The 144,179-nt window shown below is 44.2% G+C and overlaps 1 protein-coding gene across 3 annotated transcripts; it reads left to right on the top strand.

Moving 5' to 3' along the window:
- The first annotated feature begins 50,908 nt into the window (after positions 1–50,908).
- NHSL2 (NHS like 2) lies at positions 50,909–142,107 on the top strand. 3 transcript variants are annotated; one of them, XM_087972358.1, is made up of 8 exons: positions 50,909–51,259; positions 132,394–132,540; positions 133,791–133,924; positions 134,043–134,238; positions 135,858–135,989; positions 136,756–139,002; positions 140,021–140,153; positions 141,058–142,107. In XM_087972358.1, the coding sequence occupies exons 1-8, from the start codon at positions 50,980–50,982 to the stop codon at positions 141,359–141,361; spliced, it is 3,573 nt and encodes a 1,190-aa protein (XP_087828484.1). In that variant the 5' UTR covers positions 50,909–50,979; the 3' UTR covers positions 141,362–142,107. The 3 variants fall into 3 exon arrangements, with proteins under 3 accessions (XP_087828484.1, XP_026530405.2, XP_087828485.1); XM_026674620.2 differs by having other exon boundaries at positions 133,788–133,924; XM_087972359.1 differs by lacking the exon at positions 50,909–51,259 and adding an exon at positions 85,592–85,783 and having other exon boundaries at positions 133,788–133,924.
- The last annotated feature ends 2,072 nt before the right edge of the window (positions 142,108–144,179 follow it).

Below are 144,179 nucleotides of genomic sequence, written 5' to 3'. Positions count from 1 at the left end.
ATCTGAGTGAGAGAGAAAGAAAACACGTGGCGCTTGGGGAAAAGGAGAAGCATTCTGCTTTAGTTGAAGAGCACCAGGGTTGACTTCTGGAAGCATAAGGTCCTCATTGTTGTACGCTGGCTTCTGCTCTGCCAACAGGGCAAGAGGACATCTATGAAGAGTTGGATCAGGGTCAAAGATCCCAAGTTGCAGAATTAACCACACCCACTGCTGAGAAAAATATTGGTGTGCAAACCACCCAGCAGTCTCTTAACTGACCTCACTCATAAACAATGTAAATCATTTCAGGTAATGCTTAATGGATTTGGGTGTCACTTGAAGACCCACTTCATGTTAGAGCACTAACTAGACATTCAAACTATTCTAAAATCCAACATCTGGTATTTGCAATTTAAAAAAAAAATCTGGTAGGATGTGTGTGAGGGTAAACATCCATGCAGGGGTGGGATTTAGCCGGTTCGAGCCAGTTCAGGTGAAACAGATGTTAAATTTACATTTGGTTTGCTGAACTAGTAGTTGAACTGACCAGTTGGCCCCACTCACCCCTCCCCTCCCCTCCCAGGAGTTTCCACACAGCCTGTTTTGAGTGCAGGTAAGTGCAGGATGCGCGGAGGCTCTGGGAGAGTAAAACATGGCCCTCCCGGAAGTTCCGGTAGGCCACACCCACCATGGCCACGCCTACCCAGCAACCGAGCAGAGAACCGGCTATTGGGATTTTTGAATCCCACCCCTGAATCCATGCCTAAAGTGCCAAAAGGCTGCTGTAGTAGAAGTAGCAGAAGGGAAGAGAGAAGAGAGAGGAGCAAGATCCCTCACCATCTGGACCCCATATGCACATCTGGAACGTGAGGTTTGACTTTCACCAAATAGTTGGCATTTAAAGAAATGGGGCAGAAACGTTTTTCAAAATACAGTCTGCCTGAAGCTGGTGCTTGAAAGGTATTTGGGAGTTTAATAGATGGCAATAATGTTTGGGCAACCCTAAACCACCAGCCTAAACAAAACCAAGCTAGCTTTCCTTGTAATCCAAAATTACCACTCAGAAAATTGAGAATTCAATCCTAGGTAGTGGCAGGTGTTTCTCTCCTAGGGTGCAAAAAATTTTTTTTGCTGCGAACTCCATATGGAGTCAGGAAGGGCATCCAGCCAGTAAATTCTCAGCTCCATCCAGTTGCCCTGACTCTACTCCAAATTAAGGGATTACAGGGTCGTAAAAAGGGTGGTTGTTTAAATTGGGTGGTTCGTTTATCTTTTGCCCTGAAAGAATGTTTGAACTGACTCCAGTGAATGAAGTCTTCCATTATTGTCAGTGCTCTTGGTGGATACATTTGACCTGTGGAAAAGTTACATAAACTTGGAATCTGTTGAACATATATAGATCCCTCCAATATACAACAATGGTAGGTATAACCAGGGTGCATCTACCCTGCCAAGATCCCAGTGCATCCTTTCAGTGAAATATTGGGGGATGTATTCAACCCTTCCTATTGTGAACCCTCAAATTCTGTGGTAAACTTCCACCCGCTCACTTTAAGAGCCCCGTTAGATCAAACCAAAGATTTCCTAAGTCCAGCATCCTGTTTCCACCCTGTAGCTAGCCAGTTTTCCCCTGGGAATTCTAGGCAGGCTGTGAAAACATCTCCACATCCTTTGTTACACATTAGCAACTCATCTTGTTCAGAAGGGTGAATATCACAATGTGTGATTACAACAGCCTCTTTTGAGTTGGCGCTTTTGAAAAGGAAATGCTTCCCTCAGGCAATGTGTTGTTGAATGTGTCTCTGTAGTTGAATGTCGATTGTGTTACAGTCATCTTAAAAGGTCTCTGAAAGCACAACACAAAGTTGTGAGTTCAGAAATCCCTCGGAATCTTATTGGAATCTTATTCAAGCTGCAAGCAAGGAGCACTCTTTGGGTTTTTTTTTGCCAAGAAAAGTATGGGAGAGAAAGTGAGGGTAGGAACTATCCTAGAAATGAAGGTGGGATTTATTTATTTATTTTTTTTGCTGTGCATTGTTTTCATTTTCCATGTCTTTGCTCCAGCAATAGCCTCACAATCTTGCAATTCAACAAGAGCTTCTATCTAGTTTATACTTCAAGGGAGCTATTTTCAATGCTGCTTAAGTGGTTCCCTCTGTTTCTGCTAATGTTTGTCTGGGGAGTAGGGGAACATGGCATGCAATCTTACAGATGTAAGCATTGCTTGGTTACCCCTGGTTTGCTGTTGAAATATATGTCGGCTATTTGTATATGCTGGGTTGGTTTTCTACTGGGATGAAACTGATAGGAAACCAAAGCTGACAGCACTAAAAGCATTAAGGCTTTAGGATTCTTAAAAGAGTCGAAATATGCCTGCCACCAACACTGTAATAATAGCTGCACTTAAACAGATGCATAAGTGTGTTCTCTTTCTCATTCAAGAAGCAACTGTGTGTCTCCACAGAGCTAAAGCCTCTGCTTTAGTTCCTGAAACTTCCAGATTTATGATTAGCACAGAACATCTAATCCCTCTGGTTTTAGACAGAAGCACCCAGAAGGAAGTCAAATTGGAATGAAAGCAAGCGTGGCTAAACATATGTCTGGGGCAAGAATGGCTATATTTTGAATGTATAACTGGCTTCTTGATGAGCCTTGGTGTTGCAGTGGTTAGATTGCAGGCTGCTACTGCTGCCTGCCGTCTGCCTGCCATTTGGCAGTTTGAATCTCACCAGGCTCAAGGTTGACTCAGCCTTTCATCCATCCAAGGTGGGTAAAATGAGGACCCAGATTGTTGGGGGCAATAGACTGACTCTATAAACCGCTTAGTGAGGGCTGTAAAGCACTGTGAAGCGGTATCTAAGTCTTATTGTCCTTCCTTCCTTCCTTCCTTCCTTCCTTCCTTCCTTCCTTCCTTCCTTCCTTCCTTCCTTCCTTCCTTCCTTCCTTCCTTCCTTCCTTCCTTCCCAGAGGTTAGAATGCAGTACTGCAGGATAATTCTACCCATTGCCAGCAGTTTTATCTCGACTGGCTCAAGGTTGACTCAGTCTTCCATCCTTTCAAGGCGGGTAAAACAAGGACCCAAATTGTCAGGGGCAATATGTTGACTCTATAAACCACCTTGAGAGAGGGCTGGCAAGCACTGTAAAGTGGTATATAAGTCTAAGTGCTATTGCTATTCTTGAGAGGAGAGAAAGATGAACGACGAAAGAGTATTGTTTTCTCCTGGATCTGAGATTTCCAAATGGAGATTGGACAATGGTCCACTTAGAACACTAAGCTCTAGGTTTCGTGAATCCAGTTGGATGAGAGGTGAGAAGATTCCAAGTCAATCTTTAGTCAGATTCAGCTTGCCAACTCTCTTGCTCGTGTCATTCTGTCCCCCCCCCCCGCTTCCCACCCTGACTTGGCAGACCCAGGTATGAACTGTTAAGCTGGATATTGAGAAAGTAGTTTAACTGGCTCTTGTAGGAGACTGTTCCCAAGGCAATGTTGGAGACATGGTGATATTTATGTATCACGAATGAAGGCAAATATACATGTTCCAGGATAATGTTACAGGATCTAATCTGAGTCAGTCACCAGGACCAGAGATTTATAGATGAGCAGAGTTAGAAGTGACCTTAAAGGTCATCTAGTCCAACCCCCTGCATGAGCAGGAGATCCTACACCATTTCTGACAGATGGCAGTCCAATCTCTTCTTGAAAGCTTCCAGTGATTAAGCTCCCACAATTTCTAAAGGCAACTTCTGTTCCATGGGTTGATTGTTCTCATTGTCAGAACCTTTCTCCTTATTTTCAGGTTGAATCTCTCCTTGTTCGGTTTCCATCCATGATTCCTTGGTTTATTCTTTGAAGCTTTTGGATTCATGCTGGAGCCTAGCCTCAGGGAACTTCATTCTGGAGTTCCAGAGAGAGAGAGAAATTCCCTGAGGGTGGATTCCAGAATGAGTCTTGAAAGCATGGAAGACTAAACCTCTAATCCTGGTGACCCACTTAGATTGGATCCTGCATGTTTATGTATCTTACCTGTCCTTCCAGAACACAAGGTGGATTACATAGTACTCCCTTGTCCTATTTATACGCACAACAACTGCAGTAGGTAGATTGGGTTGAAAGAGTGGCCCAAAGTCATATTAGCTTCTAGAACTAGAACCCAGATCTCCCAGTTCAACACCTTCACCAATACATCACATTGAATGTCAATGATACCAATGAAAAGAACAAGCTGTAATTCTCTTTTATCTCTATAGAAAAGGAAGCAAGAGCAGAGTTGATGTCTGGGCTGTCATGAGGAAAGTAGATTCTTGATGAAACATGAGCCTCGTTGGGTACACATTTGTAAAATATTCATGGCAGAGAAAATACGATGCAAGCCAATATTATAAAATCAAACGATTTATTTTAATGTTGTTTTACTTAGGGGTTTTTCCCATCAGCTGTTCATCTTGACAATAGGACGAACTTTTAGCATTTTTAAAGCTTGCACATAATGCTGAAATCAGGCCAAGAACAGACTATGTTTGCTTAATCTTGAGAGATATGACCCACCAACATTGAGTGAAGCTAATAAAAGATGGACGTTCAGCTTCGTACTTTGCAAGGAGAAATAAATGCTTCTCCATTGTAGTTTCATGGTTTTGTAGAGCTGGAAGGGATCACTGAGGCCATCAAAACTGACCCTTGCTTTGTGCAGGAATCTGAACTAAAATATCTATGAGAGATCCATGTCTAGCCTCTACTAGACACACATAGCCAACAGACAATATTCTTCACTTCTTTAGGAAGTTGTTTTCACTATTAAGCTGACCTCACTGTTAGGAACATTTCTCCAATGTTGACCCAGAATCTGCTTTAGTCCATTATCCTGTATCTTCTGTTCTATTGTGACAGAAAACAGGTCTTCTTTTGGATGACATCTAAAAGTGTATCATCTCTCCATCTTCTCAAAGTTGATCAGACATAATTATCTCAATCTCATCACACAATCTAATTTCCAGTCTCTTGAACATCCTTTGGCAATTTATCCAAGATATCGTAGTCTTAACATGCGTTGCCCAGAATCTGGTCCAGTTTTGTCTTTGGAGAAGAGAAAGAAAGACTTCTGCTGCTTCTGCTGCTTTCCTTGCATGAAGCCAAAAGTCTTTCTCTGTCTCTCTCTTCCCCTGAGAATGGAACTGGAGACAGTATCCTGCGATCCCAAATAAAGAATGATTGATCGGTAGGAAAACGGGCTGGGGAATTTTTCTGCAGACTTTTGGGGATTTTCCCAGAGTTTCTGGTCTGCAAGATTTTAAATTATGAGTTTGGTGGTCCCTGAGGTCCAAAAGGTTGACAACCCCTGATCTAGTTCAACCAGCACATATTATCAATGTTAGACCAGGGAAAAAAAATATCTAAACCTATTCTTGAATTTAGGTGGATCTTGGAAGCATCACATGATCTTGCCCAGACAAAGATCCATAAATCCATTGGAGGTGGTAATTTGTACTTGGAAATGTATGTATTAAAGAATTACATGTGCATTGTATTTTTAAAAAAATCATTAATGGAGCTCCTGAGTACTTGGATAACTTTCCAAGAATCTGTCTTCCAAATCCTGATTCAAACAAATTACTGCCTGGCTTGTACAAGGAGGCTGGATTATGCAGTATTAAGACCACAGCTATGGCCTCAGTTGGGTAAGTTATGCTAGGCAAGCAATGGCCTATAGCAGTGATGGCTAACCTTTTTGACATCGTGTGCCGAAAGCATGGGCCTATAGAATGTGTGCCGGCACCCACAATGCAATGCGCCCTGCCCCCCTGTGCATGCACACACAACACATACACCCTGCCACCTCCTTACCTGCACTGCACATGCATGTGCCTCCCAGCTAATTTTTGGCCCATTTGAGGCCCTTTTTGGCCTTGGAGAGGCTCAAGGGAAGCCTCTGCAGCCTTTGGAGGCCGAAAAATGGGCCCGTTTTTCGGCATCCAAATACCAGAAGTGATAAAATGGGCCTGTTTTTCGGCCTCCAAAGAGCTTCCCTCGAGCCTCTGGGAAGCCAAAAATCAGCTGGGAGGCGCGCATGCACAGTGCAGGTAAGTTTGGCTGGGGCTCGCGTTCCCGCACAAAGGGCTCTGCATGCCATAGGTTCGCCATCATGGGCCTATAGAATGCATGTATACATACAAATGGAATCTCCATGTTTGGAAGCAGGAAGTATCCAAATGCCAATAAAGGAGAACATTTGTAGCTCAGGGTTGAAATGAGGGGTCCTTGGCACTCTCTGAGCTTGGTTATTTTCTTGCAGACATTTCATTATCAAACTAGGCAATGTCATCAGCGCTCAGGAGTCTGCAAGAAACAATCCAGCTCAGAGAGCACACCAAGGACCTCTCAGTATCTGAAAGGGTGGCTTCAAAGATATCAGCTGCAGCTTTCATCCACTGCATGTGAATTTTCCAAAATATCTTATTATTCTAGTCTTTCAGAGGTCCTGTCATCCAAAGGACACAGAGATAGCACATAAGAAAACTAACAGAAGAAATCGCAAGGCACAGAGATTCTCGATTCTGGATGCAGACACATTCAGGACCCTGGACAGCTGCCATTAATCTGCATCTAAATCAGGGGTGTCCAATCTTGGCAACTTTAAGACTTGTGGACTTCAACTCCCAGAATTCTGGGAGTTGAAGTCCACAAGTCTTAAAGTTGCCAAGGTTGGACACCCCTGATCTAAATACGGGTAGTCCACCACAACTGAGTCTAAACTTTCTGCTGTTACGTGAGACATTTGTTAAGTTGAGTTTTTCCCCCTTTTATGACCTTTCTTGCCACCGTTGTTAAGTGAATCACTAGATGTAAAGTTAATAACCCAGCTGTTAAGTGAATCTGGTGTCCCCACTGACTTTGCTTGTCAGAAGGTGGCAAAAGGTGATTGTATAACCCCAGTGGCACTGCAACCGTCATAAATATGAGTCAGTTGCCAAGAGTCTGAATCTTGATCATGTGACCATGGGGATACTATGAAGGTTGTAACTGTGAAAAAAAAAAAGGGTCCCAGTCCCTTTTTTCAGTGCCATTGTAACTTTGAACGGGCACTAAAAGTTGTAAGAATGAACTCAATGAACTAAATGTTGCAAGTTGAGGACTACCTGTACAGGAATTTCGCATCCAAGGTAGAACAAGTTGGACAGACTGGAAAAGTTGAATACTGGCCATGAGAGCCGTTCGAGTAAGTCGGAACTTCTCAAGTCGTGTAACTTTTGGGTTTGTTCATTCCACTCCCTCAGGATGCCCTAGGTCACCGGATGAATCTTGAAATCTGTACCTCATCTTAGGGATTCTCTGATGAGTACAACCTCATTTCCCAAATATCAGGGAAGAATTTCACCTCCTCCTCAAATCTGTTCCATTTTTTTTGTGAGTTCTTGAGCCCACGTAGATTTTTGCCAGGTGGCTGGGATTTACTTTGATAAAGAACTGGGTACCACAAAGCCTAAAGTGATTTTTTTTTCAGCAAAATAAATTGGCAACATGATTTTTTTCCCTCTACAGAGTGCTTTGCATCGTTTTGCATGCCTTGGCTGTCACTTGCATTTCCAGAACTGCCAAATGAGGCAGCTGAAGCAATTTAATGGAGCCACTTAATTTCTCTCTTAAGAGGGAAGGGGCTGCATTGCATAGTTAATAACTTTAAGGGATGCTCTACTCTAGCCAGGGTTGAAGTGATTGTGCCCAATTCTATTGGCCAATGTGTGAAACAGGATTTTTCAGGAAGAGAATAAGAGGTGTTAAAGCTAAGAAGTAAAATATTTTTTTAAAAAATTAAATGCTGTCTAGCCCTAGATTCAATCTCTAGCATGCAAAACCTCTTGTTTGAAATATTGGGAACATATATTGCCAGTCATGTTCCCCAAGCTAGAATTCTCCATATGTGTTGGGACTTGACTGAAATTCCTTTCAACTATGAAAGACACTTGGGGCCACAGGAGATCAGAATGACTTCATGCTGAAGAAGAAGACTGGTGAAGATAATATGAAGCCAGCTGGATCAAAAATCTGCCTCATTAGAAGACAATTTTGTATGAACATGCAATTATTGAGATGCTCCAGAGCCAGCCCATTGCAAAATGGGTGATATGTCATATTTAAAATAAAACTAAAAATGAAAAGCTGTCTGAGAGTGAAATCCAGTGATTTGAGAAGCAGTGAATATGCTTCTTAATGTCCGCCCCACTCTCTCTCTGTATATATATTTGTTTTCTTAAGTTTTCACGGGTACTTACATGTATGGTATTCAGCTTTGTTCAGGTATTTTCCCACATCATTATAGTTGCTACAACATTGCTACAACTTTAAAAACACAACTATAATGACATGGGAAAATACCCGAACCCGAAAGCTGAATACCATATACATACATACATACATACATACATACATACATACATACATATATACATACACACACACACACACACACACACACATATATATATATATATATATATATATATATATATATATATATATATATATATATATATATATATATATATATATATATATATATATATATTTCTTAAGTTTTCGCAGGTACTTACATGTATGGCCTTCAGCTTTGTTAGGGTATTTTCCCACGTCATAGTAGTGGTGCTTTTAAAGTTGTATGCAACGTTTCAGCAGAATCTCATCTGCCATCATCAGGCATATATGTTTTCTGAGGTTTTCGCGGGTATTTGTATGTGGATCTTTGGTATTCGGGTTTTCTCCGTGTAAATTGGAAGTATCTGAGCAACGTTTCGATGAAGTCTCATTCATCATCTTCATCTGTTTCAGCTTGTGCCTTTGGCTTTGTGCTTCTCGGAGTAATGTGAGCTTGCAGCCCCACTAGCAGTTAAAGGAAGAAGCAGCTGCAAGCTCACATTACTCCGAGAAGCACAAAGCCAAAGGCACAAAGCCTGAAGATGATGAATGAGACTTCATCAAAACGTCGCCTAGATACTTCAATTTTACGTGGGAGAAAAACCTGAATAACCAAAGATAGATAGATAGATAGATAGATAGATAGATAGATAGATAGATAGATAGATAGATAGATTATATATATATATATTCCTCTATTATATATATATATTCCTCTATCATCTATCATCCTCTGGAACTGGAGACTAAAACATATGAAGAACAGTTTCAGGAACTGGGCCTGGCTAGTCTAGGGAAGAGAAGGACCAGGGGAGACAGGAGAGCAGTGCTCCAATATTTGAAGGGCTGCCCCAGAGAGGAAGGGGTCAAGCTATTCTCCAAAGCACCTAAATGAATGGAAACTGAACAAGGAGAGATTTAACCTGGAAATAAGGAGAAACTTTCTGACAGTGAGAACAATCAACCCAGGAAACAGCTTGCCCTTGGAAGTTGTGGGAGCACCATCACTTGAGACCTTCAAGAAGAGACTGGACTCCCAATTGTCAGAAATGGTGTAGGGACTCTTGCTTGGGCAGGGGATTGGATTAGATGATCTACAAGGTTCCTTCCAACTCTGATTATCAGTTATCTCCTATATTTTCTCAGCTCTCTTTCTGGTTCATGCAGTATATACAATCCTCAGTGGAGGCAGGCTGGTTGCAATTGTGTTTTTTTCTGCAGTCAATATGCTGTAAGGAAGGGCTCTTCATAGATCTAATCACAGCTTCCCCTCTAAGCAACTGATTGGGTGTCTTCTCTTAGCTAGAAGAGGCTCAACCAGTTCATTTGAAGATCAGGTTTGTAAGACGGCGCTTGGTCCAGGGCTCACCTGGTTACAAAGCAGGGCATTTGGAAACAGAAAAGGTAGTGCCGGAATTGTAATTAAATTGCCATTAGATTGGTAGCAGATTGTCTGGCAGCTGACAGTGAGTGAAAGCGTTCCTTTCTGTCATGTTTTATCAGCGTGAAAACCATTTGCAAGTTGCTCTAATTACAACCTTAATTGCCAATGTGATTAGGGGCCCCGCAGCTGTTCATTAAATGCATGTCATCCTTAGCCAGCAGGCTGCAAAGGGAGCATTTACTTAATAGAATTGTGCACAAGGTGAGGGCAAGGAAGTCATACACTGGGTTGTTTAAGCTTCAGGAATTCTGAATCAGGCTTTGTTACAGAAGGGTTTCTCCATGTTGCAGCTGTTGGAATACAAGAAGCCCTCAACTTCGTCTTTCATTTAGCAACCAGGTGATGCAGTGGTGGGATTCAAATGTTTTTACTACCAGTTCTGTGGGCTTGGCCTGGTGAGTTGGCCTGGCTTAGTGAGCATGGCTTGGTGGGCATGGCAGGGGAAGGATACTGCAAAATCCCCGTTTTTATCCCACCCCACTAACCTGCTTTCCAGCTCTGTTCTCCTGTGCAGGGCAACCAAAGAAGACCCAGCCAATCAGCTGGGACTTGGGAGGCAGAGAATAGATGGGGGTGGGGCCAGTCCGAGGTGGCCGGTTCTCTGAACTACTCAAAATTTCGGCTACCAGTTCTCCAGAACTGGTCAGAACCTGCTGAATACCACCTCTGCTAGTGGGGTTGACACTAGAGAGTTCAATTTTTCAGTGCAGACTCAGGTAGCAGATTGCAGAAAGGTAGGTCTCTGAGTGACTCTGTGATTCTGTGAGCAACTCAATCTGCCTGCCTGCCTTGCCTGATTTTGGGTAAAAGTTGCTCTTTTTTAAAAAAATAAAAAATCCAATATTTACATAAATATTTACAATATTTACATACAAGCCAAACCCAGACAGTCACGTGACCAGAAAGCCATGCCCAGTCAGCAAGCCACGCCCACCCAGTCACATGGCCACCAAGCCAAACTAGGCTACGTCCACAGAACTGGTTGTTAAGAAATTTGAATTCCACCCCTACTACTAGGCCCCCTCCCCTCAATGCAGCCAGTGTTATCCCCTGAGCATCTGCTTCCAAAATCTATGCACAAGGGTATTTTGTGGGGGTTCCCTAGCTTAACATTGGATGGATTCAAAATAGCACAGAACACAGAATCAAGAGGGAGAGCAGAGGGTGCAAAACTCATGAAGGTAATTAAACTCACGCTTAGCATAGCAAATACAACAGGCCATGGAAGCAAGAGACAGCTGGAAGTATCCAATGTCTCATTAAGTCCTTGGGCCCTGCTTAGACCCATCTGTTCACAAAGCAATTACTTTTCAAATAGTCTATACATGGCTTCCCAGAAATGCCTTCATATCTCTCAACATGGTTCCTTCTTCCTGAATTCTTTTGCTGTTGTTGTTGTTGCAGAAGACATAATGGGTGTTGAGGAGACTGGAGCATAGCGGTAGCGTTGCAAATAATGCTTAACTCTGGGGCTCGAAAAGGAAAGCGTTGACAGTTCAATGACCCTCAGCCCTTCGACCTTTCCATCAATGATGGAAGAATTTCATAAGAGGCAAGGTTAGCTTCATACTCAAGACTTTCACAATCAAAGAACAGACTCTAGGGTTTGGAATTAGCTCCCCAGGTACTCCTCTTCCCCAATTTGTAAAATTTGTAAAACCCTTTATGGGTCTAAGATGGTCAGCATCCTAACAGGTGCTGCCTGTTTCCTGAGTCAGCTTCCTTTCCAATCCTAATGAGAGAAAACTTAACTCAGTAGGGCTCAATTAGAGCTGTCCAAGGTCCTGCTGAGATAGTTGCTAGGTGACCTACTACTTTTTTTTAAAAAGTTTGTTCTGTCGGCTGCTCTTTTCATTGACTTTAGATATGGGTTTCACTTCTCCTGCAATTGCAGACAGACCTAAAAGGAGACATGAGTGGAGGAAAATAGGACAATCATACTAATTACCAGAAAAAGGACATGCTCTTCTAACGCGGCAGCAAAAATACATCACCTGTATTAAAATTGCTCCTGCTCGATATGTCTCAAGAGGGCTAAGAACTTTCAAAAGAAGCTCCAACTAGATATGTTGTTATTTAGGAAGAAAACTCTTCGGAGATATATACAGGAAGTCCTCCGGTGACAACCGTAATTGAGCCCAAATTTTCTGTTGCTAAATGAGAAATTCGTTAAGTGAGTTTTGCCCCATTTCACAACTTTTCTTGCTGCCTTTGTTCAGTGAATCACTGCAAGTTATTAAATTAGTCGTGCGGTTGTTAAGCGAATCTGGTTTCCTCATCGACTTTGCTTCTCAAAAGTTTGACCCCAGGGACACTGCAACCGTCATAAATGTGAATCAATTATCAATCATCTGAATGTAAATCACATGACCATGGGCATGCTGCAAACTGTCATTTTTTTCCTTTTAATGAGCCTGTAATTCCTTGCGGGGTGGAGTCGGGGCAACTGAATGGAGCTGAGCATTTACTGGCCAGATGCCCTTCCTGTTGCCAATGAGGAGTTTTGTTCAGCAGACATATTCTCAGTGTGCCCAGAGAGAGAAATATGTGCTTCTACCTAGGATCGAACTCACAGCCTCCGGATTGTGAGGTGAGAGCTCCACCTCTAAGCCACCGCACCACTGATGCTGCAATGGTCATAAGTGTGAAAAATGGTCATAAGTTGGTTTTTTTCAGTGCCGTTGTAATTTTGCAAGGTTGCTAAGCAAAATGTCGTAAGTCAAAGACTACCTTTAATTTGTGGTTGATTTACCGATAGTGTAAAGGCATCTAGGTTAGTGCATCTTGGCACGAATGGGACCTTTTCCACTACCTTAGCTTCAAAGGAGCTTTGTAAACATACCTCAAGGTACCTTTTAACCTCTGGTTCACATTTTGAAGTCCTACACAGTCCCTGCCCCTGTTTTTCTCTCTCAGCCAATACCAGTGCTAAACAGGAATTCTGCAAACTGGTGTCTGAACACCTGTAGTAGTCACCTGGTAGAGAAAACCTATTCTACAATTGTCCGTGCCTTACAGGTAGTCCTTAATTTACAACGAATTGTCTAGCCACCATTTGAATTCACAATGGCCCTAAATAAAACTGATTCATGACCAATCTTCACACAACCATTACAACATCCCCACAATCCCACGGTCAACATTTGGGTGCTAAGGCAACTACATGTATTTACAACCATTGCAGTGTACAGCGTTCATGGGATTGCCAAGACCTTCCCAGTCTTCTTTTGACAACAAAATCAATGGGGAAAGCTGGATTTATTTGATGACGACAACAAGTCAACTTAACAACTGCAGTGACTGGCAAAATAGGTAAAAAAAAATCAAGTGTGACTCACTTAATGTGCCTAGCAATGGAAATAGTGGTCATAAATTGAGGAGTTCCTGTATATAAGGCATAAGGCATGGTCCTGGATTCACCCCATTCATTACATCCCTGGATAAATCTCATACTTGAAATCAGAAAAGTTTCCTGCAAAGATAGAAAAAAAGCATGTGTTGTCTTTCCTAAATGATACTGGCGTTATGGGGACAATAAATAAAAACACCCCAACTGATCATCAGAGAGGCATCTGCCACATGGCTTTAGTTATTTACCCGTACTTTCTCTAGTAAAGGAGGCAGCCAGCCCACCCTGGCTGTGTTATGAACAATAGATTTATTATAGAATTAGAGCCAATTTCATGAGCTGTCCTCAGCGCTTTGATTGATCAAATGTTTTTGCCTGTCAAGAATATAAATTCTGCAGTGGGATGGGATAATTTATGTTTAATTTATGTAATTTTGATTGCAAAACCCTTAGCTCGGTGTAAATATTTTTCTTCTTGAGGCAAGAATAATTGGAGATATTTCTTTTCTGGATCTTGTAATTATCTTTTAAAATGAGATCTTAAAATATTGTTTCTGGATAAAACAAAAAGAGATTTCTGGTCAATCCACAGATCCAATAGTTACATGCCCAGTGCAGCTATGTGTAAAAATAAAACTTTCAGATAGGTTTTGCTTTTGTAGAAATGAAAAGTTTGCCATAAGTATTTGTTAGGAATTAAATTTAATTTTCTGGGCTGTCTTTTGCATTGGGCCCCTGATTTAGAACGTCAAAACTTTACAGATGAGTTATGAGGTGATTAAAGACTCTTGTAAAGGCATTCAGAAACTGAGCTATTGTGTCAAGCCTACTGTATGTTTAAAGACATTTAAAGCTTTCATTTTTTTTTAAATTTTGCAAGCTGCCCTGGCTCAAATTATGCACATCTCAATATTTCATATTTCATAGGTATGACTTCCTGAGTATATCATGATAGTCTTTTAAAGCATGAGAAAAGAAGCTTAACGCTTCAACAATATAACGGGGGAACAGAGACACCTGCAAGGGATACACTGCAGTTCATTAGTGGGCCATGTTGTGGTGAAGAAGGGGAAAGAAGTAATTAAATGTCACTTGACGCTTTAGGACTGTCAACCTCAACATGTTCAACATAGAAGCGAATGTGAGAATTTAATTAAGCTGGGTTGGAGAAAGGTGCTAATTACCCCCCCACCCAAATAACAAGCTGAAAACACACAACTCACTTAATTGGAAAAGGAATTATTTGTAACATGAAAGACACAACTCAATTATCAAGTCATAGGATTTTATGCCATGTATGCTAATGAGGCAGTAACTAGGATGGAAAGAAGGTATGTTTGCTTCTGGGTTTTTTTTCCCCCCCAAAATGGGAGGTTTGTTTTGGCCTGGTGCCCAACGTAGTTAGGATTTAGAGCAGTGTTCCTCAACCTCAGCCATTTTATGAGGTATGGACTTCAATTTCCAGAATTCCCCAGCCAGCATGGGGAATTGCTAGCCTGGCTGGGGAATTCTGGGAGTTGAAGTCCATACCTCATAAAATGGCTGAGGTTGAGAAATGCTGTTTTAGAAGATCTAATACGGCTGCTTTAGTTTGAAGACAAACAATAGTTTGAAGGCTTAGTTGTTTGCCTGGTCAAATACCTCTCAACCCAAAAGACTGGACTGACAGTGGGTCAGGATTAAACCGAGGTCCTTTGCAGCAAATGTAAGCAGCCATAATATCCTTCTACCAATTTGCTTCTTATGGCTGCTGTGAAAATAAAAGTGTCATAATTGAGAGAGGAGGCTGAATGCGCCTCCTTGCACATCTTGGATGACATTTGGAGAAAACCAGATCCAAGGGCATTTAAAACCAAAACAAAGCCCCAAAGATTTTGGCTTTATTTTATTTAACGCCACTGAACGGCATTCCTATGTTTTTTTAAAGCTGTTGCTTCCTTTAAAATGAATTATGCGCTTATTGTTTCAGCAATGAGATAGGAACCGTGGTGTGAATTTTAAGTCATGGACAGGCTATCATACAAGAGAGGTGGTCTATCTTGTCTCCTTTGGGGGTTTTGTGCTGCCCATGTATAAAATCAGCCCAGTGACAAAACACACTGAGCTTTAATGAGGCTTAGCATACTGATGAACGCAGTCCCTGTAGGCTGTAGACTATGATTTATTGCTTTGCACATGGAGATATAGAGTTCAGTACTTTCTCAGATCATTGTAAAATGAACCAATGATTAGCTTTGTGTGTGAAGCTACAGCTATGGAGACCACCAAGTTTCATCTCCTACTCGGAGAAGAATCCAAATGAAAACATCCTGAACAGTTGACTGATGCTTGGATCTTACAGGAGTGAGCCCATCACCTCCCTACCTGGTCCTTCAAGGTAATCCAGACCAAGAAACCAAAGTTGTTGTGTTTTAACCCAAGGGGCTTCAAACTTGGCAATTTTAAGACTTGTGGACTTCAACTCCCAAAATTCCTGAGCTAACATGATTAAAGGAGGAATTCTGGGAATTAAAGTCCACAAATCTTAAAGTTGTCAAGTTTGAAGACCTCTGTTTTAACCATTCAGTTGCGTCTGACTCTTGGCAATTTTATAGGCAAGCGCTCTCCTTTCAGTTGTTGGTTAGCAATAGCAATAGCACTTAGACTTATGTACTGCTTTACAATGCTTTACAGCCCTCTCTAAATGGTTTTCAGAGCCAGCCTCTTGCCCCCAACAATCTGGGTCCTCATTTTACTGACCTCAGAAGGATGGAAGGCTGAGTCAACCTTGAGTCAGTCAACATCAAACTGCTGACAGTGAGAAGAATTATCCTGCTGCTCTAACCACTGGGAAGGAAGGAAGGAAGGAAGGAAGGAAGGAAGGAAGGAAGGAAGGAAGGAAGGAAGGAAGGAAGGAAGGAAGGAAGGAAGGAATAGCTATAGCACTAGACTTATATACTGCTTCACAGTGCTTTACAGCCTTCTCTAATTGGTTTACAGAGTCACCCTGTTGCCCACAACTATCTGGGTAATTTAGCGACCTTGAAAGGATGGAAGGCCGAGTCAACCTTGAGCCTGGTGAGATTTGAACTGCCAAATTGCAGGCAGCCAGCAGGCAGCAAAAGAAGCCTGCAGTACTGTACTCTAACCACTGCACCACCATGGCTCATGGATGTTCATTTTTGTATCAGATTTGATGGTATCAAACCAGCCAGTTCTTTGCTTGTCCCTTCTTGTTGTTCCATAAACATCATTGTTCCTGGCATCGTTGCCTTCACCAATGAGTTTGCACGCATGACACTGCCAAAGTAAATCAGAGGGAGACTTATGATTTTTACCTTCTGGTGATGTGTCTGGTTTTATACAATTTAATACCTTTCTGTTAGTTACTCTGGCTGCCCATGGTTACCAATGTATTACTTTTATTGCAAGTTTACAGTAACAGAATCTTGCAAATCCAGATGTGTCCTTTCTCCTCTCTGCCATTACCTCCAAGAGAACCAGGGAGGGCCAAGTTTGAGATGATTCCTACATCCCATCCCTGCTTTGGACTCAGATGTCTTCTACCTGACCACTGTCTTGGTTGAGGCACCTCTTTCTCTCCCTCAAGGCTATTCTCGCAGTCCACTGTAATAAGGAAGATGGACTTGATGGAAATATCTAGGACCCTACCTAGGTCAAAACATTATTTAAGTTCATAACAACAAGATAGTTTCAGAAGTGTCTCAGGTAGACAACTCCCCAAGGGGTCTAAGAAGGAGGAGGAGCATGGATGACATCATCAGACCTGTAAGATTGTGTTCTTACAGCCCATCTCAGTAAAAGTAGTCCTAGCCTTACCTGTGGAGTTGATGTCTTGGTTTAGTCTACCTAGTGGGCAGTGGTGGGATTCAAAAAAATTTACTACTGGTTCTGTGGGCGTGGCAGGGGAAGGATCCTGTAAAATCCCCATTCCCTTCCCACCCCATCCCACTAACCTGCTTTTCAGCTCCGTTCTGCTTTGCAGGGAAACCATGGGAGGCAGAGAATAGATGGGGGCAGGGCCAGTCAGAGGTGGGATTTGCTGGTTCTCCAAACAACTCAAAATTTCCACTACCAGTTCTCCAGAACTGGTCAGAACCTGCTGAATACCACCTCAACTAGTGGGGTTGACACTAGAGAACTGGTTTCATTGCATTCCTCTTATAAATAAGAATTTTCTCCTAATATTTGACCTGAGCCTGCCTCCTAGTACTACATCTTGGCTGTGCTCTGTACTATAGAGATGCTGTTATTGGGTTAAGCTTCCAGTGCAACCTGGAATGTTGCAAGAGTCTTTTCTCACAGTTCAATCTCTAGAAATACTACTGAACTATCACTGGCTGTCAGGCAACTATCCTGGTCAGTCCTTTCTTTTTCCTTAGTACAAATTAGCTGGGAGCTTTAATCATGGTAGAAGAATGTGCCTTCAACATCCCTTTGGGTTTTTGTTTTTTTTAGTTGAGTTGAGGTTAATTAGATGATTACTCACATGTAGCCAGAAAGCCAGTCATTAAAGCCACCATGCTTGCTAATTAAGAAAGCTAAGTTTGGCCATAATTCCTCCCTCCTCCCCCATGGGACAGTGCCATTAGACCCTGCATCCATGGCTCTTTTGTTAGGCAGATGAGGAGTCTGCTTTCCCATAGACTTAACGTGCACATGTCAAAATGTGAATGAATGTTCAGTGGTTGGAACTGGTGGTTCTCATTTGTGTCCTGGATTCCCCCCCCCTTCCTGTGCCCTTCAGCTAATTTCTTAATTCAGTTAAGATGATCTCCATTGAAAGCCAGTTAGGTTCCTTGGCTCAGAAGATTTGTGTCTATTTTGCATGCCTTTTGCACTCATCTAAAAGGGCAGACAAAACTGTCTATCCACTATAAGGGGGAACTACTTCTGCCAACTTAATTAAAGATCCATCAGCCAGGTTAATAATTAGCAAATGCCTGCTTGCTGGGTCTTTCACCTGGGCTGTGAAGTCATGTTGGAAATGGAAAGAAATGCTTGGAAATCAGGAAACCCAGGCAGTTTGAATGAATATAAGGATTTCTTGCAAGCTTAAGCTCTCTACAAGAATCAACTATTAACAGTCAAAGCAAATTAGATAAGAATCAATGGAATTCAAGGTGGACTGGACTTAGGTCTCTGGTGGGTGCAAAGGGACTTGAGACTGGTGACGTATTTGACTCCTCCCTCAGGCTCAGCCTGGTCATTTGCTACAAAGATCTGATACAAGGGTACGCTTAGACCATCTAAGAGTTTAGCAGCAGGATTTTCTTCGCCATCATCACTCTCCTTTTCATTCAGTCTCTGAATGCCTCATCTCCAACAGGATTTATAGTCCATTCCATCAGTTTGATGCAGAATTTCTTCATATGCTTCATCCTCTACACAAATTCTAAATCTGGACACTTGGATCTTCTCATTATGCCCTGTGCTGATTGTTAAATATGTTTTCCCTCCCCATCCCTTCAAAGAAAAGGCTCAGTGTGAATAGGATATTGGCCAGGCAGACAAGAACAGGTGGCTTGACAAGATAAGCTCAATTGTTCCAGCTGTTGAGTGGCCAGCTGAATTAGAAGATCTCTGGAAAGCGTCTTCTTGATATTTTGGGATTTTGCCAGCAGAAGTGCTACTTGAGAATCCACTTCTTGGGTTAATATCCACCCTCTTCTGAGGAGAGTCTTTTAAAAGTTCTTCTCTCTTTCAAATGGTTACGTCATGACTGAAGACTATTTTCTCTAACTAAGTGCCTCCAGATAGATAGATAGATAGATAGATAGATAGATAGATAGATAGATAGATAGATAGATAGAATTGAATTCTTTATTGGCCAAGTGTAATTGGACACACCAGGAATTTGTCTTGGTGCAAATGTTCTCAGTGTACATAAAAGAAAAGATACATCCGTCAAGAGTCAAGAATCATAAGGTACGACAGTTAATGATAGTCATAGGTTACAATAAGCAATCAAATCATACCAGGAAACAGTCAATATAAATCATAAGGATACAAGTGACAGATACAGATGTGATGTAACTGCAACTATCTGGGGATTCTGAAATACTGCAAGCCCAGTATTGCTGGAACCAGTTTGATGATGGTTGGCCATAGGAAGCAAGAAGTGACCAACCTTTTAGAGTAATATTTTTCAAATTAGGCTGTTGTAAGTTGCTGTCAGGCACAAATAACCAGGAGCATTTATTGAGTTCAAGGAGTAGTGCAGTAGCTTAGAGGTGGAGCTCTCACCTCACAATCAGGAGGCTGTGAGTTCAATCCTAGGTAGAGGCAGATATTTCTCTCTCTAGGCACGTTGAGAATATATCTGCTGAATATAACTCCGCATTGGTGACAGGAAGGACATCTGGCCAGTAAACAGCTCCATTCAGATGCCCAGACTCCACCTTGCAAGGGTTTATGGGGTCATTAAAAGGAGATAATAACAATTTGTTGAGTTCAAAGCACAGAAGAGTTTATTATTATTACTTTTAGTACAAGAATATAGTCAACTAACAGTCAAAAATAAATTGGTGCAAGATCAGAATCAATGGAATTCAAGGAGTAGTGAACATAGGTCTCTTGTCGCAATGTAATGATTCCAAACTGATGACATGTTTAACCCCACCTTCCAGCTTTGCATGCTCTTCTCCTACAGTTGCCCTTGTGTTGACTCCTGGTGATTGCGTGGATCACTCTCTGCAGTTTGATAACATTTCAGAAGTGGTTTGCTGTTGTCCTCTTCTACCTAGGGGAGAAGGGCTGACCTACAGTCACCCAACTGGTTTTGTGGCCGAATTGGGACTAGAATCCATGGCCTTCTAATTTCTAGCCCAGTGCATTAACCACTACACCAAGCTGGCTGCCTATCTTAAAGCTGCCAAGTTTTAGAAACACTGATTTAGAGTAAATTGAATCAGGGAACTTCTGCTTCATGTAGCTAAAAACAATTAGGGCTTGCTTTGACTGCAAGGTTGGAGATCCCAGTTTAATTCCGTTTTGAATAGGCACTCTAAAATGAATGGTTAAAGCTGTAGCTTTCATTTTTTTCCCCCTTTGTAACATTGAGCTCTGAGTTTCAAAGAAAAACCTGCCCTGTCATCTACCTTTTTACTTCTTGTCATATTTCATTGTATTTTATGACAATGTTTTAATTGCATATTCTGTATGCTAGCTTGATTATTATTATTTTTTTGACAAAATTCAATGACTGTGATATACATCTGTGAATAAATAAGTTACTTGAAATGAGAATATTGCCAAGGTAATTCTTCCAGCATTAAAATTAGTATAGAATTTGGAATTATGCTGCAAATGTCACTGGCTGGTTTCATGACTTGGAGAAAGAGCTGGAGGCGGGGGAGGAAAGCATTGTTATTCCAGTTCTCCATATACTTCCATGGCAAGCCAGCCTTTTGGATTTTTTTACACTTTACAACATGCATTTTGAATCAAGCTGGTCTTCTTCTTCTTTCTCCTTCTCCTTCTCCTTCTCCTTCTCCTTCTCCTTCTCCTCCTTCTCCTTCTCCTTCTCCTCCTCCTCTCTCCTCCTCTCCTCCTCTCCTCCTCCTCTCCTCTCCTCCTCCTCCTCCTCCTTCTTCTTCTTCTTCTTCTTCCTCCTCCTCCTCCTCCTCCTCCTCCTCCTCCTCCTCCTCCTCCTCCTCCTCTTTTTCTATTTCTCTTTCTTGTTGTTCTTCTCTTTTCTTCCTCTTCTTGTTCTTCTTCTCCTTCTTCTTCTCCTTCTTCTCTCCTCTTCCTCCTCCTCCTGCTCCCCCACCCCTTCCCCCTTCTCCTCCTGTGAGTTGTCCCAGTTGTCTCAGGATGCCCAATCAATGGATCCTTCTCCAAGGTTGGGGCATGGTGGCAGTCCAGCATTAACTTAACCATGACATTGCTGGGCTGACTCATTCACAGGAGAGCCTGTGTGTGTGTGTCTAAAATTACATTGTGTTTTGGTTTCTTGCTGTTGGAGGTGAAATGGAGATGTGAAGGAATATGGTTCAACTTTGTAATTTCATAAAGCAGCAAGTGCCTATTTGGTATGGTCTCTGTTTCTCCAAGCCAAGTGGGAATACTTCTAAGATCATCATAGGGATTTGCACTTTTGTTGTATCTTTGAACACTGAGGACTACAATTTCTGGGATTATAATATTATGAAGTTCCTCTTGTCTCCTCCCCTCTCCTTTCCCCTCTTTTCCCTTAATTTCCTTCCTTTCTTCCCTTGCTCAACCAAAGACGTGCATCAAGCCAGTACTCTTTATTCACAGTGCAATGCTGAATTTCAGCAGTGCAATCTTGGAAGTGTTTGATGAGGCTCAAAGACAAACAAGAAAGCATCCCATGGCTTGCCGATCCTTGCCCTGCTCAATAGGAAATCGTCAAGGAAGGTAGCTCTTCTACCACCGAGATTCAGTAACTGCTTTATAGAACCTCCCCTTATTCTGTGACATTCTCTCTATCGTAGACTTGCAAGCTCTTTTCCTGCTGAGATCCCTTTGAGGATAATTTGTAAGAAGTGTAACGTAGCTCCGGGTGCAGAGAAGAACATAGTGAAGTGTAAGCCAGAAGGGGGTGAAATGATGACTGTAATTTGAATTGCACAGTGGTGTGCAGATTCAGAACTCCATTTCTTCCTTAGTATGCTTCTTGACAATAGAATGGAATGGAATGGAAAGGAAAGGAACGTAGAATAGAATAGAATAGAATAGAATAGAATAGAATAGAATAGAATAGAATAGAATAGAATAGAATAGAATAGAATAGAATAGAATAGAATAGAATGGAACAGAACAGAATAGAATAGAATAGAATAGAATAGAATAGAATAGAATAGAATAGAATAGAATAGAATGGAATTGGAAAGGAGTGGAGTGGAGTGGAGTGGAGTGGAGTGTAGAATAGAACAAAATAGAATGGAATGGAATGGAATGGAAATGAGTGGAGTGTAGAGTAGAACAGAACAGAATGGAACGGAATGGAATGGAATAGAAAGGAGTGGAGTGGAATGGAGTGTAGAGTAGACCAGAGCAGAGCAGAGCAGAGCAGAGCAGAGCAGAGCAGAGCAGAGCAGAGCAGAGTAAAGTAGAGTAGAAGAGAAGAGAAAAGAAGGGAAGGGAAGGGAGTGGAGTGGAGTAGAGTTTAGAATAGAATGAAATGGAATGAAATGAAATGAAACGGAACGGAGACGGAGTAGAGTAGAGTAGAGTAGAGTAGAGTAGAGTGTAGAATAGAATAGAATAGAATTCTTTATTGACCAAGTGTGATTGGACAAACAAGGAATTTATTTTCGGTGCATAAGATCTCAGTGTACATAAAGTTATAAGTGATAAATCACGATCAGTCATCATAAAAATACATTCTTTGAACCAGAAGAATCTTTGAATCAGACTGACTTGACAAGCTTTTCAAGCAGAAGGTATTTTCAGATGGAAATAGAGCTTCTCCAGATTTCCACCACAGGATCCAACTTTAAAAATATATATATATATATATAAAATAAAATAAGAACAAATGCATACAAAGCCATAATCCAGAAGATGGCAATCGACAGCAAATGCTGCCTCTGCAAAGAAACTGAAGAAGCAGTGGACTCTCAGGTTAGCTGCTGAAAGATCATACAGACTGACTACCAACAATGGCATGACAAAGTAGCAACAATGTTGATTGGAATATCTGCAAGAAATGCCTGCTCGTAAGAACTGATGGGGCCACCAAATAAATAAAGTAATAGAAAAAGATGAAGCAAAACTGCGGTGGGACTTTAGAATGAAAATTATACTAAGGCCAGGACTGTGGCAAACCATATTCTGAAGTAGAATACATTATTGAATTTTCACCCTGAATTGGTTCTCTGAAAACATTACTGAATAATAAATCTGAAGTTTAAAAAATGCAGAATTAATGCCATCATTTTTAGGCTCCAAGTTTCCACCTTTGTCACTTTGAAACTACTGTATGAAGAACTGATTTGTTGCTGCTCGTTTTTTTTAATCTTTCAGATTTTTTTTTTAAATTGCCATCAGGACAGGTGCACTAAATCTGCTATAAAAACTACTTGGTATGGGAGAGGAAATAGAAGATGAACTTGGTCACCCAAGTGTCCTTGGTCTATGACTGTAAGGTTGAGAATTGACTTTAATACCCTCCATTAACCTGAATCTTGGACAATTTGCAGCACCTTCATGCAATAGTTCCTTCCAGGGACTAATATGATATTTCTGGGATCTATGTGGCTAAGCTCCTGATTCTACAGGATGAGGAAAGGTTTGGGAAAATAGAGTAATAATTATTATTTTTATTACTTGATGATTAGCATAGTGGATCCCTCGAGATTAAAATGTTTGGTTCCATGAATGCTATATCCTCTTCTATCCAGGTGAAAATTGTCCCACCTTGCTTTGAAAAGCTACATTATCTTCTTAAACTTCCAAAAGTAGGACAATCTCCACAAAGTACTGTAGGTTTCATTCATTTAAGCTGTTATGGCTACATTCAGAGGAATCCAGAATTATTAGGTCATAGAAAATGTTATTTCCGGCAATGGGACTCCAACTCTTCACCCACTTAACCATATGGTTCTTTTCAGGATCTGAGCTGATCAGAACCTCTCCTAAGATGTTTGATTCCATTCCATTCCATTCTACTCCATTCCATTTTGCTCCATCCTGCAATAACTGGTCAGCAGATTGTGTCCACTTTAGGCCAGTTCTGAACCTCTGCAAGCCTTAAACTTTTCATGCTGATGCTGATATTTGTCTTCCATGCATGGAGTTGTTATTTAATCTTCATAAAAATTAAGTCTTGGAAGTTAGGGATGAGTAGGCCACAATTCAGGGAAGCACCTTGGCATGACATGACCTTGGCCTACTTGACATATCTACACATCCTAACTTTCTATAGATGAGAACTTCTCAACCTCTGATCTGCAGATTCTTGGAGGGGAGGCACAATGTTGTCATAAGGGATCCATGAAGGCTTGAAGAAATGTTATGATTTAAATCTTGAGTTAAATCTTGGTGGTCTGTGGCCATGGTTCGTGGCCACAAAAGGTATTTAAAGGGGTGAAGAAAAGGTTGAGAACCACTACTCTAGACCAAAAGATACTAGGCCATTAATTAATCGTGTTTATGGTCTGATTCACCCATGAGACTGAGGCCAGGTTCAACCATGACAGGAAGACAAAGTGTGGTTGACATGCTACCAGTGTTCCAATATCTAAGCATCTAAAGGCAGGATAAGAAGCAATGGATGGAAACTAATCAAGGAGAGAAGCAACCTAGAACTAAGGAGAAATTTTCTAACAGTGAGAACAATTAATAAGTGGAATGATTTGTCTCCAGAAGTTGTGAATTCTCCAACACTGGATGTTTTTAAGAAGAGATTGGACAATCATTTGTCTGAAATAATATAATTTCCTGCTTGAGCAAGAGGTTGGACTAGAATACCTCCAAGATCCCATTCAACTTTGTTATTCTGACTAGTTAATGGTTCCATGTATCATGCAAGAGGGGTAGAATTCCTATTTCATTCCCAAGGCGACATCCCATGGAATCCAATGAGCATAGATTTGCCACCTAAGAATGCCTAAGAACTTGGGGATTAGAACCCAGCCATTTCATGTTCTATCAGAAAATGTCAAGCACTTCTCTATTTTCTTTAGCCATCGTTATCTCTAACATAGTGGTGTCATGAACTATTTCCCCTTTTTGCATGCTTTTCCCCCCAGTTCATTTCACAAATAAAGGGCAGAGAGATGCAACCGGCAGATTTTTGCCAAACAAAGCAAGCAGCTGTCCTTCTCCACTTGCAAATATCTCAGCTATTTGGTTTTGAGAAAGGCTAAAGGAAGAATAATGTAGTCTAATGTAGCTTGGCTTCCATCCAAGACGTGGCAGAGTCCAATTGTCTCTTTATTGCTGTTGCAAACCCTGATGTGGCCTGAGGGGAATCAGTGGGATTGGAAAGCAATTTACAACACCGAAACCTAAGTGGGAAGATTTCCAAGCCAAGATTCTCTCCATGGAATATCAATTATTTTGAGCCTGCTTGTCACTGATCCATTGTGATACAAGGCCACCTCTAACTCTTTAAATAACTTTTTCAAGTTAAACAGATGCTAGAGTAATAATGAGCACTCCCTAGATTGAAGGGCTGAAGGAATCCTTTTGTTCCAGGGTGCAAAAATAATGTGGTGGCAAGAATTTCTTAAAGGTGAAAAGGAACACAACTGTTTGGTCCCAATTTGGGGGTCTTTGGAATTTAGGGAGGCCTAAGGCACCAGTGGTGTTTCCTCAAACCTCCCAACCACAACGAAAAAATTGAGCTGACAGAAAAAGTAGCATTTTGACAATGTAGATCCCTTATGATCTATTGTTCAGGTGAGCTAATGTACAATCAAAACCAACGTGTAGAATCTAAATCCATTTGATGAATGTCTTCACCTTGTTTATCCATTCCCCCCCCCTCTCTCTGCCACAGTGGTGCAGTGGTTAGAGTGCAGTACTGCAGGCTACTTCTACTGACTGCCAGCTGCCTGCAGTTTTCCAGTTCGAATTTCACCAGGCTCCAGGTTGACTCAGCCTCCCATCCTTCCGAGGTGGGTAAAATGAGGACCCAGATCGTTGGGGGCAATAGGATGATTCTGTAAACTGCTTAGAGAGGTCTATAAAAGCACTGGGAAGCAGTACATAAGTCTAAATACTATTGCTATCATCCATCTATCTGTCTGTCTGTCTGTCTATCTACCTATCTATCATCTATCCTCTTCATACTTGAAAAAGAAAAAAAAAAGCATTTCTTTTCTCCAACTCGTGCCCTTCAAAGGTGTTGAAGTTCTGAAACCTCCAGGGTTCCTGCTGATGAGTAATGGATTTCAAAGTACTTGGAAAGCACCATTTGCAAGTTTCCCTTGCCTTCTTGGATCGGAATGCGATCAGCAGACCAAATGCTTTGCAAAGCATAGCTTGTCCAGGGACCCAAGAATGGGCCTAAAGCCAAAAGCCAGACATTTCAAACACCATCCATAATTTAGACGATATTCTGGCTAGCATGATTGCGACCGAGGCTGTGGCTGCAAGAAGCCTTTCAAAGTAAATTTGTCGAGGGGCTGGGAAAACAATCAATTCACATTTGAATAGAATAGAATTGTTGATGCCTCCAGGCTTGAAATTCTGGGCCTGGACAATCTGGAACTGTGCCGCCTGTGGTCCGATCTAAGCATAGTACACAAAATTGTCTGCTCCAACATCTTGCCCGTCAACGACTTCTTCAGCTTCAACCACAATAACACATGGGCAAACAAAGTCAAGGTAAACCGATACAAACTCGACTGCAGAAAATGCGACCTCAGCAACAGAGTGGTCAATGCCTGGAACGCCCTACCTGACTCCGTTGTTACAGTCTCCACCCCTCACAGCTTCAACCTCAAACTGTCTACCATGGACCTCACCCGAGGAGTCCCCAACCACCGGGCCGTGGACTGGTACCGGTCCGTGGAACATTTCCTACCGGACCGCCGGTTTGCTGGGTGGCGCCATCTTGTTTGATGAGAAAGTGCTTCCGGGTGAGCTTTTCCGGTTGGAAAGCGGCGTTTGGGTCCTGAAGGAATCCTCGCGCCTTAGTTTCATCGAAGGGGGGGGGCTTCGAATGAAACTAAGGCGCGAGGATTCTTTCAGCACCCAAGGCAAGGCGAGCCGAGCGACCATTCAGAAGTCATCCCGAAGCGAAGCCCATCGACAAAGGTACAAAGGAGGAGTTGAAGGTGGCGGGGAGAAGTGGGGGACGGTTGGCTGGATGGTCGCTCGGCTTGCCTTGCCTTGTCATGCGTGCTGATGCCGGTACCGGGCCGCGGATCATTTTGTGATGCCGGTACCGGGCCGTGGCACAAAAAAGGTTGGGGGCCACTGCCTCACCCCATTCCTAAGGGGTCCTTAAAGGGGGCGTGCATAAGCGCACCAGTGTGCCTACCGTCCCTGTCTCACTGTCCCCATTGATCTGTATTTAGTCCCTTTGTTCTTGTTTATGTTCATACTTGTTACTTTGTACATATTTGACAAACAAATCAATAGATTTTAAAAATTGGATTTCTTGAAGCCGAGAACATTCCATGGTGCCATTAGCCACATATATAACAAAGAGGAGGAGCTAGACAGAATATCAGGCTCCTATGATGGTAACCACTAGGGAAGTTTGGCCGATAATGCAATCATTGAAAAGAACAGCGTTCAACATTTTTAACCAGCACACACAAAAAAGGAGAGTGGTACTAAAAGATACAGGTACCCCACTATGTACAACTACAGTATTGCACAGCCCAAAATTTCTGTTGCTAAGTGAAACGTTTATTCAGTGAATTTTGCCCCCATTTTATGGCCTTTCTTGCCATCAATCACTGTAGTTGTTAAGCTAGTAAAATGCTTGTTCAGTGGATCTGGCTTCCCCATTGACTTTGCTTTTCACAAAGGTTGCAAAAATGGATGACATGACCCCAGGAGGCTGCAACTGTCACAAATATGAGTCAGTTGCTAAGCGTCTGAATTTTGATCACATGACAGTAGGGATGATGCAATGGGTGTAGGTGTGAAAAATTGACCCCTTTTTTAAATGGCATTCTAACTTTGAATGGTCACTAAATGAAATGTTAAATCGAGGACTAGCTGTACTATAGAATTGGTTTTAGATACAGATAGAGATTAACAGAGTTGGAAGGGACCTTGTAGGTCATCTAGTCCAACCCCCCGCCCAAGCAGGAGATCCCACACCATTTCTGACAGATGGCAGTCCAATCTCTTCTTGAAGGCTTCCAGGGATGAAGCTCCCATGACTTCCGAAGGCAACTTCTGTTCCATGGGTTGATTGTTCTCACTGTCAGAAAGTTTCTTCTTATTTCCAGGTTGAATCTCTCCTTGTTCAGTTTCCATCCATTATTCCTTGTCTGGCCTTTGGGTGCTTTGGAAAATAGCTTGACTCCCTCTTCTTTGTGGCAGACCCTCAAATATTGGAAGACTGCTATCCTGTCTCCCCTGGTCCTTCTCTTCACTAGACTAACCAGGCCCAGTTCCTGCAATCGTTCATCGTATGTTTTAGCCTCCAGTCCCCTAACTGTTTTTAATGCTCTTTTCTGCACTCTTTCTAGAGTCTCAGCATCTTTTTTATAGTGTGGTGACCAAAACTGGATGCAGGATTCTAGGTTTGGTTGTGCTAAGGATTCATAGAATAGTATTAGTACCTGACTTGATCTTGATTGTATCCCTCTGTTAATGCAGCTTAAGATTGCATTAAGTTTCTTCTTGAAAGCCTCCAGTGATGAAGCTTCCACAACTTCCAAAGGCAACTTCTGTTCCATTGGTTGATTGTTCTCACTGTCAGAAAATTTCTCAATAGAATAGAATAGAATAGAATAGAATAGAATAGAATAGAATAGAATAGAATAGAATAGAATAGAATAGAATTCTTTATTGGTCAAGTGTGATTGGACACACAAGGAATTTGTCTTGGTGCAAATGCTCTCAGTGTACATAAAAGAAAAGATACATTCATCAAGAGTCAAGAATCATCAGGTACAACACTTTATTTATTTATTTATTTATTTTATTTATTTGATTTGCCAATTGTTTACAAGATAATAAGTATAAATGTATACATAGTTGTGAATACATGAAATGGTTACATATAAGAAAAATAAAAGAATAAGAGAAACAATAGGACAGGGACGGTAGGCACGTTGGTGCGCTTATGCACGCCCCTACAGACCTCTTAGGAAAGGGGTGAGGTCAATAGTAGACAGTCTAAGGTTAAAGTTTTTGGGGTTTGGGAAGAAACTACAGAGTCGGGTAGAGTATTCCAGACATTGACCACTCTATTGCTGAAGTCGTATTTCCTGCAATCAAGTTTGGTGCGGTTTACTTTGAGTTTGTATCTATTGTGTGCTCTTGTGTTGTTATGGTTGAAGCTGAAGTATTCATTGACAGGTAGGACATTGCAATGTATGATTTTGTATACCATGCTTAAGTCAGACCGAAGACGGCGTAATTCAAGGTTTTCTAGTTCTAGAATTTCAAGTCTGGTGGCATAAGGTATTCTACAGCGAGTAGAGGAGTGGAGAACTCTTCTTGTGAAATATTTCTGGACTTTCTCCGTTGCCGTTTTGTATGCTCTGGTTAGTAGTGTGATATTACCAGAGAAAAAGCTACGTAGGATTAGGTTAACAACTCTTAATGCCTTTTTGGCTATGTAGTTGCAGTGGGCTCTAGCACTTAGATCATTAGAGGTGAGTATTCCAAGGTCCTTTACAGAGCTTGGGTCATCAACAAGATCTTGACTATTCAGCTTGTATTTTATTTTCTGATTTTTTTTGCCAATATGTAAGACAGAGCATTTATTTGTTGAGATTTGAAGTTGCCATTTGTTTGACCATTCGGATACATAGTCAAGATCTTTTTGTAGGGTAGCAGTATTGTCTGTGGTATTGAACAGCTTTACATCATCAGCGAAGAGAACGCAATTGCTCTTAATATGATCACAGAGGTCGTTTATGTAGAGTATGAAGAGAGTTGGTCCTAAAACACTGCCTTGGGAACACCACTATTGACAGGTACTGGATTTGATAGGACGCTCCCGATTTTGACCATTTGTTGTCTGTTTGACAGGAATGCTTCTATCCAGTTATTCAGTTGTCCAGAGATACCATAGGATTTTATTTTTAGGAGTAGTTTGTCGTGTACCACTGAATCAAAGGCTTTACAGAAGTCTATGTAGATTGCGTCTATTGTTTTGCCCTGGTCGAGTTGTGTCGTCCATATGTTTTTGCAGTGTAAGAGTTGCAGATTACAGGATAGTTTTTCCTGAAACCAAATTGTTTATTGGAGAGTAGGTTATTTGTCTCTAAGTGAAGGATGATGGATTGGTTAATAATTGATTCCATGACTTTACAGGTGACGCAGCATAAGGAGATTGGCCTGTAGTTTTCAACTAGGCTTGGGTCTCCCTTTTGAAGATGGGGATGACTGTGGCTTGTGACCATAGGTTAGGCAAGGAGCTGGTTCTGAAAGATTTTTCAAAGATTATGCTTAGAGGTTTGGCTATGGCAGTGGATAGCTTTCTTAAGAAGTAGGCACATATTCCATCCGGTCCAATAGATAGAGATGGTTTTAGGTTGCGTATTGCTTTTTCAACATTGTCTTCTGTGAAATCGATATGTATTAGATCATTGTTGTTATCTGTGGTACGGCTAGGAAATATTGGGCATGATCCATTGCTGTTTACAAATACTGAGCGAAGAATGTGTTAAAGATGTTGGCTTTAATGGTGTCGTCGTTGCAGTCTTTACCATCAGGTCCTATCAAGGGAGGGATGGACCTTGAGTCTTTTAGTTTGTTGTTTACAAAATTGTAAAAAGCGGGTGGAATTGGTGCTTAGAAGGTTTTCCTCTTGTTTAATGTGATAATTGGTGCATTCGGTCTTTATCTGGTGGCATAGATTTTTGTATCGGTTTTTGAAATTGGCAACGTGACCAGATTTGTTTTTCCGCCAGAGTGATCTCTTTTTGGATTGAAGTTTCCTTATTGATATGGGTAATCTGCTTTTTTGTTTTGTTTTGGGAGTTGTTGTTGGTACATATAGTTTGATGACTCTTTTGACTTCAAGTAAAAATATGTTATAATGGTCTTCAACGGTATTGCATCCAGTGAATAGAGATTGCCAATCAAGGGATGAGAGATCGTTGTCTATAAGATCATAGTTGCCTTTTTGAAGTTACAATAGGGATTACATCATTGTGGTGATTTTTGTGTGGATGTATGTTGAGACAAAAGTCGATCATATTGTGGTCACTACTGGAAAAGGGTTCTTTAGATTGTATTCCGTAGATTAGGTTCAAACTGTTGCAGAAGATGAGATCGAGGCAGTTGTTTAGTCTAGTGTTGTTGGTTACTAGTTGTTCCAGTCCCAGATTTGTAATAGCATTGTAGAAGGTTGTGTGTATGATTTCAGTTGTACAATCATTTAGGGTCCAGTTAATATGAGGTAGATTGAAATCACCAAGAAGGATAAAAGGGTATGGGCAGGATGCAGCCCATGTTAGTAATGTATTTAGCTTGTTTACATGTTCGATGTCATAATCAGGTGCTCTGTAACATAGTAAGAATCGAATTGTGATATTTCAGGATAGTTCACAGATGATGGTTTCAGGAAGGGCAAACTCCTGGGTAACTTGGATATTTTTAGATGTAAGGATTTTTATAGAATATAGCAACTCCACCTCCTCGGCGATTTTCACGATCTGATCTGTAAACATGATAGTCTCTTACTGTGGTAATGGAGTCGGGAGAGATGCATTGAGCCGTGTTTCACAGACAAATATAATGTCGAAGTTAGCCATATTTAGGAGGAAGAGAAATTCAGGTATTTTATTCACGAGGCTTCTTGCATTGAGTAGTTTGCATTTAAGGTCGGCAGTAGTTGGAATTGAGGTAGTTGGGCGTGCGTGCCTAGTCTTGGGTGATGGTGGATGGGTTGAGGTAGGGTTGTGGTTGAGGGTAAAAGCTGAGTATTGGGTTGAGTGGTTTACTTTTGATACAGTCAGCATGGTAGTCAATGTACAGGTCCTTCTCTCCATTGTCTAGACGGTTTTTGAGTTCGATGCGGAGTGCACGGGAGCGGGCACGTTGCTGTATGGTTAGGTCAGGGCGGCAACGGAGGAGAAAGGCAACGGAGAAAGAATGAAAAACACTGAATGAGAGTCATAGGGTACAATAAGCAATCAAATCATACTACAAAACAGTCAATATAAATCATATGAATACAAGCGACAAAGTTACAGTCATACAGTCACAAGTGGGAGGAGATGGGAGATAAGGAGTGATGAGAAGATTAACAGTAATAGTAGTGCAGACTTTGTAAATAGTTGAACAGTGTTATTTCCTGGTTGAAACTCTCCTTGTTCGGTTTCCACCCATTATTCCTTGTCTGGCTTTCTTTCTGGTTTTCAAGAGGTTCTGTTTATTTATTTATTTTAATTTTCCCATCTCAGGACTGGAGTCTTCTGAACCCTTAAATTGCTCAAGATGAGAAAGGTAACCGTGATTGACCTTGAGAGGGAAATTTATACACTGGAGTTTTTGTGTGTGTATGGCTGGCAGGATATTGAACAAGGCTAGGGATGCTAGTCGATAATCTTTAATTTAAAAGTCTGCCTCTGTTTTAAGGCTCTCTGATTCACAGCTGGTTTAAAAATAAAGACACCTGATAAGACCAAGAGAGCATCTAGCACCTTTCTGTTGTATTTCAGGATTTATTTGATTTATTTATGTTCCCTTAACATAATGAATTATGCATCAATGCTAAAAAAAATAAAGTAAAATAGGACTTTATGGCAATTAAGAAAGGTTACTGGAGAAATTTCTGGAGGACTTAACACCTTCTGGCACAAAATTTTAAGAAATTATGAATCTCTCCTATCAGGAGACATATCAGTGTTCTGATGCATAAAAAGATGGCATGGGAAGCTGGTGAAGACTTACTTTTCATTGCTACAGAAACTAAGAAGCTTTAGTAATGGATATAAGTTGAAGCTATCTAGATTTCATTTAAATGTCAGGAAACGTGTCCTGATAGTAAGACTATAATTTAAATAATGGAGGGTATTTGTAGTTCAGGGTTGAAAGGAGGGGTCCTTGTTGCTTTCTGAGCTTGGCTGTTTTCTTGCAGATCCTTCATTACACAAACTAGGTAATATCATCAGTGCTAGAAAGGAGTGGGAGAGTGAGAGGAGGAGGAAGAGGAGGAAAGGGAGGAGGAGGAAAAGGAGGAGTAGGAGTACTATGGGGTTCTTGTTGCTCTTTGAGCTTGGTTGTTTTCTTGTAGATGTTTACACAAGCTAGGTAATATCATCAGCGCTAATGGAGTAGTCTGTCTGTAGAGGTTGTGGGTTCTCTATCTCAGAAGTTCTTAAGAAACTGGACAGCCACCTCTTTAGGACAGAATAACAGAAATGGAAAGGACCTTGGAGGTCTTCTAGTCCAACCCCCTGCTTAGGCAGGAAATCCTACTCCACTTCAGACAAATGGTTGTCCAACATCTTCTTAAAAACTTCCAGTGTTGGAGAATTTACAACTTCTGGAGGCAAGTTGTTCCATTGATTAATTGTTCTAACTGTCAAGAAATTTCTCCTTAGTTCTAGGTTGCTTCTCTCCTCGATTAGTTTCCACCCATTGCCTCTTGTCCTGCCCTCAGGTGCTTGGGAGAATAGCTTGACTCCCTCTTCTTTGGGGCAGCCCCTGAGAGATTGGAACACTGCTATCATGTCTCCCCTACTCCTTCTTTTCATTAAACTAGACATACCCAGTTTCTGCAACCATTCTCTCTATGTTTTAGCCTCCAGCCCCCTAATCACTTTTGTTGCTTTTCTCTGCACACTTTCTAGAATCTCAATATCCTTTTTACATTGTGGCAACCAAAAGCGGATGCAGTATTCCAAGTGTGGCTTTAACGAGGCATTATAAAATAGTATTAACACTTCACATGATCTTGATTCCATCCCTCGGTTAATGCACCCTAGAACTGTGTTGGCTTTTTGGGCAGCTGCATATTCAAGTGATCATCTACTAGAACTCCAAGATCCCTCTCATAGTTACTACTGTTGAGCCAAATACCACCTATTCTATAGTGTCCATTTGTTGTTGCTGTTGTTGTTGTTGTTGTTGTCTAATGTAAAGCTTAATCACTTTGCCTGCATATTGCAAAGGTTTGGGGAAGAGACAGAAATTTTGATGAAAACTCTTTCAGGGATGTTTGCCTGGATGATCCAAGCCACTTCATTCAATGTTGATTCTCAACCTGATTTAATTTTCCTATCTATAATCCAAATCTCTGGGTTATAAAAAAGAAATCCCAAAATCAGTAGGAAATTGCTTCCATATTGCTATCCAAAATATATAGACATGTTCAGGCACTCAACAGAAGCAGACTTGGGCTTCATCCAACCATCACTGTGGCAATAAATCAGTAATGAAGACAGACTTACTGTCAGCACACACAAAAAAATGCTATAAAATGCAACAATTCACTAGTGAGGAAATAACCCAAGAGAGATTAAAATAACATTCTCCAATATCTGCATTATGGCTGTTTGAGCCCCGGGTAAAGTCTTTTCTATTTTTGCAGGCCACATAAATGTTTAACTCTTTCTTTCCTTGATATAAACTCCTTGCTTCCAAAAAAAAAAAATGCCCTCAAATCCGTCTTTGCTTCAAAAATCTACCCTCAAATTTATCAGAAATTGTAGAGGAACACAGAGAGGGTGTGGGAGAAAATACACAACAGCCCACAAGAAAACACGAGAAGCCAAGATGATTAGATGATGAGAGGACTGGAGACTAAAACATACAATAAACGGTTGCAGGAACTGGGTTTGGCTAGTCTAGTGAAGAGAAGGATCAGGGAAGACAGGATAGCAGACTTCCAATATTTGAGGGGCTGCCACAGAGAGGAGGAGGGAGCTAAGCTATTTTCCAAGGCACCCAAAGGCCAGACAAAGAATAATGGCTAGAAGAACAAGGAGAGATTCAACCTAGAAATAAGGAGACATTTTCTGACAGTGAGAACAATCAACCCATGGAACAGAAGTTGCCTTTGGAAGTTGTGAGCGGTTCACCCCTGGAAGCTTTCAAGAAGAGACTGGACTGCCATTTATCAGAAATGGTGTAGGGTCTTCTGCTTAGGCAGGGGGTTGGACTAGAACACTAGATAACCTACAAGGCAGAGGTGGCATTCAGCAAGTTCTGACCAGTTCTGGAGAAACGGTAGCGGAAATTTTGAGTAGTTCAGAGAACCGGTGGTAACCTTTCCCCTGAAGTGGGGTGGGAATGGAGATTTTGCAGTATCCTTCCCCTGGCATGCCCACCAAGCCACACCCACCAAGCCATGCCCACAGAACCAGTAGTAACAAATTTTTGAATCCCACCACTGCTACAAGGTCCCTTCCCCCTCTGTTAAATGAGCTTGCAATGGAATGGAATGGAATGGAATGGAATGGAATGGAATAGAATAGAATAGAATAGAATAGAATAGAATAGAATAGAATAGAATAGAATAGAATAGAATAGAATAGAATAGAATTCTTTATTGGCCGAGTGTGATTGGACACACAAGGAATTTGTCTTGGTGCAAATGCTCTCAGTGTACATAGAATAGAATAGAGTAGAGTAGAGTAGAGTAGAGTAGAGTAGAGTAGAGTAGAGTAGAATAGAAATAGAATAGAATAAGGAATAGAATAGAATAGAATAGAATAGAATAGAATAGAATAGAATAGAATAGAATAGAATAGAATAGAATAGAATAGAATTCTTTATTGGCCAAGTGTGATTAGGCACACAAGGAATTTGTCTTGGTGCAAATGCTCTCAGTGTACATAGAATAGAATAGAATAGAGTAGAGGTAGAGTAGAGGTAGAGTAGAGTAGAGTAGGTAGAAATAGAATAGAATAGAATAGAATAGAATAGAATAGAATAGAATAGAATAGAATAGAATAGAATAGAATAGATTAAGGAATAGAATAGAATAGAATAGAATAGAATAGAATAGAATAGAATAGAATTCTTTATTGGCCAAGTGTGATTGGACACACAAGGAATTTGTCTTTGGTGCAAATGCTCTCAGTGTACATAGAATAGAATAGAATAGAATAGAATAGAATAGAATAGAATAGAATAGAATAGAATAGAATAGAATAGAATAGAATTCTTTATTGGCCGAGTGTGATTGGACACACAAGGAATTTGTCTTGGTGCAAATGCTCTCAGTGTACATAGAATAGAATAGAATAGAATAGAGTAGAGTAGAGTAGAGTAGAGTAGAGTAGGTAGAGTAGAGTAGAGTAAAGTAGAGTAGAGAGTAGAGTGAGAGTAGAATAGAAATAGAATAGAATAGAATAGAATAGAATAGAATAGAATAGAATAGAATAGAATAGATTAAGGAATAGAATAGAATAGAATAGAATAGAATAGAATAGAATAGAATAGAATAGAATAGAATAGAATAGAATAGAATAGTATAGAATAGAATTCTTTATTGGCCAAGTGTGATTGGACACACAAGGAATTTGTCTTTGGTGCAAATGCTCTCAGTGTACATAGAATAGAATAGAATAGAATAGAATAGAATAGAATAGAATAGAATGAGAATAGAATAGAATAGAATAGAATAGAATAGAATTCTTTATTGGCCGAGTGTGATTGGACACACAAGGAATTTGTCTTGGTGCAAATGCTCTCAGTGTACATAGAATAGAATAGAATAGAATAGAGTAGAGTAGAGTAGAGTAGAGTAGAGTAGAGTAGAGTAAGTAGAGTAGAATAGAAATAGAATAGAATAGAATAGAATAGAATAGAATAGAATAGAATAGAATAGAATAGAATAGAATAGAATTCTTTATTGGCCAAGTGGGATTGGACACACAAGGAATTTGTCTTTGGTGCAAATGCATTCATCAAGAATCCTAAGATACAACACTTAGTGATAAAAACAGGAAGGAGCAGAGAAAGAAAGCCACTTTGTGCCACTTGGAATTTTCTTTGGTATAAGAGGAAGGGAAAGGAAAGCTGTGCCTGACTTTTAAGATTTAGTTTTAATAGCCTATTTCAGCGAAATAGAATATTTATTATAGTATCTATTTCCTAAAGTGGTTTACCTGGCTGGGCCGACAGAAATGAACACAGCACACCGAATAAATTCAGAGCCTAACCCTCTTGAATACAATATTTGGCATAGCGGTGAAGTGGAACAGTCCAAGACCTAAAGCTTTTTCAGATGAAAATGAAATAGGGCAAAGTGGCAGAATCAGACCAGCGATTAAAATGAGTATCAGGAGACGTTCTTTTTAAAGACCTCTTTTCTTCCCCTTTTCCTCATGAAAACTTTCCGCGGAGGAAACCTTGAAAGAGTCTGAAGGGATTAGCTGTCAAGAAGGAGATCGGTCTTTTGCTTGCAACTCGCATTTAGTCGTTGTTTGATCTTTTTTTTTTCTCAAAAAGCTTGACAAGGAACAGATGGAACACAGTAGGCTGATATGTCTGCAGTGCAAGAAGCAGGTTGAAGGAGAAAGAACAGGACAGGGAGATGGGACGTGGTTTTTCAATGGTCTTAGATCTTTCTCTTTATTTTCAATTCTTCTTCTTCTTCTTCTTCTTCTTCTTCTTCTTCTTCTTCTTCTTCTTCTTCTTCTTCTTCTTCTTCTTCTTCTTCGTCTTCGTCTTCGTCTTCGTCTTCGTCTTCGTCTTCGTCTTCGTCTTCCTCCCCCCTCCTCCCCCTACTTCTTCCTTTTCCTTCTTTCTTCTTCTCATTCTCCTCCTTCTTCCCCTTCTCCTTCTCCTCCTTCTCCCTCTCCCCCTTCTCCTCTTCCCCCTCTCTTCTCCTTCTCCTCTTCCTCCTTCTTCTCTTCCTCCTCCTCCTCCTCCCTCCCCCCTCCCTCCCCCTCCTTCCCCCTACGTCTTCCTTTCCCTCCCTCCCTCCTTCCCTCCCTCCCTCCCCTCCTCCTCCTCCTCCCTCCTCCTCCTCCTCCTCCTCCTCCTCCTCCTCCTCCTCCTCCTCCTCCTTCTTCCTCCTCCTCCTTTTTGCATGATTTCTTCATCCATAAGTTTTTTTGCAACCCTTTTTGCTCTCCATGCCCATCTGGACAAAGGTTTGCAACCAGAGGTGGGCTGAGATAAGAGTCCTATTTTCACACCTTTCTCCACTCAGATTAGCCGTGACATTAACTGCTTTATTGATGTCTCGTATTTAGCTTTTTTTTAAAAAGAAAGAAAGAAAGAAATACTAAGTATAGAAATATCACTCACTACAGAGAGGGGTAACTCTGCCCCAAGTGAGGAGGGGAGAGGGTCAAAGCTTTATTTCCATTTTCCTTTTGCAACTGTTGGAAACAATTCTTTTGCAAAGCTATTTGGGTCCCAGGACAAGGCAAAGAGCAGATTCTGAGAAGCTCCTTTGGTCAGGATGGAAAATTGTAGCACGGAGGGTGTTCTGTCTTTTAAATCGTTGGCTGAATATAAAGACAGACAGGCAACTCTACAAAGGCTTCCATACAAAGTTTCTTTATTGGAATCACAAGGTATCCTCAAGGTAAAACTCACAGTTATGTCAAGATTCATCTTAATATCCAACTCTTGGCACAGATGACTTCATAGTGTAAAAGCATAGTGATCTTTCATCCCGTAATGAAGGAGCAAGGGAGTAAGGCATCAGCACGCTGCTGGGGTCCAGGCAAGAGTGAAGGAAGCTCCCCAACCCAACCAAGGGTCAATTCACTGACCAATCAGGATTACAGATGTGACCACATGACATGAACTACATTTCCCAGAATGCATTAACTACATTTACCATGAGGCATTCTCTTAAGGGACAGCTCCCAATTCTAACTTAACTATCTCAATTCCCAATTACCTATATACTGTCTGGACAGCACAAGCCTTAAGATTCTTTGGAGTTTCACCCATCGGTTTCAACCCCTTCATCAATTGCCCTCTGAGTTTCATTTGAGAAAGCAAACTTTTCTAAAATTTTATGCCATCCACACTCCATTTCTCAAAATGTGCAAGGCAACATCTTTTGCTCATTACTTTATTCATTAGACTTATAACCTGCTGCCCTATTGAAAGCTTCTTGATGGCTCACCATAGTTGAAAAATTCATGAATGGGTAGATACGTCGCTTGGCCTCAATAGCCAACCAATTCTAGAGGGTGTCTCCTGTGCTGTTCTGTATTTTTTGTGATAGGGTTGTTGTTGTTTTTTTCTGGGGAGGGCCAGTTAAGCAAAAGTGGTCAACTGACTGGCCTAAGACTGGCCTAGGATGAGGTTGAGTCTCTGTGTTAATGTGTGTTAATTCTTAGGAATGGTGGCTTGAGTTAGCTAATTGTGGTGGAATGCAGTCTGGATTCCCAGGAGGGAGGAGCTGCATTCCAGAAGAGCAAAAGACAGAGAAGTTTAGATAGTTTGAGTGGGAGGAAGAGAGCTAAGATGGCTCCTCCCTAGGAATTCTCAGAATGTAGGTTTAGTGCTGTAAGTTGCTTGCTTTAGTTTGGCAAGATTTCCATCTTTGGGCAAAGAAATTGCTTAGAAGAATCTCTCTCTTGGTTTTTGGAACCTGACATTAATTCTTTCTTTGGAGTTTCCAAAAGATAGTGTTCAACTGATTCAGTGGTGTGTGTATGTGCATCTTGGTTTTTGGAGCCTGATATTAATCCTTTCTTTGGAGTTTCCAAAACGTCGCATTCAACTTCAGTGATGTGTATCTCTCTTGGTTTTTGGAACCTGACACTAATCCTTTCTTTGGAGTTTTCACAACATAGTATCCCACTGATCCAGTGATGTGTGTATCAGGCACAAAGAATCAAGGCCATTTGTAAGATTGCAACAGACAAGATTTATTCAAGCTTACAAGAATCTGGTTAACTAAAGTTCAACACTAAATTGGCACCAGATAAGGGTGTGGGAAGAAATATCCATCTGGTTCAGTTCCAAGCTGGGAGAAAGACATTGGAAACATGGAGGTTGATTGGAAAGATGGTTTAATGAAGCAGAACCACATAGGTTCTGGTACAGCTGACCGCATGGAGTTGAGAGTGAGGGGTTTTCTTTATACCTTCTCTTGGGCTTTGCACTTGAGCTTCCTGTTCCTGTGCAAGAACATGTATTCTATTGGCTGTTGTAGGGGTTATGTAGGGATCATAGCTGGCTTTATAGGTTGTTCAAGCTAAGTTTGTCTGCTCTAAAATGATGCAATGAAGGAGCTTGTGTTCTGAAAGGGTGCTGGGCAATTCCTATTATGGCTTACTGGCTTTGTCCTGGTTTGGATCTTGAGTGAAGGCTAATCCTATCACTCTGCCTTTGTTCAGACTTTGTTCAGATGTTACAAATCTGCATTTCTAAAAGCTGCCCCAGCTCAGTATCTGCTTGGGGGCAGGGAGCTGGAGCTCTGAGTTTCTGTCTCCCTTAAGATTTTTCTTTAATTTCTCTTTTAGGGGAAAATATTGTATTCTGCCTCTGTAATATTTCCTAAATTATTTCATTCTTCTAGGAGAGGAGTGGATGCTAACTTTATACAAAGATTAACAAAATTCAGGAGGAGTTGGAATTGGAGCATTTGTGGGAACACAATGACTCTAAATTAATGACCTGTCAGGATTTTGGCAGTTACTCCAATTAAATCATGAGCCTCAAGCCACACTCCCCAAACTAAAAAATATATAGTTGAAGTTAACCTTCTACTTCCCGCATTAACTTGGGCGTAGCCAACTCTGAGATACATAATTCACTGTCACCCTTGATCCTGCTCCCCTCCCCACCCCTCTGGGTATATTATCCAATGAGAAATGTCCATAGCCAAGAGTCATCAATCATGCTCTCCAATTAGACTTTTACCCGGCAAAAGCTTCAGTCATCTAATCAGTCTTTGAAGAAAATATGAATGGAATGTACTTTCGATTCCACAATGTTGCCTGCTCTTTGAAACTTCCCCCCTTCTTTCGGTTGTCAACTATAAAATGTATATACAAAATGTTTTATGAGTTGACATGACCCACTTAACTCTACTACCACCCCCCCTAGCTCTGCTTGCTTTTCTTCTACAATGGGTGTGGTGAGAATGGTCCAGACATAAGTAGATATTTTGGCTGATTTTTGGTCTTAACTGTCACTCCTAACAGTGTCATGCATCATCAACACCAGGATGTGATCAACACACTTGTGCAACACAGAACCAAGTGATGTGTATCTCATGTTCCTAGGTGCTTCCTTGTGACCATAGGCACTCAGGAAGGCAAGCCTTGAGGGTAAGAAATCCCCAGATCTTATGAAGAGATCAAATTTGCATTTGAATTGTTTCTAGACTCCTACCCACTCTTATTTCCATATGCAAAAAAGAACTCCAGCAATATTTCAGTCAACCCCATCATAACAGCATGCTGTAATCAAATTGGCGAAGCACATGAATAGGGAGGTTATTCATTTTAATATTAGCATTAAACATTTACTGGCCTCTTATATCACAAGGAAACATTCATCATATTGGTTCAAAAGACTCCCTTGAGCCCTGGAGTACTGCTGAAGTAAATAAAACTTAGCTTTCTCTGACAATGAGAAGAGGTGCTTATATTGATGAGGATGATAATAATAATCATATATTTCTCAGAATGTCATTGGACAAGGCAAAAGCAAGCCAGAAGACCATAGGATTAGATTTTCATTGTTCTGGGTAGAGGATCGGCAATCTTGTTTAGTCCCGGGCAAACTTAGCTTTTGAAATATCAGAAAACTGTAAAATGATGTGAAAATACTCAAAGTCTGTCTCACAAGCTCATGAGGTTTCAACCTCTCCCAAGAGTTCAGCCACAATTTTACCTAATGTTGGAAGCTAAAACCCACCCACCCGCCAAGAAAAATAAAACATTTTAGGAAATATTTTTTAAAAGGCAGAATATTTCCCCTAAAAAGAGTAGAAACTCAGAAGCAGAAGATCACCCCCACCTTTATTAATGGGTGGGTCATTAAGGCCAGAGTATTCTACATAACAAAGCCCTCTGCCCATCTCACCACCTGGCCTGGGAAGATTGCATCAGCCAGCACTCCGGTGAAGCCATGTGGTCCAGACAAAGGCTACAAAGTTAGCTAAGACCTCTGTCCCTGGGAGTCTGACAGCCAATCAGAATACAAGCTCAAATTCAGATCCCAACAGAGGGTATAAAACAATTGCACTCTCAGCATATCAGCCTTCTTTTCTTTCACCCAACATCTTGAAGCTTGTGATCGTCCTTTTCCCTTTGGAGCTCCAAGCCATGTGGTCCTGTCCACCATTAAACCATCTTTCCAAACAGCCTCCATGTTTCCAGTGTCTTTTCCCCTACTTGGAACTGAACCCAGAAGGATATTTCTTCCAACACTAAGGAAGAAGGAAGAATATGACAGCTAGTCCTGTAATACAGTAGGACCTGAAGAAGGGAATCTCTGTAGCTCAGGGTCGAACTGTGGGGTCCTTGGTGCTCTCTGTGCATGCTGGTTTTCTTGCCATAGTTTCACCATCACAGCCATAGACCATTCCAGAAAACTGGCTGTCCAGTGTCTTCTTAAAAACCTCCAGTGATGGAGCAGCCACAACTTCTGGTGGCAAGCTGTTCCACTGGTTGATTGTTCTCACTGTCAGGAAATCTCTCCTTGGTTCTAGGTTGCTTCTCTCCTTGATTAGTTTCCACCCATTGCTTCTTGTCTTGCCCTCAGGTGCTTTGGACAATAGCTTGACTCCCTCTTCTTTGTGGCAGCCCCTGAGATATTGGAACACTGCTATCATGTCACCCCTAGTCCTTCTTTTCATCAGACTAGACATACCCAGTTCCACAGAGGTGGGATCCAAATTTTTAACAACCGGTTCTGTGGGCATGGCTTAGGTGGTGGGCATGGCTTGGTGGTCATGTTATTGGCTGGGCATGGCCAATTCAATATCACTCACACGAGGCACACATCTCCTCGCCTGGCCTCTCATGACTGTGGGGATGCTGCAACAGTCGTAAGTGTGAAAAATGGTCATAAGTCATTTTTTTCAGTGCCATTGTAACTTTGAATGGTCACTCCACACAAGCAAAGTACCAGCAAAGGAGGGGAAAAAAAACTTCAGAGAAGTTCCTGAGACAGGAAGTCTAGTCCTGCCAAGAATGTAATAAGGGTTAACGGAGAGGCAGTTTCTGTAAGCAACACCAGAATGTTTCCTTCCTGCCTTTCTTACAGGATTAGGCCAGTAATTTCTTCTAACAACCGGTTCTCCGAACTGCTTAAAATGTTAACAACCGGTTCTAGCGAATAGGTGCGAACTGGTAGAATCCCACCCCTGCAGTTCCAGCAAATGTTCTTTATATGTTTTAGCCTCCATCCCTCTTTTCCTCTTTCTCCTCCTCTCATCTCTATATATTTTTGGTCTGATGTGCTGTGTGATTCCTTTGATCCAATTGCTCATCAAATCCGTTTACAGAAATGGTGGGTTGGGTCCTTCAAGCCTTGGAAATGATTAATTCAGCAAAGATCATCAGTACCCTCACCGACCTTGGCAAATCGCAAAAAGGAAGTGGAAAGCGAACTGCTTAGGGCTTGGATGAGAAATCGCCAGGAGATACAGTCATGAAATCTAGATTGAGAATGAAATAATCATCGTAATCACTTTTTAAAATTTGGGGCTCCCCAAAGCCCACACAGGTAGTAAACTAACCCTGTAGGGATTAGTTTGACTTGTTTTGTATGCTGTGTTGGCTAGAATTCATTAGACCTGGGAAATGATCAATGGAAGGAAGATAATTTAGCATCCTGTAATAGAATCAGAATAGACTGAAGAAACAATAACATTTTTTTTTAATTCATTGCCAGAAAGCAATGGCTATGGGGTGTGGGTGTGTGTGTGGAATAAAAAGCCAAGAAAATAAAAGAAAATAATCCTTTTTTTTTTCTTTCCTGTTAGAGAACTCAGGAGTTTGCATAATCTCTCATTACCAAACGCTAATGAGAATTGACATAGTCCTATTCAATTTGAAGATAACCATCACATGCTTCTATATTGGGAAGAGTTGTACACCATATCCAGAAAGACATCAAGTAATGTTGATGCTACCAGATACCTCGTTTCCTAACTCTCATTTTTAGAATATAGAATTGGAGGGCTGGGCGGGGGACCTTGGAGGTCTTCTAGTCCAACCCCCTGCTCAAGGCAGGAGTCTTTACCATCTCAGTCAAATACTTTTCCTCCCTATTTTTGAAAACCTCCTGCAATGGAGTCCCCACAACTCTAGGAGGCAAGCTATTCCACTCATTAATTATTCTCACTGTCAGAAAATTTCTCCTTAGCTATTATTCTATCAAAGTAGAGTAGAGTAGAGTAGAGCAGAGTAGGGTAGGGTAGGGTAGGGTAGGATAGGATAGGATAGGATAGGATAGCATAGGATAGGATAGGATAGAATAGAATAGAATAGAATAGAATAGAATAGAATAGAATAGAATAGAATAGAATAGAATAGAATAGAATAGAATAGAATGCAATGCAATGCAATGCAATGCAATGCAATGCAATGCAATGCAATGCAATGCAATACAATACTGGAATGAAGAATAGAGTAGAGTAGAGTAGAGTAGAGTAGAGTAGAGTAGAGTAGAGTAGGGTAGGGTAGGGTAGAATATAGTATAGTACAGTACAATACAATAAGCAATAGAATAGAATTAGGAATAGAGTAGAGTGGAACAGAACAACAAAACAACAGAACAGAACAGAATAGAATATATAAGGTTGGAATGGACTTTGAAGGTCTTTTAGTCCAACCGTCTGGTCAAGGTAAGAGACTTTATACTATCCCAGTCAAATGGTTGTCCAGTCTATTTTTCAATCCTTGCTTCTTGTCATTTCATTCTCCAGTTCCTTTTACCAATGGCTCTTAATCCCCAGAATCAAGAATGGAACCTCCCTATTTAGGAATAGTATGTATATCATTGTAACCCTATGATGGGTGAAGTGAGAGGAAGCCATTCTTGTCCTGCCTAGTACGAAGGTGGGTTGCTTTGACGTTTCTACTACTACTTGATGGAGAAATGGGTCAGCCATGAGCTGGATTTGTCAACTGAACCTACATTCAAGTTTGCACTTCCCCCCCACCCCAACTTTGTGTTGAAAATCAGATATCCTTAGGAAAAGAATGAGTAGGATAAATAACAGAAGAGGGAAATGTCCATTGCTGGAGAACAGAACAAAGAAATTGCCATAGCTCCAAAACTTTGAGATTGTCCAGCAGAGGGGAAAAAATGTTTTTTCCAACTTGGTTTTTTGGGGGGGTTCCAAGTTAGAATTTTTGTTGATGTATGCATGTATGTTTATGCATGTGTGTATATATATGTATACAAATGTACATGCACAGATAGGCACACATATACACAAGCTATCGTCATTGAATTGGCGTCCCGCACCCTCTGCTGGCCTGCTTGTGTAAAAATCTAAATTTATACTTTCTGAAATGAGATCATTGTTCTCAGGAAGAGTTCTTACTTTTTCTTTTTCTTTTTAACCACCTAAGAAGTTTTCCAAAGAGAGGCAGCAATGGAACCAGCAAGTTGGTCTACTACATTCAGGATGTTGAAAACCATAGATATTGATGATGCCCAGAGTTGGGTGCCCACAGCAGCCTTCCCAAAGAGAAGTTAATCCGTGAAAACGATCACAGAATATTGATTTGGAAAGTACGGAAGATTAGGGGTGGGTTGCAGGTCTCTGTCCCAGGGTTCTGACACACAGATAGTCCCAAGTGGTAAATGAGAATAACAGATGATGGACAGCTGCATCTAGTCTTGGACTGCTGTTTCAAATTGCTTTGTTTCTTTTTTCGCTCTCTCTTTTCTCTCCTCCTTTCTTTTCTCCCTTTCTCAGTCCTTTCATTTCTCATTCCTTTTCCTTCCTTTCCTTTTCCTTCCTTTCCTTTACCTTTCCTTTTCCTTTTCCTTTCTCATTCCTTTTCCTTTCCATTTATTTCCTATTCCTTTTCCCATTCCTTTCCTTTCTCATTCCTTTTTCTTTCCCATTCCTTTCCCTTTCCTTTCTTATTCCTTACTTTTCTCATTCCTTTCCCATTCCTTTCCTTTTCCTTTCTCATTCCTTTCCTTTTCCCATTCCTTTCCTTTCTCGTTCCTTTTCCTTTCCGTTCCCTTTCCACCTTTTCTCTTTCCCTTCCATCTTACTCCCTTCCCTTCCCCGTTGCCCTCCTTCCCTTCCCTTCTCTTTCTCTCATAGTTTGAGTTATTCTAGCCATTCTTCAAGGAGAACTCCTTACTACATGCAGGGCAGCAGCCCAGCCCCTTAAATATGCCCTTGGAGTGCCTTTAAAAAAAATAAAATACCGAGGTATTTTACCACCTCAATCAACCAAGTTAAAGTGTGGAAAGGCATTTGTCATCCCAAATGGAACTGACATTGATTGATTGCTGCTGAGTGACATTTTCCCTCTCCCCTCTGCATGCTAATGAAAGAAAATCAATTGGAACCACAACAGCTCAGCAAGTTTTGAGTTGGGATCCAGGCTGTGTATAGCAGAGATCACTTTCTAAATAGGGGGGCAGTGGGGAGGGGGGGCTTTGCCCTGGGACATCCAAACAGAAGCGGATTTTGGGAAATTCAGTGTGTTTTGCCGAGCAGGGCAGGATGTCAGGAGGAGATGGAAATAGATGAATTGCAATGAAAGAATGGTGAAGTTGTGGAGTTTGGCTCTTGGATTCAAGGGGACGCCAAATAAAAACTTTTTATTTGTTTGTTTATTCATCAAGCAAAGATTGCAAATTCAAATGAACAACAAGAAAGAAAAAAAGCTAAAATGTGACAGGGGGGATAGCGGGTGGTGCGATGGCCTAGAGGTGCAAGCTCTCGCCTCACCATCAGGAGCTTGTGAGTTCGATCCTAAGTAGAGGCAGATATTTCTCTCCCTGAGCAGGATGAGAATGTATCTGCTGAATATAACTCTGCATTGGCAACAGGGAAGGGCATCCGGCCAAGTAAATACTCAGCTCCATTCAAGTTGCTCAGACTCCATCCTTCAAGGGATTATGGGGGTCATTAAAAGAAGATGATGATGTGACGGGGCGATAGGCATGTTAGTGCACTTATGACACACACACACACACACACCTTAGGAACCTCCTAAATATGGGATGAAATCCACAGAAGTTAAATTGGAATGAAAACTGTGAAAGTTAGTAGCAGATGCCACAGAAGCATCCACCTACCAGCTTGTTTGAATAGATCTTGTCACTGCTCTAAGGACGGTCCAATGGTTTGTATTGCTACTACAGGAGGTTCTCAACGTACAACTATTTAATGACAGTTCAAAGATACAATGGCACTGAAAAAAAGGGACTTATGACCAGGGGTGGCATTCTACCAGTTTGCACCTATTCGCAATGTCCCAGGGATATGTGGTTGCCATTTGTAATCCTGCCAACCAACTTCCGACAAGCAAACTCAATGGGGTAAGCCTGATTTGCTTAACAACTGGATTATTCGCTCAATGGCACTTGTCCTTTCCCAAACTGTGGGTTAGGCCAGTGGTTGCCAACCAGTGGGCTGGGGACCACTGGTAGTCCGCGAGAAAATTTTGGTGGTCCGCAGAGAAATGTCACCCCCCAAAGCAATTAATCCAGGCTGCGTAGGAACACAAGGCTCTGCCGCCCACATGGCCCGTGGGAACACAAGGCTTGCATCAGTTGCATTGCGCACAACATGAGGTAGTGAGGGGAGGGGGGAAAGGGCGGAGGGGGGAACTTGCTCCACTCACCCCATGCGCCTGGCCTGGCCACCGGGCTGCTTCTTTCCGCTTCTTTCTTCTTCTGCTTTTGGCTGCATGCAAGGAAAGCAGCAAAAGTCTTTCTTTTTCTCCCCCAAATTCTGCCAGAAATGAGTCTTTGGGATCCTGTAAGGCGCCCTGCTCCAAGAGGCTGTGCCAGTGTGACAAGTCTCACAAAGACTCATTTCTGGCAGATTTTGGGGGAGAGAAAGAAAGATTTCTGCTGCTTCTGCTGCTTTCCTTGCATGAAGCCAAAAGTCTCTCTCTCTCCCCCTGAGAACGGAGCTGGAGATGACATCCTGCGATCCCAAATAAAGAATCGATCGGTAGGAAAACGGGGTGGGGAATTTTCCTACAAACTTTTTGGGGGGGATTTTCCCAGGGTCTCTTGGTCCGCGGGATTTCAAATTTTGATTTTGGTGGTCCCTGAGGTCCAAAAGGCTGGCGACTCCTGGGTTAGCTGATGTGTGAATCCAGTCACTGCAGGGTTTCTACTGATGATTTGTGTGAAAGAAGTTATGTTGGAAGCCCTCCCACCCCCACCTGAAGAACAAAATATTTTGGGAAATACTATTTTTAAAAAAGCAGAATGTTATATTTTCCTAAAGGAGAAACACAGAAACGTGTTTTTAAAGGCAGAAAGCAGCCCCCCAAGTCTTTGTTAATATCCCACAGCAGATGCCAGCACTTAAGGAGATAAAGAGCGTATTGACAGAGCAAGCCAACTATCTCCATTCATAAGCAAAGCAAATACTGCAGGCAGAAAAATCATTCAAGACAGGATATTTCGAAACTCCTTGCAGCAAAGTTTGACAGCTAACAAAAAGCAGAATGGTAGGATTAGTACAGCAGCCCCTCACCCAAGAAGCAGCATAGGACGAAAGCCATCCACCACAAATAGGAATTGCCCAACACCCTTTCAGAATACAAGCCCCTTCATTGCGCAACCCGCCTCCCTCCCTCCCAACAGCATTTCAGCACCTGTATCTAAATCCTGGCACTCATTTAGCTAATTGTTCAGCTGACCGAGAACTGCACTCTGTGTATGTGGTTCTGTTCATCAATAAATTGGACCTTCTTTCCAATCAGCCTCCAGCCTTCATTTTATTTCCAGCATCTTTCTCTCAGCTTGGAACTGAACCAGGTGGGTTTTTCTTCCTACAGCTACAAAGTACTTCCAGACAATTCCACCCGGATGACTAAGAACCTTCATCAATGTGAGAAAGTACTCTACTTCGATGCAACAGAACTCTTGGCTTTACTTAAATAAGTAGACGCAATGAGATAGTCTCCATCTGATTGGGTTCCTGGTGACTTTATGGACGCATCCATAACGCTCTAGACTCTAGAAAAAGTGCAGAGAAGAGCAACCAAGATGATTAGGGGACCGGAGGCTAAAACATACAATGAATGGTTTCAGGAACTGGGCCTGGCTAGTCTAGAAGAACCAGAGGAGACATGATAGCAGTGTTCCAATATTTGAGGGGCTGCCCCAGAGAGGAGGAAGGGGTCAAGCTATTTTCCAATGCACCTGAAGGCCAGATAAGGAACAATGCATGGAAACTGAACAAACAGAGATTCAACCTGGAAATAAGGAGAAGTTTTCTGACAGTGAGAGCAATCAACCCATGGAACAGAAGTTGCCTTCGGAAGTTGTGGGAGTTTCATCACTGGAGGCTTTCAAGAAGAGACTAGACTGCCATCTGTCAGAAATGGTGTAGGGTCTTCTGCTTGGGTGCGGGGTTGGACTTGATGACCTACAAGGTCCCTTCAAACTCTATTAATCTAATCTAATCTATGTGACAGGGGGGATCTAATCATCTAATCCGTGAAATAATCCATATTTCCTGTGGCCCTGATATTTCTTTTACAAATCTCCCAAGATTCTTAGTTTCTGAATCCACCCAAGGTCTCCAGCTGGCTACCGGTTGAGGCCATTGAAACAAACACAATTTGTATTTAGTGTTTGTTGTTTTAGACTTTTGAGACTCAACATGCGTTGAAATCAACAAGAGATATAATGTGTTGCCTTTCAGATGGAAACAATGACATTTGTTATGTGAAAACCTGGGCATACTTCTGCAACTTTGAATTGAACTTGGAAATGTAATACAGTAGGACACCCCAATCAAGTTCTTAATGCTGTTCATGCATTGGCCAGCAGGTGTCCCCATAAACCTATTTTTACAAATTCTTTTCTCTTTTTTACAACCGTGTAGATTTAGCTCAAGTACCATTCTGTAACTGTAGTTTATAAGCTTTAATGAATTTGTATCATGCAAAAAAAAAACAAACCACCAACCACCTACGCACACTACAGAGACGGAACTTGACTCAAAGATTACTTTAATGTATTCCATTTAAATTCCGGGGTCAAATGGGGAGGGGGTTGCATTAAAGAGATCCGATCGAAAAAGAAACGATCAGTTAATCTCCACAAATGAAAGACGACTCACTCTCTGCCCAGGCTGGAAAATAAATCATTAACATTTTAAATATATCGTTTTGTTCTCATTCTCTTTTCAAGTACTTGGTGCATCACGATAGAGTTCAGAGCTTCAAAAAGTAATTCTGAGCATGTACAAAAAGTATGTTGTGATTTGACTGGGCATCCAACTTTTTTTAAAAGTTATGTTTTTAGCTGCCTGGACTCAGTTTTACTTTTTAGGCGGGGTTCCCAATTTTCTCCCAAGCATGACTCCCATTCCCCCCCGCCATTAAGTCCACACAACAACCCCGCTGAGTAGGCTAACATCGGAAACCTTGCGGGCCAGGGAGAAAAGCAAGAGACTGAAAACGCGTCCCTTTTGCACGCCTCGCTCCTGAGTGCTTTTGACGGCCAGCCAGGGAGAGGCGGGTTTTTTCGTGTGTGTGTGTGTTTTAGTTTTTTTTTTTTTTCCGCGTCCGTTTCCTTCCCCAAAACGGTCCATTCCGGTCGATCTCCCTTTTTTGGCGCTGGGAAAGCTGCGCCCCGGACGGAGCCGCGATCCTAAAAGTAGAGCCGCGCCGTCCAACCGCGCCGCAAAGGGAGCGTTCTTTGGCGGCTTGGCGCGTTGACAGAGAGCCTGGGCTGGCCCCGCGGAGATTCCTCTCCGTTCCTTCCAGCGGGGCCCGGGAGAACCGAAAGCGCGATTTCGGAAGGCCGAAGGGGGGAAAAAGCGCCTTTGCCACCGTCCAGGACGGTCTCCAACCGTCGCCCGCGCGCGCTTTCCGGAGTTTCCCCGCTTGGGAAGGAGGCGCGTCCCGAGAGAACCGTCGAGGGTTCCCCGGGGAGCAGAGCCTCCTCCGGCTCTTCCGACGGGGCGAGGCGCTTCTGGGCTGCTTAGCGGACGACTCCCAGGGACCGAGGAACCGACGGGGCGCCCCCGCCTGCTTTTTCCTCCCCGTCTGCGGCCCCCGCAGACCCTGGAGCCCGCCGGCCCTCGAGCCGCGACGGCGGAGCCCTCCTGGCTAAAGGCGGCGCGATGCCTTTCTGGAAGCGCACGGTGGAGCCTCGGCGGCTGCTCCCTTCGACAGCTGCTGCTCCCCGCCTGGCCGGGCTGCCGCTGGCCCAGCTGCACGAGGTGTGCGGCCTGACGACGCTGGCCCTGCTCCGCCAGCTGGCTGACCTGTGCGGCCACTCGGCGGCGCTGCTGGGCGACCTGGAGGGGCGCCTTTTGGAGCTCTCCCGCCGCGCCCACCGCCTGCGGGGGCGCCTCCACCGCGTGCGGCGTCTGCTCCGCCCGGGGGCTTCTTCGGAGCCAGGTAAGAGGGAGGGGAGAGAAAAGAGGAGGGGGGGAGGAAGAGGAGCAGGAGGGTGGGTGGGTGGAGGCAGAGGGGCAACCCCTCCCGAGGAAAAGGGGGACGTTGCAACCCCAGCGAAACAAGGAGGGAAAGCTGAGCGCAAAGAAAGGGCGGTGGGCTTAAGGACTTTCTCCGAAATCCCAAACCACCCCTGGAGATTTTCAAGAAGAGATTGGACAGCTATTTGTCTCAGATGGGATAGGGTCTTTGGCATGAGCATGGGGTTGGACTAGAAGACCTCCAAAGCCCCTTCAGACTCTGTGGTCCCAAAGATGCAAAGAGGCAACTGGACTTTCTTGTTTTTCTTTGAAGACGTTTCACTTCTCATCCCAGAAGCTTCTTTAGCACTAACTGGATGGTGGGGAATGGAAGGATTGATATTCCTTGCAGACAGCTGGTCATTTGCATCCTTTTAGAGGGTGGTTGAGACCACTTGGAGGTTTATCTGTGTCCTCAGGGGTCAGCTGAGTTAGTGTAACTGCTTGCTGCAGTCTGCAATTTTTCTTCTGGAAATCCATTCTTACTCCCACCCACACCAGTCCAAGGGCGTTCATCCCAAATTGTATAGCTAAAAGTCTGTAGAGATTTCTCAGTCATCCAGGTCATGGTTGTCCTAAAGGTGGGTTTTTTTTCAGGAGGCAACTGGACTTTCTGGTTTTTCTCTTTGAAGGCGTTTCGCTTCTCATCCCAGAAGCTTCTTCAGCTCTTCTGGATGGTGGGGAATGGAAGGATTGATATTCCTTGCGGACAGCTGGTCATTTGCATCCTTTTAGAGGGTCGTTGAGACCACTTGGAGGTTTGTCTGTGTCCTCAGGGTCAGCTGAGTTAGTGTAAATGGTTCCTGCAGTCTGCAATTTTTCTTCTGGAAATCCATCCTTACTCCCACTCTATTCCAAGGGTGTTCATCCCAAATTGTATAGCCAAAAAATCTAGAGATTTCTCAATCATCCAGGTCCTGGTTGTCCCAAAGGTGCACTTTTTTCAGGAGGCAACTGGACTTTCTGGTGTTTTTTTTTTCCTTTTGAAGACATTTCAAAGTCTAGTTGGAAACGTCCAGTTGCCTTCTCCAGACTTCCAGCTCTGTTATGCTGATACCCACCTTGGTGCCACTCCCTAAGTTGGCTCTTCAGTGAGGAAGGAGCAGGGACAACTGTTGTAATGACGAGGCAGTCGAGTTGTTTGATCATGATCAACTGAATCATGATGATCTTTATTGGAGTCTAGTCTTGCATTTATACACATTTTTAATTATCCTCCATCATTGGTTAACTTTGGTTACTGCTTAACTTTCGTTACTGTTTAGCATAGTAATTAACACAATTAATTATCTCTAGTTAAAGTCTAACATATGTTTACTTCCTCTCTCTAATCCTCCTTTAGATGAGTGACTTTGTTTACCTGAGTTGTATTTGCTTGGAAACATTCTTTATCTGAGGTTTGCCATCCGAGATTGGAACATTCCTGCAATTACAACTCTACAGACAACAACACTTTGCTTATGTTCAGAGGCTTTTTGACGGTGAAAAGATCATGCGTGGCTTTGGTTCCTTCCCTTCGGTTTTGGTTAGCCTTGGTGGTCTCCTGCAGAAGGGGGTGCGAAAAGATCTTTGGGGGAGAAGGAAACAAAGGGAGGAATCCTCCCCCGATTAAGGGGGAGGGGAGGCATCCTGCTTGTAAGTTTCTTTTATTTTTATTTTTTTATTTTTCTTGTATGTATCCATGTATTCATAACTATGTTTTTACTTATACCTATTATCTTGTAAGCAATTGACAAAAATACATAAATAAAGTTCTGCGTCCTTTTGGGGGTGGGTGGGCTGCAAGACCTGCTCTACTTTCCATGATGGGCTGAGACTTGAGACCACAGCTAATTAGATCAGGCAGATGTTTGCAGCTTAATTAAGTTTTACCTTCAGATGCTCCTGGGTGTGGAATTTGCATGCCTCTGCAAAGAAGGTGCCCAACCTGTTCCTCTTTTGGCCAGGAAAGAGAGCGTCAGATTCTACTCCTCTTACAAGGTTGTGTGAATGGAGTTATATCAGTGGTGGGATTCAAATGGTTTTACTACCGGTTCTGTGGGCGTGGCTTGGTGGGCGTGGCAGGGGAAGGATACTGCAAAATCTCCAGTCAGAGGTGGGATTGGCCGGTTCTCTGAACAACTCAAAATTTCTGCTACCGGTTCTCCAGAACTGGTCAGAACCTGCTGAATGACACCTCTGGCATTATTGCTACCCAGTGAGGCACCTTTTGCTGTTTTCTGATACAGATAGTTCTCAAGTTATGACTATTCATTTAGCGACTGTTCAAAGTTGCATCTTCTTGTTGTTATCCTCCTCCTCCTCCTCCTTCTTCTTGTTTTGTTCTTTTTCTTCCTCTTCTTTTTCCTCCCCCTCCTCCCCCTCTTCTTCTTCTTCCTTGTCTTCCTCTTCTTCTTCTTTCCTCCTCCTCTTCTTCTTCTTCTCCTCCTCCTCCTCTCCTTCTTCTCCTCCTTCTCCTTCTTCCTAGCATGTTCCTGCAGGTGCAGGATCTGCTTTTCGGATCATTGAAATGATGCATTTGGAACCGTATTTTCCCCCCAAATAAGACCTAACTGGAAAATTAGCCCTAATGCGTCTTTTGGAGCAAAAATTAATATAAGACCAGGTCTTATTTTGGGAAAACACTTGTGTGTGTGTGTGTGTGTGTGTGTGTGTGTGTGTGTGTGTATTGGCATCAGTGTGAAAATAGTAACTTACAACAGGTCATGGCACTTACGACCAATGTAGCATCCCCTTCCCCTCCGTAGCGTTTTGATCGTGTGATCAAAATCTGAGAGTGCTTTGCCTGAATTTACGATGGTTGCAGCATCCTGGAGTCATATTTCTCCGCTGAGGAAGTACAGTAAAAAGCGTAAGAACTGCCTTTCCTTCCAGACAATCCCAGTTCAAATCCCGGGAGAGTTTGGATTGGTTTTGACATCAGCTATTAGTTCCTCTGCTCAAGGCAGCCCGAAAGCAGCCTTGGAATTTGCTCAGCCACATAAGTGAGGCAGAAGGAAAATTATTCTTGGGAGCAGAAGCTGCAGAGAGATTTGTGGTGGATGTACAAATGATAGCTTCCTGTGTCCAAACGTAACCTTCATCTGGCCAAGCATAACCCTTCCAGAGTTGCTGTTTATTTGGAAATCATATTCAGCACTAGTAGTTCGTGTTTCCTGCGCTTACGGAAGCATTCCCTTCTTTCTTCTGAGTAACAAGCTGACCGGGCATATGAAACCATCAAACAATACACCGTAGGGCAATATTTCTCAGCCTTGCCAATTTGAAGATACGCGAATTCCAATTCCTAGAATTCCCCAGCCAGCATGGGAAGCCAACCTGTTGCAACTTTCCCTAACCTGCATGTCCTCCAGGTGTGTTGAAGTATAGCAAGACTTATATACTGCTTCATAATGTTTTACAGCCCTCTCTCTTAAGCGGTTTACAATGGCAGCCTGTTGCCCCCGACAATCTAGGTCCTCATTTTACTGACTCGGGAAGGATGGAAGGCTGAATCAATCTTGAGCCGTTCAAGATTGAACTCCTTGCAGTAGGCAGTGTCAGGCTGCAATTCTGCATTCTAACCACTGCACAGGGGTGAGGTTCAAAAAGACCCAGCAACTGAAGAGGAAGTTGTTAAGAAAATAATGGAATGTGCCGAAATGAGTACATTGACATTTGAAATTAGAGAACAAGAAGATAAACAATTTTACAAGATATGGGATTTATTTTTATCGATGGTTAGACCAAAAAATATGGAAATGAAATATGTTAGAAAATTTTACAATACAAGGATAATAGAATTATACACAATATAATATAAAGATGTGCTACTATTGGATGGATTTAGGATGAAGTAAGGAATTGTTGTAATATAAATTAATTTAAATTCTTGAATATCTCGTATAAAATGATGGAACAATAGTTATAGTCAAATAAATGATTAACAATGATAATAATGTATGCATATATGTTAGATTGATAATATGAGAATGTATACAAACTGTAAGTGGAGAGGATGCACAAAAGATTTGTAATCAACCAACACACTGTATGTATGTAACTGGAAGATGGGTTTATGTTTTGTTTGTGCATGTTTGTCTAAAAATAAAAATTCTTATTAAAAAAAACAAAAAACCAGCAACTGATTTACTGCCTGCTTACTCAGTGGGAGTGGTCATGGTGGGTGTGGCCTACCAGAACTTCCTGTTTCTGGCTTCTGGTGGGCCTCCAGAGCCCAGGGGAGACCGTTTTCGCCCTCCCAAGGTCCAGAGGCCTCCCCCGGGCTGTGGAAGCCCACCGGGAGCCAGAAACAGGCCTGTTTCCAGACTTCTGGAAGGCCCATTTTTCCCCCTCCCAGAGCCTCCGCACAGACCCTGCATTACCTCCATCGAAAATGGGCCATGTAGAGAGTCCCGGGAGAGGCGAGGCGGGGTGGGTGGGGCCAGCCGGTCAGTTGAAATATCGGTTTGGCAAACCAGATGTAACTTTAACATCCGGTTCGCTCAAACCGGTCCAAACCGGTAGAATCCCACCCTTGCCACTGGGCTATCATGGCTCTTGGGACTCATCTGGGATCGGGACTTCTGTCCTCACTGTGAGTTGTGTCGGGGGGGAGGGGGCACCAAGGGAGGCTCAGCCAATCTCATTGTACATGTACAAGGGTACAACCAAGGTAATAATAGCAATCTGGTGGCAACACAGAACCTGCTGCACATCACAGCAGGCGGAGGAAGCCTAAAGCGTTGGAAACTTCATGATGACAGTAATACGTGTTCAAAGGCCTTTGTTTTGTTCTAGGACTTATTTAGGCAGCCCTGAGGTCATCTAATCAGTTTCACTTCCAAGGAAGAACTTAAATATGAGCTTCTTTGGTCGTAGTTGGCTGCTTTCCTGACTCATTTTGGTTTCAGGCTTCTGAGGTTAATACAAAGTCACGGCCATAAAGAGTTAAGCGTCGTCTCTTAGACTGAAGCTGTGTATCTATGGGGATATCACTTCCTGCTGCAATTGGATTCGGCTTTTTGTAGCGTATTCTGGGATGTAAGAAGTTTGGAGATGATTCATCGGCTGGCATTCCCGATAGAAGGGAATTAGGAGTGGGAGAATAAATGAAACCTAAACCCAGAACATCGTTTAGAATTGAATTCGGCACGCAGGAAGGAGCCACAGGGCGGAGTCCAGATGCTTCCCGGGTTTGGACCTCAGCCTCGCAGGAGAACCTTTGCCAAATTGGCAGAGAATCAAAACTTTAAACCGCTGGAGGGTGGGAAAGAACGACAGGAAATCAGAGTCAATGAACTCTTTATTATTCCCCCGAGTTTTGCCTCCATGTCCCTCTGCAAAACTCTGAAGCCAAACATGTGGAGAAAGGAAGCTGGGCCTTGGAGAGGTTTCATCTGTAAAATGGGAATAATGTCAAGCAGGACTGATGATGAGAAAAAGGGCTCTGTCAAATCTTGGTGAATTTTGCCTGGGGAAAGATGTTGGCGTCCAATTCTCTCCTGTCATTTGAATGATCAGCATTTCATTCTGGCAAAGGGGGAGGTTTCTAAAATGGCAGGTGCTGAAGCTTTCTAGAAAATTCGTAGGGTTTCCTGCCTGAGCAGGGTGTTGGACTAGATGACCTACAAGGTCCCTTCCAACTACTCTACTCTACTCTACTCTACTCTACTCTACTCTACTCTACTCTACTCTACTCTACTCCACTCCACTCCACTCCACTCCACTCCACTCCATTCTAAAGCCCTTATTGATGAAATTAACCCAGATAGTTACTGTTTTAAAGTTGGTGTAGGTAGTTCTCGATTTGTGACCATACTTCTCCTGTGAGAGAAGCAGCAGACTCCATGTATGTGTTTCTTTAAACATATTCTCAGTGTTGCTCCTGAAAAGGAGGAGAAATTGGCTCCTCCTTGTATAATGCTGCTGGCGACGGAAGCGCACCAAGTAAAGCATCTTTTCAAACCAGCTCAGAAGCAGACCATCCATATAAAACCATCTTTGCCAGAACCAAATAGGAATAATAATAATAATAATAACAACAACAATAATAATATCTCAAAATCAAACCATGTGTCTACATTAACTTGAGAAAAAAACAATCCCATTTCCATATGTCTTACCCGAACATGAAAGGCTGTGCTTGAACTTTTGTGTAGCAAAAGTTAAATAAAGTGAGTTTTTGAAAAGAAAATTATCTATCTATCTATCTATCTATCTATCTATCTATCTATCCATTCATCCATCCATCCATCCATCCATCCATCCATCCATCATCTATCTGATCATTTATCTATCTATATACATCCATATCTATAATCTGTCTATCTCTCTAGCATTCCTCTAGCATCTCTCTATATACAGATACACACACATATACAAATGTCTGTCTATCTATCTATCTATCTATCTATCTATCTATCTATCTATCTATCTATCTATCTATCTATCTATCTATCTATCTATCTATCTATCTATCTAATCTATTTAATTTTTCTATTGTCTCTCTCTGTGTGTGTGTGTATGTCTATCTCATCTCTGTCTGTCTATCTATCTATCTATCTATCTATCTATCTATCTATCTATCTATCTATCTATCTATCTATCTATCTATCTATCTATCTATCTATCTATCTATCTATCTATCTATCTATCTATCTATCTATCTATCTATCTAATCTCTATCATCTCTGTATATATGTATATCTGTCTATCATTCTATCATCTCTATATATTTGTGTGTGTCTCTATCGTGTCTGTCTGTCTGTCTGTCTGTCTGTCTAACTAACATCTATCTATCTATCTCAAGGACAACTTTCTGAAATAAAAAACTGTCCTTTATGGCGAAGGAAGTAGGGTCCCTGTATTTGTAGGCAACGACTCTCTGCCTTGAGTTGGGTGCGTGGACAGCTGTTGTGTTTTCTGCGGCTGAGCTAAGAATAATATTTGGGAAGCGAAGGCCATCTCTCCATTCCTTGTCCAAGGAAGGAGCTGAGCCAAATGGACAGATTGGAGTCAACATTTCTTGGTTTGGTTTTGCTTTATTTTGAGACAGTCAGGAATGGGAAGGAGAGTCTCTGGGGAGGCAAACTTCTTCCATCCTCTTAATGTATCCTCCGTGTCCCCTCCCCAAACATAACAAGAAAAAAAGATGACTTCCGCCACATTGTCAGACAGCTAGACTGGACTTGTAGCCCCCACTATCCAGGGCCAGCACCCCTCTCCTTCCAGGCTCACCCCCTATTTCCCCTTGCAGCTACTCTCCCAACAAAATCTCAATCAGGACCACCGAAGGAGGACAGTTCACAGAGCTATTTACACCCCAGTTCCTCAACTTCGGACCTTTTAAGATGTGTGGACTTCAATTCCCAGAATTCCCCAGCCAGTAGGAGGAGCAAAATGGATTTCTGTGGAATCTGGGCAGAGAAGAGGAGACAGACATCCCTCGTTGAATAAACGAGGACCTCTGCCCTTGACGTTCCACAAGAAAAGGGAAGCTGCTGCCCCTGGGATCCAACTTGGCTGGGCCTTGTCCAAAGGACAGCGTGTTCACCCCAGAGGCTGAAAGGAATACGGTGTTCCAGAAACACGTTTCCCACTGCTTAATGTCCTTGGCCAAACCAGAAGTTTGCAAGGCTCCCAAAGATGCTGAAGTTGCCGATCATACTGCCTTTAAAAGGGTGGGAAATGCTCATTGATGTAGGGCAGGGGTGGGATGCTACCGCTTCTGCCTGGCTCTATAGAACCGGTAGCTCTGAAGATACCAAACCGGTTCTGTGTTTGCTGCTGTTTGGCCCACCCACCCGCCTGGGCTTTTACCTGTCCTTTATTTCCTGCTTTTTTCAACCTCAGCTGCTTTGCCCGGCACAGCTGAGGTTGAAAAAGCAGGAAAAAAGAGGCTTTTCAAACGCTGCTCACCCGCACGCAGCGCTTGTCAGCTGTCCGGGCGGCACAGCCTAAGGTGTTTTTTTACACGCGCGCGCAGCAAAACTACGCAAAACGTAGTCACTGAACTGGTAGTAACACCGGTTGAATTCCACCACTGATGTAGGGTCTATTTTCTTGGATCTCTTGGGTCACCTTGTATAAATTGCTTATTCTAGATCACAGATTTATATGCCTGCTTTCCTATTCAGGAAGACAAAGAAAGAAAGAAAGAAAGAAAGAAAGAAAGAAAGAAAGAAAGAAAGAAAGAAAGAAAGAAAGAAAGAAAGAAAGAGAAAGGAAGAGAAAGGAAGAAGGAAGGAAGGAAGGAAGGAAGGAAGGAAGGAAGGAAGGAAGGAAGAAGAGAAGAGAGAGGGAGAAAGGAAGGAAGGAAAATGGTTCTTGTGAGGCCCATGTAAGCTCTCTTAAGAAAAGTGAGAGGTTAATTTAACAAACTTCTTCAGTTCAGTTTCAGTTTAAGACAAACCCTCTCCACTCAAAAATAAGCAAGTTGCAGTTGGTAGATGATATAGAACAGGTGTTTTGTAACCTGGGGAACTTCCAAAGACCTGGCTCCAACTATCAGGATTTCTCAGCCTTGAACCATACAGCCTTGGGAATTCTGGAACTTGAAATCCATACTTCAAGAGGTCATCTGGATTGGGAATTTTTTTTTTAAAAAAAGGATGTAAACAATACTAGCTATCTAGATAAGGAGCCTCTTCATGTGTCTTTCCATTCTGCTTTGGACTTCGTTAAAATGCCCCCGTTCGCAAGAATTTGGACATCGGCCCATAATTGGTTAAGTTCAAAAGTTTTCCCTTGGTGCAGAGAGATGATAATGTTGTGGTTGCAAATGGATGGAGTCTCCTTGTGTGAAGGGTTTGTGGATGGCTGGACAGTGTTGGGAGTTCTAGTCCTGGTAAAGTCCGTAAGGGGTTAAAATTGGGGGGAAAACTGGCCTTACGGAATAAAAGCGTTCAAGGGAGAGAGGCTGTTCTGAATTACTGTCATCCTAGGTTCTATGGAACCTTTTCTTTCTGCAGGAGACAATCTTGCTAGATCAACACTGGGGTGGAAAAACAAGAGACTATCAACGCAGGGTGGGGTGCATTGGATCCGAAAGGAAAACAAGAGTCTGGGGGTTGGGAAATGGCTTCTAGCTCAGCAAGATTTATGAGGCTGGAGGCTTTCCTAAACTTCCAAGCAGGCCAGGATGCTCGAAGGGAGGAAAATCACTTCCAGATTTCAGGCTGCGATCCAGAGGGCAGCCCAGGGTGTAGGTTTTGGCAGAGAAAAAAGCAGGCCTGGCAAAGGTAGCAAATATAAAGATGTGCTGGGCCAGGTTGGAGAAAAGCTGCTGGATTCTGGAAAGAAATTCCTCTCGGGGAAACCCTTCGCTTTCCCTTTAAGCTCACACAACCTTGCAGGAGAGCTTCAGCTGCTGTTTCCTCTCCTTGGTAGAAGAAATGGAAGCTGGAGGCTGATTGGAAAGACGGTTTAACGATGAACAGAACCACCAAGCCCATGGTTCTGGCCAGCTGACCACATGGAGTTGAGAGTGAGGGGTTTTTATGCTGTCTCTTGGGCTTTGAACTTGAGGTTCCTGTTCCTGTGCAAGGACACGCATTCTATTGGCTGCTGTCAGACTCCAGTGGCGCCATGTACAAATCCTAGGAGTTTGTCTGAGCTAAGTTTGGTTGAAGATTGGGCTGATGTAGTGAAAGGTCTTGTTGGGCAATTCCTATTGTGGCTGAGGGCTAACAGGGGTGGGGAAAAATCCCAGCAACCAGTTCACTGCCCGGTTGCTGGGTGGGCAAAGCCATGGTGGGCGGGGCCATGGTGGGTGGGGCCATGGTGGGCAGGGCTTACCAGAACTTTCTGTTTCCAGCTTCTGGTGGGCCTCCAGAGCCTGGGGAGGCCATTTTCGCCCTCCCAAGGATCCGGAGACTTCCCCCAGGCCTCTGGGAGGGCAAAAATAACCTCCCCTGGCTCTGGAGGCCCACCAGAAGCTGGAAACAGGCCCATTTCCAAACTTCCGGTACTTATGGTAGGGTAGAGTAGAGTAGAGTAGAGTAGAGTAGAGTAGAGTAGAGTAGAACAAAACAGAACAGAACAGAACAGGAACAGAAGAAAACAGAATAGCAGAGTTGGAAGGGACCTTGGAGCAGGGGTGGGATTCTACCGGTTCGCACCTATTCTCTAGAATCGGTTGTTAACATTCTAAGCAGTTTGGAGAACCGGTTGCTAGAAGAAATTACTGGCCTAATCCTGTAAGGAAGGCAGGAAGGAAACATTCTGGTGTTGCTTACAGAAACTGCCTCTCTGTTAACCCTTATTACATTCTTGGCAGGACTAGACTTCCTGTCACAGGAACTTCTCTGGAGTTTTTTTCCCCTCCTTTGCTGGTACTTTGCTTGTGTGGAGTGACCATTCAAAGTTACAATGGCGCTGAAAAAAAGTGACTTATGACCGTTTTTTCACACTTACGACTGTTGCAGCATCCCCACAGTCATGAGAGGCCAGGCGAGGAGATGCGTGCCTCGATATGAGTGATGTTGAGTTGGCCACGCCCAGCCAGTCACCTGACCACCAAGCCATGCCCACCAACTAAGCCACGCCCACAGAACCGGTTGTTAAAAATTTGAATCCCACCCCTGTTTAAAAGGTGATGTTAACCTGCCAGCTATTGCAATTTGTTGTTTTTCTCATGACCTGGTGGTTGGTCCGGCTGGTTCTTCATTATTCCTGTCTGTTATAGCTTGAAGTAGTTCTGCCAGGCTCCTCTGTATTTGGACAGGCCTGGCTGTGCCCTCATAGGATAAATCCACATGCCAGGGATGGCGGGGTTGACATCTGTCCCTGTTCCCCGATGAGAAGTGGTCTCTGCTCCACCTACAGGGTCTTTCCTGGAAACAACAACAAAAGACAATCCTCCTTTGACCAACATGACTGAAGCAAAAACAACAGGGCTAATGACAGGTGGGAGGCGGTTGGAAGGGGCTATTTTACACGTGCAAGGACTAAATTGATTAATAAAGGCATAGATCTCCGTAATGGTAGCTTAATACTCTGACAATGTCAGCAGAGGCTGACAAAAGCTTAGTAAGTAAATATAATTTTAGTTCTGGAGAATTTTACCCCATTTTTACAGTTGTTAAGTGAATCACTGCGGTTAATAGATTAATAATCTGGTTGTTAAGCGAATCTTGCTTCCCCACTGACTTGACTTCTCAGAAGGTCGCCAAAGAGGGGTCACGTCACTCCGGGAATCCTGGCACCGTCGTAAAATATGCCGGACATCTGAATCCTAAATCACGTAAACCATGGGGAATGGTCGTAAGTGTGAAAAATGGTCACAAGTGACTTTTTCCAGTGCCCCTTGTAACTTTGAATGGTCCCTAAATGAGCTGTTGTAATTTGAGGATTGCTTGCATTTGATTTTTTTTTGGGGGGGGGGGATGTGTGGGGATAAACCTCCCTATATTTATTATTTCCCCTCTTTAATCCAACCCAACCTCCTGTTTCTCTCATTCCTGGAATGTTTTGATTGCAAGCAAGTGAAGAAAGACACTTCAGGGTTTCCTCCAAAGATTTTGCTGTTCCCCTCCCGGCCCCCTCTCCAGAGTTAAAAAAAAAACAAAACAGGTTGGTGCCAGCATTTCTAAAAGCTCTTTAAAAAAAAAAAAGAAAAGCCCATAATCCTTCAGCGGGAAAGGTGATCTGGCGGAAATTAGATCCACCACTTACTTCCCCCTTCCCCGCTGCTGCTATTTGGAAGGAAGGAGGCTGCTGCGGCCGCATTCCTGGAGATATGAAAGAACAGCAGAGAATTGGCAACTCTGCCAAAAGAGATGAAAGCAAGAGAAGAGTTCAGATTTGTGTGTGCCCGGTGTGGGAGCAAGGAAAAGCCAAGTGCCAAGCTGCGCCAGAATCATCTTGCAAAAAAAAGAAGAAGAAAAAAAGAAAATAAAAAATAAAACGAATCCCACTCAGTGGGTGGCCTCTTTTTTGCTGTGTTTTGGTTCTGCCCACAGTGGACTTGTGCCACCCAGGGTGTGTGTGTGTGTGTATGCAAATAGTTTACACAACAACAACAACACACGGCTCAGGGATGGGCTGGGATGCTGCAGGACTGTCTGAAGGGGTGTAGGCTTTCCTGCCTAAGCAGGGGGTTGGACTAGAAGACCTCCAAGGTCCCTTCCAATTCTGTTATTCTGAGTCAGGAGTCTTCAAACTTGACAACTTTAAGACTTGTGGACTTAAATCTTTCCCCTGCATGTTGGAAGTGCAATAAGGAAAATGGAAGGTATTATCATTTATGGTGGAATTGTAAAGAAACCCAATTTGAATTTTCTGCCCATTTTGGCAGAAAATTCAGAAATGGTTAGAAGAGATGTGTAAGATCAAAATTGAATGCAGACCTGAAATTTTCTTGTTAGGAATTAATGTATAGAGAAAAAGATATTATATACCTAACAATTCATGTAATTACTGCTGCAAGATTGGCCTATGCACAACAGTGGAAATGTAAAGAAACTCCAAGTGAAATAGAAATAATTAGGAAAATTTGGATGTGTGCAGAAATGGACAAATTGACAAAAGAATTAAAAAATAAGGATGAATCGGATTATTACAAAGTATGGGATAAGTTTTACTGTTGGTTAGAAAAGAGGAAGGATCAAGATAATAAGAAATGATTATATGTATATATTATATGCTATGTATATAGAATGTAAATGTGCACTATTTTTATATATGATTTAGCAATGTAAGACAACTATGTGGGTTAGGAAGATTGCACCACGTTCATTGTTTTTAATGTTCTTTTCTGTTTTTGTGTTTGTCTAATAAAATTAAATAGAAAAAAAAAAAGACTTCTGGACTTCAACTCCCAGAATTCCTCCTCCAGTCAGGTTAGCTCAGGAATTCTGGGAGTTGAAGTCCACAAGTCTTAAACTTGCCAAGTTTGAAGACCCTTGCTCTAAGTTAAGTTGACTAGGGCTGAGAGGAGGAGGGCTAGGGGGTCAGGCTTAAGAGAGACATCACCCACCCACGTCACTAAGCCTTCAACGCCCTCCAGACAAAAAACACCAACAACCAAACACAACTATGAGGAGTAATTCTGCCCTTATTTGTTTTTTTTTTCCCTTAAACTTTATTTGACTCCAACAATTAAAATACAAACTTCAGGTTTTTTTTTTTTTTCAAAGATAAAACTGTTTTCTTTAAAAAAAAAAAAAAAAGATAAAAACACAATTCGGATGCTTGGCAATTATGGTTCATATTCATGACAGTTACAGCATCACGCGACTGTCTGTCAATGGGGAAGCCAGATTCACTTAACAACTGTGGCAGGGGAAGTCATAAAATCTCACTTAACAAACGCCTCACTTAGCAACAGAAATGTTGGGCTCAACTGTGGCCGTAAGTCGAAAACTACCTGTATTCTATTTACTGGCCTATTCTTGTCAGTGCAGTGCAACAGGTTTGGGGCCACCGCTTTGGGTAACAATTGTCCAGCCTTCCTCCCATCTGCCAAGGCCATTCTCACCTGTCCCACTGGCTTCCTTGTAATGGTGGGGAGCAACAGCTGTGTGATCAGTTTACGTAGCCAAGGATCCATTCTCAAAATGGAGAGAATGCACTTTGGGGCCAGTGGCATTCTGGGAAATCAAAATGGCACCCCAGGCTAATCTCTTTCAGGAAGAATCACCATTGACACTTTTGGATGGAGGCACCTAAGAAAAATTTTAAATCAGGTAGAACAGACCAGAATTTATTTATTTTTTTATAGTTCCCATTGTGATGTTTATTTCTTCAAGGACCTTTGAATAACTCCAAGGACTCATGGACTTTAAATAGTGGCATGACCACCACAACAGACCCCCAAAGTGAGGGAAACGGCCTGTAGGATCCGTGACGTGATCCTTCAAGGAACTGATCTGAGATGCCCTCAAAGGAGGTCTCAGTTGTGATATCATTTGATAGCTCAGAAATGAGACCACATTCCATCCCATCCTATTCCATCCCTCCCATCCTCATCCTGCTATGAGTTGAAAGACAATATCCCTGTCAACAAGGGAGACCATATCTGAAATGGAGTAACCTTAGAACCACACGGACTCTTCTCCAAGTTAGTGGTATGTTGGAGTTGGAGGTTGGTCACCAAACTATAAAAAAGATGTTGAGACTCTAGAAAAAGTGCAGAGAAGAGCAACCAGGATGATTAGGGGACTGGAGACTAAAACATATGAAGAGCAGTTACAGGAACTGGGCCTGGCTAGTCTAGTGAAGTGAAGGACCAGGGGAGACATGATAGCAGTCTTCCAATATTTGAGGGGCTGCCACAGAGAGAACGAAGGGGTCAAGCTATTTTTCCAAGGCACCCAAAGGCCAGACAAGGAATAATGGATGGAAACTGAACAAGGAGAGATTCAACCAGGAAATAAGGAGAAATTTTCTGATAGTGAGAACAATCAACCCATGGAACAGAAGTTGCCTTCAGAAGTTGTGGGAGGTTCATCACTGGAGGCTTTCAAGAAGAGATTGGACTGCCATTTGTCAGAAATGGTGCAGGGTGGACGGGTTGGACTAGATGACCTACAAGGCCCCTTCCAACGGTGTTAATCTGTATCTGTATGCCAGTGCTCAGGCGCTCTGAACCGCAGGCACCTTACAATCCTTCAAGTGTTTCAATTTGCAGAGAGTGTCCTCCGCTCCCACCCTAACGTAACCCTCTATTCGGAACTGTTCTCAGGCTGTATCAGAATCGCTCCTCTGCTCGGTATCTCTATAGATGGAGCTCGCTGGCCAAGCCTTCTCCAGGAGGAAACAAGGGCTCCATTGAGCTCGGCCATATCGCCATCCAAGGAAACTTATTCTTAGATGCCTCCCCCCTTCCAGCCCCACTCTTCCTGGCAACGTTGCCCCAAAAGTACCAAGCACGCGGGGATGTTGGCTGAGCCCCAGCCGGCCAAGCGAGGGCCCTGCACACAGAGACCAACGCCAGGCTGGCACGAAGTGATTTCCAAACAGAAAGGCTGGTCCCTGGGTTTGAATGAGCTGAGTGTGCTTGCCCAAAGAAGGGGCATCATGTGTGTGTGTGTGTTTAGGCACATATTCTAAGGGCATAAGTGCGCCCTGCTCTACGGCTCCGATTTGCAAAGGGACGTTTCTCAGATTTGCTGGCCGGAACGGAGCAGGTGTTTCTCCGAAGAGGGATCTTGGACCAGTTCAAGCCACAGACCTGGCTTGGCCGGTGGCATCCGAGTGTTTGTGGTGTTTAAGCTGTCCCTGAATCGAAGCCGTTTAAGTTTGGAAAAGCAGGTGAGAAATTTCTCTGCATTAACCCTGTGTCTCTCCGACTGAGTGCTGGCTTATTTATGCTCTCAAGTGGGCTTTTTAAACATTGGAACAGACAGACAGGTGGATACCCAGAATTGCTAGAAGTGAAGAGTTGGAAAGGACCGTAAAGAGAATTTAGTCTAGCCCTCAGCCATATTCAAGAAAACCACATAATAAGCCGTTCTCAAAAGCGTGCTGGCATTCATAACAGGGAATAGGACTAACTAGAGAGGCTCAGCTTTGTGAAAAGGATACACAATGAACCCAAAAAGAATTTTCAATCCGTTTGCAATCAAGATCTTTCAACTGGAAAGATCTTAGGGGAGGGGGAAAAGAGGAAAACTTAGAACACAGCTGTAAATTAACGATAATAATAATGCTAATAGCAATTTTTAAATAAGAGTGTCTTCTGGTAATATAATGTTACTTGCAAATGACCAAAGGGGGCGACAAATTTCAAATCCACATTGAAAAAGAACAGATTCGTTGCAAGAAATAATTCCAAGCGGTGAAGCTTTTGCACTTCTGCTCCGGGATGCAGGGGTTAAAAATGGCCTCTGAATTTTGGTGGGCTGTGGGGTTATTAAAAGCACAAAAGTGATGCCATTGTGTGTATGTGCACGAGTATGTATAGAGCAACCTACATTTCTACCCGTAATTTCTGAGTGTGTTCTTTAGATAACTGCAGCTGTTTTTCAAAAATGCCTGTGTGGTCCTAGGTTCCATTCCCAGAGGCAGAGGTGGTATTCAGCAGGTTCTGACCAGTTCTGGAGAACCGATAGCAGAAATTTTGAGTAGTTTGGAGAACCGGCAAATCCCACCTCTGACTGGCCCCACCCCCATCTATTCTCCGCCTCCCATTGAGTCCCAGTTGATCGGCTGGGTCTTCTTTGGTTGCCCTGCATAGGAGAACGGAGCTGGAAAGCAGGTTAGTGGTGGGGGGAGGGAATGGGGATTTTGCAGTAACCTTCCCCTGCCATGCCCACCAAGCCACGCCCACAGAACCGGAAATAAAAATAATTGAATCCCACCACTGCCCAGAGGGATAGTATCAAGGCCACGTGAAGTGATAGTACCGCCTTATACTGCGCCTATTTCTTCATTCCATTCCATTCCATTCTATTCTATTCTATTCTATTCTATTCTATTCTATTCTATTCTATTCCTATTCCTATTCCTATTCCTATTTCCTCATTCAATTCCATTCGATTCCATTCCATTCTATTCTATTTCATTCTATTCTATTATTATTCTATTCTATTTTATTCTGTTTCTATTCCTATTTCTTCATTCCATTCCATTCTATTCTATTCTATTCCAACCTAGATCTAAGGAGAAATTTCCTGACAACGAATCGATGGAACACCTTGCCCCCTGGAGTTGTGGCTTGCTCTTTCATTGAATGTTTTCAAGAAGAGACTGGATTTCGTTCCAGACCATTTGTCTGGAATGGTGTAGGGTCTTGGGTCTCCTGCTAGAGCAGAAGGTTGGACTAGAAGACCTCGAAGGTCCCTTCTAATCCTACTTTCTGTGCTCTTCAATAGAACTATGTATCAACACCTTTGTGATGCTTGGAGGGGCTCCTGCGGCATGAAGCCAGCCTTATTTTTCCTCCAGCAGGCAAAGAGAGGACCATGAATAAGAAGGTGAAAAGCCTAGCCTAAACTAAACTAAACTATAAACTAAAATATAAACTAAACTATAAACTAAACTATAAACTAAACTGAACTGAACTAAACTATAAACTAAGCTATAAACTAAACTAAACTAAACTAAACTAAACTAAAAAACTAAACTAAACTAAACTGAAAGTACTACCCAAACATTTATATAAAGTGACCTCTATTCTATTTCCAAATGGATATTTGTGTATTGGAGTTATAAATACTAAATTCAAAGGGTTGTTGTTGTTGTTGTTTTTAAAAAAGCATGTTTAAAAATAAAGAAAGACGTTGGGTCTCACATCAAAAAAAAAAAAATCCCCATGCTTTTATTACTCATGGAAAGTGAGGCAAGGCAGCTAAAGATGTGTAGGAGTAGGAAATAATGACATATGGCAATAATTAATAGTGAAATAATAATTAAAAACTAAGCTGCGGCATGGGAAATAATGAAGCAATAATGAACCACGACATAGTCATTTAAAAGGTAGGGCAGAGGAAGCAATTGAATAAGAATAATTAAATAATCATTAAAAATCAAGCTATAGGAAATAATTCTACAAGGGTAATTAAAATCCTAGTATTAAGAGGATTGGTTTAAGCCACTGCTGCCACCTACTGGCTGTCATGAGCACAACTCATTCGGGAACGTGATTTAAGGAATATAATAATAATCTGTGGAAATTCTCAGCCATCCAGGTCATGGTTGTCTCAAAGATGCTTTTTTTCTTCAAAAGGCAACTGGGCTGTTTTTTTCCTTAAGGGAAGAAGAAGAAAATGTTTCGCTTTTCATCCAAGAAGCTTCATCAGTTCTGATGGCGGCGAGGTGGAAGGATGGATTTTGATGGCGGGGTGTGGGTGTAAATGGCAGGATTGTATTTTTTTGCAGTCACTCTCAAGAGCTCTCAGAGGGAGTGCTAATGACCAGATGACTGCAAAGAAATACAATCCTTCCATTTCCCCTGTCCCTCCATCCTATCAGAACCTACCCTTCCCTCCCTCCACCAACCAGCTGCAATTATCAGTTCCTATCCTTCCATTCTCTCTCTCTCTCTCACACACACACACATGGCACCCCACCACCACCAGCAGAACTTATGGAGCTTCTTGGATGAGAAACAAAACGTTTACTTCTTCATCAAGGGGGAAAAAAACCATCCAGTGTCCTTTTGAAGAAAAAAGCAGCTTCGAAACAATATACAGAATGATTTATTTCCAACGTTCACTCATTGTCATCATGTTTGAATTGGATTGGTTTGAGCAGAAAAACAGTTCTTGGAAAGAGGTGCCAGAATGGGCTATGGAAATAGCAATAGCACTTAGACTTATATACTGCTTTACAGTGCTTATATAGCCCTCTCTAAGCGGTTTACAGAGTCAGCCTCTTGCCCCCAACAATCTGGGTCCTCATTTTACCCACCTTGGAAGGATGGAAGGCTGAGCCAGTGAGACTCGAACTGCTGGCAGTGGGCAGAGTTAACTATAGCAATAGCACTTAGGCTTATAATACTGCTTCACGGTACTTATACAGGGAGGTATGTTGGACATGTTCTCTACCTTGACTTATTTGTTAAAATAATATAGGCGGGATATCGATAAATAAATGAAAAACCAAAAATGACACACAGAGTTACTTTGACTAGTGCGTTGCCCATCAGTCCCCTGCAAACAGAATCTTGCCTTCCATCTTCCCGTTTAGTTTTAAATAATCCATTTAACAAATCATTAAAAATAATCAACTCAGAAGGAATTGGGAAGCCGGTCATGTCAGAGAGCTGCAGTTTGTCTAAAGCACCACCAGGTGGTACTACAAGAGAGCTGCTTCCAAAGGTCTTGACCTCAACTTCTGCAGTTCAGCTCTTCTGCCCAAACATGACCTTCTACTGTACTCTCCCTCGAAGGAATAAAGATAAGAAGGCCAGAGGAAGCAGCGATGATTGGCTGAGATAGAGTCAGTTTATAACCTGCACCGGCTTTATGTCATCCCGATAGTTTGAACAACAACTTCTACTAACCCCAGGCAATATGGCCAAGGTTGAGGAGTCTAGAGCAACGTCTAAAAAATCCAGGCAAACACTAGTAGACAGCAAAAATCTAGAGAAATCTGGATCATTCCCCCCACCATCTAGTGTAGTATAACCCAACCTTGGCAACTTTTAAGGTAGATGGACTTCAACTCCCAGAATTCCCCAGCCAAAAAGAAGACACCGTTTCTTGAGGACATGTTGTGGCCCGCAAAGCTGATGGCAGATTTGGGCAGTGAGGAGATTGGGGAAGAACATGGGCCCGTCCTGGGGTCTGGGGAAGGCTCGGACGAGGGCTCTGCGTCAGAGGCAGAGATGGGGCCAGGGCCGTCCGACAGTTATCAGCTGCCTTCGGAGTTGGAGATCAGTGGGGCAGAAGAACATCTGGAGCCTGTTCCCATTGTGCGCATGCACAGAGCTGCCAGGAGAAGGGAGCAGTTAAGGAACATGGGTTGACTCGGGAGTAAAGGCACAGGTGAACGGTGAATGGCCACTCCCACAGGGAATAAAGAGGAGCGAAAGGGGAGTGGGGTTTGCAGGAGACCATTAGTTCATTTAATTAGTGTGAAGATTTGTTTATCTGAGTTCATGACTCACAGAGACTTCTTGCCAAGGACTGTTTGCTGGGACTTTGCTGGATGTGAATGATAGGAATTCACATTAGTCAAATAAAAAGGCCTTTTTTTTTCATGATTTTGTGAAGCCTAAGTCAGAACAGAACAAAGCGCTGAAATCAGTGGTGGGATTCAAATAATTTAACAACCGGTTCTCTACCCTAATGACCCTCTACCCTGGTGCCCCGTTTTGGGCCTAGTAGGCCTCCCTGCACCTGGGAGCCAAAACAGGGCATGTGGGGACTTCTGGAAGGGGTGAGGAGGGGAGGGGACAGCCAGCAATTTAACAATCGGTCCGGCTGGAGTGGTGCGAACCGGTTGAATCTCACCACTGGCTGAAATCTTTAAATACGCTTTTCCTAGTGTGGACCCCAAATCGGTTTCTCTGCAATTCCCAGCTGTTTCTTCTGAAAGTGGTCCCTGATTTGACCTCCACTGGCATCAAAGTAAGGGTTGGAAGATAAGCAGAGGTAATTGAATTATTTTTTTTGAATGTGGGACCACCACAACTAGAGGTTCTACTAACTTGGAGAAGAAATCTTCTCAAAAGAAGTCAGCAGCAAAGTATTTCTGTAACAGTTGCCAAAGAAACAACATGGAGCCACGTCCTTGAAGGAGATGCAGTCTGACCTTTTAGCCCGTGATTCAGAATATCGTAAGCCCTCCAGATGAGCTGCTGTTGAGAAGTATAATCCTCCATGAATTTGTTTGACTTTCTAAATGGGTGGCCACCACTCCAGCTGTTGGCGATGAATTCCTAAGGTTTTGCCTCAGGTAGCCAGCCATTCTGTAAAAAAAAGAGGAGAGGAAGGTAGACCTGAGTGGATGCCAAATGTTGTTTTCCTGCTGATGTTCTTTTACAATGTCGTTTACGGAGAAATGGGATGATTCCAGATGAATGAGACTGCATGGAGAACGTAGCAGGAATTGTGTTAGTGTATGGTGGCCAAACCTCCGAAATTTAGTAGTGCCTTTTCCAACTAACGAATTTTATTAAAAAGCATAAGCATCGTGAATTTCATCAGATGTTAAGAATGGTTGGACTGATGTTGGAGATGAAAAGGGAGAATGAACATCATGTAGTTATAAGAGGGATACAATCAAGATCAAGTGAGGTACTAACACCAATCTGTAAAGCCTTAGTAAGACTACACCTAGAATCCTGCATCCAGTTTTGGTCACCACACTATAAAAAAGATGTTGAGACTCTAGAAAGAGTGCAGAGAAGAGCAACCAGGAAGATTAAGGGACTATAGGCTAAAACATACAATGAACAGTTACAGGAACTGGGCATGGCTAGTCTAGTGAAGAGAAGGACCAGGGGAAGACAGGATAGCAGTCTTCCAATATTTGAGGGGCTGCCACAGAGAGGAGGGTGTCAAGCTATTTTCCAAGGCACCCAAAGGCCAGACAAGGAATAATGGATGGAAACTGATCAAGAAGAGATTCAACCTGGAAATAAGGAGAAACTTTCCGACAGTGAAAACAATCAAGCAATGGAACAGAAGTTGCCTTCAGAAGTTGTGGGAACTTCATTACTGGAGGCTTTCAAGAAGAGACTGGACTGCCAACTGTCAGAAATGGTGTAGGGTCTCCCGCTTGGGCAGGGGGTTGGACTAGATGACCTACAAGGTCCCTTCCAACTCTGATTATCTGTTAAATATATTTCTGCAAGGCAATGTTTCTCAACCTTGACATATTTAAGTTACGTGGACTTGAACTCCCAGAGTTCCCAGATATTGAAGTCCACACATCTTAAATATGTTATGGTTGAGTATTTATGGAGATTCTCCATCATCCAGGTCCTGCTTGTCCCAAAGATGCTTTTTTCAAGAGGCAACTGGACTTTCTGGTTTTTCTTTGAAGACGTTTTACTTCTCATCCAGGAAGCTTCTTCAGCTCTGACTGGATGGTGGGGAAATGGAAGGATTTCACTTCATAAGTGCATGGCACAACATCAGGAGTAGATTCAGCAGTCCATCTTCATTTAAAAGACACGGGCCCTCGTTTAAAGATAGCAAAGCCCATATTTTGGACAGAGAGGGCCGCTGGTTTGAAAGAGGGGTCAAAGAGGCCATCTATGTCAAAATTGAACAGTCCTCTCTCAACAGAGGGTGGAGGGATACGACACCATCTATCTCCAGTCTACAACCCAGTCCTTTCACCAGTTCCAAGAAGGCTCCACACCCATTGGCACCACTCAGGTGACCCCAATGACACAGGTAAATCTCCAGGTGGCCTCAACGACCCTCTAAAAGGATGCAAATGACCAGCTGTCTGCAAGGAGTATAAATCCTTCCATTCCCCACCATCCAGTCAGAGCTGAAGGAGCGTCTTGGATGAGAAGCGAAATGACTTCAAAGAAAAACCAGAAAAAGTCCAGTGGCCTCTTGGAAAAAAAAGAACCACTTTTGAGACATGTCATAGTTGAGAAACACCAGACATGGCTGTGAATACAGGGACTAGGAAGGGAAAGGAGTAAAAACGGTGGACAGAATTGAGTCCTTTCAGGAAGTGCGTGGAATTAAAGGGAGGGGAAAAATGGATGGAGTGTTTAAAAAGTGTCTTATTTAGGGCAACGTGCCGTGCGAATGTCACTGTTACGATTTATAAACTATTTTCAGTATTAAATGCCTGTAGGAATGCAGGATACAAAGGATTAGTCTGGAAACTTCGGCGTTCTTAGTGGAGATGATGCACAGCTGAGTAAATGTTTGAAAGTATGGGCTTCATCCATCTTGCCTTGAGGCCAGTCTTGCAGGAACAGCTGTCATGTGAGGCAGTCTCCAACCCACCCCCCTGCTTTTTCCAAATTCCATTTTTCCTCCCAGCCCTTTGATAGGATCTATTGCCTCACCACAACGGCTCTTGAATCTTCTCAGCTGCCGGATCGCGGGTCTAACTAGAATCTTTTTAAAGAGTGGCTTTCTTGAAGCAGTGAAATCGTGCCTGCCATTCGAAGGTGGAGTCTCTTTTGGTCTCAAGGATCAGGGAACCTAAGGCCAGCAGACTTTGTCATGTGAAAAGGGGAGGCTCTGCTTTGACTGCCCAATTCTTTCATTGGGCTAGAGAGGATGATTTTTAACGTTGATCCTTCAACGTTGGGCGACTTGGAGTCCTTGACGCTGGCTATGTTTGCGAGTGGGAAGGAGCCAAGCAGATTTGATCCATGGGCATCCCTGGCCTTGGCGTTTTTTTGTTTTTGCAACATTGCCTGAGAAGCCAGGCTTGCGGGATCTCAAGCTGGGAAGAAACTCGAGATGAGAAGGTATGGTTGGTTCGATATTTTTTTTCATCCTTGATTTGTCCTCCTAGTTTGGTTCCACTGTATGGCTTCCTTTTTCTTGGGATTGATGGCGAAGCTGTCGCTAGCTTTGTTGACTTCTAATCCAGCTCTGCCAGTTCAGCATGCAGAATCTATTCATGTTTTGTCCAGGGCATCTCCAGAATAACAAGAGTTAGAAGGGACCTTGGAGGTCTTCTAATCCAACCCCCTTCTCAAGCAGGAGACCTTAGATCCATGGTTGTCCAGTCTCTTCTTAAAAACCTCCAGTGATGGAGCATCCAGAACTTCTGAAGGCAAACCTTCAGGTAGGGCTTCCGCCTGAAATCCTGAAAAGCAGCCCAGTGTAGGGTATATAAAACCCAACTTCCCGTTTTAGCCTTGATACCCTTTTTTCTCTTTCCGCCTCCTGTCCAAAAGTAAGGTTGGAAGTTACTTTGGCCTTGGCACAGAAACCTTTTAGATGTTTGCAACTTTCCTTCTCCATAAAGCATTGTACAAACAGAGCTTCTAGACAGGTAGTACTGTGTTTCTCCAAAAATAAGACCAAAAAAGGCACCAGGTCTTATTTTGGGGGGATGTCATCCACTGACTAACCTTACTTGCGTGCGTCACCCCTGGCCTCCTTTTCGCTGTCAGAGGCCTTCAGGAACTTCCTCTTCTGAGGCCGGCAAGACTTTCCTGAAGGCCTCTGCAGCTGATAACAGAGCTCTGGATCGATCCAGAGGTCTCTTATCAGCTATAGAGACCTTCAGGAAAGCCTTGCCAGCCTTGCCGGCTTCAGATCAAATGGGCCAGCAAGGCAGGTGTCGAGGTGTGCCAGGCCTGGCTACAACTGTCCAAAGGTAAATAGTAGGGCAGCTCCACCCTCTCCCCACGCCTGCCCTAGCTTAATTTTTACCCATCCACTCTGGAGTGGGCGGGATCTTAATTAGGGCTTATTTTGGGGGGTAGGGCTTATATTGCGTGCACATGTAAAAATCAAGCCAGGACTTACTTTCAAGGTAGGTCATATTTTTGGGGAAACAGGGTATATACCCCTGAGGGAGATACACCTGGTGGGACCCAGAAGAAGGGCCTTCTCCGCGGTGGCTCCCTCCCTCTGGAACATCATTTCCCCAGAGATTAGAATGGCCCCCTCACTAATACTCTTCCGAAAGGCACTGAAGAAGACCTGGTTTTGCCAGCGGGCTTGGGGAACCCAGAGTGGGATGGAGCCGGCAATATAAATTAATTAAATAAATAAATAAAATATAACTGCAGTGTTGGCTGGATACCCACCCCACCCTAAGCCAGTGTTTCTCAAACTTGGCAGCTCTAAGATGTTTTCCCTCCCCTCCTGGCCAGGGAATTTGGGGAGGTGAAGTCCATACATCTTAGAGTTGCTAAGGTGGAAAAATATTGACCTAAATTGTAAAACCTGGTCCTGTGTTAATCAGCTATGTTAAAATTAAAGTTTGATACGTACAACCATCAACCTCTTCTTATATTTTTTTTATATCTTTTCCTTTTGCTTACTTTTTTCCCCCCTTCATTCCCTTGTTCAATGAATTGTTTAAAAATAAACTGTAAACCTGGGTTGTGAAAATATAATGGCCATATTCATAGAACAGATGTTCATGTGTCATAACTGCTTATTGTGCCCAAACAGATAAAGTATATTATTTATACAATGGCTGGGTTATTCAGCCTGGTAAAACGTGTGCCAAATTCCCAGCACAGGCTGAATCATTCATGCATATTTTAGCTTAGCTAAACTGGTTGTGTGAATGCAAACCATCATGTCATGTTGCATTCAGCAAGGACGTGCTGCAGAGTTGTCATGTCTTGATGTTCTTAACTTACAAGAATTCTTCATTCTGCCATCTCATGAAAAGCTGAACTTCCTTTGCAGGATTATGTAATGCAATGTATTCCCTTGTCATTTTAGAAGTACACACAAGGTGGCTTATGCATAATCGGTACCAAGTGAAATAAAAGGGCAAAGGACAGAAAATATGGTTGGGAGCATCACTAAAAAAAACAAAAACCTCACACCTTCCAGACCTGTGTTGCAGGGGAAATGGAGTCAGTTGTGCAGTCACTCAAGTGTCTTTGCTTTTAATGTCATCAAATCAGTGGAAACCATTTCCGTTATGCTTTTTCTGATCTTCCATTCCAGAATAAATGCACATTGCAAATTTTAAAAGTTTGGTTAGCAAGATGGCAATAATCCTAAAAGATGGCTTTGGTGGGTAAATGTGCTCTGGCACCCCTTAATTCAGATGATGCAAAAGGAATAAAACTACTGCATCTATATATATATATAAAAGCAAAATACCACTCACGCATCATCACAAAATCTCCACAACTGTAAAGCCTACAAACTTGAAGTTTGGCTCTTATGTCCCTGTTGGCTTCTAGGTGCTCACTAAGAAAGGATTTTTCGAAATGACCATCAGAGCATTAGTATTTCCTATATTACTATTATTAACATGCTCTGATGTTAAGGAGTTCTACTCCCCCTCCCCACCTGAAAAGAAATCTCTTCCAAATGCAAAACCCAAGCAGAGGAGAGGAGTTTCACAGCTTTAGTACAGAACAGTTGAGCTAAGCCACGCTCAGGCTCCTTTTTGTCTCCTTTAGGCTCACATAGAAAATACTCCTTCAGTTTCCAAACAGCCCTCAACTCTCTCACACACTGACAGGACACTAGCCAGATGAATACCGATGGATGCTGGTAGGCAGAGGCAGAATTTTCCCCCCTTATTTTCCTCCCAAAAAACTAAGCCCGGTCACAAGCGAAGCATGGGTATAGAGCTAGTATACAACACACACACACACACACACACACACACACACACACACACACACCCTTTTATTTAGCTTCAGGGAACTAAACTGAGAGAGAAAAAACAGCCATAAGGCAGTCATAAGAATTTAGGCACATATTTTTCTGCAAAGTTATTTAATGATGTTATTCTTATCTCAAAGGGAAATGGTTGCTTGCGGTTGTGGTTGAGTTGTTCATGAACAACCAGATGATGAATTTTCCCATGCTGGCTGGAGAACTTTGGGAGTTGAAGTCCACATATCTTAAAGCTAACAATTTTTAGAAATACTGATACAGAGTGTGTTGGGCATCATTCGTAGGAGTTACTTTCCAAGAATATGAACATAGAGTTGGAAGGAAGGGACCTTGGAGGTCTTCTAGCCCAACCCCTTGTTCAAGCTAGATACCCTGTATCATTTCAGACAAATGGTTGTCCAGTCTCTTCTTAAAAGCCTCCAGTGATGGAGCACCCGCAGCTTGTGGAGGCAATTGGAGGATTGTTCTCACCGTTAGGAAATTTCTCCTTAATCCTAGTTTGCTTCTCTCCTTGGTTAGTTTCCATCCATCGCAGGAGATTAAAATGGAGGTAGGCACTGAAAGTTTGGTACTGTTGCGGCCCCGCCTTTGTCAATTCAACTTGCCCTGAGATTGTGTCTTCCCAATCAACCATCTTCAACATCTGAAAAGAGCACAAAAGGCTAGCAAAGGCCGCTCTTCAGTGGTGGGATTCAAAAAAATGTTACTATCAGTTCTCTGGGCATGGCTTGGTGGGTGTGGCTTGGTGGGTGTGGCTTGGTGTGCATGGCAGTGGGAGGACACTGTAAAATCTGCATTCCTTCCCCACTCCTGGGGGAAGGTTACTTCAAAATCTCCGTTCCCTCCCCACTCCACTAACCTGCTTTCCAGCTCCGTTCTCCTGTGCAGGGCAACAAAAGGAGACCCATCCAATCAGCTGGGACTCAATGGGAGGCAGAGAATAGATGGGGTGGGTGGGCCAGTCAGAGGCGGGATTTGCCAGTTCTCCAAACTATTCCAAATTTCCCCTGCCGGTTCTCCAGAACTGGTCAGAACCGGCTGAATACCCACCTCTGCTGCTCTGGCCAGATTTTCCATACCGATGAGGGTTTTGAGAAAGAAAAACCAAACCAGAGATTGCCGTTTCAGTTTAATTTGCGAACGGACAAAATATCCCTGTTGTTCTAAACAAAACAGAACAGTGATAAGAAAGATCTACGAAATGGTGCTCAGAAGGTGCTCTTTGCTGCTGGAATGAGAGCAGGCGACAGATGATTCATGTGGAAGTTTTTTCTGTCGGCATCTGTAACCATCGGACATGTGTGTATGTGCGTGTGTGTGTGCGTGCCGATTTGTGCATCCAAGAGGCAAGGAAGGTGTTAACAAGTACAAACTGTAAAATATGCTCCCCTCCTTCTTTCTTCTATTTTTTTTCCTCCCCTTTTCTCTCTCTCTCTCTCTCTCTCTCTCTCTCCCTGGGGCCATCTGTTTCCAGCCCTCCTCCTCTCTTCTATTTGAATCTTAGGCTTTGACAAATAAAACCCTGTTTGGACTGATGGTAAACCTGTTTTCCAAGAGCTTGAGAGGATCCTGAGAAGGGTTTCAGGGTTTTATGTTGGGTGGGGGTCGGGGAGGGGAAGGAGGTACAGGAGTGGTTACGACCACAACTGAGCCCCAAAATTATGTTGCTAAGCGAAACATTGGTTAAATAAGTTTGCCCCCCCCCGTTCCATGACTTTCCTTGCTGCCGTTGCTAAGTGAATTTGTTCAGTCAGTAACACGGTTGTTAAATGAATCTGGCTTCCCTGTTGGCTCTGCTGGCTAAAGGTCAAAGGTAAAGGTTGCCTTCGCACATACGTGCTAGTCGTTTCCGGCTCTAGGGGGCGGTGCTCATCTCCGTTTCAAAGCCAAAGAGCCAGCGCTGTCCGAAGACGTCTCCGTGGTCATGTGGCCGGCATGACTTAAACGCCAAAGGTGCATGGAACATGGTTACCTTCCCACCAAAGTGGCCCCTATTTTTCTACTTGCTTTCGAGCTGCTAGGTTGGCAGAAACTGGGACAAGTGATGGGAGCTCACTCCGTTACGCGGCGCTAGGGATTCGAACCGCCAAACCGCCGACCTTTTCTGATCAACAAGCTCAGCATCTTAGCCACTGAGTTGCACAGACAGGCCAAAATACAAGAGAGCACGAAGGAGGGGATTTGGGGGGGTTCCCACACTCCCAAGCTTTTTATTCCTGCTTCACCAAAAATATGGTTAGGCTTCTGATACCTGCAAGAAGTTCCCCATCTTTTCAGGTGGAGGATACAAGCTAGTGCCAAGAATCTTCTTTTCAGCTGCTAATTTCCCCAACGGGCAGCATCCGGTAGAAGACGGTGGGAGAAGCCTTACTCAAGAATAGAAGGCAACGTCGGGTCAAAAGAAAAAGTCACACTCAGTGACCTGGTCTGCTGCACATCACACGAGGCTAAGGGTTCTTTAACCCCAACGCACCAAAGTAAATCATAATGACCTTTCTGATTGACAAGCTCAGCATCTTAGCCACTGAGTCACCACATCCCCTTGTCCTGGTTTAGACCATCATAAATACATGGGGGTTGCCAAGCCTCTGAATTTTGATCACGTGGCCACGGGGATGCTGTGTGAAAAAAAATGGTCGTAAGACCCCTCTTTTTTCAGTGCCACCATAACTTTGAAGTTTGAACAATCATTAAACAAACAAACCTCTATTGCTCTGGCATCTTTGGATCTTTATCACCGAGTCTTCAATGTCAAAAAAAAAACAAAAAAAAAAAACTTCAGCTAAACCTTCTAGCTAGCAGCATTTTCAAATATGTAAAAGATAGAAGGGCATTAATTTCCAGAATTCAGATTGTACCAAACACAGGAGTGCTGCTTTCACGGTAATAAACCCACCAGTTTCTGTAGCAAAAAAAGAATAAACCCACCACTTTCTTTAGAAAATGTTCCAACAGAGGACAGAAATAGGCTTAGACAAGTTTGCTGGGGTTGATGTTCAGTCAGAACATTTCCATTCAGGGCTTCCAATTAAATTGATTGGCAGCAGATTTGGGACAGAGTGAAAAGAGCAGGTTTTCCCCCCCGCATCCATTCCTGTTCTTTACCATCAACTCAGAAGTTCTTTCACACCAGAGGTGTCCAACCTCGTCAACTTTTAAAGACTTGTGGACTTCCAACTCCCAGAATTCCCCAGCCAGCTGGAGAATTCTGGGAGTTGGAAGTCCACAAATCTTAAAAGTTGACGAGGTTTGGACAACCCTCCTCTACACTTTCTGAAGCCTCTCTGGAAACATTTGGCTTCCACTTGAGAAGGGAAATAAAACCAGGTTACTGAGATAGGGCAGAGCCTACTGTTGTCAGACCAAATCTCAGCCTTTGAAGCCTGATTACAGAATCCACTGCTGGAATATGTAGGATCCCTCAGTGCCTGATTGGAGGGAGGATCTGGAAGATGAGGAATTGGTTGAGATCATTGTGGCTTTCTTCTGGTGGAATCTCGCTGGATGGAGGGAAAATGACATGAAAGGAAGGGATGGGTCCTTGGCCTGGCTTATGAAAGGGACCACAAGGAGTTGGTACTGCAAAAAAAAGCAACGCCCACCCAGTCACATGGCCACACCCATCTAGCCACACCCACAGAACCGGTAGTATAAATATTTGCATCCCACCCCGGGTGGGTTGGTGCAATTACAGAAGTGCAGGCTTACAACTGTAATTCCATGCTCGATCACGGCCATAATCAAGAACTACCTGTAAAGGCAACCACAGCCTTGCACAAATGCATCCTTTGGTGTCTTTTCCACACCATTGTGCTTCGGTGTCTCATGTTGCGTTGCTGGTGTGATGCTAGCAGCTGGTCCAAGGCTAGAATCTGCAGCACAAAACGCTTCTGGAAACAAGAAGCTGTGTTGCCAAAGGATGCCAAGTACTGATCCAATTTGCATCTGTTTCCATAGCAACTTCTCGGGGCTTTCTGATACTCCATCTTCTTTAGCACAGATGATGGTAGAAGGTTTTGCTTCTACTAGCAAGGAAGGAAAAAGCGGGGAAAAGCTTTGCCATTTTTTTTTCTCTAGGTGAACCATTTCTCTTCTCTACCAACCAGGAATAAGTACCCCCAAAACTCAATATAGACTTCTCCAAGCTGACCCACCCAAGCCTCATTTTTTTTAAAAAAAAAACAACTTCCCAGTTAATGTGTGCTGGTGTTGATCTCTGTGCTACCTCCCACACAGGACCAGCACTTCCGCCCTTCATGTGTCAGAGAGAAGAAATGTATGAATCTTAGTGACTGGTAAAATGAGAATCTATTCCTGATTTGAAAACCAGAATCAATGAAGGCAGACATATTTTATTTTTTTGCAGATCGGTAGGTATCCTTCGGTCCGAAACTCCTACCTTCAAAACTTCCAGGCTTGTCAGTTCTATCTTCTCCCCAATGATTGATCTTTCCTCATTATCTAGGAACATGAAACCTCTCCTGTTACCAAATGAGATCATTGGTCCTTCAGGTTTATTTGTAGATGCTGAGAATGATGGCTTCCCTCATCCCTTGCGTCTTGGTCTTTAAAACCTGGGCTGTATGTGGGCTAAAGGGAGGGCGGCAACATCGAGTCCATCCTGACTGAGCCCAAAAGCTAGTTGGAGCTGATCAGCGTTGCACGGAAGACCATGAAGTCTTAAGATGGAAAACTAGATTTAGAAATCATTTTGGAAATCACCCCAAAGCAGAATAAACAGGGTTGGAAGGGTTCAGACAAAGGGTTGTCCAATCTCTTCTTCAGAACTTCCGGTGATGGAGCCACCCACAACTTCTGAAGACAAGTTGTTTCACTGGTTAATTGTTCTCACTGTCAGGAAATGTCTTCTTAGTTCTAGATTGCTTCTCTCCTTGATTACAGTTCTCAAGAACACTTCTGTAAAGAAAACACTTCTGCTGATTTTGATCCAAGAGGATTTTTGTTTTCTTTTTATGAAGTTTCCTTGCAGTGATCGTGGTCCTTTAACCTGGCGGTGAGGCTCATATGGCCATGGAGATGCACAGCTCCCTCTATGCATTTTCTACCACTTCCACAGGGATCGAGGACTGCACTCAGAAAATCTCACTTTTCCACCATTTTTAGAATCCTAAATTATCCCCTAAAAGGAGGGATAACAGAATAACAGAGTTGGAAGGGACCTTGGAGGTCTTCTAGTCCAACTCCCTGATCAAGCAGGAGATCCAAACCATTTCAGACAAATGGCTGTCCAATCTCTTCTTAAAAACCTCCAGTAATGGAGCATCCCATAACTTCTGCAGGCAAGGTGTTCCACAGGTTCCACCCTTCTCACTGTCAGGAAATTTCTCCTTAGTTCTAGGTTGGATGGGCAATCTGGCTTCTCCTGAATCCTTTTGTGCAGACCTTCAAACTTCCCAACCGCTCCACTGAATCTTGAGCTTTGCCACCTTCTTAAAAGTGGGCACAAAAGCAGGAAAATCCTTGCTGTGAAATCTGTATTAAACGCGGTGTGTCAGTCACCTTCCTTGCAGGTGGTTAACACTGCACACATAAAAAGTCCTTTTCCCCCCCAATTTCATTGACACAACCCACAACCACAGGGGTTGAGGTTGAAAAAATGGGGATTTGTCAAAGGCGGTTTAGGAGCGTGAGTTTTGAGGTGGTGTTTCTCCATCTCAGCAACTTTGAGATGTGTGGACTTCAAACTCCCAGAATTTCCTACCCAGAAAGGTTGGTTGGGGAATTCTGGGGGTTGAAGTCCATGCATCTTAACTTTCCTGAGGTGGAGAAACTGTTGTGGTTAGCTGGCAGCAGGTGCGGACGGCTGAGGACTCAGATGAGGGGCCAGGACCATTAGGGAGTGGACTGCTGCCTTCAGAGATTGTGGGGGCTGGCAGCAGCGATGAGGAGGTTCCCAAGGAGCCTGTGCCAAATGCGCATGTGCGCAGGGTTGCTCGCAGGAAAGAGCAGCTGCAGCAGCACGGGCGACTCGGGAGTAAAGCTGCAAGGTAATGGCCCCTCCTTCAAGAAGATAAAAGCCAGCTGTGAAGCGAACGTTCTTTGCAGGAAGCAAAGATGTTTTGAAACTCAGCCTTGTGGACATTACAGTATCTTAAGTTGGTATTTAAAGAGTCCTGTGTTATGAAATATTTATCTGTTATTCTTGGCAGCCTCGCACAGTTTTGGCGAGGCTCGTGCTTATCATAGTTAATTAGTTTGCAGCAGCCTTTTAACTGGGGATTCGTAAGAATAATTAAAAGGTTTCTGTTCCCTTTGGTTCGTGTTTGTTTTATTGGAAAAGGGTTTGGGTCAGAACAGAAACACTGGTGTAGCATCTTAACCATTATACCCCCCCTGATTCTTCCTGTTAAATTGGAAGAAGACCAAAGCTTGGGGCTTGAACCCAGCACCGTCTCCATATTAGGATAATGGGTTTCCTCCACTGAGAAGTGTTTCCTTAATGGATTGCTGGTCTGCAAGACTGGTTCTTGGGCTCAGTTGCTTGCTTTTAGTTCCCGGGTGTAGGAATAAGTTTCAGCCTCTCTCCATGACTTCCTGCAAGTCACTTGAGGCTGGAGCTGAGCCATTTGCAAGAGCCACTAGGACAAACAGGTCAACGTAGAGTGATGGGGGGCTCATCACAATTGTTGACGGACGTCTTCTCCAAACCTTGGCAACTTGGAAATGCGTGGCCTTCAACTCCCAGAATTCCTTCGCCAGCATGGACGTATTTTCAAGTTGTCAAGGCTGAGAAAACACTGGTTTTTTTTTACGGAGTGAAAATTCAGTAGGGGCGTTGGAGTTAACATTAGTGGTTCCTAAATTCCTTAATTCAGAAGTGGAAGGCTAGGTTCAGTCCCTGAAAGGTCCTGGGATCCCAAGGACGTCCACCAACGGATTATCCAGCAACCCCAACTAGGTGTGGAGAACTCCTGCTAGAATAGAGCCATGGGGAGGAGCTGTCCCATAGAACTCAGCAGCCCCAAGGCCAGAAAGAGCAAATAGATAAGGCCATGCTGGCCAGGATTGATGGGGACTGTAGCCCAACACGTTGGAAGAGCCATGGTAGCTAAGTGGGTAGATGTTGTACTGCAAGCTAACTCTGCCCCTCTGCTGACTGTCAGCAGTTCGATTCTCACCGCTCAAGGTTGACTCAGTCTTTCATCCTTCCGAGGTCGGTAAAATGAGGACCCAGATTATTGGGGGCAAGAGGCTGACTCTGTAAACCGCTTAAAGAGGGCTGTAAAGCACTGTGAAGAGGTATATAAGTTTAAGAACTATTGCTGTTTTCCTTCCTTCCTTCCTTCCTTCCTATCTTCTTTCTATCTCTTATTTCCTTCCTTCCTTCCTTCCTGTCTGTCTCTTTCTCATTTCCTTCCTTCCTTCCTTCCTTCCTTCCTTCCTTCCTTCCTTCCTTCCTGTCTTCTATCTGTCTCTTTCTCATTTCCTTCCTTCCTTCCTTCCATCCTTCCTTCCTATCTTCTTTCTATCTCTCATTTCCTTCCTTCCTTCCTTCCTTCCTTCCTTCCTTCCTTCCTATCTTCTTTCTATCTCTCATTTCCTTCCTTCCTTCCTTCCATCCTTCCTTCCTATCTTCTTTCTATCTCTCATTTCCTTCCTTCCTTCCTTCCTTCCTTCCTTCCTTCCTTCCAATCTTCTTTCTATCTCTCATTTCCTTCCTTCATTCCTTCCTTCCTTCCTATCTTCTTTCTATCTCTCATTTCCTTCCTTCCTTCCTTCCTTCCTTCCTTCCTTCCTTCCTTCCTCCTTCCTTCCCAGGGTTAGAATGCAGTGTTGCAGGCTAATTCTGCCCACTGCCAGCAGGTTGATCTTGACTGGTTCAAGGTTGACTCATCCTTCCATCCTTCCAAGGTCGAAAATGAGGACCCAGACTGTTGGGTCCAAGATGCTGACTTTGTAAACCGCTTAGAGAGGGGCTGTAAAGCAGCGTATAGAAGAAGTGCTGTCGGAGTGAGGAAAGCTGCCTGGCTCCTGGAGAACTCTTTCCCTCGCCGGCTCATGGGGCGGGGGTGCTTGTCTCCTTCCAATCTAACAACCCCCCACCCCTTCCCCACTTCCAAGTCCCTCCCAGGGAAACCTTTGGGGATCTCGATGTGGCTGCGCGGGTGCATTGAATCCGGCGCCGTTCGTTGGTCTTCTTGGGCATCGCCATCCTTGGTTGCCCGAGGGGGATGGCCACAGCATTGGACACCCGGGACAGCACCCTCCGGAATTGCTCCCCACCCACCCATCCCCGCGGGGGAAGGGGAGAGGAAAGCGCTCTGCACGTGCTCTGCAACCCTCTTTGCAGGCAGCCAGCTGGGTCCTGGGGGCGGGGCGGCGCTCGTCCCCGGGCTTTCCCCCCCCCCCCGCGCGCGTGTCCGCTTCCGAGGAGGGGTGGGGCCGTCGGAGATCCCCTCCCCGCGGTTGGTTCCCGGCCCGCCTGCCCGCGGGCGGGGGCAAGGAGCGACGGCGATGCGGCGGCGGCGGCGGCGGCAAATCCGGCGGCTCGGAGCTGGGCGGCAGCTCGACGGCGGGGCCCCGACGGAGGTGGCTCGGCTCCACGGCGATGCTCCAGCCGCCACCGCCGCCGCCGCCGCCGCCGCAATAACAGCAGCAGGAGCAGCCTCAGCCCCGCGTGGCCAAGATGGGCAACTCCCCGCCGGTGATGCTGGGGAAGACGCCGCGCGGGAAGCGAACCCAGCGCACCGCCGCCGTCTCGCCTTCCTCTTCCTCGCCGGCTATGCTGGCGGAGCCGCCAACAGGTACACTCCGGGCTCGACCCGGAAAGCCAGGTGGGGGGGTGGCTGGAGAACCCGCCTTCAGCCTTTGCTTTGCGGGAGTGTGTGTGTGCGTGTGTGTGTGTTGGGGTGTGGGGGTCGGACTACAGTGCCCATCATCCGACGCCCCAGGTTGGGGAAGGGCCGCCCTGCCCCTCTTCTTCCCTCCAAGGCGGCGGAAGGAGGGAGGGAGGGAGGGATGAGCGACTTTCTCGGGCGTCAGAAGTTGAAGGGGGATCGCGGAAGATTGGGCTCCCAAAGCCGCTCCGCACGTTCACAAGCGGCGGGCCAGGATTTGGCGGGGGTTAAAGCTCGCACCTGCCGCCGTGCACAGCGCTTCCCCCCTTCCAAGGCAACAGTTCTGCACTTGCCGCCACCACCATCACCCCCCCCCCAAAAATCCCGTCCGGCTAAGGGACTGACCGAGTGCAGGAGCGGTTGTGAGAATCAGAAGTAATCCAGGATGGGTTCGACCGCCTTGGAAAAAAAGGCTTTTGCCCTTTAAGGAAGAAGGTCAGAGGAAGGATGCTGCTGGAAGGACCACCTCTGGATGCCTCTTGCAGGCCTGAAGGCCAATTGGGGACCAGGGCTCTTAGCTACAGAGAGGAGATGGTGGAAAGAAGAAGAAGAAAAAGAAGGGGGGGGGGAGGAAATTAACTCTTGTTTCCCCAAATGCTTTTCCAGAATTCTCTCTTTCCTCCAGGCTAAATGGTCCTTGGGATGTACTATCTGGGATCCATCAGGATCCAATCCTAACCGGGTGCATTAGCTGGCTAGCTATGAAAAGAGCTTAAAATAGCTAGCTTAGGAATAGCTAGTTTAAAAGGGGGTGAGTTAGTTTTGTTGGCTGTGTTAGGCAAATCCAGAACCCAGGGCTACAGCATTGCAAATCCAGAACCCTGGGGTTGTAGTATTGCAAATTCGGAACCCTGGGTTGTTGCATCCCAAATCCAGAACCCTTGGGCTATAGCATTGCAAATCTAGAACCCTGTGGCTATTGCATTGCGAATCCAAAACCCTGGGTCTATAGTATCGCAAATCTAGAACCTTGTGGCTATTGCATCCCGAATCTAGAACCCTGGGGCTATAGCATTGCAAATCCCGAACCCCGGGGCTATTGCATCCCGAATCCAGAACTCTGGGGCTATAACAATACAAATCTAGAACCCTGGGGCTATTGTACCCCAAACCTAGAAGCCTGGGGCTATTGCATTGCAAATCTAGAACCCTGGGACTATTGCATCTCAGTTTATGAGTCTTCTTACTTAACATGTTGTGTGAATGCTACTATAGGACTTTCAATTTAAGAAGCAGAGATTGGCATGTCCCTTGCCCTTCTGATGCCTGAAAATAATCACACCCTGCAGCCGTAAAATGGGAACACATTGTGTCCTGAAGATGGCCCATCTGTTGTGTTATGCCTGAATTTTTGGATACTTCTACAGACTTTTTAAGGATTGGAAAAAAATTGTGAAGATGTTCCTCGGATTTTACAGCCCACAATCTGGTTTTTTGGTGTGTTTTTTTTAAAACTGATATCCTGCAGAGCTGATCTGCATAGCTGCCTCCATCCTTCTTGTCTGGAAGGAGTGAACAGGTTGAGAGTCTCATCCTGCTTTCTATAGGAAAGTGATTATTTCATAGGTATTTTAAGTACCGGTCCCTTTTTGCTACACAATTATTAAAGCTATGTTGAATACACTATTTATTCCGTTCAATTGTGTCTGCTATTTGGAGCTTGCCTAGAGACATATCCCTGCCGTTTCCATGGCAAGGTTTCACCATCCCCACAAAGTGGTTGGCCATTTCCTCCTTCCTAGGGCTGAGAGAAAGTGACTGGCCCAAGGTCACGTACCTGGTTTTGTGCCAAAGGTGAAACTAGAACTCACAGCCTCCCAGTTTCTAGCCGGGTGCTTTTAAACCCTTACAACCAAACTGGCTCTTGTGTTAAATCTAAGGAGATACATACGATGGGAATTAAATCGTCCCTGGGACGTACATCGGAATAAGTTCAGCCTTGTAGCAAAGAAAATGCAGTTCTGTGCAAACTAGAGAGCTGAGCTGGGTTTAATCTGCCTTTTATTTATTTTTTATTTATTTATTTTACTTATCCCTGCCTTGCTTGTGGGAATAGGACTAGTCTTCTTCAAGGTGAGGCTTGATCATTTCATGAATGTAGCCATGTCGTTTTTGGGGTGTTTTTTTTTTTGTCTGCAGCACAAAAGGAGGCTGCCTTATCCACAACAGTTTTCTCTTGACGTTCTTTGCTTAGCCTCCAGTCCTGGGCTTTTCCTTGAGGTTCCCCATTCAAACATTCACCAAACTCTGCTTAACTGCTGAAATCGCTTGCTGGCCCCCCTCCATTTGCAATTTCTTCCCCATTCAAGATTGTTTGACAGTAACCGTTTCCCTTTCCCTGGTGCTTAGGAAGGTTGTGTACCATACATCCTCAGCTTACAGGACCACAGTTTCAGAGTGGAACTTTGGTTGCTAAGCAATGAAGCCATTGAACTTTGGTTGCTTCAGCGATGAAGCAATGAAGTCATCACAACGATCGGACCAGATGTTATGACCATTTTTCAAAATCATGGTTATTAAGCAGATCACCTAGTCGTTAAGTGACTCATGTGGCCATCAAGTCAACCTAGCTTTCTCCAGTTGACTTTGCTTTTTGGGGGGAAACCGGCTAGGAAGGTTGCAAATCACAGCCAGTTGCCAAACACCTGAATCGTGACCATGTGACTGTGAAGGTGGTGCGGCCGTCATAATTTCAGCTTAGATGTTCTAAGTCACTTTTTCTGAGCCTGTTTTAACTTTTAAACTTTTAACAAAGACCAGCCATTGTTCAACACATGGTTGTAAATCAAGGACTACCAGTACCAAAATAGGTTAGATTTTTTTTTTGCAATCTTCAGTCTTGAAATCTGTTGGAACAGGAAGGGTTACTGCAGATTCTAGCTACTTATTCTGAATAGATGTGAGGATTTCCTGCCAGGACATCATCATTCCATCTATCATCTCTTTGTGTCAGGATAAATAGTATGGGATAGTGGTTAGACTGCAGGAGGAAGGGTATTTTTTTTCCCTCCTGTATTTTGAGAAAATGATGTATTTTGAGAAGGAAGATGAGAAGGTTTTTCCTTCTCATCTTCTCTTATTTCTCATCTTTTCATCTTTCTCCTATTGGTATCTTAGGATCTATCACTTGTTTGCATCCTATGGTTTATGATTGTATCTTATGATTTAATGATCTACGACTTACCACTTTGTTGTTTATGTGTACACTGAGAGCTTATGCACCAGAGAAAAATTCCTTCTGCGTCCAATCACCCTTGGCCAATAAAGAATATCCGATTCCATTTTTCGAAATGGTTCAAGGCTTAGTATGTTGCCCTAAACCTTTATTTGGTAAGTTTATGGCTGAATATATTCTGTAAATGCAGAAAATGGCTTAATTCAGCAACCAAGTTGAATATGTTGTTTACCATTTAGCCAGTGTTGTTGGCTTACACTTCATTGTGTTGAGTGAGTTTACAAAGAAGGCCATGCATCAACATGTTGTGCAAACACAGTGCTCATGGTCCTGTAGAAGCAACCAAATCCACTTCCTTGATGAATGAAATAACCCTGAATTACCAGGTGGATGCAAATATAGGTAGTCCTCAGCCTATGACTACCACAACCTCACGACAGCCTTGGAACAAGTAACTTATGAGCTGTATTCTCACTTACAATTATCGCTCTGCCTCTGTGTTCACCTGATCACAATTGGGGCATTTGGAACTCGCATTTACAATGAAGTGCAAAAAAAAAAAAAAATCATTGGGAAAACTCCCATTGCTTAATGACTGCATGATTCACTTAGCAATTGCTTATTTTTTTTTTCTTTTTAAGGACCCTGTAACCCCTTGTATCAGGGTGGAGTCAGGGTGACAGAATGGAGCTAAGTGTTTACTGGCCGGATTCCCTTCCTAACACCTATGCGGAGCTCACAGCAAATGTTTTCTCTTTGCACCCAGACAGAGAAATATCTAGGATTGAACCCACAGCTTCCTGATTGGGAGGCGAGAGTGTCACCTCTGGACCACCACCCTATTCACTTAATAACTGTTTAATAATTGTCATAAAATTGGGTCCAGTTACAACAATAATTTATGATGAAAATTTCCATCTCAAGTAAGTCATATAGGCCAGGGGTCTCCAACCTTGGCAACTTTAAGACTTGTGGACTTCAACTTTGCTGGCTGAGGAACTTTGAGAGTTGAAGTCCACAAGTCTTAAAGTTGCCAAGGTTGTAGATCCCTGATATAGGCTACTGTCTATACGCGAGTGTAGGGGGGAAAATGGATTGAAATGGAGCACAGGAAGCTGTTTTCTACCGAATGTCATTCTGACTCATCCCATTGAATATCCTTGACTCTCGAGTGGGATTTTTCAGCCCAGCTGAGAGATTTCAAGAATGAAACCCTGCTGTAAAACATGCTTTCTCTGCTGTGAAGCTAGGATTGGTTTGATGGCAAGATATGTGGTGGAAAAAGACAGGAAAGAATATCTAGCGAGTTTTACTAGGTGTGGAAATAGAATTCAGCTGTGCAAAGGAAGAATCTATCCGCAAAACCCCTTGGCCTGGTTGCTAAATTAACTGATTTTTTTTCTGAAATGGAACAGCACACATTCAAGTAGTCCAAGATTAATATGGAGCTATAGAGCAGTGTTTCTCAACCACACCAACTTTAAGCTGTGTGGACTTCCAACTCCCAGAATTCCCCAGCCAGCAATGCAGTCTACACAACTGGAAATGAATTGATGTTGCCCTCTTGCTAGATTATTATTAGTTCTTTCCAATTCATCGGGGTGAACACCTGGTGGTCTCCCACCCAGTACTAATCAGGTACTAAATTCTTCTTGATATCACTGCTTAATTAACAGAATACCAGAGTTGGAAGGGACCTTGGAGGTCGTCTAGTCCAACCCTCTGCTCAAGCAGGAAACCCTCTAGTGTTTCAGACAAAGGACTGTCCAATATCAACCAAGATACGTTAGATGCTCTCCAGGATATTTGAGGGGTGCTCTCTGCGCTTGGTTGTTTTCTTGCAGACGTTTCATTACCCAAACTAGATAACATCACCAGTGCTAGGAGGATGTAGGGTTTACGACAGATGATGTTACCTAGTTTAGGTAAGAAAGCATCACTTCTAAGAAAACCACCAAGCACAGAGAACATCAAGGACTCCTCATTTCAGCCCTCAATATTCTCCTTGATTCTCCCAATATTCCTAAGTAATGACCTCAGGGGGAAGTGGCATGCAAAGATAATCCTCACTGTCTTACATTGTTGTTGTGATTTCTTCTACTGTGATCAGATTTTATGCATCCAAATGCACAAATAAGTTGATGCTCCAAACAGAACGGGGCCTACCACCTGAACGCAGAGGCACACCATCCTTGTAGGGGCGGAGGGGGGGGAGGAAGGAAGGAAGGGGGGGATCAGGAGCTGCTCCTCCCCCTCCCCCAAATCAATCACCCGCCTTCTTCCCTTTTGTTCCCATCCATCTCTGAGACTGGGCGGTGCCTTTAAGAAGCCTCTTTTGGGAGCAAAACTCATCTGAAAAGGGCATTGGTTGGTGGGTGGGTGGGTGGGAGATGGGTAAGCTGTTGCCATGGTGCCCGGGTGATTGCTTTTAGCCTGCTAATTAGCAGGCAGAGGCAGCAAATCACAAGGGGTGTGTGAGCAGGATGGCGGAAGTGATGCTCGAGCTGATTGGCTGTCGATTGGGCAGGGGAGAGGCTGGCTGGTTTATTTTCCTACCTGCCTCCTGCAGTGCAGGTGAGGAGGAGTTGGAGCTTTAGCCACCCTTGGGGGAGGGGGGGGGAGGAGGGAGGGGGAGGAGAGAGCTGGAAAGACCAGTCAGGCTATGGAAAAAAAATATTTGCATGTTGAATCAGAGAAAGATGTAAAAGATAATCCCAGCTCCATCCCTCCTCCCTCCCTCCTTTTTTTTTTTTTTTTTTAAACCATCGATGGCCGGAAGCTGCTTCAGTTTGGTTTTCAACTTCTCACTGACAGAAAGTTTCTCCTAATTTCCAGGTTGAATCTCTCCTTGTTCAGTTTCCATTATCCATGATTCCTTGTCTGCTCTTGGCCAGATTTTCCTATGGTGGAAATCAGAATCTCTAATGAAGGAGTGTCCAACCTTTGGCAGCTTTTAAGACTTGTGGGCTTCAAATTCCAGCTAATAAGAGATAATCAAAGTTGGAAGGGACCTTGTAGGTCATCTAGTCCAACCCCCTACCCAAGCAGGAGACCCTGCCTACACCATTTCTGATAGATGGCAGTCCAGTTTCTTCTTGAAAGCCTCCCATAATAAAGCTCCCACAACTTCTGAAGGCAATTTCTTTACCGTTGGTTGATTGTTCTCACTGTCAGAAAATTTCCCCTTATTTCCAGGTTGAATCTCTCCTTGATCAGTTTCCATCCATTATTCCTTGTCTGGCCTTTGGGTGCTTTGGAAAATAGCTTGACCTCCCCCCTCTCTGTGGCAGCCCCTCAAATATTGAAACCCTGCTATCCTGTGTCCCCCTGGTCCTTCTCTTCCCTAGACTAGCCAAGCCCAGTTCCTTCAACCGTTCATTGTATGTTTCAGTCTCCAGTCCCCTAATCATCCTCGTTGCTCTTTTCTGCACTCTTTCTAGAGTCTCAACATCTTTTTTATAGTGTGGTGACCAAAACTGGATGCAGGATTGTAGGTGTGGTCTTACTAAGGCTTTATAGAGTGGTATTAGTACCTCCCTTGATTTCGATTGTATCCCTCTGTTCATGCAACTTAGGGTTGCATTAGCTTTTTTGGCAGCTGCTGCACACTGCTGGCTCCTATTTAGCTGCTTGTCCACTAAGACTCCAAGATCACTCCCACTTCCTGCTATTGAGCCTGGTTTCAACCCAGTCTATATATGTCCTTTTGGTTTTTCTTGCCTATGTGTAGGACTTTACTTTTCCCTACATTGAATTTCATTTTGTTAGATACGGCCCAGTGTTCTAATCTGTCAAGATCCATCTGGATCTTGGCTGGGGGAATTCTAGGAGTGCATAAGTCTTAAAAAAGTTGCCAAGATTGGAGGTGTCTGTTCTAAGGTGGTTTCTATGCAGGGCAGAGAGCGCAGGAGGGAAGAATTCCAGCACCCTTTCGAATCGGCGGCGCCAAACAATGTTGATCTCCTTTCTCTGGTCTGTCCAGGCTTGAAGAGAGACTTTCGGTTGGATTTGGAGGTGCCAAAGTTGGCTTCTGGTGCCAAGGAATTGCACAAACCCCTCCTTGGGAAAGTTGGGAGGGCTACACTTCTTTTAATTCCACGAGATTTAGGAATGAAGCTTTGTTGGAAGTTAAAACTCACCCCTCTCCTAGGAAATGAAATATTTTAGGATATATTAAAAAGGGAGAATATTTCCCCTAAAAAGAAAAGTAGAAACTTAGAGGCAGAAACTCAGTCCCCACTCCACCTTTGTTAATGGACTATTACTCTGGCCTGGGCCAGTCTATTTTACATAACAAAGATCTACTCCAGGTAGAGCTGTAAAAGGAATTGCCCAAAGCGCCCTTTCATTACATCATCATCCAGCAAGGCTCAACCAAGCCTGGGACTCAGGACAGCCTACAGAGTTGCCCCTGCATGGCCCCATGGGAGTCTGAGCACCAATCAGAATACAAGCTCAAATTCAAATCCCAAACAGAGGGTATAAAACCCAGGCACTCTCGGCATCTTAGCCCTTCTTTCTTCACTCAAGGCATGTGATCCTGTCCACCATTAAGCCATCTTTCCAAGCAGTCAGCATATTTCATATTTCCAGTGTTTTTCCTCCCCACTTGGAACTGAACCCAGAAGGATAATTCTTCCAACAGGTTAAAGACGCTGAACTGGTCAGCTGGAGAAATGGCAGCTGGGTTCGAGATTTGAGTACAGCGCAAGGCAGAGTGAACTCCTGTTCTTTAGCTCCTTCTCACCTAGCGGTTCAAAAGCGGGCAAACGCGAGTAGATAAATAGGTACCACTTTGGTGAGAAGGTAACAACGTTCTGTGCACCTTTTACGCATAACCATGCTGGTTACCTGACCACGGAAATTGTCTTCGGACAAAGCTGGCTCCCTTGGCCAAGAAACGGAGATGAATGCAATGCCCTGGAGTCAGACACGACTGGATAGGGGAAATCTTTATCTTTTAGGAATGAAGGGTGTTGCAGGGACCCTTTGCAGATCGCCAGGGGCTGAAAAGGAGAAGCGGGGTTTGCAATATAGTTGCTCCTTTTTTTTTTTTGCTCTCCTAATTTGGTTTTGTTTGAGTCCAACTTTGCAGCGATGTTGGGATTCAGCATTCCAGGGACATTGTGTCTCCATGTAAGAAAACAGGAGAAAAAACAACCCAAATGAATGCAATTCATACCATCATCTCCAGCTCCTGAGTGGCCCCCATTTCGATATTTTTCCCCCTTTCCCAAATTCCTCTTAATGTGTGTTTCTCAACTGAGTGGAAAGCAGAGTCTGCCTATTTTACGATAGGTGTTAAATACAGGATCGGGGTTTTAGAATCTCTCCTTGAGAATGTCAACGCTGTTAAAAAGAAATCAAGATTCTCGCTCTCAAGGCTGTGAAAACAAGCCAAAAAAAACACCAAAACCACATGCAGGACATTTCTGGTGAAATCCTGGAAGCCGAAAAAGAGGGGAGTTGGAATGAAGTAGGATTGCCAAGCAATCGGAAGGCACGAAGGAGAGAGAGAGATTGAACACATAGGTAGAGCCAAGTGCTTTGGCAAATCCTTGTTTTGGTGGCTCTGCGGCTGTTTTGTGAAATAGCTACAGCCTTGGGCACATACCTCAAAATTCATTTCTGCAAAGATAGGTGTGGAGTGGGAGGGAGGACATTTTTTTTTAACTAAGAGCCCTTGGGCCATGCATGATTACTAAGCACTCAAGGAATGGCTTTGCTCCAGAGAGGTGTTTTCCTTGCAGTGATTAAACTCCCCATTGCCAGAAAGAAAGTTTTCAGCAATTGAATTCATTATCTCTGGAGGACAACCTCTAGTCTACATTTAGCACCATCTGCTCTGGGGGTTTGTGTGTCTGTGTAGACTCCCATGGTTGCAGAGGAAAGAGGAAGCATTTGGGGTATCCATTTACCCTCACAGTTCCTCCTTTCCTAGCCTGTTGGGTACCAAACCCATCCCAGCTTTTCTTGCTGGCTTCTACATTATTTCTCGAGCTAATTGGGGACTTGTGTAACATAGAAAGCTCCAAACCAACAACGCACAGAACGGCCTTAGCTCGATATATATGTAGGCGGTCGTGAAGATTTGCAACCGTGAATTATGACTTTTAACTTTGTACGCAAAAGCCACTCATTATGACTTATTTTGGTGCGTTGGGGTTAAAGAACCCTTCGTGTGATGTGCAGCAGACCAGGTCACTGAGTGTGACTTTTTCTTTTGACCCGATGTTGCCTTCTATTCTTGAGTAAGGCTTCTCCCACCGTCTTCTACCGGATGCTGCCCGTTGGGGAAATTAGCAGCTGGAAGGAGGATTCTTGGCACTAGCTTGTATCCTCCATCTGAAAAGATGGGGAACTTCTTGCAGGTATCAGAAGCCTAACCATATTTTTGGTGAAGCAGGAAGGAAAAACTTGGGAGTCTGGGAACCCCCCGAATCCCCTCCTTCGTGCCCTCTTGTATTTTGGCCTGTCTGTGCAACTCAGTGGCTAAGACGCTGAGCTTGTTGATCAGAAAAGGTCAGCGGTTCGGCAGTTCGAATCCCTAGCGCCGCATGATGGAGTGAGCTCCCGTCACGTGTCCCAGTTTCTGCCAACCTAGCAGTTCGAAAGCACGTAAAAATGCAAGTAGAAAAATAGGGGCCACTTTGATGGGAAGGGAACATTGTTCCATGTGCCTTCAAAGGCATTTAGTCCTGCCGGCCACATGACCACGGAGACGTCTTCGGACAGCGCTGGCTCTTCGGGTTTGTAATGGAGATGAGCACCGGCCCCTAGAGCCGGAAACGACTAGCACGGAAGTGCGAGGGGAACCTTTACCTTACGCAACGTTTAATGTGGTGGCACATTTCCTTAAGCTCAAACATAAAGTCTCTCTGTATGCAGGTAGTCCTCAACCAACGGCCACAGTTGAGCCCAAAACATAGGTGGCTAAGTGAGAAATTTGCTAAGTCAGTTTTGCCCCCATTTTACTATTTTCCTCGCCACGTTTGTTCGGGCGTTGTTAAATTAGCAACTCGGTTGTTAAGTGAATCCGGGTTCCCCATGGGCTTTGCTTGCCAGAAGGTCACAGAAGCAGATCATGTCACACACACACACACACACACACACACACACACACACACACACCGGGATGCTGCAACTGTCAAAAGTGTGAGTCAGGGTCGAGCATCCCAATGTCAATCCCATGTCCATGGGGATGCTGCAACTAAGTATGTGAAAGTGTGAAAAAATGGTCATCGCTCCCTTTTTTTCAGTGGCATTGTAACTTGGAACGGTCAGCAAATGAAATGTTGTAAGTCAAGGACTACCTTTAGTGGGCAACTGGAGGCCCTGAAGTCCAAACTCCTTTCTAAAGCAGATCTTTTAGTTCTCCACGGAAGGGGCTGCCTGGAAAGGGCTTAGTGGAAATCAACTCAGCAGCATCCATTGCCTTCTTAAACTGATGATTAGGCTGTTTATCCGTTCAATAATGTTGGACTCTTGGCAATTCCACGGTTTCTCCACTTCTTCCGACCTTGCACGATTTCTTTGAGAGTTTTTTTTCCTCTCTCTCTCTCTCTCTGCAAAGTAACACCTTACTTTAGCCCAGAATGCTTCCGGGATTCAAACCGTGGTGTTTTCCAAAACTTGGGAAAGTCCAAAATCGCAGGCGACTTTTCTGGCCAGCTCTCAATCTGCTCGCTGCTTCCCTCTCGGTCGCTAGAAAGGAAGACGGGGACAAGGCAATGACAATGAGCACGCCGGAGTTGACTCAAACATCCAAGCCCTGGCAATTTCCTCTCTCCGGCCAGGGGCCGTGAATGTGGGGGAGGGCCTGGAACAGGCTCCAGCAGGGAACAAAAGGGGCAACTCCCTCTCGGCTTCTCGCTGGCTCAAGAGGTGGGAGAGTGACCCATCTAGGACAGGGGCTGCAGTGGCCAATATTTCCCCCGTTTGCTGTAAGCCAAGATTGGAAGGCAGGAGGCTACGAAAAGCAGGCAGCTGGGAAGCAATTGGGAGTTTGCTAGTGTGTATGCTTGGTGGTTGCAGCCTGTGGGGGCATCAGTGGTTATGGAGACGACGGGATCTTTGCTTGTGGCTTTGCACAGAGCAGGTAAGAGAGAATTGGGTGGGTGGGTGAGGGACAGAGTAGTGGGATGATAAGATGCTCCGCTGATGATGGGTTGCATGCTTGGTGCATGGGATCCTGGATCTTCTTAAACCGTATGTCTATCGCGATTCCTCAAATTGATCACATGGGCTTGGTTCACACAACATGAACCAACAAAAATCATGCACAGTAACATGGTTGGAATACATTGTTAACCTGGAGATCGAAAAAGCAATAATTCTCTTTGATGTTTTTTTTTTCTTGCAAAGCTTTTTTATTTTTAAATCCAAAGATCGAATTCAGTCTTAAGCTAAAACCTATCCCTCCTGCTTTTCTACTTAAATAATACACAGAGTAGTGTTAAGTGAGTAACTCTTTCTCTGGGCAGTTTCCAAGGTACTAAATCTGCTCGGCCCAGACTTAAACCCAGGGGTGCGTTTATGTGATTATTTTAAAAGTCCTCAGTTACGCGGGCAGAGAATAAAAATCAATTGTTCCAAAGCAAGAGAGACAGATATTTTTCTACATGTGTCCTGCAGAAAGACATTATTTTTAAAAGATTTATTACGTCCTGTATAGAAGGGGAAAAGGAAGGCCGCTTCTCAGGAAGTGTTTTCTATGAATGTTAAAAAGATACATTGCTTTTAAAAAGTAGATGAAAAAAAATCTGTGCTGGATTTTTAGGGCTGTTAGAGGCTAGTGTGTTAGGTACAGCTGTGTAACGCAGTGATTAAAGTGTTCAAAAAGATTGGACCAATCCAAAGTTATGGCCACCTTTCAGCCACAAATGATTTCTGGATGATTTTGGATGAGGCAGTGTTTTTTGCCCCAGTCTACCTAACAGGGTTGTGGTTGGAACAACATGTTACGTTGCTTTGAGCAAAAGATAAAGGCAATTAAAAATGCACCACAGATTCTCTCAATGAGCTAGAAATCGCTGTTGAGAAAATGCCAATTTACTCATTTTCAGTGGCAGAAGATCAAAGACTCCAGAAAGGGACGAGTGAGGTCATCTCTTCGCTTGTAGTTAAAGATCAGAGCAAAGCCCAAAGTTATTTCAAATCTCCTTGGGGACAGCTTTAGGATTTTACAATCTGCTTGTGACAAAAGGCCTGGGATTTTTCCAGCCTGGGAGATCATTGTGTGTGTTTTATACCTGTCTCAAAGCAGAGAGTTTGCAGTGGACACCTGTGTTACATTGCAAAACCCTGATTAATGCTTCACCGGTGCAAATTCTCTCCTTTTGTGTAGCTGAGATGTTTACAGTGCTGGGCATGTAAGGGTTGTGCGCATTCCTTCTACATCGGGTTTGTTTAGCATGTTGCTGTAACTCTTGGGTGTTCTGGAGGTGGTAGGCAAAACATCAGTAGACAAAAGGTGAACAACTTTCTGATCACAGAAAGAGTTTTCCTTGCAGAAAAGATCAGATCTGTTGCTAAGGAGGAGGAAAATATCCTTATAACAAAAGGAAAAAAGTGGGAAAAGTACAGTAGATAATCCCTCTCTTGTTCTGATTCCCTCTGGCTTGTTTCAGACTCACCTACCACAAATCCCGTAAATCCCCTAAAAAGAATACAATTCTTAACCGAGCTACAGCACAGTTGTTATTCTGCCCGTGTGTTTTGGTCTCAGCAGCAAGGCAGAAATATCCGGCCAACTTTGTATAGCGATAGAAGAGAATATCTGCAACTCAGGGTTGAATTGTGGTGTCTCTGAGCACCAAGGACTCCACAACTGGTATAGGCTGAGCAGAATTCAACTGGATGGGATGGGCTCATCCATGAAGGAACCAATCCATGATGTCCAGAGTTATAGAGCAGGACGTTGAGAGAACCATCCCAGAAGAAGACATGGACAATCACCTCCGTATTGTTTCCAAAGAAAATGGCTACATCCGTGTGGTCTTCAGGAGCTGAGCTTGAGTGGAAGAGATCATTGCTTTCCTAAAAAACAAAATTCAGCCAAAGTTGTTATACTAAAACAAGGGTCTTCAAACTTGGCAAGTTTTAAGACTTGTGGACTTCACCTGCCAGAAGTCCTGAGCTAACATGACTGGAGGAGGAATTCTGGGAGTTGAAGTCCACAAGTCTTAAAGCTATCCAGTTTGAAGACACCCACCCCCCAGGTATAGGGTTTCCTGCCTAAACAGGGGGTTGGACTAGGAGATATCCAAGGTCCCTTCCAACTCTGTTGTTCTGTTCTATTCTGTTCTGTTCTGTTCTGTTCTGTTCTGTCCTGTCCTGTCCTGTCCTATCTTATCCTATCCTATCCTATCCTATCCTATCCTATCCTATTCCCTGCTTCTTATTCTATTCTATTCTATTCTATTCTATTCTATTCTATTCTATTCTATTCTATTCTATTCTATTCTATTCTATTCGAATAACCTTAAGGAACAGCAGGAAGGGCTGCAGCCAAGCAACTGTCAGTAAAGAGAAATTTGAATCTGGGGCAGAAATGTAATTTGGAAAAGCGTCTCAGATTTGACCGTCCCTTGATCTCTTTAGGATAAGAGACAGAAAGTGGGGAGGTAAAATTCAGCCAAAGTTGTTATACTAGAACGAGGGTCTTCAAACTTGGCAAGTTTTAAGACTTGTGGACTTCAACTCCCAGGATTCCTGAGCTAACATGACTGGAGGAGGAATTCCCTCAACTAGAAGATTGAATCACTCACTCTTTCCCTTGATGCCTCATGAACTTTGAAACTTCTCAAACTTTGCTTGAGTTGGCAGAAGGGTGCTGTGGCTGCTTTCAAATGATCTTGTGCTACAGGGAAAAAAAGGAAGGTGGGCTTGTAAAGTTGCTATTTAGCCAGGCACCCAGCCTGTCTGTGCATTGTCTTTCTGCCTCTGATCTCACCTCTTGGCCTGAAACCCTGGGCCTCCTTCCTCCCACTCGACTGGTAGGCAATTTCCACGAATTGTGTTTGGTACAGATCAAGGGTGGGAGGGGGGAGGGGGGAAGAGAATGGAGGAGCAGAGCCTCATGGCTGGATCCGAAGGCCTGCGAGGCTGCGTGAAGTGTTTGGAGGGCGTTCGTCTCTCTGGCAGCTGAGCAATTTGGGGCATAGCTGAAAATACCCTGCTGGCTTTTGAGAAAAGAACCATGGCTGCTACTTCTGAAGAATTCACTGGGGGATTGCATGAAGACTCCTCCCTTTCTCCTTCAATCCTTGAAGGAGGTCCTTCAAGGTCCTCGAAGCCATGCAGATTTGCAGAACACTTCTGAATAAAGGTGCTAGCTTGGCATCATCTTTAAGTAAAATCCAAGTAGCTGAAGTGGTTGGACGGTGATGCCAACCTTCTAAAACACTGGGAGATCCTGCCTTTGGGGTGGAGGAGAGAAGGAGAGGAAGGGGGGGGGGGAGAGAGAGAAAAGAGAAAGAGATAGAGAGGAGGGAGAGAGAAAGAGAGAAAAGTGTGACAGAGAAGAGAGAGATAGAGAAAGAAGAGAAAGAAGGGGAAGAGATGATAGATAGATAGATAGATAGATAGATAGATAGATAGATAGATAGATAGATAGATAGATAGATAGATAGATAGATAGATAGATAGATAGATAGATAGATGATGGATGGATAGATAGATAGATAGATAGATAGATAGATAGATAGATAGATAGATAGATAGATATGATATATAGATATGATAGAAAGAAAGATCAAAATGATATGCAGATAGATGGATAGACAGATAGATAGATAGATAGACAGACAGACAGATAGACAGACAGAGAGATGGAGATAGAATAAGGTAGGTAGGTAGGCAGGTAGATATAGAGAAAGGTAGATAGAAAGACAGACAGACAGACACAGACAGAGATATAGAGATAGACAGAGATAGAATAAGGTAGATGATAGACAGATAGACAGGCAGGCAGGCAGAGACAGACAGAAATAGAGATAGAATGTAGGTAGGTAGGTAGGTAGATGATAGATAGATAGATGATAGATAGATAGATAGATAGATAGATAGATAGATAGATAGATAGATAGATAGATAGGCAGGCAGGCAGGCAGGCAGGCAGGCAGGCAGGCAGGCAGAAATAGACAGTCAGATAGATAGAGATAGAAATAGATAGACAGACAGACAGACAAAGTGGATTTCAATAGCTGTTTGTCAAAGATAGGCTGGCTGAAGAGTCTGAGTTTGCCGAAGTAAAAAAATAATTATTATTTTCCTTTGAGTAATCAGGAAATGCAGCTTGTCCAGGCAAGGGGGTTGTAAATCACACCGAGGGTTTTCAAAATAGACGTTCTTCCGTGCAAAGTAGTCTCAAATTTGGCCTGATAGAAGACTCCCCTGCCTTCCATTGTGTGGAATCAACACTTCTGCTGCCATCTCCAGATGTTTGCTTCATGCTATAATAAGTGGGTAGGAAACGTAGCTGTCCAACAATTCTGGAGATGTAGGAGAAGAGCAGGCAGAGTTGGGGGTGGGTGGGTGGGCAGAGTTAAGTGTGTCATTAGCTTAGAGTCCTTACATTGCCACAAACCTTCCAAGTCCACAACCCAAGTCCTTCAACCTTCTTGAATTCCGTTGACTCTTATCTGGCGCCAATTTAGTATGGAACTTTATTTGTCTAGACCAGGGGTCTCCAAACTTGGCAACTTTAAGACTTGTGGACTTCAACTCCCAGAATTCCTCAGCCAACTATGCTGGCTGAGGAATTCTAGGAGTTGAAGTCCACAAGTCTTAAAGTTGCCAAATTTGGTGACCCCTGGTCTTAGACTTGTGTGCAGATAGGTAGTCCTTGACCACAAATTGAGCCCAATGTCTATTGTTAAAGAAGACAGTCATTAAATCAGTTTTGACTGGTTTAAGGGCCTTACTTACCACAGCTATTAAGTGAATCAGAAGGTTGTTAAATGAATCTGGCTTATCTATTAACTTTGCTTGTCAGAAAGTATCAATAGGAGATCCCAAGACCCCTGGACGTTGCAACCGTCATCAGTACATGACAGCTGTCAAGCATCCGAATGTTGATCCCATGACCATGCTGGCTGGGGAATTCTGGGACTTGAAGTCCAACACATCTTCAAGTGGCCAAGTTTGAAAAAAAAATTTGCTTTCAAGGACGTGCCTTTATATCGCTTCTGCAGAATCCGGATTCTCCTCAGATATTCCAGATTTCAGTCTTGCATATTTTCCTTCCGTTGTTTTTCATCCCTTAACTTCCTTCCCTCCTTCTTCCTTTCCAAAGACTGAATTTCTTCAGACAAGCTTTCGGCGGAGTTATCCCTCTTATCTCTCCGTTGCTATTTTGGCGCAATGAGCTCTTTCCCTCGGAGAAAGGATTTTATTCTTAGTCTGGGGCAACATACAATCTGCCTGCACTACTGCTCCTAACAAAAGCTGAATCGTTCCTGTACTCAGACCAAAGGAGCAAATTAAATCAGAAATTGGGCCTGTTTTTTCCTATCCTAAACTGTTCTCCCTTCAACCTATCTATGGCGGGTGGTGGTGGTGGAGTTTCAGTTGTGAGGTGACACTTGTTTTGGAGTGGGCGGTTGTCACTCTTCTCTTTCTTTCCCAGCAGGATGCTGGGGAGAAAGACAGATGTCCCCTGTCTGGTTAATTGGGGAGCACATTTTTGAAATTAAATCAACCCACTTCTCCCCAGAATTTTGTTTCCAGAAAGATCTCCAGTAAATTGAACATAAAAGCAACCTTTTGGTTTGGATTGGGTGGGTGGGATATTCTGTGTGCTTTTTTTTTTGAGCAAATAGATGCCTTAAACTGAGCCCAGCCTCTTTGCTCCTTTTAAGAGAGAAGGAGAAAATGGTTTTGCAGGACAAACCCCCAAAGTTTTGCCAAGACGTCCACTTGGCTTTGCCAAGTGAATCCAGCCAGGCACGCGCCGTTAAGTCCATTCTAAAGAAGGCTGGTGATGTCATTGGAGCGTGCCGCCATTGGCTGAGCCAAGATTCTGAGGGCAGGAGGCTGGGTTGCTTAGCAACCCTGTTTTAACAGCATCTTCCGCCTTTTTCTGGGTACCAAAGAGGCCTATTCTGCAGAGAGAGAGAGAGAGAGATTGAAGGGATGCTTGTCCTTCCTGGATGGCTTGGCCTCTTCACCTCTGGATTGTGTCATGGGCTGTATAGTTAAAGCAAGGCATTTAACTTGGCTTTTCACAGAACCCTCCCTGGAGCTGTCATGTCAACCCATCAATCTTCTTCCTGTCTCCTTGGCCTTCTGCCCCAGCTGAGCACTGGAACTCCACACAATGTGCCTGGATGAAGCTGTAACTCTCCTGCATGCTTTGCAGATGGAGCACAGACAGATGAGGGAAGGGATGTGCGCATGTTTTATGCATACTTTCTGCCAGGGCCTTTAACGATTCTGGAAGCAGAATTTAACATACCAAGAACGTATCAAGAATGGTTACTTGGTTAACGGTTAATTGGATATGTCTAATCTGATTAAAATAAAAACTAGGGAGGACATGGTAGCACGGTTCCAATATCTGAGGGGCTTCTACAAAGACGAGGGGGTCAAACTATTTTCCAAAGCACCAGAACGCTGGACAAGAAGCAATGGATGGAAACTAACCAAGGGGAGAAGCAACTTAGAACTTAGGGAGAAATTTCCTAACGGTGGGAACAATAAACCAACGGAATTACAGCTGTGTGAAAAAGTCCTGCACGCTTTCAGTTTTAAGCTGTATTTACATATGTTTAATCAACTTTTCACTCATAGAAACCATGCAAAATTAGTACTTTGATGAAAATTTCTGTAGTTGGATTGAGATGCATAATTTTTATTAACGTAACCAAAGTCTTTTTAAGGCACCATATTGTCACCAAAGATCACGTGCAAAGGCTTATACAGTCTATGCCGAAGCGATGCCGCCTGGTGATAAGCAATAAGGGCTGGCCAATTTCATATTAGTAACCATGTTTGGTTACCTAAACGGTCCATTTCAGGGCCACAAATAATAAACATGTTAACAAAACTCTAGCATCGGCCTTAGTAATTGCAACACGTATGCCACTGGGTATGCATCAATTAATCTGTTTTCATAGTCATTGTAAGCATGCACTGTAATCATGCAAGAAAATTCACAATCCCCATCCAAACAGCACCAAATTGCAAAAAGCTTATGCTTTTCACTCAAAAACCACCAGTATTTAATTTAAATATAACAATATTTGCATAGCAGTTAGCATAAATATCATAAAATCAATGGCCTATCCAAAAAAAATGTCATAAACCATAAAGCATGCAGGACTTTTTCACACAGCTGTAGCTTGCCTTAAGAAGTTGTGGGTGCTCCATCACTGGAGGCTTTCAAGAAGAGACTGCACAGTCCCTTATCTGAAATAGTATAGGTTCTCCTGCTTCAGCAGGGGACTGGACTAGAAGACCTCCAAGGTCCCTTCCAACTCAATTATTCTATGTTCTATGATCACTTCAATGCCCACATCCCCATTTTCCTCTTGCTGCCTATATCCTCTTCCTCTTCCTTGAGGGTTAATGGCATAATAATCAGAATTTCTCTTCCCTAGCTCCCAGTCTCCCCCTAACCCCACAAGTACTTTTGGGCTTGCATTTTAACGAATTGAAGGGAAAGGACCAAACCGTTGAATCATCTCAAACGCTAAAGCAGATTCTGAGTTGGAATTGTTCTCCCATTGTTCTTTCCCCCCCCCTCTTTCCTGCTGCTACCAAACTAGATTTGGTTTTGTCTCTTTCTTCTGCAGAGAGATCTGTGGGTGGGTGGGGGAGGGGGAGAACGGGGAGGGGGGGGCTCTTGCACATTAAACAGAGTGTCTCTTGTAGAAAGGAAGAAGATTTGTATCTTTCTCCCCCTTTTTTTGCAAAAGCAACGAGGCTATAAGTTTCTTTGTCAAATTAGCCAAGGCAGACCTGATGCAGCCTGCCAGAGGTTGTTGGGACGACACTTCCCAGAATCCCTGTTTGGATCTGGGGGGGAGGCTGCTGGGGTGTTAGAAGTTGCACATTTTTGTGGGGGCCAACTCACCAAGAAGTAGATCTGTCCTACAGGGATAGGAATAACCCCCTCCAATGCTTTTTTTTTTTTTAAAAACACCCCAGTATATTAAATAGGGAGACTATCTTACGCTCTTTGTAGTTTGTTTGAGTTGGCATTTGCTTTTTGAGTATTGTGTTGGGTTTTGTTTAAACCACAGTTTGTGTCTCCCGGACACAAAGCCATTTCTGAAGAATAAATAAATAAGCATCTTCAAACATGCTGGGGATTAAGGCTGGGAATATCGGTGCTGCAAACCCTTTTGTTTGGAGCCAAGGACAACATAAAGGAAGACGGTTAGATGGAGCTGGAATGGCTGGAGCTTCGAGCTTTAGAATCCCAGCTGTATTTTTAAGGCTTTGTACCAGCTGGATGAAAATACAAGGACTCCTCAACTTACAATCCCAGCGGGGGACTGGAACTTCCTGCTAAGCAGTGAAGTCATTAAACGGGTCGCACCCAATTTTATAGCCTTTTTTCCCCCTGCAGTCATTAAATGAATCGCACATTTGGTAAAGCGAATCGGGGGCTTCCTTTGTCGATTTTGCTTGTCTGAGGCTGGCTGGGAAGGTTGCAAATGGTGATCGTGTGACCTCTGGGATGTTGCAACGGTCATAAAATACATGCCAAGCACCTGAATTTTGACCACAAGGATGCAGTGGTGATCGTAAGTGCGAGAACCAGTCACAAGTCGCTGTTTTTCAGCATGGTTGTCAGTTTGAACAGTTGTTAAATGAATGGTTGAGAGTAGAATAGAGCTGGAAGGGACCTTGGAGGTCTTCTAGTCCAGCCCTGTGCTAGAGTAAAAGCACCTATACCATTTCAGACAAGTGATTGTCTAGTCTCTTCTTTAAAACCTCCAGGGATGAAGCACCCACAACTTCTGGAGGCCAGCTGTTCCACTGGTTAATGGTTCTCACTGTTAGGAAGTTTCTCCTTAATTCCAGGTTGCTTCTGTCCTTGATTAGTTTCCATCCATTGTTTCTTGTCCTGGTGCTTCAGAGAATAAATTGTGGCAGCCCCTCAAATACTGGAATACTGCTATCACGTCACCCCTAATTCTTCTTTTCTCTAGACTAGCCAAACCCAAATCCTGGAGTCGTTCTTCGTATGTTTTAGTCTCCAGGCCTTGGATCATCTTAGTTGCTCTTCTCTGAACTTACATGAAACTATTTGAAACTCTGCAAAACAGTAATATTTGATGATATATATTATTCGGCCAACATACAATAACAATAGCACTTAGACTTATATACTGCTTCACAGTGCTTTTACAGCTCTCTCTAAGCAGTTTACAGCCTCTTGCCCACAACAATCTGGGTCCTCATTTTACTGACTCAGAAGGATGGAAGGCTGAGTCAACCTTGAGCCGATCAGGATTGAACTGCTGGCAGTGGGCAGAATTAGCCTGCAATACTGCATTCTAACAGCTGCACCACAAACAACTCAGTTTCTTAATAATCTTGCTCAGACTAAGTGGAGTTGGGTCATTTTGGGTCAATGCCTCAGTGGAACCCTGTGCAGATCACTTGAGTGCTCAGAAGGGATGTCCATATAGTTAAAGTCGCACTCGTGCAAACCATGCATCGTACCTCCGAGATGAGGCATCCTGTGGGGACCATCTCAGGTAGGCAAGGCTGAGAATGGCCCCTGCATGGGATCTTGAAAGGTTCCTGATCGAGGTTAGGAGGAATCCACGATCATGGAAGGAATTCACCGATTTGTGATGACCCAGTGTGGGATACAAAATAAACACAGTCCAAAAACAGGTGAAGCCCCTTTTATTCCTTCACTTTACTTCCAAGCTCCAAATATCCTTGACTGGAGACAAAAAAAACTCCCACACAAGGAGTTACAAGAAGGAGGAAATGCTGTTTAAATTATAAAGAGTAAAAAACAACACAAACCAGGCAAGATAAGGGCTTGAAGACGTCCACAGATATCAGAACACACACTGGGAAGGACGGCAAACTCAGAGAAGAACAATAAACTAGAGATATTTCCATGCTTTGTTTCCAGCACTCGCCCATACGCATGTCCATCCTCTTATCCAGTTGTCACAGCTGCAGCCCATGAAGAGGATCAAGGCCCTCTCCTCCCCAGTAGACCACGTCTCTCCCTTACCCTCTCCTCCCTGTGTGCCCTAGGATGGAGAGGGGATGGGCCTGTGTGCCCTAGGATGGAGAGGGGATGGGTCCTCCTGACTGCCCAGCCGACCTCTGCCCTTCCTCAGCCTCCTCCACAACCTCTGGAGCCACACCTCCACTCCCTGTCCATCTTCCTCCTCTCCCTCAGAGTCAGTCTCCACCAGGGGCATGACAGATTTCTCATCTGGAGAGGACAGGAGATGTGGGTGGCCACCCTAAAAGAAATATATAAGCCAAGATTGTTCTTTACATTTACACACCCAAGTTGCCTATAGAATTCAGTGCACTGACAACTACCTGCTTCTGCAAACCATGGTTTGTGTGCAAGGGCTTCGATAGCTTTTCTAACTCAGAGGTCTCCTTCTGCCCTTTTGCCTCCCGGATTTTAAATTGCCCTCCAGTTGCATCCAAGCATCTTCTTCGCCTTGTTTTTTTTCTGCCCCTCAGGGCAGAGCTGCAAGGAAAATGTAACCTCTGCCTTCCTTGTCTTTGAAAGCCTCCTTTATCTATGTCAAAAAATTGTCCCTTCCTCTTTGCGGTTCCCATTTCGCAAGCTATATTTGCAACGGTGCGGTTTGCTCGTGATGAAAGATGGGTGGGTGCTTTAGCTTAGAAGGGTGGGATGGGTGGAGACAATCTTTTTGGGAAAGAGAAACCCAGTTTGGCCACTGGTCATAAGATTTCCGGGAATTGCCTCTCTAGCAAGGGTCTTGAAAACTTTGCTGCTGGATGGTAAGCTAAACCTTGTTCGTTTGATGAAGAAAGATAATTTTGAATTTTGTATGCAGGGGATTGGGCAGAAGAAATTTAAGAAGCTGCCCAAATTAGCTGAGATGATGTTTTCACCCTGTTTTTCTGACTGGCAGCAGCTCTGCAACCCAACATCTCTTAACTAATTCTTTTGAAAGCTCCATATATTGGGGGTTGAAATCTTCTGCCTTCTTCTGCCTGTACATTTGGAGGAAACTAAGAAGGAGGGCCTTCTTGGTGGTTGCTCCTACCTTATGGAAATCATTGCCCAAAGAAACCAGGCAAGTCCCATCTCTGCTCTCTTTCTGCTGGTAGCTAATTCAGCTGCTGTAATGGACAATGGGAATAACACTGGAAGTTTTAAAGAAGAGATTGGATAACCATTTGTCTGAAATGGTATATAGGGCAAGGGTCTTCAAACTTGGCAAGTTTTAACACTTGTGGACTTCACCTCCCAGAATTCCTGAATTAACATGGCTGGAGGAGGAATTCTGGGAATTGAAGTCCACAAGTCTTAAAGCTGTTAAGTTTGAAGACACCCCCCCCCCATATAGGGTTTCCTGCCAACTCTGTTGTTCTGTTCTGTTCTATTCTACTCCACCCTACCCTACCCTACCCTACCCTACTCTACCCTATCCTATCTCATCCCATCCCATCCCATCTTATTATTCTACCCTATTCCACTCCACTCCACTCCACTCCATTCCATTCCATTCCATCCCATCCCATCCCATCCCATCCCATCCCATCCCATCCCATCCCATCCCATCCCATCCTATTCTATTCTATTCTATTCTATTCTATTCTATTCTATTCTATTCTATTCTATTCTATTCACCTTGAGGAGCAGGAGGACGGGCTGCAGCCAAGGCAACTATAAGTAAAGAGAGAAATTTGAGTCTGGGGCAGAAACATAATTTGACCCTCCCTTGATCTCTTTAGGATAAGAGACAGAGAGTGGGGAGGTACATCCAGGCTTGCAAGATTCTTGTAACCCTGTAATAATAAAACTATCCTAGGATTCATAACTTGGTTAGTCCAAATCCAAGATTTCCTGGTTCTTGAAAAGAAGAACAGGGCCATTTTAAATGGTATTGACATGCTCTGATGGATAATTCTATATTTTTTGGATCGTTGGCTGTCTTCTGTTTTACGGGTTTTGTGTTCTACCTGGAGCAGCCCTTACAGGCCAGATGTGGGATGGAAGGGAGGGTGGGGAGGAAAATCACCCTGTGTCTTTTATTCCCTGAAGTCAGCCGAGTCAAGGCATCCCTTCGGCTTGCATTAAAAAACAAAACAAACCCTGAATGGAGGTGTCAGGGGTTTCTGTTTCAGCCATTGTTACTTTCTCCTAGGCTGCTATCAGCCTCCCAGGGTGTAACGAATAACAGCCTATTATCAGCATCTGTATTTCTTCACCCTTTGGCAGGCGATTCAGATCAGGGAAACTGCAAAAAAATGTAGGAGGGGGGGGAGAGAGAGAGACACCCACTGCTCCGAGTGTTGCAACCATGATAAAAATTAGAAGCCATTTCGCTGGCTTGTAAGGTTAAGCAAGGAGATGGGATTGCAGAGCTCTGATTGCAATCAAGATCGAGGGAGGTACTAACGCCACTCTATAAAGCCTGAGTAAGGCCACACCTAGAGTACTGCATCCCGTTTTGGTCACCTCACTATAAAAAAAAAAAGATGTTGAGACTCTGGAAAGAGCAACCAGGATGATGAGGGGACTGGAGGCTAAAACGTCCGATGCACGGTTGCAGGAACTGGGCATGGCTAGTCCAGGGAAGAGAAGGACCAGGGGAGACACGATTGCAGTCTTCCAATATTTGAGGGGTTACCACAGAGAGGAGGAAGGGGGTCAAGCTATTTTCTAAAGCACCTGTAGGCCAGACAAGGAACAATGGATGGAAACTGAACAAGGAGAGATTCAACCTGGAAATTAAGGAGAAACTTTCTGACAGTGAGAACAATCAACCCATGGAACAGAAGTTGCCTTCGGAAGTTGTGGGAGCTTCTCCACTGGAGGCTTTCAAGAAGAGATTGGACTCCCATCTGTCAGAAATGGTGTAGGGTCTGCTGCTTGGGTGGGGGGTTAGCCTGGATGACCTACAAGGTCCCTTGCAGCTCTGTTAATCTAATCTAATCTAATCTAGGAAACAGCTGTGCTCTGGCAGGAAGATCACTGCAATGGGAGAAATGTGGTGCCCTGGTTGTGCCCTTGTTAGTCTTCTCCCCTCTTGAATTCCTCCCCCCCACATTGGTGGGAGGTTTTATTTTTCTTCCCTGACGTAAATAGCCAATAAATAGAATGCAGGTAGAGTCCTTGACTTACGGCTTCAATTGAGCCCAGAATGTCTGCTGCTAAGCGAGACCACTTGCTCAGGGAATTTTGCTCCGTTTTACGACTTTCCTTGCTGTAGGTGTTAAGTGAGTCACATGGTTGTTAAGTGAATCTGGCTTCTCCATTGGCTTGGCTTGCCACAAAAGAGGTATCACGTGAGCCCCAGGACGCTGTAAGCGTCATAACTGTGAGTCAGTCGCCGTTTTGATTGCATAACCATGGGGATGCTGAAAGGGTCCTCAGTCTAAAATAGGGTCCTAACTCACTTTTTTTTCCCAGGGCCGTTGTAACTTTGGATCAGTCACTAGTGAACTCTTGTAAGTCGAGGTCTATGTGTATTGCAAAACGCTGCAAGAGACCTTCTGATTTTAAATGATTAGGTCATCCTTGACTTACGACCACAATCGAGGCCAAAAAAATTTGTTGGTAATCAAGAGATTGTTAAGTGTGTTTTGCTCCATTTTGTGACCTTTCTGGCCACCGTTGTTAAGCAAAGCACTGCAGTTGTTGAGTTAGTAACACAGACATTTTTCTTTTACATGCATAAGTGCTTTCTGAACAGTGTATTGTCCGAGTCAGTTTGTTTACGCATAGTAATGTTTGATCTCTATCTCTATAATCAAGCCATTGATAAAACAAATTCCATGTTAAAAAATATTCCGTATCTTCTTTATCCTTGATCTTTAATGTCAACCTATTCATTTCTGCACAGTCTAGGTTTGTTTGTTTTTTATTACGCTCTCTTCTGTAAGAAAGCTATGGCCAAGCTAGACAGCATACTAAAAAGCAGAGACATCACCCTGCCAACAAAAGTGCGTACAGTCCAGGCTGTGGTTTTCCCAGTTGCAATGCATGGCTGTGAAAGTTGGACCATAAGGAAGGCTGAGCGCCAAAGAATGGAGACCTTTGAGCTGTGGTGGTGGAGAAGACTCCTGCGAGTCCCCTGGGCTGCAAGGCCATCCAACCGGTCAGTCCCAGAGGAGATCCACCCTGACTGCTCCTTAGAAGGCCAGATCCTGAAGATGAAACTCCAATACTTTGTCCACCTCGTGAGAAAGAAGGACTTGCTGGAGAAGATCCTAATGCTGGGAAAGATGGAAGGCAAGAGAAGAAGAAGGAGAGGGCAGAGAATGAGGTGGCTGGGTGGAGTCACTGAAGCAGTCAGCGTGAGCTTAAATGGACTCCAGAAGATGGTAGAGGACAGGAAGGCCTGGAGGAACATTGTCCATGGGGTCGCAATGGGTTGGACACAACTTCACAAATAACAACAACAAGAACTTCTACAGGCATTTCCTCATTTTTCCAATGCTGCTGTCAGGACATGCAGTATTAAGTGTATAGTCCCTTTATCATACTTTTCTGGCAGTATGCCTAACAAAAAACATTTCTGGCTTATAATCTATGTCTTCCTTTAAAAAACATTTCTAAGCAGGTGTGCATTTTCGTCCAATTTTTTCTCTCTCTTTCTAATCTCACTTAGGTAGATGTTATATTGGTTGCTAGGCAAGAAACGAACTCCGCCAGAAAAAGCCATTATAGCATTGTCTGAATCTGAAAGCGGATCTTGTTTTTATTTTGGGAACAACAGCATGTTGCAAAGTGGGCCAAGAGCTGGGAAGATCTTCCATCTTTTGTCCTTTAGTATCATCAATAACAGGAGCCAGACTGTGGAGTGGTGCAGGATGGGAGCTTTGCCGGATCAAAGAGGCGATGACGTTGAGCAAATATTTAAGCACCTTTAGGAAGCAAATCCCGGGCTTTAATGTTCCTGAAATCCAGTCATAATGGATCCCTGTGGAAAGGAGCTGAAAAAGCCCCTTGGATGAGAAACAAAACATCTTCCAAGAGAAAAAAAAACAAAAACCTGAAAATCCAGTTGCCTCTTGAAGAAAAAAAATAAAGCACCTTTGGGATTCTGGAAAGGAGAGCAGTAATAATGAAATGAGATCAGTTTTGGTGCCTAAGCACTCAGAGGTATGGCTGATGGCTGGAGAAGGAGGGTATTGTACGATGGGAATTGTAGAATATCTTATCTGGAAGGACACCAGATTGGAGAGTAGAGTTCAACTTCTCTGCTTGGTTACTGGTTTTACTTCCTTGAACAAAGGACCATACTTTTTACTAGTAGAGTTGGAAGGGGCCTTGGAGGTCTTCTAGTCCAGGGGTCACCAATCTTTTGGACCTCAGGGACCACCAAACTCATAATTTTAAATCCCGCGGACCAGAAACCCTGGGGAAATCCCCCCAAAAGTCTGCAGGAAAATTCCTCTACCGATCGGTTATTCTTTATTTGGGATCGCAGGATACCATCTCCAGCTCCATTCTCAGGGAGAGAGAGAGAGAGAGACTTTTGACTTTATGCAAGGAAAGCAGCAGAAGCAGCAGAAGTCTTTCTTTCTCTCCCCCAAACTCTGCCAGAAATGACTCTTTGCCAGCATAGCGCAGCCTCTTGGAGCAAGGAGGCCTTGCAGGGTCTCAAAGACTCATTTCTGGTGGAGTTTGGGGGAGAGAAAGAAAGACTTTTGCTGCTTTTCTTGCGTGCATCCAAAAGGAGAAGAAGAAAGAAGCGGAAAGAAGGACCCCAGTGGCCAGGCCAGGCGCATGGGGTGAGTGGGGCAAGTTCTCTCCCCCTCTGCCCTTTCCCCCTCCCCTCACTACCTCATGCGCAATGCAAGCGACGCAAGCCTTGTGTTCCCACACAGCCTGGGTTAATTGCTTTGGGGCTGCTTTGAGGAGGCGACATTTCTCTGTGGACCACCACAATTTTCTCACGGACCACTCATGGTCCCCAGCCCACTGGTTGGTGACCATGGCTCTAGTCCAATCCTCTGCTCAAACAGGAGACCCTACGCCATTCTGGACAAATGGATGTCTAATCTCTTGTTTTAAAAACCCTCTAGTGATGGAACATTTGAGAACTTCGGGAGGCAAATTGAGTAAGGCAGGGGTCTCCAACCTTGGTGACTTTAAGCCTGGTGGACTTCAACTCCCAGCAAAGCTGGCTGGGGAATTCTGGGAGTTGTAGTCCACCAGGCTTAAAGTCACCAAGGTTGGAGACCCCTGGAGTAAGGAACCAAGACTGAAGGCATCGATTCCATCTCTAGGTTTCCCTCTGTGCCAGTGGATCACCCTGACAGTGGATTCCTTTTATCTTCTGCTGTCCCCTCCCTTGGGCTAAAAGCAGAGGAACCATTGAGCAAGGTTCTCTCACAGGATCCGTTACAACTGCTGTACCGCTGAGCTCTTCTGCTCCATTTTGGAGAAAGCTGTTCAATCTTTGGACTGACTCTGCAATTAATTCTGAGAAGAGGAAGTGAGAACAGCCCTTGGATATGGTCCAGATCAGGTGGGAGTCACAGCACTGTGGCAGCAGGCATGACTCTCATCCTTAGGAATTGGGTAAGGAACAGGGACTAGGTTGTGCCTGGCAACATATGTGGGCAGAAAGCACCCAAGGCTGGGCAGGTAGGCTGAACTCTCATCCAGGTGCTCTATTCTACTGATCCCTTCAATATTTTGGAAACAGGTTGCAACAAATCACCGTGACTCTCTTTTGTCCCAACATGTAGCCCTCTCAGCTCCTGAACATGCAGGAATAAATCCCTCATTTTCCTCCCTCTGCTCCTCAAACTCACATACTCCAATATTTGGAAGACCCTTTTACAGAATCACAGAGTTGGAAAGAACCCAGGAGATCTTCTAGCCTGACCCTCTGCTTCAGCAGCAGACCCTATACCATTCGGTACAAAGGACAGTCCAATCTCTTCTTCAAAACCTCCCATGATGGAGCGTCCACCATTTCTGCAGGCAAGTTGTTCCACTCATTCACTGTTCCTGCCATCAGAAAATCCTTAGCTTGCTTGTCTTCTTTATTAGTTTCCATCCGTGGCTTCTTCTCCTGCCCTCTGGTGCTTTGGACAATAGGTCAACCCCCTCTTATCTGGGATAGCACCTCAAATATTGGAAGGCTGGCATCATTTGAACTGTAACAGCTTTAAGTCTCTTTTTTTTGTTTTTCCTCACCACTTGAGGGTAAACCCTGATCTTTGACACTCAAGTTAGAAACGAGGGGAATTTTTCTAACAGGGATGGCAAAAGCTCGTGAGTCCTGCTAACATTCCTTCGTGTTAGATCATCTCCCATCCCTTCATACCTGGCTGGCCCTTTGGCCTCACCAGAAAACTGGCTCTGTCATTAACCAAAGAGAGGCACCAGGAGTGGCGGTTATTGTCCTTTTGCACAAGTTCCCCGAGGCTACATAACTGCAGATGTCATTCCTTTCGGGTAAGGGCTGTTTATGAAAGAGGACAGCCTGACAAACACATAAAATAGGCCGCACCTTGGAGCAAATTCCTTTCACCCTGTCTTTGTTCCTTCTTTTTGGAAGGCCTCGATCACATCTGTCAGTTGCCGAGAGCATTCCCCTGGTTGCATGCTAGCGTGGATTTGTCGCTCCTAAGGGGGGTGGGGTGTTCCTTCTCTTAAGCTTCACTTCTCCCCTTTCTCTGGATTTTGAACCCCAACGCCTTGATCTGGTTTATTTGGAGCCTCTTTGTACCTGGAGTGGACACGGCGACGTTTGGTATCCATGGTTACGAGAGTGTTCTCTGTTTGGTGCAGAAAGAGGAGTATCCATTTTGATTTGGCAGCTTCTGGGGAGCTGCTGGCCAAGGCTTGCTTTGCTAATTGCAAGGTGGACTGGATATGCCGTCAGGGTCTTCTGGGGTGCAGATTGACTTGAGCAATGCGAGAGGAATCTCAGTGTTGGCTGATTGATATCCCTCTGTTTGTTGTATCAAACAATAATTTTGTTAGCAGTAGAATCCTCCACTGAGCACAGAGCTGGAACTAGATTGGTGTTTCCAAGAGAAGAAAATAGTTCAGGGTTGAATTGTGGAGCTGTTGCTGCTCTCTGAACTTGGCTTCTTTTTTTCAGATGTTTCATTACCTAACTAGAATAGAATAGAATAGAATAGAATAGAATAGAATAGAATAGAACAGAATTCTTTATTGGCCAAGTGTGATCGGACACACAAGGAATTTATCTTGGTTCAAATGCTCTCAGTGTACATAAAAGAAAAGAGTCAAGAATCAGGTACAGCGTCAGGTACAATAAAAGTCATAGGGTACAATAAGCAATCCAATCATACTAGGAAACAGTCAGTATAAATCGTAAGGATACAAGCGACAAAGTTACAGTCATACAGTCACCAGTGAGAGGGGATGGGCGATAAGGAGTGATGAGAAGATTAATAATCATAGTAGTGCAGACTTTGTAAATAGTTGGACAGTGTTGAGGGAATTATTTGTTTAGCAGAGTGATGGCATTCAGGAAAAAACTGTCCTTATGTCTAGTTGTTCTGGTGTGCAGCATCGTTTTGAGGGTAGGAATTGAAATAGTTTATGTCCAGGATGTGAGGGGTCTGTAGATATTTTCAGTGCCCTCTTTTTGACTTGTGCTGTATACAGGTCCTTGATGGAAGGGAGGTTGTTTTTTTCTGCAGTCCTAATTATCCTCTGAAGTCTGTGTCAGTCCTGTTGGGTTGCAGATGACAGACTCAATCATTCCTCTGTAGAACTGGATCAGCAGCTCCTTGGGCAGTTTGAGCTTTCTGAATCTGGTTGGTTCTGTATTACTTTAACAGCTTTGATTGTCCCGTTACAACTGCTGTCTTTATGGTTTTGACCAGGCCCTGCAGATACCCCTAAGAGTTGAGGATTTTAGGTGGTATAAGAGCCTAACACACCTAAAGGGAATCAGATTGGCAAAAGCTAACAGTTAGATTGGATCTTTTCTGATTCCCCATGTTTTATGGAAATCTAGCTGTGGTTGTCACTTAGGTATTGTGTGAACCAAGTCATCAGGTTAAGACACAATTGGCTCATTTGTTTTGACCATTACATCTTACGTAAACATAGCCTTGTGTTTGGTTAAGGATTTCACACTCTCCAATGTGCTGGAAGGTTGTTTTCTCCAAATCCAAGTTACACCCACATATTGAAAACTACCGTGTGAACTCAGAAAATGTTTCACTCCCATCATCTATCGAAACATTCTGTGTGAACGCAGCAACGTGTCTATGTGTGTGTGTGTGTGTGTGTGTGTGTGTGTGTGTGTGTGTGTTGTTTCTGAGACTCTTTCATCCAGGAAGAACCGAGGAGCTTCAGAGGAAACCTTAATAAACCAGAACAGCATATTTTCCACTAATGATCTACAAAGGATTATGGGACAGTGATGGAGAACTGTTCGCAACAATCACTGATGGCCATTAATGCCTCGTGCGGGGGAAAAAAAATGCTTTTACATGTGGTTGCTTTCTCAACTGTGAATATATATAGGTATATATATTGGTTTTTTTTTTCAAATGCATCTTTGAACTTTTTAATGGTTTCGAGCGAAACTACCATTGTCGGGCTGTGTTTTGCAGAACGATGCTTAGACCCATCAGCGTGCACCAGAGAATTGGGAAGCGGATTCGGATTTTGCTTCCCTCCCTCTGTTGGCATGGCAACAAGTCAAATTATTTAAAGGGGGGGCAGAAGCAGGATGTCAGGTTGCCACAGCAACCTCCATTCAAACAGCAAGTGGGCGCAAAGAGGCAGAACATTTTCTTCTGGACTGCAAAGTTGGTGCAACCTCTTTTGTTCCCTATACCCATCAGTGGTGGTATTGGGTGCTCCTGAAATTTTCCCGAAAATTTCCAGAATTTGGGAGAGGAAAGGAGTTGTCTGGGCATTATTTGCAAAACAGTGGAATTGCCAGTACATGCACACACACAAACACACCTTCCACACCACAATCTGGGACATGAGACTTTCAGTAGAGACGGACTGGGACCCCCAATCGTTGCTTTGTAGATCAGGGTGGCAAGCAGGTCAGCAAATCTTGGTTTGTTGCAGCATTTCTGGGCCGGGAGAAGCGTTTCAGGCCATTTCTGCCACAACGACATCCGTGGAGTCTTGCAAAAGTGGCAGAATAATTGATCCCAGGAGAAGAGAACATCCCTGGCTCAGAGCTGAACTGTGGAATCCTTGGGGGGGTCTCTGAACTTGCCGTGATTTGCTTGCAGACGTTTTGTTCCCGGTCTAGTTTACACCATCAGCGTCTAGGTAATGAGACGTCTGCAAGCAAGCAACCAGGCTCCGAGAGCACCAAGGACGCCACAGAATCATGGGTTTCAGAATCGCTTTGCCCGGAATGTAGGAGAGTCCCCTCGAGATTCCTGCGAAGGGGGACATGTGAATGCCGAGTCTTGCCTATCAGATTAACAGGTTAACAAGAGTTGGAAGAGATCTGGGCGGTCATCTAGTCCAGTGGTCCCCAACCTGTTTTGTACCACGGACCGGTACAAATGATCCACGGACCGGTACCGGCATCGGCACGCACGACCAAGGCAAGGCGAGCCGAGCGACCGGCCAGCCAGCCGTCCCCCGCTTCTCCCCGCCACCTTCAACTCCTCCTTTGTACCTTCTCGCGGTCGATGGGCTTTTCGGGCTCTTTTTTAATCTCCTCCTGAGTAACACGAAACTCTACCGCCATCGGGACGGCTCTTCGTTCGAAGCCGCCCCCCCCCTTCGACGAAACTAAGGCGCGAGGATTTCTTCAGCACCCAAATGCCGCTTTCCAACTGACGACAAGCTCACCCGGAAGCACTTTCTCAAGCGCCGTCAAAACAAGATGGCGGCACCCAAGCAAAATAGGCGGCCCGGTACAAAATGATCCACGGACCGGTACCGGTCTGGGGCCCGGTGGTTGGGGACCCCTGATCTAGTCCAAATGGTTGTCCAATCTCTTCTTAAAAACCTCCAGTGATGAAGCTCCCACAACTTCTGAAGGCAACTTCTGTTCGATGGGTTGATTGTTCTGTCAGAAAGTTTCTCCTTATTTCCAGGTTGAATCTCTCCTTGTTCAGTTTCCATCCGTTATTCCTTGTCTGGCCTTCGGGTGCCTTGAAAAATAGCTTGATCCTCTCCTCTCTGTGCAGCCCTTCAAATATTGGACCACTGCTACCATGTCTCCCCTGGTCTTTCTCTACACTAGACTAGCCATCAATAATTGGGTCTAGGCAAGCTTCTTCTTCTTCTTCTTTTTCTTCAGCGTTTGTCTCGCGCTTCTGGCGAGGTCCGCTAATGTCCTTGAGTACTGCTTCCATGCCTCTCTGTCTGCCACGTATGTCGGGTCTGCCTTCGCGATCTCTAGATCGGCCTTGATCGTGTCCATCCAGCGTTGCTTAGGTCTACCACGGTCTGGCTCCTCCGACAATCACCTTCATCGCAGATTTGATGATGGATTCTTCCTTGGCGCGACTCACATGGCCGAACCATCGTAGCCGGGACTGCCTCATGACCGTGGGGATGGGCACGACGTTGAACCGTCTGCGCACTTCTTCATTCCTGACGCGATCGAGTACGGTGAGGCCTACCACCATCGGAGCATTCGCATCTCCATTGTCTGGAGTCTGCTTTCGACTTCTTTGGTCGTCGGCCAGCACTCTGCGCCGTATATGGCCACGGGCGCACCACAGAGTTATAGATTTTCGCCTTCAGGCGCATCGGCATCTTCTTGTCACAGAGGACGCCCGTGACGGACTTCCATTTGCCCCACGCTGCGTTGATCCTGGCTGCCACCTCAGTTTGTAGTAGGCCTTCTTCCCCAAGAGTAGTTCCCAGGTACTTGAAGGTGGAGGCGCGCGGTAGCTCCTGCCCGTTCACGTGGATGGAGCCTGTCGCTTCGTTGTCAGTGGTCAGGTATTCGGACTTCTTTAGGTTCAACCGGGCCCGAACTGCTCGAGGCGGTCGTGCCACTGTTGGACTAGGTGCTCAAGTTCATCCTTGCGCAGGTTGGCCAGGAACACATCATCGGCGTAGAGCAGCGTCCATGGGGCGGGCGTGTGCAGGTCGTGTGTAATTGTGTCCATCACCAGAATGAACAGCAGTGGTGAGAGAGCAGAGCCCTGGTGTACGCCGACGGTGATATTGAACTCCTCTGATATCCCAGCTGCCGCTTTTACACGGCTTTTGTGACATCTGTATAGGAGTTGGACCCATTGTACGAGTAGCTCGGGCACGCCGTGATCTCGCAGTGCGTACCAGATGAGATCGTGCGGGACTCGGTCGAAGGCCTTTTCCAAGTCCAAGAAGGCGGTGTGGAGCGGGATTTTCTTCTCTCTGTGAGCCTCCATCAGCATCCGCACACCGAAGATGGCATCGGTGGTGCCGCAGTTCTTGATGAATCCGGCCTGGTTGACGCTGATGTCGACGATGTCCCGAATGCGCTTATCGAGGGACGCGTTCAAGATCTTCATAGTGTGTGACAGTAACCTGACCGGTCTGTAGTTGAGCAGTCCGCTGGGCTGCCCTTTCCCTTCCAGATCGGAACAGTGGTGCTGCGGTACCAGTCGTGTGGCACTGCGGTACCAGTCGTGTGGGTCTAGGCAAGCTAGTGAGGAATAATGTTATGGGGCTATGGAGGTGACCCCCTTCTGGTTCTACAGGCTCTTTTACCAGCAACAAAATTATCTTTTGAAAGGGACAAGGACAGGAAATGCAAAGTTTATAGATTATCAGCCAGTACTTTCTATATCCACCATTTTGCATCTCCCCACCCTGGTCATAATTTTTGCTCTGCTTTCTGGTGGACTTCTGGATTTTGGTAGAAACGAGTAAATCAGGATTCTTCGCATGCCTTTGTTGTGTAGCAACATCGAAGAGTGATTGGTTTGTAGCACCAGTTTGTGGAGGGAAAGGTTTGAAGGGCTGTACTGACAATGGGCTTAACAGATAACAGATAACCAGAGTGGGAAGGGACCTTTTGGTCATCTAGTCCAACCCCTCGTCCAAGCAGGAGACCCTGCACCATTTCTGACAAATGGCAGTCCAATCTCTTCTTGAAAGCCTCCAGTGATGAAACTCACACAACTTCTGAAGGCAACTTCTGTTCCATGGGTTGATTGCTCGCACTGTCAGAAAGTTTCTCCTTATTTCCAGGTTGAATCTCTCCTTGATCAGTTTCCATCCGTTATTCCTTGTCTGGCCTTCGGTTATTTTGGAAAATAGCTTGACCCCTTCCTCTCTGTAGCAGCCCCTCAAATATTGGAAGACTGCTATCATGTCTCCCCTGGTCCTTCTCTTCCCTAGACTAGCCATGCCCAGTTCCTGCAACCGTTCATTGTATATTTTAGTCTCAGTCCCCTAATCATCCTGGTTGCTCTTCTCTGCACTTTTTGTACAGGGGTGTTCACTTTCAGAGACAAAAAATGCATTCAGGTTGTCTTTGTTGTTGTTTTTTGTTTTGGTGAAAGCACTTTCCTCTCGCCAAGTAGGACCCCAAAATTTATCCTTTCTAGATTTCGCTTGCGTCCTCTTAGTACAGCTGGATTCTTGGAATGGACATTGTGGGCTCCTGCATGGGGGATTTTGAGTGGCAGTTTGTTCTTCCCCTGCTTAGAAATAGGTGGGTTGACTGCTGCCTCGCTGTAATGCAAGTCCTTTGGGGTACACATCTTCAGTCTGATGTTCTGCAGTTGTGTGGATTTCAGCTCCCAGAATTCTCAAAAGTGTCTCCATGCCAGTTTGGGACATCTGGAAGTTGAAGTCCACACATCTGGAGATGGAAGAAATTTTAATGAGGTGGGATATCGTACAAGATAAATTCCAACATTTCTTCCTGTGGACGTTTAATTTGCTGGTGCCTTTCTGCACATGAATGCCACTGCTAGAATTTTTGCATGGTGCTATTTACCAGCCTGGGATCTCCCTCCCTCCCTCTCTCTCTCCCCCTCCTTCCCTCCCTCTCCTCTCTCTCTCTCCTTCCTTCCCTCTCTCCCTCCTCTCTCTCTTTCTCTCTCTTTCTCCCTCCTTCCTTCCCTCTCTCTCCCCTCTTTCTCCCTCCTTCCCTCCCTCTCTCCCCTCTCTCTCTCCCTACTTCCCTCCCTCCCCTTTCTCTCTGTCTCCTTCCTTCCCTCCCTCTCCCTCCTTTCTCTCGCTCTCCCCCTCCTTCCCTCCCTCTCCTCTCTCTCTCTTCCTCCTTCCCTCTCTCCCTCCTCTCTCTCTTTCTCTCTCTTTCTCCCTCCCTCCCTCTCTCTCCCCTCTTTCTCCCTCCTTCCCTCCCTCTCTCCCCTCTCTCTTCCTCCTTCCTTCCTTCTCTCTCCCCTCTTTCTTCCTCCTTCCCTCCCTCCCTCCCTCTCCTCTCTCTCTCTCTTCCTTCCCTCCCTCTCCCTCCTTTCTCTCCCCCTCTCTCTCTCCCTCCTTCGTTCCCCCCCTCTCTGTTTCTCACACAGAGAGAGAGTGAATTGTATCTCTTTAGAACTTAAGCAAAAAAAGGCCAATTGTGGGATCGGTCCTTCTCCTCCCCTTCCACCCTCCTTCCTCAGCCATATCTTCATGAACAACAAACAGGAAACCGTTTGCAACCGGAAATCCTCTTTATTTCCCCTCCTATAGAGAGCTTTCAATGCAAAAATCCCAATGAAGCTTTTTTTTTTTTTTGTCCTCAAGGGCCTAACTTACTAATTTACAGAAAAATTTAGGACTTGAGCAAGGGACACTGCTCTGCCAATATCTTGGGAAGGACTGGAGCTCAACAAGGAGAGGCCAGGGCCAGGATCTGTGGCTAATGTTTACTTCCACAAGGTGTGAAGTTGAAGTATGCTTTTAATCCTTCCTTCCTTCCTTCTTCCCATTTGGTTGGCACAGCACAAGGCAGCGGAGTCACTTTTTAGTTTCCCATAATGCCCTTGAAACAATGCAGCACCAAGGCATTAATGGGAAATGGAATCATTTGGCTGTGCACTGCTAAAATCACCATGATTGGTGACAGAAAGGTTAATTATCAGCCAGAATTGGTGGAATGAGAAGCAGAAACAAGGGCTGCATTATACACCCTACATCAGGGGTCGCCAACCTTTTGGACCACAGGGACCACCAAACTCATAATTTTAAATCCCATGGACCAGAGACCCTAGGGAAATCCAAAAAAAAAGTCTGCAGGAAAATTCCTCACCCCGTTTTCCTACCGATTGATCATTCTTTATTTGGGATTGCATGATACCGTCTCCAGCTCCGTTCTCAGGGAGTGGGGAGAAAGAGAGAGACTTTTGGCTTCATGCAAGGAAAGCAGCAGAAGTCTTTCTTTCTCTCCCTCAAACTCCACCAGCAATGAGTCTTTGCTGGCTCAGCCTCCTGGAGCAGGATGCCTTGCAGGGTCCCAAAGACTCATTTCTGGTGGAGTTTGGTGAGGAGAAAGAAAGACTTTTGCTGCTTTCCTTACGAGCAGCCAAAAGCAGAAGAAGAAAGAAGTAGAAAGAAGCAGCCCGGTGGCCAGGTGAGGGCGAGTGGGGCAAGTTCCCCCACTCCACCTTTTCCCCCCTTCTCTCACTACCTCATGATATTTGCAATGCAAGCGACGCAAGCCTTCTGTTCCCATGGGCCATGTGGGTGGCACAGCCTTGTGTTCCCATGCAGCCTGGATTAATTGCTTTGGGGGTGACATTTCTGTGTGGACCACCAAAATATTTTTGCGGACCACCAATGTTCCCCGGCCCACTGGTTGGCGACCACTGCCCTACATGACCAAACATCTTTTCGCCTACATTCAGTGCAAAAGAGTCGTGCAATAACAGTTTCCAATACTCTCAGTCCCAATTCACAGCCCTGTGATCTGCTCATACGTTCAAAAATTATCCCCACAATTTTTGCAAGGGGGAGCTGGGGAAAAAATAAACACACCCATCAAGCCTTAAAAGACCCCAAGCCCTGGAGCTGAGAGAGATGATGAAGCAGGAGTTCCTGAAAATGGGGGTGGGGGAACGTCTCTTGAGTTCCACCCAGTTTCAAACAAAGGAGAAAGGTAGTTTTAGTGCAGTTTTAAATATGCAGAGCCAGCTGAGCCAGAACTGAGGTTTTTGAATAAAGCCAGCGTCACGAGAGCAGCGTGGTCTGGAGCTGCTTTGCATTGGCCCAAAGTATCCCCAAAACAATGCTGAATGATTGGAATGATACTGCCTTGTTGGCAGTGAGAATTATGAAATTAATGGATCCCGGCTGTAGAATGTAGAAAAAGCCAAATTGTACCCTCCTGTTCCCAATAGACCAAGCAAATTGTCTTGAAGCAGCTCCTTAGAGATCCACCCCATTGTATAGCCTTGCGATGACCCAAAGGGGCGTGGCACAAAAGCAACAAAGTCACGAAAGTAGGTAAAGTCCCTTTAATTCCTCGAACTTGGCCCCCAATGTCCAGTTATCATCGGCTGGAGAAAAAAAACTCTCCCAAGAACAGTTCTTAAAGGGAAGAAATTCAGTCCGAACCCAAAGTACATATAAATTATAAATAAAAACCAACACAAACCACGCTGCAGCAATTAACGAGACAGGGCAGGATAAGGAATTGCAGACTTCCAAAAGATAACAAAACACACACAGTTGGGAGGATGCCAAAACCCAGATAAGACTTGACAAAGATAATGCATGCTTTGCTTCCAGCAAAGTGTTGTATGCAAATACTCTTTATATCCTGTTTTCCCAGCTGCAGCTAATGAAGGGAATCAGGGCCTTTTTCTCCCCCGTAACCCATGTTGCTCCCTTTTCCGTTCCTCCCTGCATGCCCTAGGATGAAGAGGGAAGAACTGGGTCTTCCTCTGAATGCCCAGCCGGACTTTGCCCTTCCCCAGTTTCTTCCACAGCCACCAGAGTCACACTCCCACTCCCTCTCAGCTGCTCCACCTCCCCCTCGGAATCAGATTCCAACAGGGGCATGACAAGCCTTGTCAGAAGCCTCCACATCAGCTAGTTTGCTCACTCCCACCTCTGATGGAGATTTCTATCCACATCTTAGAACATAGAATAATAGAGTCAGAAGGGACCTCAGAGGTCTTCTAGTCCAAACCCCTCTGCTTGAGCAGAAGACCCTGCGCCATTTCAGACAAATGGTTGTCCAACCACAACTTCTGAAGGCAAGATATTCCACTGGTTGATTGCTCTAACAGTTAGGAAATTTCTCCTTAGTTCTAGGTTGCTTCTCTCCTTGATTAGTTTCTATCCATTGCTTCTTGAAATCCCTAGGTGCTTTATTTAAAAAAAAAAATGTTTCCAAGGGAGGCTTTCAGATCCATGAAGGCAATTAAAAACATGATGGAGTTTAAAAGCTGCAATTTAGGGAACAGAAGAATTCGGAACAAGTACAGATGGCGAGGTCCTTCTTCAAAAGAGGCGTCTCTGTTCTCCCACGGAGAGAGGCAATGCTGTGTATTATTTCCTCTTTTTTTATGATCCTCTTTTTTTACAGAAACATCGAATGGAGCTTCTGGTCTTGATAAAGGACAACATTTCATCCAAATATATATATTTGAAATATATTTGAAAACCTCAGAAAACATATATGTATATGTATGTGTATATGTATATGTATATATATATGTATATATATATATAACTCCACAACTGGAAACAATTGCTTCCCACAAATACAAAGTAAGGGTTAAAACAACACAATCCCCCACAGGCTGCTTTTTTAAAGCAGCTTTACCAACCAGGCGCTCTCCAGTTATTTAGGGGCCCTGTTCCCATCTGACTCAAGACCATAGCCAATATTTGTGGATAATGGGAAGTGTCGTCTAAAATATCTAGATCAGGGGTATCAAACTCAAGGCCGATGGGCCGGATCCAGCCCTCAGGGTGCTTAGATCTGGCCCATGAGGCCGGCCTAGAAACAGTAAAGGACTGGTCTGCGGGGCCTCTGTTAGTGAAAAGGGAGCTTGGGGGGCTGTGTGCACCTCCACTGTACCCCATCTTCGGCTGCGGGCCCCATTTTCGCTGGCAGAGGGCTGCAGGAGGCTGTTGTGGCTGAAAACAGGGCACTGCCTGCTTTTTGCTGGCAGACAGCTATCAAAACAAACTAAAAACGAAATAAAAGCAGAAATGTTTCCCTTTTTGCATTTCAGCATGCAAGAAGGGACAGGAAAGAAGAAAGGGAAAGAGGATAGATGAAGAAAAAGAAGGAAAGACGGGAAGAGAGCAAGGAAGGAAAAATAAGGAAAGAGGGGAAGGAAGAAGAAATGAGAAAGAAGGAAGGAAGGAAGGAAGGAAGGAAGGAAGGAAGGAAGGAAGGAAGGAAGGAAGGAAGGAAAAGTGGTTAGCTTGAATTGGACAAAAGGAAAGAGAGACAGAGTTAATTCAAATTAAACACCATAAAATTAGTCTCCAGTTTGGTCTTTAATAAACTCTTTTGACACATTAAGAATTTGAATGTAGTAAATAATAATAATTTGACATCTGGAAACCTACAAGCCTGGGCTTATGAAACAGTGTATGAGGCTGCCCTATGACATGCTTCTACATTAAGGTCAAAGCTGTAGCTTTTGCTAAGAAATTAAGGGCTGATGATGAGCTAAGAAAACTTTACTGCTGAATAGTTAATTTTGCCCAGTGACTGATTACGCAGGGATCACGCAGATAAGGTCTGGTTGCAGAGCTGGAAAATCAAATGAAACTTGATCGGAATAAATCATGCCCTTGCTGTGTTGCTCCTTGGGTAGGAAAGTTAGCATTGAGGGACATGCCGAGTGGTTGTTCCTCTTTACTCAGGAAAAAGCTAGCTAGGTCTTGTGATCCTTCACTCCGAACTGGCTTGCAGCCATTGTGAAGAATGGAAGGTTTGCTTCTGGCTTTCTGCTTCCTTTCAGTTTCTAGAGTACATTCTCCTTTGGTGACCTGGAGTCTTCCTAGTTTATTTCATTGGCTGTTTTTATTTGCTTGTTACAGTTGATTTTTGTTTTTCCTCTTGGGCTCTTTGAAGGACTCCGACGTTCTCCTTCCAACATCGGGATAAGGCAATAAGGACCAAGTCACTTGCCAGGTTGCTCCAAGTTCTGGCACGAAAGCAAACCCCCTCATTTGAAATAAGAAGAGGGGGCTGCCTTTCATGCCTGAATAACATGAACAGATGATAGCAGAAGGTAGGGAGGGACAAAGAGGATCTGGGTGAGGGAGTTTTGTCTGCCCAACATGCACGGGACGGATGCAACAGCCAGATGAATGGTGGGAGAATCAAAAAAGGAGAATAAGAATTGGAAGGGACCTTGGAGGTCTTCCAATCACGTGCTCAAGCAGCAGGCCCTATTTCAGACAAGTTGGTTATCCAGTCTCTTCTTAAAAACATCTGGAGCACCTACAACTTTTGGAGACAAGTCATTCCACTGATTAATTGTTCTCACTATTAGGAAATTTCTCCTTAGTTCTAGGTTGCTTTTATCCTTGATTCGTTTCCATCCATTGCTTCTTGTCTTGCCTTCTACTGCTTTGGAGAATAGCTTGACTCCCTCTTCTTTGTGGCAACCCCTGAGATATTGGAACACAGCTACCACGTCACCATTAGTCCTTCTTTTCACTAGACTAGGCAAACCCAGTTCCTGCAACCCCTCTTCCTATGTCTTACCCTCCAGACCCCTAAACATCTTGGAGATAACATGTGCTGTGGGCGTGGCCCTTGTGCCTCTGTTAAATGCAGGCCTGATAACTTGCCTGGGGCTCTTTAGAATTCCCCTAAAATTGAATGGGAATTGCAACTGGAATTCTGGGAGTTGAAGTTCACACCTCTTCAGTGTTGCCAAGGTTGAGAAACACTGATCTAGAAAAATCTATGCAAGACCAGACGACTGGAGGTGGAAGGCTGCCAGGCTGTTCAGGTCTGAAAGCTAGACTGTGAAGTTTAAAAATAAAATGTGAAAGAAGGCAGTGGCAAGGTTCTCGGTGCTGTTGCGACAAAAAACACATGGACATGACAGTGTAGTCACAGGAGTGGGAATCAACTTGAAGGCAATGTCTTGCTTAATCCTTTAGGACCTGCCCGCTAGCTCTCTATAGCTCGATAGTTTGAATATCTAGGGAGATTCTCAAGTCATCCAAGTCCCAAAGGTGCTTTTTCAAGAGGCAACTGGGCTTTTTGAGTTGTGTTGTGTTAGTTGTGCCTTCTTTATAAATTCTGTGACCTGTTCCAATACTTTCTTTGGTAGAAGTGATTTCAACTCTTGGAGGATGTGTTCCACTCTCGCTTTCAAAACCTGAATTGTGAAGTTGTCGTCTTCTTTCACTGTGGAGTTGGAGCTATGTTTTCTGCCCAGTCCCTTCACTGTTGAGCACACACGCAGGCTGTTGGGGATGAGTCTGTGTTGTTTGCATCTCAAACTGAAGTGCAAATGGTTCCGGTAGTCTGCAATTTTTCTGGAAATCGGTTCCTATTCCTGCACCATTCAAAGGGTGTCCATCCCAAAGTGCATCGCTAAATCTCTGTGGAGATTCTCAGTCTTCCAGATCATGGTTGTCCCAAAGAACATGGTTGTTCAAGAGCTGCTCTCTTTCAACAGTGAAAATAATCTGTCTTATTCTAGAATAAGTCCAGTTGACTCTTGAAAAAGCATCTTTGGGACAATGATTTGAGCTTAGTTCCTTCTCTTTTATCCTTACAATGCGGTTTTGTGTGCATTGCAGAGGTGGGTATTCAGCAGGTTTTGACCAGTTCTGGAGAACCGGTAGCAGAAATTTTGACTAGTCTGGAGAACCGGCAAATGCCACCTCTGACTGGCCCCGCCCCCATCTATTCTCTGCCTCCGGAGTCCCAGCTGATCGGCTGGGTCTTCTTTGGTTGCCCTGCACAGGAGAACAGAGCTGGAAAGCAGGTTAGTGGGGTGTGGAGGGAATGGGGATTTTGCAGTAACCTTCCCCTGCCATGCGCACCAAGCCACGCCCACCAAGCTACGCCATGCCTACAGAACCGGTAGTAAAAAAAATTGAATCCCACCACTGGTGCATTGATATTTCTGGGGAAGAAAACAATTGTGGTCTCCCAGCATGATCGTTTAGCCTGGCTAAGTCTAATTATGCAACCTGTTATGAATCAATAAAGTAACTAGCATAAAATGCAAAATAGGGTTTGAAGGCCTGCACACCTGATTGGTCCTCAAACAACGAACAGGGATTGGTCAGGATGAGGCCACTCCTTATTGGTTATTATTTGAACTTATCACAAGGTTATTGGTTAATAGGGTAGCAGCCAACCCTATAAAGGTTACTGCTTCCCATAGAGTTTTGCTCTGTTCTATTCCTATTCCTGTTATTATTAAAGAGTTGAAGTCACTGGTCAGATGTCTGGTCTCCTTATTCTTCAAACTTAACACAACCCACCCCAAATGCAGATTCACAACTGCTGACAAGCTGGTAATATTCTACTTTTTTTAAGGCGCTCAAAATGTTTCCATTAGAGCTTCTTAATTCCTGTATGGAATTGCTCTCCTAGGATTTCCTTGTGATCTGGTTTGGAACCACCACAAATAGGAAAGCAATTTTTTTTTCCCTTGCTAGGTTTTCCTGTGAATTCCCCCCTCCCCATATTATTAGAGAGGCGTTGTTGCCAAAAACGAATTAGCAGCAGCGTAATTAGACGAATACCATGCAAATGAACTTGAGCAACTGGAACGGAAAAATTCAAGTTGTAATTAGCTTTTTACAGCATCCTTTGCCTTGGGACACACGTTTATTTATTCATCAGATTTGCATGCTACCAATTGAATTTCCACTCCTGACAGTGTGTGTATCTCTGCGTGCTAAAATTAATATAGTGTCCTTTTTTCAGTTTCTTCGTTCCTTTCTCCCCTGCTGACCTTTAAAAAATGCAAGGCAATTGGAAGTTATTGAACAATCTGGTCTTAAAACATTTATAAGCATTCCACATAATCAGTGATAATTTCCAAGGAAAACAGTTTAATATGTTTGAAAATTTAAAGACCACAAAGGCGGTTATGGAGGAGAACACGATCAGGGAGCTTTCCACTGGCATACGGAGTTCTATCAACAAATTATACAGTGTCATAGAATATTTTGTTGATTCCCCAAGCCTCAGAATCCTTACAAAGTTGGGAGGGTTCATACACACTTCTAACCCAGCAGTTCTCAAACATTTTGGCCTCAGGACCTCTTCAAAATAATGGAGGACTTCAAACAAGTTTTGATTTATAAGGGTTATGTCTCTCAATAGTTATTGCATTAGAAATTAAAACTGAGATTTTTTTAAAAAAAATATTAATTGATTTGACTTCATGGAATCCTGAAAAGGTCTCAGGTCCTCCAGAGTGTAAAAGACCAGGTTCACAGGTGAAGGTCCAACTAAACTGGAAACCGCTTCTGAACTTCGTGCTTGATGTGGAAAAGAATGAAACTTTGGTTTTGGGTTTTATCGAGTAGATTGATAGATCTTTATAGAAATGGCTGGTTCATATTATTATGAAAAAGTAAAAAGCTGTGATTTGTTGTTCTTGCCTTATTATACTGCAACAGAGAGTTGGATGCTTCTTTTTCCTTTTTTCTCCCCTATCTTTCTTCACTTCTCTTCCCTTCTCCCCCCCCCTCACTGCTCTTCTATTTACTTTTGTACTTTATAATACTCTATAACTTAATAAAAATGTTTGAAGATTTTTAAAAAAGGGATCCATAGAATTCAAGAGAAGTTGGAGTTAGTTTGCTTGTGGCTACGTCAGGATTCTAGGCTGGGCCCTCTCTTAACTCCCACCTCCCAGACTCTGCCACTCATTTTCTTACAAGGAGTCCCCAGAACACAGTCTGAGATCTGTTTTTCTAATCAAAGACAATATCCATATTTGCAACTAGGTTTGCTGTTCTGTGGAATATGCTCTCCCCCCCCAGAAATCAGATGCATCGTGCCAGATTGGAAGTTGAGGTTAATACAATGGATGGTTCACTCAATCTCATAAAATATAAAAGACTGTCTCAGCCTCGTCATCTCGTGTGTTGTGTAAACGGTGCCTTTGGTTCCCCTTTGTTGCAATAGACTCCCCACCACCCAAAAATTGAATTTTTGGATCAGAACAGAGTTGGTCTGAAGCCCGACAGATTCCTTAAGAGCAGCCCTCTTCTTCCTGTAGAACACCAGGGTGACTAATTTCCCACCTACTGAAAGCCAGGATGAATTATTGTTTTGGAGAGAAAGAAATGTGAAAGGAAATTCAGCTTCCCACTCAAAAAAGAAGAGGTTTTAGAAAGGAAGGAATGCAACATAAGATTTGGAAAGGGAGGGGGAAGAGTATCTCTCCTACAGCCACTTTGATAGTAATTATTTGCACATTTCTCTATCACATTGACTCTCAGGAGGTGCTGCATCTCTATTTATCTTTCTTTTTTCCTACTCAAGCATTTCAATCCATTTCCTTCCAGTAGAGTTGTTTATGCACCCCTTAGAGATAACATTGTTAGAAAAGAGAGGGAAAAAGTCTTCATTAAGATTTTGAAAGTCTTGTTTATTAAATAAGAGTCAAGTGAGCATGCTAAACTTTTCATCTCCAGCAATTAAATACAGCAATAAAAAGATTGATCCAAGGCAACCTTCTCCCAGAAAAATCCACTCATTTGAAGAGCTGGGCAGGGGAAGAGAAGGTTGTATATGCAATGTTTGGGGAAAGATTGTGCGAATAGTCAGTTCTGGGATTCTGGGGAAAGATGTTCAGTTCACAAGCAAATAGAATGAAACACAAATGAAGTGGTGGAGTTGGATACCATCAATGGATCAGAATAGAACTAGAAGGGATGTTGGAGGTCGTCTAGTCCAACCTTCTAACTCAAGCAGCAGAGCCTTTACCATTTCAGACAAATGGCTGTCTAGTGTCTCCTTTTCTTTTCTTTTTTTTTAATATTTTTTGTTTTATATCATACATTTCCTTTCTATGTTGAATAGTGTGCTCTCTAGGTGTCCAAGGTGTTAACATACAAATATCATTATCGTCATTATGATTGTATATATTTTATTTATTTGATTTTTCAATTGCTTACAAGATAATAGGTATAAGTAAAAACATAGTTATGATACATGGATACATGTAAGCAAAATAAAAGAAACAATAGGACAGGGATGGTAGGCATGTTGGTGCGCTTATGCATGCCCCCTACAGACCTCTTAGGAAAGGGGTGAGGTCAATAGTAGTAGACAGTCTAAGGTTAAAGTTTTTGGGGTTTGGGGAAGAAACCACAGAGTCAGGTAGAGTATTCCAGACATTGACCACTCTGTTGCTGAAATCGTATTTCCTGCAATCAAGTTTGGTGCAATTAACCTTGAGTTTGTACCTGTTGTTTGCTCTTGTGTTGTTATGGTTGAAGCTGAAGTATTCATTGACAGGTAGGACATTGCAATGTATGATTTTATATACTATACTTAGATCGGACCGAAGGCAGCGTAGTTCTAGGTTTTTAAGTTGAACCCCCCCCTTCTTTGTGGCAGCCCCTCAAACACTGGAACACTGCCAACACATTGACGTGGTCAGTTCCGATCAGGGAGAGATACGTTGCTTTCCAAATAACATTTGATGATTGGATACCGGATCGGATGGATCAAATCGGTTTGAATGGTTAAGCCAAGCCAGATCAAATGGTTTCAATTTACAGTGTTTAATCATTTTGCTGGATTAGGGTTAATATTTCACTCTCCTGCTAAAACAATTATTGCAAATGGCAAGAGCGAAGTACAGAAAGAGCTCGCCGTGGGGGGGTCAGAATTTCTGTTACTAAGCAAGGCGGTTATTAGGTGAGTTGCGTCTGATTTTACAACCTCTTTTTGACATGGTTATTAAGCAGCTCACTGCAGTTGTTACACACATCGTTAATTGAATCCAGCTTCCCAGTTCACTTTGCTTGTTGGAAAACCAGCTAGGAAAGTCACAGACATGACCCTGCAACCATTGTAAATACATGCTAGTTACCAAGTGCTCAAATTTTGATGACATGATTATGGGGATATCACAATAGTCATTAAGCGCGAGGATTGGTCACGAGTCCCTTTTTCCTAGTGCCAACTTTGAACGGCCGATACATGAATGGTTGCCAATGGAGACCTTTCTCTAGTTCGAAAGTAGATCGAGATTGGTTGTGTGATCACATCTGGAAATATCTCTCGGTGTCACTTGAATCCTAACACAAACTTTGTTCTCTCTCTTCCTCTCTGTTTTTTTCCTTCCTCTCCAGCTACTTCCAACTTAGACTTGGATGTGAAGAAGCCTACCCCACCAAAGCTATTATGGCATCAACCCGTCAACATATTTTTGGCTCGACCGGTTGGTGTGGAAGACTTACACCATGAAGCTGAGCTCAATCTCCAAAGTTTGCTGCAAGGTACTGAATATCTGTATCTGTCTATCTATCATCTTTCTATGTATCTATCTATCATTTATCATCTATTTTTCATCTGTCTGTCTCTGTCTGTCTATCATTTATAATCTATCATTCATCCATTGTCTGTCTATCATCTATCATTTTTCTATTACCTATTTATTATCTATATCTATCTATCATCTATCCATCCATCCATCCATCTATCATCTATCTTCCAGCCATCATCTGTCTGTCTGTCTGTCTATCATCTTTCTATGTATCTATATATTATTTATCATCTATTTTTTATCAGTGTCTCTGTCTATCTATCATCTATCATCTTTCATCCATCATCTGTCTGTCTATCATCTATCTTTCTATCATTTTTCTATTATCTATTTATTATCTATTATCTATATCTATCTATCTATCTATCTATCTATCTATCTATCTATCTATCTATCTATCTATCATTTATCTAATATATAGATTGGGCTGTGGTTTTTTCCCCCTCTTCCTTTCTTCATCAAGCAAATTCCACTCTTCCATGAACCAGTGTTGTTACCTCAGAAGCAGCCATTTTGGGGAGAGCAGAAAAAAACCAATGTTTTGTAATACCAAATTTTGGGAAGGGGGGGGTTAAAAAAAAGAAGAAGCTAGTCACCCCTTTATAAAACCCAAACAAAACAACATAAAAGAATTCCAGCTTCTAATTTTGTTCAAAGCTCCTCATCAGATAAGCAGTTATGGCTTTAAAAGAGAAGATGTGGGGAAGAAGGCAAGGAAATTTTGAAAAGACTGTGATTCAACACTGTGGATTGAAAAACATTTAAAAAGGAAATGAAAGTGCCTTTGCCCAAGGATAGATGAAGAATGAATTGTGTACACATTTTCTTTCTTGTTTTCTTTCTTCCTTCCTTCCTTCCTTCCTCCCTCCCTTTTTCTCCCTCCCTCCTTCCCTCTCCCTCTCTTTCTTCCCTCCCCTTTTCCTCCCTCCCTTCCTCCCTTTTCTTCCTCCTCCTTCCTTTCCTTCATTCCTTCCTTCCCTCCTTCTTCCTCCCTTTCTTCCTTCCCTCCCTCTCCTCTTCCTCCCTCCCTTTTCTTCCTCACCCTTCCTTCCCTCCCTTCTTCCCCCCTCCCCCTTTTTTTCTTCCTCCCTTCCCTTCCCCTCCCTCCCTCCTTCCCTTTCCTTCCTTCCTTCCTTCCTTCCTTCCTTCCTTCCTTCCTTCCTTCCTTCCTTCCTTCCTTCCTTCCTTCCTTCCTTCCAGAAGAGTACGAGGAGCCATATTTGGACGCCAAGATCAGTGGACAAACCTTCCGCTATGCCAGCTCCCCTTCAGTGGACAGGCATCTGGAGTGCAGTCCTCGCCGTCCCACCAACAAACGCATGGAGTTTGTCTACATGGTGAGTCTGGTGCTTTTTTTTTAGCTTGTTAGGGGAAATATCGGGGGCCCGGGGTGTGTGTGTCCATCCCTAACCCCCACGGACCTAGCTGATCCCCATCCATACCACTTTCTGACAGCCTACAAGCCAGCAAGTGAAGGAGAATGAAACCACAACCCTGGGGGTAAGAGTACTGGAGCCTTCGATTAGCTTGCCTGCTACCCCAGACAAACACACAGCCTGGGCCCAAGGATCCCCACTGCCTGCTCTGGAGGAAAAGAGATTACAACAGCCCTGCTCCACCCAAGCCAACATTGTCCCCATCAACGTCTCAGGTAAGGTAGATCGTGGGGGTGTACATGTATGCAGTGGTGGGATTCTAATATTTTCACTACCGGTTCTGTGAGCGTGGCTTGGTGGGTGTGGCAGGGGAAGGATACTTCAAAATCCCCATTCCCTCTGCACACCACTAACCTGCTTTCCAGCTCCATTCTCCTGTGCAGGGCAACCAAAGAAAACTCAGCCAATCAGCTGGGACTCAAAGGGAGGCAGAAAATAGATGGGGTTGGCGGGGCCAGTCAGAGGTGGTATTTGGCAGTTCTCCAAACGACTCAAAATTTCCTCTACCGGTTCTCCAGAACTGGTCAGAACCAGCTGAATACCACCTCTGGCCTGCAGGTGTGCAATAGGGCAGGGTATTTTTAGAACGAAACGATGGAGGGTGTGCAAGGAAGAGCACTGAGCTCAGCATGCTGGAGAGCAGCATGAAATGCGCACTGAAGCCTTGCGCCTGAACTTCCATGGATGCAAATCTGCAACCTTCTCCACTAGTTTCGGTTTCCTGAAGTATTTCTTCCCTCCCATTTGGGGTATTTTGTTTGTGAATTTGCACGTTCGGGTAGTCCTTGTTTAGCAACCGCCTCATTTACTGACTGTTCACCATGACAGTGGTAAAATGAAAAAAGCAACTTCCTGAGACCCATCCTCTCATTTATGACTTTTACGGGTCTGTAAAGGAAAGGAAAGCTGAAGCAAGATTGAAAATGCAGCCATGGTTTCACTTCTTCACTTAATTGTGGTCATTACATGAGGACTACCTGTAATGTTAGCCAACATTGGTGATCTTGTCACTGTCAGCATGGCAAAATTTGAGGTTTTTTTAGAGGTTGCTTGTGGGTTTTGTTTTTCCATTCTTGTCACAATTTCACACCTGCATGAAAACCATCTCTGTGTTGAAGCCAGCTGGGGAATTCTGGGAATGGAAGACCAGCCATCTTAGATAGATAGATTAACAGAGTTGGAAGGGACCTTGTGGATCATCTAGTCCAACCCTCCCACCCAAGAAGGAGACCCTACACCATTTCTGATAGATGGCAGTCCAGTCTCTTCTTGAAAGCCTCCAGTGATGAAGCTCCCACAACTTCTGAAGGCAACTTCTGTTCCACAGGTTGATTGTTCTCATTGTCAGAAAGTTTCTCCTTATATCCAGGTTGAATCTCTCCTTGTTCAGTTTCCATCCATTATTCCTTGTCTGGCCTTCAGGTGCTTTGGAGAATAACTTGACCCCTTCCTCCTCTCTGTGGCAGCCCCTCAGATATTGGAAGACTGCTATCCTGTCTCCTCTGATCCTTCTCTTCATTAGACTAGACATGCCCAGTTCCTGCAACCGTTCTTCATATGTTTTAGTCACCAGTCCCTTAATCATCCTGGTTGCTCTTCTCTGCACTCTTTCTAGAGTCTCAACATCTTTTTATAGTGTGGTGACCAAAACTGGATGCACTACTCTAGGTGTGGTTGAGTTATTAATTGAGTTAGTTGTTGTTATTGAGTTATTGATTATTACAGTTATTGAGTTATAATTGAGTGAAGACCATCTGCCTTCCTTGTCTGTTGTCATCTTCTGGGTTTCCTTGTCTCCTCTTGGACCACTGAATCTCTTTTGTCTCGGCTATAGGGCAGCCATTCGCTCGACACGCCAGTGCACGACACTCCCTGTTCAATACCGAGACTGCCATGAATCCCAAGTCTTTGCTACGCCGAAGACGGACCGTGATTGGTTTCCCTCACCTCTCTCTACGTGATCCAGGTGACCCACTGATGGGGCAGCTTCTCCCTTGCTCTTTTGGTTTTTGCTGGTCTGCGACATTCCTAAAGATATATATTTTATTTGTGGGTTTAAAAATATACATTTTAGGCTAAGTTACATCCGAGACTGAATAGAAGGGTCTTGCTTTTTTTTTTTTTTTAATTAATGCTAAGTTGTGTGTCTAAGCAAGGAGTATCCAACCTTGGCAACTTTTAAGACCTGTGGACTTCAATTCCCAGAACTCCCCAGCTGGCTTGAACAGACAGAATTCTGGGAGTTGAAGTCCACAGGCCTTAAAGTCACCACGGTTGGAGACCCCTAATCTAGGTCGGGAGGCATACAAGAGGGAGATCTTCTCCACTCTGTATTCATCCTTGCTGTCAGCTTTGGAAGCCATATTGATATCCAATGCTCCCACGCCACAATTGAGCCTGGGAAAGTGGGAGGGGGGAATTCACTGGAGTATATCTAGTGAGACATAATAACATTCTTTTTCTGATTCAAGGTCAGGTTGTGTTGCGCATAAGTGAGAGGAAGTCTCAAGTTGGGATGGATGATGATTGGGCCATGTGACGCGATGATGGGCACAGGGGATGGATTTTGTAGTTTTTACTTATTGTAAGGAACCCCAGTACTTTCAGATTCGGGATTCCACAGTTGTGCCAGTTACTATCCAAATAAAAGGAACTTTTGAGAAGATGTCTGTCTCAGAGTTATTGGCTGGAATGGAGGTTTGCTGACACTTGCCTTTCTAACTCTTCTCTAGGAAGTAGCAATGGGCCCATCATCAATCCACCGGCCACCATAGCGGAGTCCATCTCTTGCAATTTTGTCCCTGATGTGGTCAATGGGAGGAGCTCCACTCGCCAAGCTCGTTCTCCTCATTCCCGGCCACAGCTGAGAAAGACCTTCAGTGATCTTGGAGGGGTCCTACAGGGACGAGGTTGCCAAATCCAAGTGGGCCGTGCTGAGAACTCCAAGGGGGTGTATGCCAGTCCACTGTGCAATGGACCCAAGGAGGATGCCATCTTCTCTCCCAGTTGCAGCACATCCTCCTTCTGCTATGCCAACTCTTCTATGGGCCAAAAGGAGGGGGTAGCAGAGAGTGCCTCTCAGATGTCTCCTTGCACTCCCAGGGACACTCCGGAGGCCGATCGACCATCCTCCTTCTTCATTAGCCAAGACAACATGGCTGGGACCAATGAGTGTGGGACGTTTTGTGCTTCTCCTGAGTCCCCCTTAGAGGCCGAAGGAAGCTCGAGGTGTGGAAGGAGAGACCTCAAAGTCCCTGCAGCCCTTGTCAACTCGAGGGAAGAGGCATCTTCCCAACTGGAGAGGGAGCGAATCCTGTGCCGGTTCCGCGAGAGGTCGCTCTCCGTCCCTACCGACACAGCCTCCCTGTGCTCGGTGGACATGGGGGGCAGTGAGACCTGTGGCCTTAGCTATCCCAGTGCCAGCTCCGAAGGCAGCACGAGCACCGATAACATCTCCCTGTCCGTGGAGCAGGAGGCCCGAAAGCAGCGCCGACAACGGACCAAGAGCATCTCCCTCAAAAAGTCCAAGAAGAAGCCGTGCCCGCCCACCCGCAGCGTCTCCTTGATCAAGGAAGGGAAACTCAATGAGGCCGAAGAGGATGGTGAGGTGCTGCCCCAGGATCAGAGACCCAAAAGTCTTTATTTGCTGCCCGATGCACAGGTCCACATCAAAGCCCAAGCAGACCCCGCGAGGGAATTGGAGAACAGGCCCTATGCCCAGCAGGGTTTTCTTCCTGAATGGAATTCCAGCGATCCTTATTGCTCTTTGTCCGGATCCAGCACTGCTACTACTGGGACGACTGTAATTGAACTGTCCAAGGTACGTGGGAGTTCTGAGTCCCTCCCTTCTCCTTCCGTCTCCCGGGCCACCACCCCATCTCATCTCTGTGCCGACATGAGTTTGAAGACCTCTTCCCCGGGGAGGTTGACAGGGGTAATGTCTCCCTCCAGCGGCTACTCCAGTCAATCCGAAACGCCAACCCCAACGGTCCCAACCTCCACAGTTCTGGGCCATGCTCCTCACCAGAGTGGGCGGGCGAGGCCCCTTGTGCCGGAGAGGAAGTCCTCCCTACCTCCGGTTTCTCCGATGGAACGGAGCCCCAAGTCTTGCCTCTCCTTCGACCTGCCGTTTGCCCCGCCGACCCATCTGGACCTGTCAGGCTTGAAAATCTCACACAAGAGCAAAGCCAAAGTGAGCCGACACCACTCAGAGTGTACCTTCGGAACCAAGCTGGGCCCCAAACTGAGCCCGGTACAGCCAGTTATGCCGATGGTGACCCAGCTAGACCTGCGTTCTGTCCGTTTGCGGTCAATCAGCCGATCTGAGACGGAGGATAACCTGGACATTCCGGAGCTACTGGAGGAACCTGGCAAGAAGATCCGGCCCCCAGTGGCAGAGAAGCCACCGCTCTCCCGAAGGCCACCAATGCTGTTGCATAAAACTCCGCCAGTCCAGGAGGAGTCACCTGTGAGCTCTCCAACTTCTCCAGCCGCACCCCAGGGCTTGGTCCCTGCAGAGAACATTTATATGATGGCCAGGAGGCCAGACCACTTGTGGGATGCAGGCACATGGAGCCCCACACAATCCCCTTCGGCCGAGGGGGCAGCTTCTCCCACGCAAGGCTCCGTGGGGGCCTTCTTCTCCACCGCACGGAGGCTCTCTGAGGACAGCTTGGAGGAAGAGGAGCAGATGAAGGCCAAGGTTTTCGACGAGGCGGTGCCTGGGGGAGAGAGCCGTAAAACTAAAGTCCCGCCCCCTGTCCCAAAGAAGCCAAGTGTGCTTTACTTGCCGTTGGTGACTTCCCCACTCCATCCGGGGCCTTGTCCTGGGGACCAGAGGCTATCTCCTAGCCCGGTCATCATGCTAGATGAGGATTCTGCCTACTCAGAACTGACCACCTACAAAGTGCCGTCTCCAGTTGCCAGCGAGATGAATGTAAGTCCAATTCCTGCAGACCTGTCATGGGGAGACATTCCAGGTAAGGCTTCTTGCTTTTTCTAGTTCAGGGTGATTGAAGGGAGGTCTTAGCTCAGTTGGGGAGTAAATGCAAACTAAGGAGAAATGTTCTGACCCAGCTCCCTAAACACAACAAACCCTCTGAAGATTCCTTTAATTAGGAGTGCCGGCAGCCCAGGCAAAACGTTCCTCTCTCATTGCAGGCTAACAAGTCCATCCGTCCAGAAGATGAATAGTTGTCTGCCCCACTTATTCATCTGTGCCCCCTACCTTTTATCCCCAGAGGTAGGGTGGCGCCTCCATAGCAGCAGTGGCTCTTCCTTCCCCAAGATCGGCCCATAGATTTCCACTGGTCTCCTCTCTTTCTGTGCATCCACATGCTTGGGCAAGGGGTGGATTAGAAGACCTTCATGGTCCCTTCCAACCCTATTAGTCTATGTCCTAGGTCTGATTATTGTCCTTCCTTGGGACTTCATGGAAGTTCAATAGCTGGAACCACGTGTGCTCTCCATGGATGACAACGCATCTTACAGGATTTTGCAAGCCACACTTGCGAGGCTCGCACAACACTTTAAAGTGAAACAGCAACTAAACACAGCCTTCCCCAACTTGCTTTGCCTATGGACTTCAACTCCCAGGATTCTCTACAGTGGTCTTGTTGCTGTGGAATTCCAGGCACTGGTCAAAATATCTGCCAAATGTGTAGGGAGGGACACTCATCTCATGTATGCCAATGGGATTGTGGACTAATCTGATATTTATGGTGCAAGAATTTCAGATTGGGCTTGCAAAAATCCAATCAACCACTAGATAGCAGCAAAGAGAGAAATATGAGGCCATTCTGTAGTCAACTGGATGGGTTTCCTGAAGACGATGAAACCAATATCTTTCAAAGTACTGTACCCCATTTTATTGCCCTTCCTTTGTACGCAGATGCTGCCTGTTGCTGTTTGAGGAACACCCTGTTTCTTTTTGTGCCCTGCTTGCTGTCTGAATCAAGCTATTTTTTTTTCCAAGGTTCTCATTTTTCTTTTCCATAGGGAATTCCGTGGGTTTGAGGGGCAAAGACAAACGCTTTGTAAATGACAAAACAGCTGAGTCCATAACCGAGGAAGACGACGATGTCTTTGTGACAACCCGAACCACGGAAGATCTATTCACCGTCATTCACAGGTGAGAGTTTATCCAGGAGACAACTCTTGGAAGGACCGTTTTGGGCTGTTTGCCCAACCCACATCCCTGGGGCTGCCTCCCCTCCCACCAGCCCATCTGTGATGACCCGAGGCATGGCACAAAAACAACAAAGTCACAAAAATAGATAAATTCCCTTTAATAACTCCAACTTGGCCCCCAATGTCCAATTATCCTCGGCTGGAGTCAAACTCTTCCAAAAACAGTCTACAAAGGGAAGAAATGCAGTCCGAACCCAAAGTACAGATAACTTAGAAATAAAAAAAAAAAACCAACACAAACCATGCTGAAGTAATTAACACGATAGGCCAGGATAATAAATTGCAGACTTTCAAACAATAATGACCACACACAGGTGGGAGGATGCCAAAACCCAGATAAGCCTCGACAAAAAGAATCCACACCTTGCTTCCAGCAAGGTGCTGTGTGCAAACATCCTTCTTATATCCTGTTCTCCAGGCTACAACTAATGAAGGGAATCAGGGCCTTTTTCTCTCCCGTAAGCCATGTTGCTCCCTTCTCCGTTCCTCCCTGCGTGCCCTAGGATGAAGAGGGTGTGGCCCTGGGTCTTCCTCTGAATGCCCAGCTGGACTGTGCCCTTCCCCCACGTCTTCCACAGCCACCGGAGCCACACTCCCTGTCATCTGCTCAGCCTCCCCTTCAGAATCAGACTCCAACAAGGGCACGACACCATCTGCTTTGAGTGAGAAAAAGAACTAGATTCAATTCGTGGGTGGGTGGGTGGGTGGATGACTTGTAGCTTCTGTACCCTTAGAAATATTTCCCTAGCTTCTAGCTGGCTCCCAGGCCATCAAGTGTTGGTTGTGACAGTGGTCATCTCTCTATTTCTTCCGTCAAGCTCTTCTCCTCATCCCTTTGTTCGCAGATCCAAGCGGAAGTTACTGGGTTGGAAGGAGCCCAGCGACTCCTTTGCCAACCGACCCAATTCCCAGATGCCCACCAAGAACACCGCAGGGTTCGCGATCAACGAATGTCCTCCCAGCACAAGCAGAACCTCCAGCAAAAACGAGGACTTCAAGGCTCTCCTTCAGAAGAAAGGAGGGAAAGGGGCCTCGGGCATCCGAACCTCTGCAGCCGAACTTCTCAAGACCACCAATCCCTTGGCTCGGAGAGTCATGACTGAGTTTGCCGTGGACGGGACCATCCCGGGCTCCAAAATCCAGCCCTGAGTTTCTTTAATAAGGACTCTCCTGTCCTTCTGATCCTCTTCCAAGTTGACCTGAGGGGTGAGCCTGCGGCTCCCTCTTGAAGCTTCAAGCATCTGGGTTGATCTGTTCCCTGCAGCCAAAACTTTTTCTGGGTTTTTACTGGGAGGGAGGGAGGCGGGGTTGGGTGAGTGAGTGAGTGAGGAAGAGGAAGAGGAGATGACTCTGTAGATTCAAGAAAAGTGTCTTAAATGAAGAGCACGCCCATCATCCCTTGTGGCATTCGCCCCTCTTAAAAAGACAGGCATGTTCTTTTCTTTCCTGGGTTAGACAAAAGAGTCTTGCACAATGGATGTTCCTAGTAAGGGCTATCACAGGTGGGTGTCAGAGTTGGACTTAACACTTGCCTCCCTGATTGCATGAGGAACAAAATCTCTCCTTCTCTCTCTCTCTCTCGCTCTCCTTCTCTCTTCCCCTCTTTCCCTCTTTCTCTCTTTCTTTTTTCTTTTCCAGGTGTACAAGTTGGGAGCTCCTCATTTTGATTTCTTCTCCGCAACAAAGCTAACTTGGAACTTGTCCAGTTTCTTTGGCATGTGGTACTTTTTAAGTGCTTGTAGGATATAATATGCAGCTGTTGTGGCTTTTCTTCTTCTTTTTAAACACACACACACACACACACACACACACAATCTGATCTTTTATTCTTTTTATTTTTTAAACTTTGGATTGCAAAACTGGTTAGGGGTTTTGACCAAACGAGTCACTTTAGAGCAGGGGTGTCCAACCTTGGCAACTTTAAGACTTGTGGACTTCAACTCCCAGAATTCCTCAGCCAGCAAAGCTGGCTGAGGAATTCTGGGAGTTGAAGTCCACAAGTCTTAAAGTTGCCAAGGTTGGACACCCCTGCTTTAGAGAGATGAGGCTGAAAACGGAGTTGTCTGTTGGGTACAGTGCTTTTGTCCAGTTGATGAAATGCTGTCCAACACAGGTACAAATGGGGTAGAGCCATGATGGTGAACCTATGGCATGCGAGCCGAGCTCAACTTATCTGCACTGCGCATATGCGCACCTCTCAGCTGATTTTTGGCCCATTTGAGGCTGTTTTTTGCCCTCCCAGAGGCTCGAGGGAAGCCTCTGCAGCCTCGGGAGGCCGAAAAACAGGCCTTCCGGAAATACCAGAAGTGCCAAAACGGGCCTGTTTTTCGGCCTCCCGAGGCTGCAGAGGCTTCTGCAGAGGGCAAAAACAGCCTCAAACGGGCCGAAAATCGGCCGGGAGGCACATGCATGCGCAGTGCAGGTAAGGGGGGGTGTTGCTCGCGCATGCACGGGGGTGTGCATTGCATTGTGGGTGCTGGCACACAAGCGCTTTTGGCACACAACAAAAATGGCCCCACACAGAGGACGAAAACTGCTTAACAGGATATCCCCAGTGAGATAAATCTAATTTGAAGAGAAGAATGGCGGGGGGAAAAAGATAGAGATAAATATTGGTAAGGTTCTTTCCCCCTCTTGGCAAAGCAATGTTGGAAGAATGTCCAGATCTTTTTTAAGTGAGTTAGTGGAATTCCTGTATGTTTGGTCATGCAGAGGTCCTGCATTTTCCATACTCTTGTCTTAGTTCATGAGAAACACCTTGCATTTTTGGAAACTGCATAGATCAATACTAGCAAAGAATTTGTTCCTTCGTCCCCCTCCCCAACGGTCTTAAACGAATACTCCCTACCAAAAGATCGCTGCACTTGGCATATATCAATATGTGATTTATCAAAAAGGGACCTGCTCTATTTTCAAGATTCATTCGTTGCAAATGCAAAATATTGAAATACAGAATGAATGTCTCTGTTTGGAGGCATAAAACTCTGCTAAAAAAAAAAAGGCCAGCTGTGTTTAAAAACCACTTTGCCACCCCCCCATAAGGTTAGCCTACCTCCTGACTTAGCTGGGCTGTGCAACCTGGAATCTAGAACCAAAGGACTGGAAAGGGCCTCAGAGATCTTCTAGTGTCAAGGAAGGGGCCTGGTATAACGGTCGTCGGAGTCTTTTTGAAAACCTCCAGTGATGGAGCACCCACAACTCCCAACAAATAGCTCTCAGGCTACTAGTAGCGGCATCCAACACAGTTGGGCGGAGAAGGTTTGTTGAGCGTTCATTGTATGGCCAACTTGTCCCCTTGTTTTCAGTGGGTCTGCTTTTGCCCCAGCCAAATTTGGGTTGTAGCCAGTTTCCCATGGCTCCTTGGAAATAACAAGGAGGTGAATTAAGCATCAGCTCCCCTTAACTAGTCCATTGAATCTGATGCATAGAAAAACCAGTAGGTTAGACCAAACCCTACAGCAGGGGTCCCCAAACATGGCAACTTTAAGACTTGTGGACTTCAACTTCCGGAATTCTCCAGCCAGCATAGCTCCACAAGTCTTAAAGTTGCCAAGTTTGGAGATTTCTGCCCTACAGCCGACCTGTTCAGCTATGATCTCTGCTGCTCTGTGACTTGCATGGCTTATTTTTTTTGCTTATGGCCTTATTTTCTACTCCCTTGGTGAATGTGTTAGACAAAGGCAACAGAAATCCAAGCTGAAGATGATAGGTTTAGATGCAAAGACAATCATTAGAATTACCCTGCATGCTTACTATTAAATGACATAGCCTTTCCTGCTTTTCTTGGGCTGCCTTTCAGTGAATAGCATCTAGCAGTGTTTCTCAACTATGGCTGCTGGAAAATATATTGGACTTCAGACCCTCAGAATTCCATCAGGGTTGGCTGGGGAATTCTGGGAGTTGAAGTCCACACATCTTCAAGAGCCCAAGGTTGAAGAACAGTGCTACACACACACACACACACACA

Source organism: Notechis scutatus, chromosome 10 (assembly GCF_049901735.1).
Source record: "Notechis scutatus isolate UNSWTSFEM ecotype Mainland chromosome 10, rNotScu1.2, whole genome shotgun sequence".
NCBI lineage: Eukaryota > Metazoa > Chordata > Lepidosauria > Squamata > Elapidae > Notechis > Notechis scutatus.
Note: the sequence above shows the minus strand (reverse complement) of the source record. Positions and strands in the feature narration are given on the sequence as shown.

Bases quoted from the DNA above. Each gene is read 5' to 3' on its own strand.
- NHSL2 (XM_026674620.2), top strand. From the start codon at position 50,980: ATGCCTTTCTGGAAGCGCACGGTGGAGCCTCGGCGGCTGCTCCCTTCG. The intron at 134,239-135,857 runs GTAAGGTAGATC...TCTCGGCTATAG, and splicing joins TGTCCCCATCAACGTCTCAG to GGCAGCCATTCGCTCGACAC. The intron at 135,990-136,755 runs GTGACCCACTGA...ACTCTTCTCTAG, and splicing joins CCTCTCTCTACGTGATCCAG to GAAGTAGCAATGGGCCCATC.